We start from the raw sequence: 144,179 nt of genomic DNA, 5'->3' as shown, positions 1-144,179 counted from the left end.
TTCCAACAACTTCAGTGTCACCCTGAATTCTTCTTTTTCTAGGCCCCTCCACCAGTCCGTATGTCCTGTTGTCTCTACCTCCGACACGGGTCCCAGATCTCTCTGATTCTCCCATCTGCGCCGACCTTCCATGTCAACGTCTTAGCTTGGCTCGACCACTGTCAGAGATTCCCAATCAGTGTTCCTGAGTCTACGCTTGGCTCCCTCTTAAGCAAATCCATTCTAAAAGTTACCTTTTTTGGAAAAGGAAATCAGATGCCTACATTCTCCCTCCTTAAAAACCTCCCGATGGGTTCCCCTCACACTTTAAGTGACACCCAGGCTGTCAGGAAGCCTTCTGGTGTCCTGCGAGGAAAGCCTCAGCGGCTGGCCCCTTGCTGCTCCCCTTCTCCCTCTCATTCTGCCCTGGATCTCAACTCACATGTCACCGCCTCACAAAGACTACGCCGCTCACCTGCAATGGGGATTACCACTCACCATCACATTACTTTCACAGCACCTGTCACTAGTGGACGCACTGCTACTATCTCTTAGTTTTGTTGTTGATGAGATTTCTCCCTTTATGAGAATATAAATGCCCAGAGCGCAAGGATTGTGTCTGTCAATATCTCCACTTGGATGTATAAACAGAGACGGCTGAACTGCACAGGGAAGGCATCTGGGAGAACGTTCCCAGCAGAAGAAACTTCCAGTGCAAAGGCCCTGAGCCCCTAAGTAAAGGCTGATTATTTACATCCTCCTGTGTCCAAAATCCTAGTGAGCCTTGGTATTTCCTGTCTGATATTTACCACGAATTTCATTTTTCTAAGCTGTAAATAGAATAGTGGTGATGGTTTTTATCCTTTCCCCAATGGAGATAAGGGCCACCTCCAAACCCAGGGTTCTGATTACATCTTGGAGACCTCAGAGTGTGTGCAGAGCGGTTGGATTTTTACGTCACCCTTGTTTGTTTTCTTCTCTTGCCAGTCCTTCGACACTGCCTAGTCATTAAAATTTAGAGCTCACCCCGGGTTAAGTGGACCATTTCCTGGAAAACAGCTGGTTGAGCTTTCCCCTGTGTGCCTCAGAAATCAACATCCCCTTTGGAGAAAGGGCTTCTTTAGTGCCTTCCTGCTCAGCATCTATTTTGCAATTTGCATTCCTGTTTTGCGTGACTTCTCAGAAGAAATCTAGAAGGAGAATAACTGAAATAACAGCCAAGGGTTATTGTGCACTCCACTGCATGACCAGCCCTGGCAACGAGGTACCATTCTTATCCTGTCCTCACACATGGGGACCTGAGGCTTGAGAAGTGAAGCACACGGCTCCCCATCAATCAATAACCAACACACGGCAGAGGTGGGTTTTATATCCAGGACCATCTAACTCAAGAGCCTGTGTTCTTACTCATCAAGCCACAAGGCCGCCTTGACCCCAAATTTGGAAGTCTCCTCTTCAATGTCCCCGGCTGCCCATGTGCAGACAGTTGTGTGGGTACGTGTTTTTCTCCCGCAGAGGTAACAATCTCTGGCTAACTTGTGCTGAAAAAAGTTTAATGGACTGACACTGAGTCACTCACAGACGGAGAATTGAGACCTAAGAAACAAAGAGAGCAATAGAGACGGAGGGAGGGAGGGAAAAGTAGGGAGAGAGAGAGGCTTCCCAATACGGACCCCAGAATTAAAACGGCCCCTCCAATTCCAACACAGGAGCAGACGACATGAGCTCCATAGCTACTCCCTCTGCCACAAGTATACTAGTTTATCCTTCCCCAATTTACCTGCCCGATACATCACTCCTGGAGCATCGTGGGTAAAGAACAACAAGAGGCCAGGAATTTTAGGAGCTGGGCTCTCTCCACAGGGAGGGAAGCATCAGGGTGGGGAAAAGCACCCAGGTGGGGAGAAGCCCTTTTTCCCAGATTTCTGACCAGGCACCATGGCGTCTGGGGAAGGTGCATAGGGGGTGTTGTCCCTGAGCTGATAACAATCTACTCTGCAGTCATGTTCATATTCTTTGTGGCTATCTACTGATTATGTTTTCACAGCTTATGACTAGAAAAATTTCCATCACCCAGAGACATGACATCAAAACACCTGGTTTTGAAAAGTGGAAAATTTTCTCAAAGGACTGTGAAAGGTCTCTTAAAATAGAAATGTTAAAAGCCCCAGAAAGGAAGGTGTAATAATAATTATTATCATTAACTTGGTGACAGCCAAAGGCCAGTTTGCAATGCCAGGACTGAGTTGGCTGACAAGCCAGGGGCACAGCAGCTAAGCTTAGGAGCCTAATACTCTTGAGCTTGAACTTCTGTTCTGTTCCTTATTAGCCGTGTCAACTGAGGCTCTTTAATGCTCTGGCTCTCGTTTCTGCAACTATAGCATCAGGATGATGATAGCTTCCATGCCGTAGGTTTTTTGGTGAAGATCTATTGAGACAAATGCATTTCAAATACACAGACCATTAGTGAGCTCTTAATAAATGTTAGTTAATACTATTATTATAATTTTTGTCGTTGGTAGTGATGGTTAGGGTCCTTGTGTTGCCATGAAATATAGATCTGTTCACTTATCTTATCCTCTGGTTGTCTGTTTGCTAATGTGCAGTAGAAAACCCTGGGAAAGGAGTTTGGGGGCTCAAGTTCAAATCCAAGTTCTGGTACTTTCTAGCTGCATGATGACTGACAAAATCACGTCATCCGTATGGGTGACAAGGAATAACAGAAAAGCTTAATTTGAACTTAGAATGTGGGTTTTTCTTTTTGGGGGACATTTTTCCTTCATCCCTTCATCTAGTAACACGTGTTCAGCCAGGGGTCTCAGTTCAAATGCCACTTCTGCAGGGCGGCCCTCCCCAACCCGCTTGTACATATCCAGTTGCTCCACACATTTTAATGAGCAACTACCTTGCCTGCCAGACACTGTTCTCGAGTCACAGTGACGAATAAGCAAAACACGGTCTCAGGCTTTCAGAACTGGGAGGAAAGTCAAGAGACTCTCCTATCATAATGTGTCCTCCCTGTGGTGACCCCTCTCCCCTGTCAGGCTGTGGACATGATCCAGACCTAGAAATACACACACACACACACACTCCTCCCTGGACAGGAGGCCTTGTAAATCCACTTACTGGATTCTACGTGATAATTCATTAAATTTACCCAGGGGCGTTCTCACTGCCTCAGGCCTCCTCTTCACCCCAGAGTGAGGTTAATCCGAAGCATTAACAAGCCTCTTTCTGGGAGCTCCAGGACCATAGTGGTTTTTATAGAAGCCCCAAGGTTCTGACTCAATTTACCAAGAGGCGGGGATGACAAAGGGGATTCACCACAAGCGGGCATGTACAGAAAACAAAATAGAACAAAACCAGCCAGAAATGGATAGGTCACCTTCTTGCTCTCTGTTCCTGTCTGGGGTGCCCTTGGCAAGCTTCACTGGGAAGGGGGGGTTGGATAGATGAGCCTGGGCACCCCCATACTGTCACTTAGTATCAGTGTGGCCTTGGCAAGCAACTCACTCTCTTTAGGCCTCAGTAGCCTCATCTATAAAATGGGGACAATGGCATTACTTCCTAAGATCATCATGAATGTTAATGGACATGAAGTATGAGAAGCATTTAGTGTCATGTTGGGGCGTGATAGCTCAATAAATATTAGCTTCCTATTACTATTAGGGTGTGTGTCATTAGTCTCACTCTGGTAAAAGACCAACGTGGTTCGATAAAAATACATGACTAGGAAAATATATGGCCTGGAATGTTCTTTCTCTCTTCTCCCCTTTCCCCCCATGGCTGACTCCTGTTGATTTTTGAGGTCATGGCTGACATATCATCTCCTGAGAGAAACCTGCCCTTTGAGGCTGTTCTTCTCGACCTTGGCTGCCCACTGGAAGCACCTGGGGAGCGTTTGTAAGCACCGCCTGCTGCAGTCCCCTGAGGTTCTGGTTTAACTAAGTGCTGCCCAGACAGGGGGATGTTTAAATGCTCCCAGGAAACTCCAGTGTTCAGCTCAGGCTGAGAGTCACCACTTTCAGTGGCAGTGCAGCGGTAAGTGTGAGTACAGACCCCGGAGCTGGGGTCGGAAGCCTGGTTCTACAAGTCACTAGCTAGGGGATGTTGGACAACGTATCAAAACTCTTAGTGCCTCAGTTTCCTCACTTGTAAAACGGCTACACTGATAATAACAGAACCTACATCATCGAGTTGTAAAGAGTCATGAGTTTATATGTGATATACTTGGTACTGTGCTTAACACACACATAGACCTTCAGTTATAATTCCTGTTTCAGTTTTTATTTTTTCAATGTGGCAAAAGACACATACAAGCGACCATTGTAACCATTTTTAAGTATACAGTTCAGTGGCATTCAGTATATTTTCAATGTTGGGCAACCATCACTATTATCAATTTCCAAAACTTTTTCACTATTCCAAACAAAAACTCTGTACCCATTCATAACTCCCATGCCCTTCCTCCCAAGTCCCTGGGAATCTCTTTACACTCTCGGGCTCTGTGAATTTGCCTCTTGTATGTACTTCGTATAAGTGGACTCATACAATATTTGTCCTTTTGTGTCTGGTCACTCGCCCAGCATAGGGTCTTCAGGGTTCATCCATATTGTAGCATGTGTCAGAATTTCATTCTTTTTTATGGCCAGATAATATTCCATTGGACAGTAAATCCCTGTTTATCCATTCATTTGTCGATGGACATTTGGGTTGTTTCCACATTTTGGCTCTTGTGACAAGAGCTACTATGAACATGGGTATACCCAGATCCGAGTCTCATTCTAGCCTACACACCTAGAAGTGGAATTGCTGAATCATATAGTAAGTCTATGTTTAACTTTTCATTGTTTTCCACAGTGGCTGCACCATTTTACATTCCCACCAGCAGTGCACACGAGTTCCAATTTCTCCACATCTTCACCAATATTTGTGCTTTTTTTCTTTTTTTAAATAATAGCCATCTTAATGGGTGTGAAGTGATATCTTTGTGTGCTTTAGTTATAATTCCTTTTGATCTCATCCAAAGTAGATTATCCACTGCCTATTCTCTCACCCACAGACCACAGCTCTTTACTTTCATGGTGTGATCACAGTGTGTCCTTCTGTTTGTTGAATGTTTCTCTTGCTGAGTCGCCCAGGATTTGGCAAGCTCTGGCCTGAGGCTGCAGGTCAAATCTGGCTGCTGTTTGTTTTTGGATAGCCAACAAGCTAAAAATGATTTTTACATTTTTGACTGGTTTAAAAAAAAATCAGAAGAAGCATAATATTTTGTGCAATGTAAAAATTATATGAAATTCAAATTTCATCATCCGTAAATAGTTTTATTGGTCCATGGCCATGCCCTGGTATTTACAGATGACCTCTGGCTGCTTTTGCATTACCAAGGCAAGGTTACGACAGGGACTGTGTGGCCTGTAAAGCCCCAAAATAGTCACTATGTGGTCCTATCTGTTTCTACATAAAGAGAGGACTTGCCAAATCCTGCACTAGTCCCTGATTTTAGGACAACTCTTCCCGCTATCGCTCCAGTACGGGCCAGGGCATTTGTTGGTCCCTTCTCCTACACTAAGTCCAGGTACAAAAATAAACCAGAGAACTAAATATAACAGTTCGAACTAGACATCTCCTAGAAGAAAACATTGAAGAATATGTCTGTAAACTTGGGCGAGGCGAAGATTTCTTAGGACACATAAAGCACTAACCATAAAGTAAATAAATTGGACAACATTAAAATTTTAAATTTCTGCTCGTCCAAAGATATGGTTAGGAAAATGGACAAGCCACAGACGGGGAGAAAATTTTTGCTATATAAATATCTATGTATCTATACATATTTATATAGAGAGATATACCTCTCTCTCTCTCTCTCATATGTGTGTGTGTGTGTGTGTGTGTGTGTGTGTGTTAAAGCATTTGTATCCAGAATATGCAAAGACATTGTACAGATAATAATAAAAGACAAACACACATATTTGAAAACTGAGCAAAAGGCCCAGCTACTTCACAAAAGAAAATGCAGGAATGGCCAATAAGCACATGAAAAGGTCCTTAACATTATTAGTCATCAGGGAAATGCAATTAAAAAAACCACAAGGAGCTACAATTTCATACACATGAGAATCGCCAAAAACAACAACAAAGAAAGACAGTAGTAAGTGCTGGTGACGGGAGGAGCAACCCGAACATTTACTCGGCTGTGTGAGTTAACGGCTGAAGGAAGTACAACTACTTTGGAGCACAGTTTGGCAGTTTCTTATACATTCTACTCCTAGGCTTTACCCAAGAGAAATGAAAACAAATGTCCACACAAAGACTTATACATGAATGTTTATAGCAGCCTTATTCATAACAGCCACAAATTGGAAACCACCCAACCACAAAAAACACTTTTTTCTTTCCCCCTTCTTCACCTCCCCCCCCCCCCCCACTCTGGATCAAGCCGTTGTTTCTCAGACTAGTTGTGTAGCTCCCTGGCCCATGTTTGTAATATGGGCCTTGTCCCCCCTGTCCCCGGCTGAGGCAGTTGGTCACCACTCACAAAACACACTTTTAAAAATAAGGTACACTCCTATGATAGAAGGCTACTGAGTAATAAAATGGAATGAACTACTGACGTACGCAACAGCATGGATGAATCTCAAAATAATGCAAAGGGAAAGAAAACAGACACAAAGGAGCACAGGCCATATGATGCTATTTACATGAAATTCTGAAAAAGACGAATCTCATCTATAGCAACGGAAAGCAGATCAGTAGTTGCCTCTTGTGGGGTTGGGTGGTGTTCGTTGGGGTTGCCTAGAAAAGGGCATGGGGGAATTTTCTGGAGGGAATGAACACATTCCATAATTTGTTTGGGGGGGGGGCATTCATTATTACGGGGTTGTATATAATTGTCAAAAGTGAGAACTAAAACACTTAAGATCTGTGCATTGTATTGTATGTCATTTATACTGCCATTTAAATTACGGAATGGAACAGCTGATGTTGAAAGGTAAGGAAATATCCCTGTAGAGATGGACGGTACTCGAAGTGTCAGCCTCTCCTTCTGTTCTTGATGAGCAAAGGAAAAGATTTGCAAAGGAAAAGAAGAAACCAGGGTGCCCTGACGTCTGTCAGCTGCAAATGGCCAGAGAACTTATTTCCTGTTTTAACTAGAGTGCTCCTCTGAAGGAAATAACAGCAATCACTCCTTAGCCCTGGAACTTGGACACTACAAAGCCACTTCCTGGCCTTGCAAAAGGTCGGTACCCGCCACTCAGCTGGGATTGGCGTCCACCTGTTCCCTTGTGGAACCTGCTGGTGGCTGGGGCCCACCTCAGGGCTGTTACTCCCCATCTCTGACTAGCCAGAAGCCCACTCCTCCCAGCGGGTTGCAGAGACCCCGCGTGAGCACACCCCTCCCCGACTCACAGGGGAGGTGGAGAAGCAGAAGCAGTGGGTGTTTTAGACTTAGTTTTATTTTTAGAGGGCGAGTGAAACAAAGCTGCCTCCATGAGACAAACTGTCAAGACCTCTGACTTCCTGATAAATCTGAGGTCAGAGTCTGAATCTCTCCTTGCCGTATGAGTTTCTAATGACTGCTGTAAAAAATTACCTCCACCTGAGTGTCTTGAAACACTATAAACGCATTATCTTACAGTTCTGCAGGTCAGATGTCCAATGCAGGCCTCGCAGCGCTAAAATCCAGGTGTTGGCAGGGCTGGTTCCTTCTGGGGGAAAACCCACTTCCTGCCTTTTCCAGCTTCAGAGGCTGCCTTCACCCGTTAGTTTGTGGCCCCTTCCTCCATCTTCGAAGCCAGCAAAGTTGGATCTGTGTGCTTTCCTCCTGTAACCACACTTCCCCTGACTCCTCTTCTGCTGCTCTCTCCCACTTTTAAGGACCCCTGTGATGACATGGGGTCCACCTGGCTCATCCAGGTTGGTCTAGCTACTTGAAGTCAGCCAATGAGCAGGCTAGGTTCTGCCTGCAACTACAATTCCCGCTTGCCTTTCAAAGTAACATAGTCACAAGGTTTGGAGATTAGGATATAGGCCTCTTTGGGGGGTCATTATTCTGCCAACTACACTCCCTGATGGGCAAGTCTGACTTCAACGCACAAGGTCCTCACTCTCTTAAAATGGACCTGGATTGATAGTTTGGTGCTGAGATTTACACGTTGTATAAATAATAACAGCAAAGTAGCAACAGCGATAATTATAATGATCACACAACGAGAACATGAGAGAAAGCAGGCACAGGGGACACCCATGGTCTCACTTGACCCTGCTAGGACACCTATGGCGTAGATATCATCCTCCTCATGACAGGTGGGGAAACTGAGGCCCAGGCAGTATAAATAACCAGCCCAAGCCTGCTCGGCTCTTAAATGGCAGATCCAAGACGTGAACCCTAGTTTTTCTGACGTTAGGGTCTCTGGTCTTCATAGCAAAGGTCTTTTTTAAAATTTACTTTAGAAATATTTAAAATTACAGTTGACATACAATATTACGTTAGTTTCAGGTGTATAACTAGGCATTAGGCACTGATGTAATTTATGAAGTGGTCACCCTGATCAGTCTCGTGCGCGTCTGGCCCATAGATAGTTATTACAGGATTATTGACAATATTCCCTGTTAACAGCAAACATCTTAATAACAAACCTCTGCTACATTGCCAATCACCCTTTCTCTGAGCAGGGACTTTATATGAAGATTAAAGGTACTGTCTATGCAATGCCCAGCACGTAAGAGAACCCAAGACATGGACCTTCTTTGGGGAGCTCAGAGCGTTGCTCTTTACACCTCTCCTGTTCCTTCCTCCTTCCCTCCCTTTCTCCCCTTCCTTCCTCCCTCCCTCCCTCCCTCCCTCCCTCCCTCTTTCCTTTCTCCCATCCAAGACATCTTTTAAAGTGGATGCAATTGGTATAATTGCGAACATCTAGGCTTGAAGATCAGGCTACGTGGGTTCAACCTCTAGTTTTCGCTGCTTCCACTTGGGCCCCTATTATCTCTGCAAGCTTGCAGTTCTTCCCCATTTGTAAAGATGGGCGTGTAATGACGCTCACTGTACCAAGCTGTTGGGAGGGCCAGAAGCAATTAGGCACGGACACAACAGGTGGCCCACTGTCATGATGAAGCCACTGCTGCCTGTCCCTTACGGAAGCAAGTAGTATCAGCAAAGAAAGGGTGACCCTTGCTCACACTCTTTCTTTCACCTCCCGCCCACCCCCCTCCACAAACACACCAGTCAATGACATAAAATGGGAAATTAGGAAGGACTGAAAGCTGGAGACCAAGACCGTTGATAATATGGTTCTCATTTGTGGTTAGGAAATCCATGAAGGACGAGGTCAACGTGTACTCAGAGAAAGGAAGGATTCACTAATAAAGAACGCAGGGTGAATCACACAAACCGTCATTGTCTGCAGACCTTGAAGAGGCCCCCTGACCATCTCACTGAGCTGTTTTAATCACCAGATGTGGTTCGACCACAGCCTCTCTCACCCAGCTGCTCACCTGCGGACTTCACGATTTTCGCCATCTCTGTCACCGCCTTGTCCAGTCGTTACTTAATACTTTTCTTTAAATCAACCCACTACTTACACTTAGCTGCATGTCACTGTAGTAAGTGGTCCACAGATCTGCTTGCCCCAGATAGAAGCTGTGGGAATAAATACATGGCTGTTAAAAGTACTAGAGTTTTGTCCATACACGGCCTAATGTCATCCTGGACCCCACCAGTGGTCGGCATAACCTCCTTTGGGAGGCACCATTCTTGTGGGAAGAGCAGAGGATTCTGCACCGTGAGCTCCTTCATGCCTCATTTTTCTGTTTCTTATCATTAGGGTGGGAATGTACATCAAAATAGCCACCGTATTGCGAAACGACTTATCACTGTGAGTGGAGCAGTTTACGTCCAGCAGCTCCCTCAGTTCTCACAAAGGTTCCAGAATGACACATGCTTATTACTGAGGTTGTATCAACGAGGAAACTGAGGCACAGAGAGGGGAAGTGCTTCTGCCCCGTCACACAGCTCATGGCCGAAAGAGCAAGAATGTGAACCCAAACCCATCAGAATACAAAGCCTGGACTCGTGTGTACACAGGCTTTGCCTCTGTGCTATGCACTTTACAGGGGCTGAGAGCAATCAAATTAGCTGGGGCTTAAGAAGACGCACTGGGGGGAAAGAGGAGAGGCTCTTTAATGGGTCCTTAGTAAGGGCCAAACACTCTGAAGCACCTTTTCTGTGTTAACTCACCTTATCTTCACAGCAGCCTGTGCTGCAGGTCTTGTTATCATTCCCACTTTACAAATGAGGACGTTTGAGACACCAAATTTAATCAACTTGGCAGCTAGTAAATGGTGAACCTGGATTGGAACCTAAGGGGTCTGGCTCCAGAGCCTACGGACCCATAACCAATAAAGCCATCGTAGAGAGGGCACCCCTGTTTATGTCATTGCCTGTGACAGTTTCACCTCTGCAACTGAACATTTATTCGTAGGCCCCAGGTCTTATCTAGCTCCTGCCAAGCCCCACCATGCTTTCTTTCTTGTTTAAGATGGGACTCAGATGACCTTGGCCTTCTCAGAAATTATCCTGAGGCCAGGAGGGTGCACGTCCATTCATTTATCTAATCGATGTCACGGATAGCTACTTGATGCCGGGCGCTGTGCTGAGTCACAGGAGCAAGAAAGCAGTTACGTGGGAAGGCTCAGGGGGAGACACTGCAGCCCTGCAGACCCTAGGTCCGTGCCCGGCACTAGCATGTGCCATTGTGACACTTTTGGTTGAAAAGTCTGAGCATCTTTTCCTCATCTGTAAAGTAAGATTACTACAACTGTCCATAACTTATTTTTTCCCCTAGTTCACTTCTTTGGAGAGAGTGTTTTTGGGGGTTTACTCAATACATCCTTTATTCACTTTATTTTGTTGAGTAGAAAAGCTTCATGATTCTTTTGAAATGTTTTTGTTAGTGTGTTTTACTGACTGTAAAAGTAACGCAAGTTCATAATGCCATGTCCTCAAAGGGGCCCGATACATTTTGTCAGCTGGAATTTTTTCAGATTTGAGATGCGTTTTGTTTACACTGAATAGCAAATAACACATTACTATTTCTTCAGAGAAATGTATGGCTAGCACCCCACCTGAGGTCATTAAAGCCCTCACATAAACTCAGAGGAGTCCAGATTTGCTGTCAAATGAACTTTGTGGATTTTGGAATTGTGGGTGAAGGGTTATCAATGGGACCTGCACGTGGTTATGGTGGAAAATTTGGAAAAACACGGAGAAGCACTAAAAAGAAAAGAGTCACATTAACGAGAGATAATTACTGAAATTTCCATGTATCTTTCCTAATCCATTAAATCACTTGATATTATCAAACAATGGTATATATCAACTACGATATGTTCTAGGTCAGTGGTTCTCACCCAGGGGTGATTTTGTCCCCCTAGGACACTTGGCAACATCTGGAGACATTTTGGTTGTCACAACTGGGTGGGGGGAGGGATACTACTGACATCTAGGGAGTAGAAGTCAAGGATGCTAAACATCCTATAATGCACAGGACAGGTCCCATAACCAAGAATTCTCCAGCCCCAAATGTCACTAGGGCCATGATTGAGAAAGCCAGGTCTGGGCATACAGCAATGAACAAAACAATGAAAAATTAATCTGCTTACTCTGCATTTATAAAATGTGTAGGATATATAAATACAAATGTATGTTTTACAAATTTGGTATTATTCAGTACATAGTTTTTTACTTAACACTGCTTCACGCACATTTTACAATATTATCCAAAATTCTTCACACGCATGTTTTTATGCCTGTACAATCTTCCTTCAGAGAGATGTGAAATTATTTTGTGAGCCGTTCCTTGATATCAATATTGATTCCCCCCCCCCATGTTCCCTGTCATTTAAAATAATTCGGTGCTGAACACCCTTACGCTTATGTCATTGGTGGCATCTCTGATTGTGTCATTAGATTCTAAGGCTTGGGATTCATTCTAGAAGTGAAACGATCGAGCCAAAGGGCATCAACTTAAGAATATCCTTGATGTACATGAAATTGCTTTGCAAAAAGCTTGTCCCAAGTTTTACTTTGTGTAGGAGTTTACATTTAAACATCAGGAGTCTTGTGGTATTGAGTAACAAACATAGCCTAGTTCAAGCTACCAATAACGCATCTAGAAAACTCTGATGACTGGAAGAGACCTTCAGAAAGAGCAGAGAAGTCTGTTGGGCTCAAATTCAACTTGCCATCTGAACCCGAATGGATTGGGTATATTTCCTCTCAGTCAGTCCCGTGGCACTCATTGTAGTTTAATCATCCCAGAATGCAAACAGATTGAATACAGTTCAAAGACTGGGTAACAAAACATAATTAAGAAGTGACTGACTTATGGGAAAAGATGAAAAGAACTCAAGGTCTGAAAGCTGTGTGGCAGAAAACCCTGGAAGGAGGTGATTACCGTTTCCAGGCATTGCAATTCTGTAAATAAAAGGCTGCAAGAGGAACTTCTTGGTGGGGGGGTAGGGGAGGGTTCAAAAGGTAATGGGATATAGCTGAACAATGAGAATTCCAGAGGGAAATCTCAAGAGGGAGCTTCCGTGTGGTTCTCTGTAAGAAGAATGTGTTGAGGAAACGATAGAATTCCTTTTAAAGAGCTTAGTAGGTGAAACAGCCAGGGCGATGCAGGCCCACCTTTTTGAACATCGCTTATCTTGACTCAAAAAAGGGGTTAATCGGAATAGCTACCTTATGAATTTGTTCTCAGAATCAAATAGAACAACGCCTAAATAATGTCCAGCATAGGTCTGGGCACATAGCTGGACTGGAATAAGAGAGGGGTAAAGAAGGAATGTAGGTTTTGTTCCTGCTCTTATCCCATGGCACAGGAGTTTGGGCAACTGTTTTCTCCACAAGCCTAAACTCCTTAAGTCCAAGGACCACATCTTGATTTACAGGTATCCCAGTGTCTATGCCTCTGCACAAAGTGGGTGATTGATTGTCTTGTAGGGTCTCGAAAAGCAGAGGTGGGGATGGAGATTTGGATGCAGGCTGTTGAGCCAGAAGGGCAGGCAGGAGCAGGGGAGTGAGGGAAGCAGGACCAGGCAGGGGAAGTCGTGGAGCAGAGCTTTCTCTCTGCTGGAGTCTGGCACGAGCCTGGTCCTACAGGGTCTCTGAGCACACACTGCACCACTGCATCCGGCTCACCTGGAAGAAAGGGACCAGCCTTCCAGACCCTGGGACAGTCAGTTACTGGCTGCGGGCTGTCCCCATTAAGGGTGAGGGACAAACTCTCTGGTGAATTGGCTCCTGTTGTGCTGAGGGCGATTTGGACAACAGGCAGCTGGGAGATGTTAGCCTGCGGCAGCGGCAGCTACACGGCAGCCCACGAGGGCATCCTGCCCACAAGGGAGATCCGAGGGGGGACACAGACAGCCTTCCACACAGCGCCCAATTATCGCGGGCTACGTAACAGCCTACGTGTTCTGCGGTTATGCTCTAAGCCACCCATGAAACACAGCTGGCTTATAGCAAAAGGGAGATGGGCAGAGCCAATGTGACTAAGTCATCATCTGTCACCCCAAAGACACATTGTTTAGCTTAGAGGCTGAACCCAGGGATGGTGAGAACCTTGGTGGTGAGGCTCTGGTCCTGCAGGGACAGGACGTGGCTTCTTTCCCAGTGGCCTGTGGCATTTCCTTTGCCCAGAGGAGTGAGTGGCATCATCCAGATGATCTAACCCTGTGCTTGGCACAAGTGGCAGTAAGGTCACTCTTAACACTTGCCTGGGGTTCTGATGTCTAGTGGGAATGGGGTTGAATCCTAGCTCTGCCACTTTAGCCATGTGACCCTGAGTCAATGACTTAGCATGACTAAGCCTCAGTTTTCTCATCTGTAAAATGGCAATAGCAATATTTCCTAATTCATAGTTTTTTCATGAGGGTTAGAGTTAAGGCTTATAAGAGAGCAGTGCAGTGCCTGGCACCAAATTAAGATTTGAAACATGGTAGTTTTTTTTTTTTTTAATTCTTTTTACTTTCTTTGTTGTGCTTTCTTTTTTTAATTTTATTTTTGAGAGATGGTGTTGTCCAGTGCACTGTTTCTCAATTGTTACTTGCATGTGACTTTGGACTTTTGCCATATCTGTTAGCACCTGTGCTGTTATGTACTTAATATACATTAACTGACTCTAGAAAAAGAGAATCTTAAACGCTATAAATTTGCAAATAAGACCAGTGCAATCATGGTACAGATGAACTGCCTGGCTGGCACAGGGTAAGTTTGCTGTAAGTAAGACTCGTAATCACCATCTGCACTGATATTGAATGCCTGCCAGTTTTGTCTCCTACCTGAGAATCTGCATTGACCACGTTTCATTCCTTTTAGAATCAAGTCTCTTGCACCCCCTCCGTGGAATGAGATCACCTGCTTGCTCCTGCATGAGCTCATCAATGTATTCTTGCTTGGCTAGGAATTTTAGGCAGAAATATCAAGGGATTTTTTTTTCTTTCTGTTAAATAACTCGGACTCTGACAGGTTACAAGGAAGTGGTTACTCAGACAAGTGTGCACCACTGATGGCAGGGAGCCGTGGAAATTCCCCTTCCTTGCCTAAAATAACTGGAACATGACAATATGAGCTTTGTCCAGACTTGAAACAATATCCTTTCCAAGTGAATTTTGTACGGAAGTCCTTACCAATATATGGCGGTAGTTTTCACTGACAGTCTAGAAAAGGTTTAGTCATTCTGTGTTCCACAGCTAAAAGGGCCATTGTTAGTAACATGTGTCCCAGAGGGGTGACATTTAAATATGTGGACACGGAAATATTGGATTCACCTGACTTCTCCCTGCCCCTTATCCCATTTGATTTCTTTACTATCACAACACAAAAATCCAATTCCGGAAATAGACGTGCTCTCCAAGGATTTGATTATTTTTATTGCCAGTCAGTTCATGACAGCCTTCCCCCCGACACTCCAAGCAGATTTTGAGGAAATGAGAGAAGGAAATGCCCAGATCCTTATGATGGAACAAAGTTCAGAGTGGCTGAGTCAGGACAAATGTCTGTGAGTTCAAATTCCATTGCAGTTTTTAATCCCACGGCTTGAGCTGGGTCAGAAGGTCCATAATTAGAATGAGGGCAGGTGTCCAGTGTGTGTCTGACTCAGGATGAAAAGGTCTGGGGGGAGGGGTGTAGGAAGGGGTAAAGGGAGTCAAATGTATGGTGATGGAAGGAGAACTGACTGTGGGTGGTGAACACACACAATGCAACATACAGATGATATGTTATGGAATCATACCCTTGAAACCTGTATGATTTTATTAACCAACGTCACCCCAATAAATTAATAAAAACATACTGAAAAAAAAAAAGACCTGGGATTTGGTTTGGATGAATATCTTGACATTGAAATATTATTCTGACTATTGTAAATCTTGCCTGGGACTTTTGTTAGAGCTCTTGCGAAAAGGTGTGTGTGTGTGTGTGTGTGTGTGTGTGTGTGTGTGTGTCCTTTGGACTCAGAATCCATGAAAATCATCTAGGCCTGAAACTATAGGTGATTGCTTTGCAGTGACATGGAGAGAGTCGACCTGAAAATAATGCCACCTGGAGGAAAAGAGAGCCAAGAAATGGAGAATGACGTACCCCTGCTAATCATATTTGACACCTAGATCCAGCTATGCCTGAAGTCAGCAGTAAATTTGAATGCTTCGGTTACATAAGACGATAAATTCCTTTTTATTCTTAACCCAGATTGAGTGAAGTTGCTGTCACTTGCAACTAAAGTAGTGTTGGCTATTTTACATTGTCCTCCTCCTGATCTGACTCTAAATGGATAGGTACATACTTATCTTGGTTAATGACCAGACTTTTCAAGAGAGAATATCCACCAATCCAATAGCCTCATCTATACTCAAGGTTGTACATTTATCCTAAGGATATGGCCTGTTTCAGTTGCAGACAATTTATCCAAGGGGAATCAAACAGGTATTTTAATTGCTATTGAACAGTTTATGCACAACTTGGCATCAGTCAACGCTATAAAATGTTGCTATCTGTGACAGGCGCAAAGGATTTCTTTAACAAGCGGTTCCCATCACAGAAGTATAAACTCACCCCCCAAGTCACTGGTTGGCTAATAGTTCTTTACATTGTGATGATCATTTACCCACATTTTGTGTTTATGACAAACACACACTCTCAAATATCTGTCCTTAATGACCTTCTACGTAATGCTCTGGCATGTCTGGTTTTGTCTCATGGGTTGGGTATAACCAGGTACCCATTTCCCGTGGCTGCCCACTGAGCAAGAAGAGTGAAGTAACAGAACGATCACTTGATGGGGACCCAAAGGAATTCAATGTGTGTCTGTGCCTTCGTCCTAGCCAGCAGCGTGACCTTGAGGAAGTCACTTTTATTTCTCCATCAATAAAAATGCAAGTGTTGGGTGATAGTCTTGTAAGTTTCTCCTACAACTTTATGATTATATCAGTTCCATGTGACTGGTCTAGGTATGAGGGATACAGTGGTTGGAGAAAACAACAACACAACCCTCCACACATATCCAGTCCCTGCCTGGAGGGAGCTTACATTCTATGTGAGGATGGGGATGGGGAGGGGTGAGTGTGTGTGTGTGTAAGTGTGTTGGCAATCAGCAAAAATAATAAATATACAATGTCAGAGAGGGGGAATGTCATGCAGAACAATAGAGCTAAAGGATGGTCAAGGAAGGCCTCTCTGGAGAGATGGCCATTAGTGCTTCCCAACTGATGCGATACTGTTTTAGCAAGATGCTAATAAAGAACGTGCCATAGAGGTGGGTGGAGGACTCAGTGGGAAGAGGGGCCATTGAAGGATCTAATGGATACAAGAAATGACTCCCTGGTGAGTCAAGAATAGGAGAGGGGGAAGAAGAGAAAAGAGAGAGCAGTGATGATCAGAATTGGATTTCTGCAGCATTTCTGAGCATGCTTGAGTCAGGCAGGTCTGGATTTGAAACCTAACTCTAAATACCAGCTGTGTGACCTAATGTCCCCTACCAATCTGATCCTTAGCCTCCTTTTCTGTAAGAGGGGATTAAAAGTCCCCCCTTATGAGGGTGAAATGGAAGAATGTCTCTAAAGACAAAGCACAGAGCCAGGCACACTACTAAATGCCCAACCTGTGGTTAATATAATGCTTGCTAATATTTACTGAGCTTCAGCCACGTCATACTTAATCTGTATTACTTCCTCTCCCCCTCCCCCAGACAAGCCTAAGAGGCAGGCACTATTATGATCCCATTTAACAGAGGAGGAGGCTGAGAGAAGTGATTGGGTCAAAGCATGAGTGTTAGTCATCACTATTATTTGTCCTCTGGCAACCCCAAAAGAGGTTACAGTGACCCAACAGCTTAACAAGAATGTTAGCAGACAGGCGAAGGCTGCTGAGGCCGGCTCTTGTCTGGAGGTGGAAAGTAAAGAAATACTGTCTTTCACAGGAAGGCATTTCTGCATCCCCCATGCATGTGTTTTATTGAAGTGTAATTTACACACAACACAATTCACCAATGTTGTCTTGTTTCGAATCCTGACAGATACATACAGCCACGTAACCGTCACTGCAACCATGGCAATCGCTGATTTGTTTTCTGTCCCTACAGTTTTGCCTTCTTTAGAATTTCATGGAAATGAAATTGTACACTTCTTTCACTGAACATGTGCTTACTTGATATTATGTTTTTTTCTTGAAGTATCTGTGTAAATATTTTGCCCATTAAAAAATTGTTTGGCTTCTTATTGAGTGGTAAGGAGTTCCTTATATAGTCTGAACTTCCATCTGACAGGTATGCACTTTGCAAATATTTTGCCTGTTTCTGATTTGCTTTTTCCTTTTTCTTAATAGTGTCTTTTGAAGATCAAGAGTTTTAAATGTTTATGAGGACTAATCTGTCCATTGTTTTCTTTTATATGGGCAATCTTGTATCTTAAGAACTATTTGCCTAACCAAAGGTCACAGAAATTCTTCTCCTATGTTCTTCTAAGAGTTTTGTAAATTTCTCTCTCACATTTAGGTCTATTAGCTCCATTTCAAATTAATAGTTTATGTATACTGTGAAGAAAGGGTCAAGGGTCATTATTTTTGAATATGGATATCCAATTTTTTCAGCATCGTTGTGGAAAAGACTACCACTGTCCCATTAAATTAACTTGGCACCTTTTTATAAAATGAACTGATCATATCTGTGTGGGTGTATGTCTGGATGTTCCACTGGTCTGTAATTTATCCTTTCACCAATAATAATACACTGTCTTGGTTACAGTAACTTTACGGTAAATCTCGAACTCAGGTCATTGAAGTCTTCTAATTTTGTTCTTTTCAACATTCATTTATGGGGTACCAACTATGTATCCGGTCCTGCTCATTTGTTCACTGATTTATTCAAGAAATACATCTAGAGCATCTATTATGTGCCAGGCTTAGCTTTAGGTGCTGAGATACAGTGGTGATAAAAATATACACATTCCTCGCCCTTGCGGAGTTTAGAATCTATTGGGGTGTGGGGGTGGGGAGGTGGGATGATGATCAGAAATATATATTACATTTGTCAGATATAAATTCTGTGTGCATAAGTGATGTGAAGAAAAATAAAGCAACGGAAGGAGAGGCGTGTGGGACGGCGTCTCAGAGGAGGTGAGAATTGAGCATAACCCCACAGAAGTGAAGGGGTGAGCCATGCAACACGTTCTCTTCAGGACAGAAGGGAAAAAAAGTACCCAGAGCCTGAGCAGGGTGGGAAATGCCCAGGTGAGGTGTCTGCACTATCTTTGTACGGAGGAAACAATGTAAGCTTTACAAAATTCCTCTTAGTGGTCATTTCTATGAACAAAATAAACAAAGAGAGCTGCACAATATTTGAGGTGAGACCTAAATGAGGGAATAAAGGCAGTTATGGGAAGCACTTATCAAGAGCTTTCCAGGAGCGGGAACAGCAGGTGCAAAGGCCCTGAGGTAAGAAAGGGCTTGGCGTGTTTAAGAACCAAAAAAGCAGGCTAATATGGGAGAGTCTTTGAGATGAAATCCCACAGATAAGCAGAGACAGAATGCCCACAGGATTTTGCGACCTCGAGTAAAAGTTTCGATTCTATTCTTTGGGGCAATGGAAACCACAGAAAAGCTTTAAGGAGGAAGAGTAACAACATTGTTTTCTGTTTTGAAAAGGGTGTGTGTGCTTCAGTGTAACTTAGTGGCCTGGATTTCAGAAACTTCTAGAATCCTGAAAAACCATTGGCTTGTGGCGGCGCCTTCTGGCAGCTTCCTGTAAACCCCCAAATTTGGGAGAATTTATGAAAATTATAAAAAATTTATGATAGTTGTACCTCACATTTTGGCTGTTGAATTGTCTTGGGTGCAAACAGGAGCTTGTTCTATTAGAATGAAGAAAGAGTTTTGATATATGGGTGTGTGCGTGCGTGCGTTTGAAAGTCTTAACCTTACGAGTCATGAAGTGTATTTTCACATTTCAACTAAGTGAACATTCGGTTTATTGTTGATAGTCTTTCTCTGCCCTCCCCACTTTTAAACACACTTTTTATTTGAAAATAATTTCAAATTGACCGAGAAAGTTGCAAATATAGAAATATAAAGAATACCTGTATACCCTTTATCAGATTTATCTATTAATAATATACACTACTTGCTTGATCATTTGGGTTTCTCTCTCTCTCTCTCTTTCTACACACACACACACACACACACACACACACACACACACATTTATTTTCTGAATTATCTGTGGTTGTTATATTCATCATGGCCCCTTACTCCTAAACTCTCTCAATTTGTGTTTGCTCAGAATGAGGGTGGTCTCTTACATACGCCCAGTAGAGCTAACAATGCCATATATTTATATTAATGCTGCCCTTTGACCTAATTTATCATTCACACTCCCATTTCATCAGGTAACCATACACTATTCTTTACGACATGCCCCCCTCTAGTACAGGGTCTAGTCTAGGGGCAGGATTAGCATTTAATATTGATGCCTTTTTAGCCTCCTTTAGCCTGGAACATTTCCACCGCTTTTGTCTTTTGTGATATTAGCATTTTTGAATACAGTACCGCCCCTGACCCCTGTCCTATATAACAGAGTGTTTCTCATTTTGTGTTTGTCTGATGGTTTCTTGTGATTAGGTAGAGGTTATACGTTCTTGGCTGGAATGTGGGGCATAGAGGATGTTTTATCCTTCTCAGGATATCACCTCTGGAGGCACATGATATCTATCTGTCTGTCACTGGTGATATTAAATGCCCTCAAGCTTTTAGACAATGTTTGTGGATAACATGACATTGGGGGAGGGAGGAAGAAAATTGCAAAAAACAAAGAGGCATATGACTCAGCACTAGTTCCATTCCTGAGTCATCTGTGTTGCTGATTTCACCACCCAAAGCAAGTTTTTGTATAATCACAGGGGTGGGCGAATACACACACACACACACACACTCCACACACACGCACAGACACAGACACAAGCTCAGTTCCACTTTGCATTTTTAAAGAACTATCACCAAAATCCAAAATCCTGCGTTAGTACGTGGGGCATCGGAGGAAATAATTTGGAGAGATTTTCAAATTCTGCATTAAGATTTGACATATAATCATTGTTTCCTAATAACTGCTTGGGTCTTAAAGGATCTGGTGCTATGGTTAGGAGGTTAGTGAGCACCAGGCAGGTGAACGCATTAGTTTAAAGCAGTGGTTTTCAGCCCTGGTAGTACGTTCAATTCTGTTGGGTACGTTTAACTCCAGTGCTGTGCAGTCCCCACCCCAGGTGCACTGAATCAGGACCTCTGAGGGTGGGCCTGGGGATGGAAGAGTTTCAAAAACTATGCAGGAATTTCTAGTGTCCTGCCAAGGTAAAGAACCACCAGCTCAAAGGTATGATTCAAGAGCGTCGGTGATCCCCAAACGGTCCTTCCCTTTTGGTCAAGGGCTTCGTTTAACAGATAAAGTGTATTGAGCACTTGCTGTGTGTCGTACACATCCACAGATTCTGTTTGTCCAGCATTCACTTTATTGTCTATGGGTAAAAAGCTCCCTGCTGTTCTCGGGCTAACCACCGCCCCCACCACGGCTCATGTGGTTTTGGGGGGGCTGACCTGGAATTCTGACTTCAAGGAAGGGTACTGATTCCTAGGCTTGGCAAACTGATCAGTTCACGAATGGTGTAAATTGTTCAGAGGAGACATGAGCCAAGACTTTGCTGCAATTATTGGCAAAGAGATGTTTTATTTTTGCTGGGGCTTAAAACTGAGAGAACTTAAATGTGCTATTACCAGGGGCTACTACGAAAAGGAGACCTATCCAAGAGTGAAGTCAACACAGAAGAAAGCAGAAAAAGAGATGATCTCGGGGGCTATGGTTTGAGCCCCAGTCCTGGATCCAGCCATGCCTGAAGCTATGAACTCCGAGATCTTTAAGTTATATGAGTTACTAAATTCATCTTTTGCTTAAGTCACTTTGAGTTGAGGTTTAAAAAGCAGGTAAGACCAATCTTAGCCAAAAGGCCTATAACTTCTCCTAAGGTGGGAAGTTATCAGAGGCAGGAAAACCTTCCAGAAGGAGGAGAGTTCAAATACTGGTTCTCTGGCTGGTGGCTGTGGGACGTCACCATCATTGAGTCTCCCTGGCTCCAGCTTCCTGTTTGGTTGGGGCAAGGGGTGGGGTGGGATAATGGGGTCAACCCCACAGGATTCAATTGCACGGCGTGGTATGGCCCTTTGCAGTGGGTGTTATTGATGCCTCTTTTAGGAGCCTGTCTAAAATTCAAGAGGGCATTAGGGATGTCGATGGAGCGGGAGATATGGAGGTTTCTAAAATGAAAACTGGGCCTCCTCCGGCCACTGCTGCATCCACCCCGTTTGGGGCATACGTGAGCAGGGCACGGGCAGGAGGTCTGGGCTCTCATTTGCAAGGCCCCTTTCCGTGCTCTGTCTCCCCTACCCCCAGCTTAGGCGGCAGCCGTTGCTCCATCACCTTTGCCCCTGTTGCATGGTGTTCTCGCTCCACTCAGCCCTCACCCTCCTGGCCTGATGTGTGGTTGTCACTTTCGGTGATGCCTAATCTAATAGTTGTTGGCAGGTTGAGCCCTAACCGTTTGCAAGGCCATCTGAGAGACCTTAATGTACTGATGGGGTCCTCTCCCAAACCCCAAAGGAGGTTCAAAAGCAAAAATAGATTAAAGCCTAAAATAGAATTACAGTTTTTGAAATGACACACATTATTTGCTATAACTAAGTGATTATTATTATTTTTTAGATGTTCTTTTTCTTTCTGGGGGAGGGTAATCCCTACTGCCTCCACTGTGGGACTAGTTAGCTGCCTGTTGGGAAATTCTGCACCCAGCACCAGCCATTCAGCCAGCTCAACAGCCCTGGAGGTAAGTGTACTCACTGATCCCTGAGTTCCAGATGAAGAAGTGGAGACGCAGAGAGGTGAGGTGATTTGTCCATGGTCACGTGGCTGCTCAGCTCTGGAAGCAGGATTTGATGCCAGGTCTTAATCTCCTGACCCCTCCCCCATCCATCTATCTACCTACCTACCGATCTATCAATCATCTGTCTATTCATTTATCAATCTATCCATCTATCTACCTACCTATCAATTATCTATCTATCTATCTATCTATCTATCTATCTATCTATCTATCATCTATCTATCTATCTATCATCTTTTATTTATGTATCTTACCCCTGACTTTGAACTTACACCCAGGTCTGGTATTATATTTTCCATACAGTGACCTTATTTGTCATCTAATCTAGGACACTTTGGGGAGTGAAAGGAGTCCCTGTTGGTACTGAGGTGTATGCTGGCTGCCGCAGGCACGCTGGGATGTGTGTGGGGGTGGCCAGGTATATATTTCTCCCTGCTCCTTAGCTCGTCACAAGAACTACAAAAAATTGTATTGAGTGTGTTTTATTAACAGTCTCAGAGGAGGTAGTCGGTCAAGCTCCTTTGCTTTATTCAGAGAGAAACTGAATCACAAAGCGATGACTTACAAAATCACAGAGAGGAAGTCACAGGTGAGGTGGGGCCCAACCTCTCCCACCAGGTTCAGGTAGTCCAGAGCTCCCTCCAGCAAGCATTTGTGTGCAGAAACTAATCTCCAGACTTCCTGAAGGGAGCTCGTGGCAAAGAAATAATAAAATACTAATAGCTGGCATTCGCTGAACACATACCACTTGCCTCTGCTAAGCCCTTCACGTGCATTGTCTTATTTATTCCTCAAGGAAGGTGCAGTTATTACAGAAAAGGAAAACAAGGGTGCTGCAGACATATCACCTGCTGCTACACAGCTGCCAGAGCCCAACAGACCGGCCACAGTCTGTTCTCTTCCGGAAAGGTTTAGTGGAGTAATACTGGGTGTTTGCCATTCAGAAGCCACTTCAAAGTTTTCTGGCAATCTTTAAAAGATGAACATCCATTCAGAAGGAGCTTTTTAATCTCATAAATATGTTCAATGCATCAAAACAGGCAAACAAAATGACCCACGCTCAACTTGCCTCAGCACCTCACCCCTTCGCAAATCACAAATGATGCTCAGAAAGGAATTAGCTACACTGAGGAGCTGAGAGCAGGAATCAAGTTAGCTGGGACTTCAGCCCCCTTCTGTAGGGGGAGGAGAAGGCTACTGCAGAGGCTCTGGCAAGGAGAGTGAGGGGGAGGGGAAGGGGAGAGAGAGAAGGAGGGAGAGAGAGGAGAGATGAGAAGGGGGAGACGGAGAGAATGAAACAGAGAGATGGAAAAGTGGGGAGGGGGAGAAAGAGGAACAGAAAGAGAAATGGAGAGAGAGGGAGGGGGAGAGAGAGTGAGAGAGCGAAATAGAGTGGGGGAGAAAGAAACAGAAATTGAAAGAGACAGCTTGAGAGAGGGGCAGAAAGAGAGAGGCTGAGAGAGAAAGAGAGGGTGAGGGAGATAGATAGATGATAGATAGATACATAGATAGATAGATGATAGATAGATAGATGGATGATAGATGATAGACAGATGGACAGACAGACAGGGAATGTTGACTCATGGTGTGGAGCAGAGCCGCCAAGTAAGCTGAACAAAAGTCCACCTCTGGTCCCCGTAGCCACCCCTTTCGAGTCACCACCATTTTGTTGCCTGGCAGGAGCGTGAGATGCAGGGCTGCTTCCCCGGCCCCCACAAAGAGCAGTGCCATCATCAGGGGGTACTTCCTGGGGGCAGCCCCTAAGTACCCTAGGCCCGACACGCTGGGCAGCACGGATTGTATCTAACACAGGTTAGACCTCGTTTCTAAAGACTTCTGCAAAATGGTGTCTGCCGGTGTTTACACTGGAGGCTGTTGTGTCCCTAAGCCGAGTGGGAGCCAGAGTGCGGTTCCCTAACGAGCTGGCTGCCGGCCGGAACGGCTCTTATCTCCAAGTTTTGACGACATGTCCTAAAAGTGACCTATATTATCTGGTACCTCGTATTGCTGCTCACACAAAAAAAGTATCACTGGAAGGAAAAAAAAAATCGCTAATGATTGTGTAAATATTCTTTCCTAAGAATATTAAACTCAGATGCCCTCTGCTGGGCGAGACAGGTAGGGGTGAAGGCCAGCGAGGGACCGCGCTGGTGGCCAGACGGCGGCGAGCTAACGTCCTGGAACAGAGGCTGTGCCTGGGAGCATAACGGAAAAGCCACAGCGCGGCCTGCCTCCTTCATCCACGACCCACGGGCGTCATTCGGGGCAAAGGGGCCAAGCTGAGCTCTTTCAGGCGAGGGGAAATAAAAAACAAAACTGAAACTGCTTACAAGTAAATCATGCATTTTGGGAGAACTGACATTTCCTTCACCTGTTCCCCCCCCCCCCCCCCCTTCTGTTACTAATATTGTTAGATTTGATAGGTGGGAGAGAATCAGGGGAAAAAAAGGCAGAAGGATTGCTGACACTGTCAGGTTTTTCTGGAAGACAAAGGGTTTTGGGTCTCAGAAGTCCTGGCTGTGGGTGGCTCAGGGGGCTACACAGAGACGGTGGCCAAGTTCATTTTCATTATTAAATTATATTTCCCAACCAGGACATTTTGAGAGTGAATGAGGGTGATATTAATGATTACACCAGGTCAGTAGGTGTAATCTAGAAGTATCCCAGGCAAGTCAGACTGTCTAGTCAGATTGTCCCAAAAGAACTTTCTGTGATGTTAAAAATTCTAGATCTGTGCTGTTCAATAGTGTAACCACTAGCCATGTGTGGCTATTGACCTTTTGAGATTGTGGCTAATGAAACTGAGACGAAATTGTAACTTCCTTTAATTTTTGTTAATCTAAATTTAAACAGTTGCATGTGTTTAGTGGCTAGCGTACTGGACAGTAAAGCTCTCTGGTTATATTAGTCATAGGAAAAGACCAGAACCTGGATGACAGCAGCTAAGGCCCCAGGCATAGGACTGGCTCAGAGAGACCCTCAATGAGAATTTCTTGGACAAATAACTCAATAATCAAGTTACTATCATGTGTCTCCACAGTGGCGGAAATTCACACCACTTCTCAGAGACTTCCAGGAACTTCGAGAAACACACCTTCGCTGGGAAGACCCAAGAGCCCAGTGACATTTCCCGTCAAATGTCTAAGCCTAACTCCATGGCATGTGGCACTGGGACCAGCAGTCAGGAAGATTATTTGCCACTTGTTTTCACTACTTTCCTGGTAGTGTCCTGAAAGCCAGCAGGGTTTCTGTCTGTTCAGAAAAGACCTCTTTCATTTGGGACTTCACCAGCAACTTTTAAAATCTCTCCCGTTGTCTCTTGGTGTTATAGATTTGGAAAGAGGCATTTTTTGTTTCTAAGTTCCTTGGGTGACCTCATTCAGTCCCCAAACACCCAGTAGGGCTGAACAGGGAGAGACAATACGCTAAGCAGTTATCTTGAGGTGTCAGAGAGAAATGATGAAAAACAGTATAGTTTGGGGAAATGTTTTCCAGCTTTCTTTCTGGTTTTAGCAACTGCACTGGAAAAGATAAGATGCACATAGCTTTTATGGAGGCAGCGGGATCTCCAGGGGACATGAGGCAGGGGAAAGGAATTAGGTTGAAAACATCCAATCGTCACATATTCACTGAGAAACTGATTACAATACAGCAAAGGAAGCTTTTTAAGGAAGGGCTCCTATAGGGACCTTTGGGCCAAAGATTCAGTGGGCTCTGGGACAACTTGACTTCAACTGGATGGTATTTGAATAATCTGCCAGAGAGAAAACAGATATAGCACACACTGTCACATTTAGCGTTGAAACTCTCAGTTTGGTTATGAGTAATATTCAATCATGCCCAGAGGTCAGGCCTACACTTACTCAGAAACAAATCGGGAATCGAAGCAATTATTCAGATATCCACAGATGTAGCTACTGGCCAGGGTTGCATCCCTAATTGAGCCCAGAAACAGTAACACTATTATAAGCTATTTGCGATTTGTGGAGCGATCTTGAATTTATTAAGGAAAGGAGATGACAGAAAAATCCAGAATGCCAATGGGAGTGCATTCGGATTGAGTCATACAAACAGAGTAAAGAAATTGAGGGCCTTTCACCACCCAAAGGAATCTCTTGCTTTCAGACAAAACGGAAATAAAGATTCGGGTTTCCATTTTTCAGATGGTTCAGGTCTCTATATCACTGTTTACTATATGCACAGTTGATAAATTTTATGTTGGTTTGCAATTGGGCCAATAAAGAGAAGACAATAAAATAGCACATTAAGGATCCTGAGATACTACGAATAAAGTAATAGTATTTATAGCAGTCCCTTAATTAGTCCCTTCCTGTAATTTCTGCTGGGCTAGCCAATTGGGGACATGTGTCCCCCTGCCCCAACCCTGTTGTTTAAAGTAGCTTTGAATAGAAGGCAATTTACTTCATTATAAGGGAAAACCCAAAGACCAGCAGCTTAAATAAGATTTATTTTTCCCATTCAGTAAGAAATCCAGAGGTAGGTGGCTGGCTGGTGGTGTTGTTGTATGAACATTAAGGCCAGATTTTTTTTGGCCTTTTTCTCATAGTCATAAAGCTCCTTGGCCAGAGCCATGTTAAATGGTTATGTCTACTTGCAAAGGAGGCTGGGAAATGTAGTTTTAAAAGCTGATGGTTTTAAAGCTGCACCGCCTCAGTCAAGTTGATATTCTGTTAATAAGAAAGAAGGGAGACTGGATATGACGTCGAGTAGACTTTACCACTTCAAAGAATCTTAAAACAAAACAAATTAGAAATACTTTTTTTTCTTGTTTCCCCAAAATAATTCTAACTCATAAATTGTCTTTATGAACACCTTTTATTTATAACTGAATTACCATGCAATATGATAATGCATATTATTAAACATGTATATCTCAAGGAAGAAAACCAGTTAGTTAAGGGGTGTGTGGCTGTGTGTATTCTCCACGCAGCATGCTTACTGGATGGGTGACCTTCAGTACATTTCTCCTGAGGGTTTACATGAATTAAGGGTGACTGCCCGTCAGCTGTACAGTCTCCCTCTATTAGCATCTGAGCTGAGTAGGGCACTCCTGAGAACTAAGTCAAGAGCTTCAGTGGAAGTTTCTTAAACCTCAAACGCACTGTCTAGAGCAAGTTCAATTTCATTAGCGATTTGAAGAGAGATGTATTGAGTCAAAGGGAAGACCTCTCTGAATGGAGTGTGTCTATTTTGATTTAAGTAATGAAAACAGTCGCTGCATTTGAGTGGTGGTTAGGTTCGGGTCTGAAACAATTTCTTTGTGAGTCAGCCATTATTAGTGGTAGAAAAAAGGAAAGGGGGGAAGGGAAGGGCTGGGGCCAGATCATGCAAGGTCTTACGTGCACATTAACAGGTTAAATTTTAGCCTGTGGTGCAGAGGTTGCAAATTCCTTTAGGGCCAGGCAGTAACACATGTGCGTGAGGCTGGCTGTGGTAAGGAAATAAAGAAGGGAGCAAAGCACCTAGTTCCCCAGGGCTACTGGGCTCCAGCCAATTGATTCTATGTGAGACTGCAGGCCCAGTGCTGTCAGCTGGTCAGATCTTTCAGGAAATATCTAAGTCCAGTATCTGAATGTTTATATGAAATCTGATTTGATAAGGTTGGATCACATTTTATAATGCTGGGCCAAGTGCTGCTCAAATGTGGCCATTGTTGGCAACTTTGCTTTATGGGCAATATGGCGCTAATAAGGCTATCTGAGCAGGGGAGGGACATGGATACTTGCCCCTCCTTCCTTCTCCTTCTCTCTCTCTAACAGCCCTGGTGAGAAAATTCTACAATGGAGAGGAAAGTAATGCAAAGGTGGGGGCGGGGAGGTATCAACCAACGGCAGGAAATGGCCAGTTAGGATGCTATAGTGCCAGCCAGGATGCAACTTGGTGAGCACTGGAATTAATGGCATGATGTGGTACATATATACAGGGGAATACTACTCTGCCATAAGGAAAGATGAGATACTTCCATTTGCGACAACATAGATGGATCTTAAGAATATCACGCTAAGTGAAATACGTCAGACGGAAAAAGTTGAGAACCATATGATTTCACTCATATGTGGGATATAAAACTGAAAGCAACAAACCAACAAGACAAACAAACAACAACTCAGAGACACAGACAACAGTTTAGTGGTTACCAGAGGGAAAAGGGGGAGGTAGAAAAGGGTGAAGGGGGTCAAATATATGGCAACAGAAGGAGATTTGACTTTGAGTGGTGAACACACAATGTAATATACAGATGATGTATTATGGAATTGTACATTTGAAACCTATGTAGTTTTATTAACCAATGTCACCCCAATAAATTTAATTGAAAACAAAAAAGACAGTGGCACTGAGGATGGAAGGGTGGGCTGAATTCTGGAACAAATTCTCAGGTTGAATCAAAGGATTAGGGGTGGACTGGATAAGGGACAGGCCCAATTTAGGGAAAGGGGAATTTGAAGAAGGGAGTGATTTTTTTTTGAGATAGAAGTTACCAACTGACATTTTGGCAGCTGAATCTGTCTCATCAGTGTGTTTTATGGACCACATGGGATTCGTGTTTCTTTTAAACTTACTTCCAGCTATTAAAAAAACGTAAGCATTTACATACAAATCTAGATTTCCAACACCTATTGAAAAAAATATATCTGAGCACATTAGGCATAGATTCCAATAAAGGAGTTGGGGGATAGGGGTGGGGTTCAGGTGGTGGAAGAGAGAGTGTTGCGAGGACTCACAGTATTTTTTTTATTCTCCCATCTCCTGTAAGTATTTGAGTTTATGCCTCTGAGGGAGTCGGTGGTGCAAGCCATAGAAATATACAAGATCACTCATTCAAAGCAGAATTCCAGGCTGCAACCACATTTCAGGACAGATAGAGGAGGGAAGATTGCAAAGGAGACTTAGAAAAGATAGGCTGGGAGGATGAAAAAGCAGCAGGAAGGAGACATGGCATAAGAAATAGTAGCAGGTACTGCCCAGTGCTACTAAACAAATCGGTAAAGGGAGGATTGACATAGGCCATCATGTAAATCTGTGCTGCCACCTTGAGGGGGACTTTCAGTGCCCATTAAAGATAAAAGGAGAAAGTGCACACTCAGTGGCCTGGAGGTCCAGTGCTCTGTTGTTGCCTAGAGAAGTGAGAGTCCCACAGAAGTGCATGGAATATACTGCTCCTTGATGCACCCTTGTGTGTTAGTGACGTACTAGGAACACCCCAAGTGTTCATCAAGAGAGTTCCAGGTAAATGGTATACCTATACTGTGGAAACCCGAGGACCTGTTAAAAAGAAGATACACTGAAAAACTTCCCAGCAAGGACCCCCACCTCATTTAGAACAGTAGAGGTCCTCATTGAAGGGAAAGTTTCCAAGACCAGGGATAAGTGGTTAAAGTGGTTAAAAGGAAACTACCTTTATATTCAAGTTATTAATTATTTTAACCAGGAAAATGCATTGCTGGATCACTTATGCAATTAAAAGCTAATTGAAAGCATAGGACCCGGCATTTGGCATTTTGCAAGGACTTTCTCAGCGGAGAAGTGGGAGTGAAAAACAGAGTACAGCATCCTGTGGAGTAAATGGGAGGCAAAGAGTCAGAAATCCAGGCTAAGGGAAGGTTAAAGACAGGCTGCGGGGTAGAGGGAGAGCCCAGGGGAAGGTCTTTGTTGGTTTGCTTTTAACTAAGTGACTGAAAGGCTCGATATAAGGGCATTTTGGCTTCTCCTTACAGGGCCCTGCTTTTACAATAGAGCACTGGGGTTTGCTTCTGAGCGGAGATCACGTCTATGTTTTGCATCTTGACTCTTCTGATGTAGAAAAATCTAGAAGGATTTTGATGATAAATTACAATTGATTGGTGGGATAGGACCACAATACCTGTGTAAAGCCAAAATATTCATATAGGGAAAATGCTGCTTGAAATAAGATAAATGGAATGCCCACCAAATGGAAAAATAATTAAATATATTATAATGACTGCTGGGGCAGACTATTAGGTGGTCATTAAAAATCATGTTTTCTAAGTTTTAAAATTGAAAACATAGGGAAATGCCGGTGATACAATGTTTGATTAAAAAATGCACGCTACAAGACTTTTTTGTGCAGTTGAGTCCAATTGCACTTACAAAAATATGTATCTATGCATAAGGAAAAAGGAAGAAGCACTCAATTATTAACAGTGCTTCTCTCTGGCTGATGGGGAAATGGGTGATTTTATTTTTTGTGCATTTCTGTTGACACAACAATTTTCTATCGAAAACATTATTGCTTTTATAATTCCCCAAAGGAACTGTTTTTTAAAACTGTAGTTTGAAAATCATTTATAAGGGAAGACAGCCAAGGAAGGATTCCTGTTTGGCAAAGAATCAGGCAGGCATGCCCAAAGCAGCCTTTTGGAGACTTTTTTTTGGCCTTTTATCCAAATGTCAAATGTCAGGCTTCCATATAGTTAAAAGGACCTAGAACTATGATAAACTTCCCCAATGCTGGGTGACAAACGTAAACTCCTCCCTCTCCCAACTCAAGGACTGCTGCGTGTTCTTAAATTTACAAGAGAAAACACAGCACTCAGGCTGGAGCCATAAGCGGGCAACTGTTTTGGCCCGTTTTCTGAGGCTGCCCCTGAAAGTGTGATGTAATACACTGCTCCTGTGCCCCACACCGAATCCCCTTCCTTTCCACCAACATGGCAGGAAGTTATGCAGCCTCACGATTAAGCCTGTAAACTTCAGAATCAAACAAACCCGTATGGAATCCTTGCTCTTTTACTTAACAGCTCTGTGGCTTCCGGCAAATTCTGTAACTTCTTTGTATTTCAGTTTTCTCATGTGTAAAGAAGGGGAGGAAGATTTCCCCACCGCACTGGGTTCCTCTGAAGATGAAATGGAATAAAATACGTAGAGTGGACATGTAACAGTCATTGACCTGGTAGCTTTGTTCTTAGGTTACCTAATTTTATTTTCTTCTCACCCTACCTGACAGCCGTCATTCATGGGATGAACAAAGAAAGGACAGTTTGGGGAGAAAGTTTCTCTTGTTAACCTGCAGATTTTCCTGTGAAAAGCAAAGCCACCCAATTCCACGTGGGTATGATACCACGGGGAGCCAGTGACCCCATTTATTGGGCACTATGACCTTCCAGGCAGCACGCTTAAGGCCCCTTCAGGTACATGACTGGGTTTCATACAGATTATTCTGTCATGTTTTATTCAAATAAGACCTCAAAACATGCACTTCCTGCCACCTCTTAAGTAACCACGCTAATCTAAGCTACCATCTTCTCTCCGGAAGTCAGGGCGACAGCCTTCTCCCCGGCTATTCTTCCCATGGAACATTGGAATCAACCAAAATAGGAGAAGAACCACTCTGGAGAGCTAGCGTTATTGTGTGTGGAAGCCCAGAGACTGTGGAGGCTGGGAGACTTGGGACGGAACCCTGCCCTGGTCAGTTCCTAACTTACTTATAGTCACAAGGTAGCAAGGGGCAAAGCAGCTTTTCAGGCCCACGGCTGCCTGACTGCAGCGACCTCACCCTGCACCACCAGGCTTGCAGTCGCCATCACTACTATGAGAAGTGGGTATCCATGTCCCGCCGCCTTCGTTGTAATTCGCCCTTTCTCCCTGACTCCCCATCACCATCAGGGAGAAATTTACCCCCACCCCCCAAACACCTCATAAGCTGTCTGGGGTCCTGCTTCAGGAAACATAATACATAGCTGAACGTCTTTCTCTGCAGCTTTGTAAAGCTAATCGTGGAATGAACCACAGATCTGATGCGATCTTTCCTTATGTTTATCTCTACTCAGGCTAAATTTGTCTTTTTTGTTCACCAACACATCAAAATTTTTATTGATCTGTGTTGGGGAAGTTGTGGGTTTTAATACGCTTTTTTTCTTTTTTTGAAAGAGTGAAAAGCAATGCTTCAAATGAAAATAGGCTCACCCACCCCCAGGGTTTCATCATCCCGTGGAGTTCATTTTATTACAACCTGATTTTAAGGAAGGTGTCCCATTTTGGGTTCATCTTTTTGGGCTCCCTTCTCAGCTAACTTAAAGGTTTGTCTTCGCATGTTTAATTCCATATTCTATGATTGTCTTAAGAAATTTTTTTAAAAGGCCAAAGGTTTTGTAGAGAACTGTTTGCTATGGCGGTATGGTCTGAGAGTAATTCTATGTATAAAGGCACAGCAAAAGAGAAGTGGCTTAGCCAAAGGCTGCACTTTGATACAATGCCGTATCCTGGAGCCGTACCAATTATAATCATGTGGCTTATAAAACAATGTCAGGGTAATGTGTATGTTATAATTATACTATAATATATTATAACACATATCATATATTTATAACTCAGGTATACAAAGTATAAAAGAAAATAGTTTGCATTGAATTGGACCAACAGCATGGATTTTATTGAGCACCTGCTATGTGCCAGGCACTTTCATAACTATGAAATGAGCAATATAAAAAACATTTGAAGGGGCTATGTAAAAATAAGATTGAGTCAGGGAGTTGGAATTATGATGGACTGTTTCACCTATATTGTCCCCTAACATTAAAAAAAAAAAAGTTACAGGTTCGTAATAAAAAAAAAGGGAAAGAAATGTTTGCAACAGCATAATGATAAAAGTTGCAAATGCTAATTTTGTGCTGACTCAAACCCAAGCACTACCCTGAGCAGTCTGTACATGTTAACATTATCTGATTTCCTTCTATAATGGTGGTACTAGCCCTACCATCACTCCCATTTTACAGTGGAGAAAGTGAGACACGATGTTTCAATGAAGCCCAATGTCTTAGAGCTAGTTTGTAGAACTGGTTCCAAAATGTTCTTGACTACTATCCCAAACGTATCACACAAGGGTACATAACCCATGCATGTGTGATTCCTTACAGTACTTCCTTGATATTTGGCTTTTGGAGTGGATGCCTCCTCAGCTATATTGGAGTGGTCTCTGTTCCTCTTGTTTATCAATCTCCCAGAGCCAGACTCACAGCTGATACTCAGGCAGTGGATGAACCAGTCCCACTCTGATAAAAGAGGCCAGCAATTGGGTTGATGGTTTGTTTTTTTCAGTAATATATGTCAACTCTGTGGGACTTTCATGGAGTTTTTGTTCTGTGTGCCCACCATTCCAAATGGAAACAGATAATGCTAACCCAGTTCATAAGACAAGCAGACACTTAAACTGAGAAGAGGGTGATTAAAGCAGAAAATTATTTCACCATGGGAATATTCTAAAAACCAAGTTTCAATAATTGCTTCATGTTCAGTTGGACACAGGTTCACTCCCAGGTTGACTCACACATGTAAATAAATACTCCTGACTACCTTATGAGTGCTACACACACACACAAGTACCTGTCTATCTTTCCAAAATGCTAACTGTGCAGCATGAGTTAGTCCCTCTTGATTTCAGAGCTCTGATTCCATCATCATCAACCTTGACTCTTCTTTCTCTCACACTCACATCCAATCCGACAGCAAACGCTGCCCACCTCATCTTCTAAAATAGAGACCTACTCTATAGGCCAGCTCATGTCAGTTTTGGTAAATATTCCAGGTGCCGTTGAAAAAAGAATATATATTTTTCAGTTTTGGGTTGCTTTGTTCTATAACTGTCAATTAATTCAAGCGTATAAATAGGATTGGTCAAATATTTTCTATTCCTACTGATTTATTATTGTTGGTTTGTTTATTAGTTACTGATAGAGTACTGTTAAAGTTTACTACTATCATTGTACATTTCTTTATTTCTCCTTTTAGATCTAGTGGCTTCTGCTTTATATATATCAAGGCTATGTTAGCAAGTGTTTGTTGATTTAGAATTGTTCTCTTTCTGGTAGGACTGACCCTTTTTGTTATTATAAAATATCTCATCTATTATACTACTCCTTACCTTAAAATCTACTTCATCTGGTACTAGAATAATTAGCTTTTCTGTTGTTGTTGTTAGTGTGTGCACGCAATATTTTTTCCCACTCTTCTATTTGCATCCTTTCTGTATGCTTATATTTAAGATTTGCCTCTTGTAAGAAGAATATGATTGTTGGGTTTTTAAAAATTTTCATTTAGTATGACAAACTGTCTTTTAATTGAAGTATTTAGTCCATTTACATTTAATGTAATTACTAACATAATACTAATATATTATTAGCTGTTTTTAATTAGTTCCATCTGCTATGAGTTCCCTTTTCTCTCCTTTACGATCTTTTTTTTTCAGCCATTCTGTTGCTCCTATTAGCTTCTTATTGTCATATTTTTTTTCTTTCCTTTTTAAATTACCCTACAGAGTACAAGTATGATCCTTGACTTTTTAAAGTCTAATAAAATTAGTGCTTTTAGTACTTCTCAGGCAACACAAGGAACTTGGGACATGTTTAAGTTTCTTTTCTTTTTGCCTACATTTTGTGCTATTGCTGTCATACACTTTAATCCCACATATAGTTTAAACCCCACAATAAATGATTATCTTTTAGTACAGTCCATGTTTATTTAGATTTCCCAACATATTTATCCTTCTGCTGCTCTTCAGGCTTTCCTAAATGTTTATTGTTCCATCTGAGATCATTTTCTTTCTCCCTAAAGAACTTCCTTAGTCTTTTTTTAGTTAGAGGCTGTTTGTAATGTATTCACTAAGATTTTGTCTTACATGCATTTATTTCATTTTAAATGTTGATGGATATTTTTTACTGGGTGTAGAATTATAGGTTGGCAGGTATTTTCTTTCAGCCCTTATATATATTTTTAAAGAGTTGTATCATTAGATTTCCATCAGTGCTGCTGAAAAGTCAACTGTCAGTCTCCTTTTTGCTCTCCATTGTAGTGGAAGTGGAGCATTGTGTCTGTTCTAGCATGCTTTCAGACCTTTTTTTTGGGGGGGGGGGTGTCTAGCTTTTGTAGTTGTTTTCAGTAGGTGAGATGGTCTGCAACTAGCTTTTGGCTAATTTTCTAAAGAGAAGATTTACATACTACATGGCTTTGGTTTCCCCCAAAAGAGTAGCTGTAGTCTGGGGCCAAAGGAAAGATACAGGGGTCAGAATAGCACTTTTTGAAAATAAATGACCCCAGCACCTCAGAGATGGCAATATCCAATATCACATTTTATATTTCTCTTTATTGTGTTGTACTTCCCTGAAGTAATTGCGCTTTAGAGATGTTAATCAACGTGTCCAATCTCGCACAGCTAGTACACTTACTGAGATTTGAATCCATGCCAGTAGGCTCCAGAGTTGACACGTTTAGTGATTAATATTATCCATAGTGCCTGTAATACATCATGAGATATTCTATTCTAGTCCATTCCATCCCATCCCATCCCATTTCATTTTATATGCTGGATCAACATTAATGGTTTGGTCCCCAGTTTCGGATAAAAATCACTGCTAAAGATAATAAATTACCTTAAGGATTAATAAAGTATATAGCTCTGATTTGCCAGGGCAAGCTCAGAAAGTGAGAAGGAACGGCAAAGGAAGCCACTTATTATTGTCAACAAACAGCTTTGGATCACCCACTTTAGATTCTCATGGCAGGCAGCCTCCAGTAGGTACTTTAACTCTCAACTGACATTGAGAAAGCAGGGAAGTTTTTTGCCTGTTCAGGAGCCTATCTTAGTCTTGTTTACACAGTACAGGGGCAGAGTAAGCACTCAACACATGTTTGCTGCCTGAGTCAAACAAAGGGTCAGATGGGAACTCTCAGAGTCTTCTCTGCTCTGATATTCTCTGCTAAGGCCCCTGAATGAAGAAGACGACACATTTCCCTCTAGGTCAGTATCGACAGCAAAAGAATATCCTGGAATGGTCATTTCTTCCAGAGTTGCTATCTTGGGCTGCTGTGGCACTGAGGGATTAAAGAAAAATGCCCCCACCCCTAATTCCACAATTTCCTGTCCTGTCTTGTGGTTGACTTAAAACATTTTCAACTCCCGCCTCCCTCTTTCTCACCATTTCTTCTTCGTGGTTAAAGAGGTTGATACATTTGCAAAGGAAATGATTAAGCAGATCCAGAGATCTTGGCTAGGGAACCTGACTTTTCAAGGCCCTGGATTTTAAGAGCTGAAGAAATCTGTATGATGAAGGGTTTGCACATGAGTTTTTAGCCTTAGTCAGGACTGGTGCATAATTTCCTGTTTTTGTATCCTCAAAACTGCTAAGCTACTTGTGAACAGCTGGCCAGCCAGGAGAGGGCGGGGGTGAGGGTTGCAGAGAGAGGGTTGGGAGCCAAGAAGGGAGGAGAAGGCTGTTGTTCCTTCAGTGCTGGCAGAACTTCTGTGAAAGTGGATTTTTTTTTTTTTTTTTTTTTTTTTTTTTAAGGCAATGAAGTAGAGACTAGAGGCAGATTCTAGACATTGGAGTTGGGGGTTTGAGTGGCAAAGAGAAGAAGAAACAAGTTTGAGCAGGAATTTTAATGGACTGCCAGATATTCACAGAGCAGTTGAAGTTCCAAATGTTCCGATAAGAATGAACATTTTATTAGGCGCTTATTGTGTGCCAGGCACAGTGCTAAGTGCCTCACATGGAACGTATCATTAAATCCCTATGGCAACCCCATGAGGTGGATTCCACTATCACCTCCATTTTATGGATGTGAAAGTAAAGCCTGAAGACATTAAGTGATTTGGGATTCTAACCAAGGCCTTTTGGAGCCAGAGCCCGTGTTCTGTTCTGAAGATAAAGGAGGTGACAGGATTGTCACTGGGACAATACGACACATGCTCATTTATTTAGATCCAGGGTAGGGGGGTGGGGCCCTAATTAAAGTTCCTCCCTGATTTTTTTCTTTTCTCTCAAAGCAGGGCTTCAGAATTGCCAGCATTTGCCGCTATACTTCTAGCTCCTCTTCCCATGTTCCCCTTCAAACGGCATTACCCAGGTTCCATTGCTAACTGGCTTCTGGTTAGGTTCAGCCAGGGGAGGGCACTGGCATCCAGATATATTTCTCACACCAGCAGAAAGGCAGTGTTTCTGGATAGCCCCCTCTGGTCCCAGGTACCCCCACGCAGCCCCCTGGGGCTCCATTTCTCAGAGGGCACCCAGGTTCTCTGGCTAGGGTAACATCACGGCTTCCTTTTGTCTGTCTGGTCCTAATGGTCGTTGTGTCTTCTTCTGTGTCTAATCTCTAGATGGTCTCCTTGTCACATGCTTGTCTTTTTGGCTCTTCCAGCACCTTTAAAACTCGTGTCCATATTGATTTCCCTCCTTTAAACTACTTGGCACGAGGCTAGGTTTTCCTGACAGGACCCTAAGTGAGACACAGACGTTTGTGTCTTAGACACAGACCCTGAGACAAGAACATGGATACAGATAGTTTATTTTGGGAAGTGATCCCAGAAAGTACATAGGAGGGAGAGTGCATACATGAGTATGAAACTACTGTGGGCAGCTAGGGTTCCATCTTGCTGGGGACCCTAGTGGGAACATGTTGAGGACACCTCAAAATTGTCCTAGTGAGAGATGGGGAAGCTGAGATATTTATCTGCCACCTTCCATCCCTCATTGGTTGAGGGTTGCCCCGGGGGTATAAAATGTCAGGCATTTCCAGGACATCCTGTATATGGACTGAACAAGTTCCCACAGCCCTCCGGAAAAAGCCATCAAGAAGGAAAGCAAATAACCAGGGGTGGGGGTGGGGGGGTCCTTTGAAGTGGGAAGCTCTCAGTGCTAAAGGTGAACTCAGAGGTGGGCTGAAGAGAAATGAGGCGGAGCAGCCACAGCCTCGGTTACTATGGCAACCTAATATTATACACAGATAGCACCAAAGGAAGCCAAAGGCAGTCCCCTTCCCGGAAATTCAACTACTTTAGAATGGGATGGACACCAGGGAAAATCAACATTGCTGCTTCTCTCCTCCCTTCTTTCTCGTGCTTTCGATCAGCTAGCCAGTCAACTGATTACCAGGATGGGGAGAGACTAGGACACAGTGTAAGGGTGTCCCAAAGATTGGGTGGTCTTTCAGCCCATGATAAAAAACACAGACAGTCCATCTTGGGCAAATGTCATCCGTATCCCATCAAATATGCTCAGCAAGCACTTATCACTCACCAGGCACTATACGTACAAGCTGTAAATCCATTGTCTCGTTTACTCTTCTCAGTAACTCTCTAAGTACTATGATTATTCCCATCCTATGGAGGAACAAACTAAGGCTCTGAGGAATGAAGTGACTTGCTCAAGACCTCACAGCCTTGGGTCAAAGATGTGGGGGGATGGGCCAAACTCCACATGCACATTTATGACCCTTGGAAATAGGCATTTACGTATCCTCTTACGGGCAAAAGCCATGTAGAAGTTTTATGTAAGTGAGCATTTCTTATACTCTTTAAAGAGGTTAGAAAGAAAATGATTATACATTATAATATCTAGTCGACAGTTCGGGTCACTCAATGAATATTAGTTGAATTGAGTCTGTATTAAATCCTACCTGCAACCAAAACACAAATCGTACTCTGTCACTCTCCAGCTCAAATCTCTCCCAGGACTCGCTACTTACTGCCCTTGGGAGAAAGTTTAAACTTCCTACTATGGGCTCCTTACCACACATCCTTGGTCTGGTCTGTGTCTCCTCTCCAGCTTCTACCATCTTATCTGTCCTCTTCACAGCCTCACTCCAGCCATGCGGAACTACTTGCTTTTACATTCCTCTTCTGCTGGGAACCCCTCTGGCAAACTCTTATTCATGCTTTGTGAGTTAGCTCAACTGTCCCGACCTCACATAGCCAAACTCCCTTCCCTGTGGTCTTGTGGCAGCGCCTTCCTCTGAGTTCCACAACACCCTGTATTTACGGCTCTTACATCATATTATTATTGTCTTTTTGCCTGCCTGTCTCTCCCACTAACATGAAAACATGCCTTGAAGAGGTTAGGCTGAGTGTTCAACGTTGGCTCTGCCATGTGTGACCTTGGGCAAAACTGCTTTTCCTCTCTGCGCCTTAGTTTCCTCATCTGTAAAATGGGCAGAAAACAAGGTAATTCATGTGACTCACAATATCTGGCATACAGTCAGGTCCAGTGTGAGCTGCTACCTTTGCATCGTCAGGGCTGGTCTTTTTCAGTCGATGCTCAGTGAAGTGGTAGCTGTAACTAGATCAGTGGCGTTCAACTGCTTTCGTGGATCAGAACCACCTGGAGGGCTTGCTAAAACACAGATTGCTGGGCCCTACCCCAGCATTTTGATCCACTGGCTCTGGAGTGGGGCCCAAGAATTTGCAGTTTTCCCTAGTTCTCAGGTGATACTGATGTTGGTCTGATGGTGATTGTTATGAGGCTGGCCACTTGGGGAGGGGGAAGGTCTGATTAGAGGGACCAAATACTCCAGACTAAAATAAACTCATCCTAGGGGCAAATCACTTCCCAGTGGATGTGGCCATAGAACATTTATCTATCAGTTTAGCCATTCGACCAATATTTATTATGTATCTACCATGTCCAGGCCTTCTGTGATTCCCAGCCCCCGGAAACAAAGATCAGGTTGGTTGGTTTGTTTTTCTACTCCTCTCAGCCCTGTCTTGGAAGAAGCTTAAGGAAGGATGGTGTGATTGCAAACATTTAAGTTGGTGCCATTGCAAAGCGTTGAAGTCGTCTTTACCAGCCCATCATGCTCCATAAAGAAGCCTTCTCTCTCGTGTTTCCACTCTCAACTATAGGGCAAGTGACTTACGCTTTAAGTTTCCTTCCTAAACAATGGGCTAATAACAGTACCTACTTTGTGGGGTTGCCAGGAGCATGGGGGGAGTTGGAGCATAGCTATTGGCCCTCTTGTTCTAGTTCTTTTCATTGAACTGGACCACTTTCTAGAAGTCAATCAACAAACATCCCTAATAACTGCTTCAGCCCAACCTCCCAGTTAGGCAATCAGAGAAAAGGGCCTGGCTGGAGATTGTAGGACCCCAGGTCCTGGAACTCCCTCATGTGGCCAGATTTAAATAAAAACATCCTTCATGAGAATCAATCACGTAAGCAGTAAACTCCTTCAATGGCCATCTTTGTCAGAAATGCAGCTGGGGGCCATTTTGTCAAAAAGTGATCCTTTGAGAAAAAAAAAAAAAAGCCACACAGGTGCATGCCCCTCCCCTCATAATAAAATGTAACAAAGGAAGAAATTAAGTTCAGTTAGGGGCATACAGCTTTAAATTAGATAATACATTCAAACAGCATTCTATAAACCGTGAAGTGTGATAACCTAACACATTATTATTATTACCCTGATTTCGGTGAAGCTGCTTGGGTTGCTGCGTCTGCTGTGGCTCCTTAAAGGGCCAGGGGATGGAGACGCTGGAATGAGTAGCTTTCTGGGGAAGAGAAACAGAGGCGAAAGGGTTAAACTTCCCAGAAAACCAATTTATGCAAAGGGCTGGATCCTCACCGGGATTCAGGCCTGCACTAAAGATCTGAATAACAAATTTACAGATTTTGCTGCTCAGTAAGTAATTTATTTTCTCCCTAACGGAGCCCGGACTTTCCAGTGGGTCAGGGCCACTTTATTTTCACGGATAGAGTGAATGAGGTCTAGACCACAGAGGAGCCTCATTCTACTCACCATGGGAACTGCCTTTTTAAGAAAAGGCTTAAAAAAGGGACATGGGGAGGATGGTTAAAAGCAACCCTTATCATCTCACGTTTCTGCAAAGCGCGTTCTCTGCGTTTGCAACGTTGGTGAGTTAATAATTGAAATCACTCCTTCTCTGTAAGGCAGGTAGGCTAGCTGATGTAATTTTTTAACGCTTAAGATGAATTTGGGACTATTTGATATAAGAAATGACAGTTGTCAGGTCCAGTGTGTAGAAATCTGCTCCCTTCCAGGCTCTTTGAGAAGCAGCCAGCCCAGCGGGACTCCTGAAAGAGCCAGCAGACGGATTCTAGCCTCTTGGAATCTAATTTAAATCTGGACTGTTTGCAAACAAACAAGGACAATCCAGCTACAGTGTGTGTGTGTGTGTGTGTGTGTGTGTGTGTGTGTGTGTGTGTGTGTGTAAATCCCTGATAATTTGTTTAAAGAGCAGGGGGTACAACAAAACACAAGAACTTCACTTTCTTTCTCTTTCTCTTCCCTTTTGGCATTTCTTTGGGTATGTGTCCTCTTCCCCAAAATAACGAATTCATGAGGGATTTAATGGCTGCTGAGAACAACTGCACTTTTCAACGAATTCATTTATGTGTATCAGTCAAAAGTCACCATCAGCTGAAACTGGAAAGCAGAGTTTTTTTGCTTTTTGTTTTCCCAATGGCGGCCATTTCAGCTCAATAGCTCAATTCTTGGGAAAGGCCACTTCTTCTTGACATTGGAGAAGACACACTTCCCTGTGCACCTAAAAATAAATAAGTAAATAAGTAAATGAGGACACAAATTGTAAAAGGTCACTTTTGCCCTTTACCCCAGGTCTTAATTTCTCTTTCAGTTTCGGGGTGTTTTTAATGCTTTGCTGTGTGCAGTTTTGCTGTCCGAGTGACATATCTAGGATCCATATTTTGAGGAACTTTAGTTTCTCTGTGAATCCTGTTCCACGAGCTTTGCTGAGCTCACTTGGGGGGAGTTTCTGCTCTTTTTCACTCTAGGTCAGTATGAGGCATGGAAAGTAGTATTTATTATAAATGCTCAGGAATAGGTCCCAACTCAAAAAAAAAAGAAAAAAGAAAAAAAAAAACCCCATAAAACAAAACCCACACAAAACTCAAAACTGGAGTTTTAGCTTGCTTCTTAGGCCATGACTGGATTTAGCATCCCACAAATAATTCATTTTTTGAGTCTGCTCTGGCTTAAATTTTCTTGCCTTTAAAAACAAACAATTTCATTAAAAGGTTGCTGTCTTTTTTGGCCAGGAGGATGGGAAACCAGTTACAGAAACTGTTGGCATGCTTTTCAGGGAAATTCTCAGCAAAAGAACCTCTTAAAAAAAAACGAAACTTTATTCCTCAGGTGGGGGATGGGAGGTCTCCTTCTGCATTAGTGACTCAGTCCTGGGGGGGTGGGGTGGGCATTTCTCATCAGGGCAAAAAGCCCCTGTGCCCAGTGAGGTGAAACTTGCAGATGATACTGTCCCCTTTCTCAATGGATTGGTGTGGCCTGGAGCTCACCAAAGGTCGCAGCAGGCAACCCCCCTGGTGTTTGGAGACAAAGGAATACCCAGCTGCCTGGTTTCCTTGAATCAACTCGGTGCTCTCTGATGACCGTGGCAGAGGGAAAGTCAACCGCACCCCACTATGGGCTTCCCCAAAGGGCTTTTTCCCGATTTGTGCCAAGTTAAGCATTGGGACATGAAGTGGCATGAAGTCATTGTCAACTGGGTGAGTCACAGACCCTGAGTAATCTCCAGGTTTGGGTAGGAGTTCTGAAGAAGCTCACTCGGCTGCAAGGAAAAGGCCTCTGGTCTTGATTTGAAACTGAGCCTTCAGCCCATCCAAGCTGGGAGCTGGCAGGCACCAGCAGTCAGGGGCCCCCTTATCTGGTTTTACCAAGATATATATATAAATACCCCCCCCAAACACATTTTCTAAACACCTTGTTGCCAAAGCCATGGTTTTATTTGCCTAAAGGGCAGACTTGGGAGAGTGTATTTAATTTTACTTCCGATCAATATGTGATGGATCCCACATGCGATGGATTTGTGTGAGCCAGTGTGTATGTGTGGCTCTATATTAGTTCCGTGTATCTATTTGTATGTGTGTGAATATGAATGTGAGCGTGCATTCATCTGTTCCTGTATGCAGGTATGTTTGTATGTATGAATGTGTGCGTGTGTGGTGTAAGTACATAACTGAATCTGTGTGTGTGTATCTGTAGTGGGCACGGCCCATGCACTCATCCCCTAGCTGCTAAGGGAGCCCACGACTCACCAACAAGGGTACAGAGGTTGGCCCCCTTGCCTCAGGCAGCACCCACTGTGTGCTACAGGTCATGCTGCAGAACCCCCTGGGAATGTGGAACTGCACTGCAGCTGAGCCCAACCTTTGCTCAGCTCCCTCCCGCCCTCTTCTTTTCCTCCTCCCTTTCCCCTGGGAGCCCTTGCTCAGTACATCCATGCATCAGAATCCCTGTCTCAGGATCGGCTCTAGGCAGCCTGGTCCAAACCAGTACTTTTTTACGCATGTGTGTTTGTCTATGCAAATGCACACGTACACATTTGTATGTGAATGTGTGTGCCCATATACAAGGAAATCTAGGAGGAGCTGGGAGAGCAGGCAAGCTGGAGGAAAAACACTGATTTTATACTGGGGGAAGATAAAGGAATCTCAGACATAGAGTGTGAGACACCTGCTTCAAGAGCGGAACATTAAAAAATGCTTGAGGTGTAAATGTATTTCTTTTATTAAATCAGAAAAAGAAAGATACAGCGTACATGGTATCAGTCAATCACATGCTACTTTTGAATTACATCTTAATCGACTCATGGTCCTATTTACTCTGTATGAGTATTAAAGAAAACTCAGATATTTGAATAATCTGTAAATGTTTATTAACAGGGGTTATGGGGAGGGTTTTATCAGAGCACATCCTGAGAACATTAGGAAATTACAGACAGACTTGAGGTAAGTGTCAGACAGAACAGATGAAGCAAGCCCCTCAGCCATCTGAGAAAATTAATGATGTGTGATTGCCGGGACACAATCTTTGTTAGGGACACAGGATTAAAATGGAGCCCCGGACGCCCCCTTGTGTTGCAAAAGAAACTTGCAACTTCATTTATTTGTTTTGTTTTGAAGTTGGAATCCTCCTTGTCACTGAGCCTCGGAAAGCAATTGTTTCCCCAAATCATTTCAAGCCCTCTCCAGTCAATCTTCTCCCTCTCCTCAGCAACTTTCAAGGGCCCTATTTGAAAAACAACTCTTATTCAATCCCCACACATTCCCGTTCCAGGAAATTGGCAACCTCCCAACACAGAGCCCATGTTCTCCCTCCTTGAAATGTGAACTTAAACAAACAGATTTTCATCTTTCCTCTTCAAGCTTAGAGGATGAGCCTGTATTGACTACAAAGCTTAATTCCTTCCAGAAGGCATTTCTCTCCTGCACCGTACTCATCACTGCCATTTGTCGTAACTTAACCAGAATGCATTCCTCCATGCCCTCCTCCCCCACCCTGCGCACACATCAACTCTTCCTGACTAGTTAACCTGCTAAACCTTCCTCACAGTTATTTCCCAGGAAAGACTGGACCAGAGACGTAAATAATACACCTCAATATACAACGGCTCAGGCTTCATTTGTAGGCAGAATTTCATTTGCTGGCCATCAGAAGGAAAGATATGTACACGGAGGGGGTTTGGGGGAGGAGATGGAGTAGGGGGAAGGCATCACGGTGGCAGGAGGAGTTGGTGAGAACTTGAGCGATTTGTTTACTTGGATTTGCCAACTGGTCCAATGGATACGGGGTCTGTTTGCACTTGAGCATCCGACATCCGCTTTGGTCCCTGGAGAAAAACACAAAGAAGGTGCATCCTATTGAAGATGTGTAATAGCAACAGCAACCACTGCAATTTATTTAGCGCTTACTCTGTACCAGGTGCTGTGTTCAAGAAATACACCTGACTCGTGGGTAGCGGATAAGAGAATGGTCTCCAATCAGACATCCAAGTTCAATGCCCCGTTTGATTACTTTCTAGCTCTCTGAAATCTGGGACAAGTCACTTGACTCTTTGTGCTTCAGTTTCTTTATGTTTAAAAGGGGGCTGATACAACTTATCTCAGAGGGCTGTTCTAAGATAAAGTGAGTTCATACTTGCAATGCACTTAGCACAGTACCTGGGGAGTTGAAAACCCTAACAATTATAGCTCGCTCAGTCACCCTCTCTAATCACTTTCTAAACGCACTTTTAATTTTCTTACAAAACGTATCACTGTCTGAAGCAATGTTATTTGTCTAACGTCTGTCTCCACCAGAATGGATGCTCTGTGCATTGTCTGCTGTATCCTCCACACCTAGCAAGTGCCTGGCACACAACAGGTAGTCCTTTGTATTGACTGAATGCGGTTGGATAAACTCTACGAGTCAAGTACTATTATTACTGTTGTTATTATTATTTTACCTTTTCTGCCAAGTATAATTTGCAGACAATAACATTAACCCCTTTTTGTGTACAGATCTATGATCTTTGACCAACTCAAGTAGTCATGTAACCACCACCAAAATCAAAATATAGAGCAGTTCAATCACCTCCAAACCCTCTCTTGTCCCCGTGTCAGCAACCACTACCCCCGACCCTGATGGAGAACGATCACTGATCTGTTCTCCATCCCTAGACTTTTGTCTTTTCCACGATGTCCTATCAATGGAATCACACAGTATATAGCTCTCGAGTCTCGCTTCTTTCATGCAGCAGAATGGATGTGAGATGCGTCCATCTTGCTGCCTGTATCAGGGATACAATTACTGTTGGCCCTATTTTACAGTATAGTGACTACAGTCTAGTATAATATGAGCTAGTATAGCGTCGATAGTGTATATAGTACTTCGCTGTCCATACAGTTAAGTATATAGAGTGCTGCCTATAGTATGGAGCAGAATATATAGTATATATAGATAGGGTAGTGTAGTGTAGAGTAGCATAATGTAGGGGAGGGTAGGTTGTATAGTATCTATAATATGTATATAGTGAAGTCTAGTACAGTGAGTATAGCATATATACAGTAAACATATATAGTATAGTGCACCACGGTATGTATTATATAGTATATATAACACAGAGGGTAGAGTATGGTGTATATAGTAGTGTACAGGATGGGTAGGCTAGTAGAATATACTATGGTAAAGGGTATATAGTATAGTATATGCACACAGTGTCAGGTAACCGAATGTAGTAGAGTATACATAGTATACAATAATATATAGTATAGTATATACATTTATCAAGCCTCTAACTATATGTAATACGCTGCTGCATTAGTCTTTGGGAACATCAAGATGACAGGACAACATGGCATATGGAAATCCCGGGCTCAGGAGTCAGCATTAACTGGGTTTGAGGACGGCTCTGCTCCTCTCAGGTAGTGTGACCTTTGATCAATTAATTCCTTGTCCCGTGAGCCTGTTGCCTCATCGGTCCATGCGTGGGACTGGTCTTACAGCTGGGATCACACCTGGTCCTCACAGCACCCTGGAAGTCGACTCCATTGTCACTTACAGAGCAAAGGAGGAAGCTCAGTGAGGGTAAGTCACTTCCATCGAGTTCTCCACTAGGATGTAGGGGATCCAGCTTCTGTGTCCCGTTTCCCTGAATCCTGAGCCGGTCTCCGCAGTGCTAAGCCATTCCCGACCACCCCGTTTCCACTGCCTGATACATGGATTAAATCACAAACTCCTCAGGACACAACGGTGTCTTAGTCATCTCCACAGCTTTACAACCTAGGGAGGGGCTGACTAAAAGACTCACAACATAGTTATTCCCTCCTGACAAATTAAAACGTGCCAGGCTTTGTTCTAAGGACACTCTACAGCATCTCATTTCATCTTCATGCTAACCCTGTGACATCGGTACTATTTGCCCCATTGATAGAGTACCTGAAACTCAGAAAGGTGACTTGTCCAAAGTCACATGGCCACTAAGTGGTAAAGCTGGGGTCAAATCTAGGAACAAGCTTCCAGGTTTCTAGGGCCTGGACTGAGGCTGCCGTTTTAGTGTGAAAGCTGCCGTAGACAATATGTAAATGAATGTATGTGGTTGTGTTCTAATAAAACTTTATTTACAGAAACAAATGGTGGCCCAATTTGGTCCAATCGGCTGTAGTTTGCAAAGCCTTGGTCTAGCCTTAACATTATTGACACTTTAGGCTGAATACCTCTTCTTTGCAGGGGACTGTCCCATGCACTATAGGACATTTAGCAGCATCCCTGGTACCTGCAATGTCCCAATAGCACCTACTCAAAGTTGTGACAATCAGGGTTGTCTCTGGACATTGCCAAATGTCCGCAAATCACTCCTGGAATGGAACTACTGGTTAGATCCATCCTATTAGATCCTGGAATTTCATGGATAAGGAGACATGAAGAGAACACCCCAGGGTCCTCTGGCAAAAGAAACCGACAGCCACCAATAAAGAGAGGCACTGGAGCTCTAAGCTCAGAACCTTTCTGGAATGCAACCCTCCCCACGCTAGACAGCGCCCACTGCACCACGGCTTGGCAGGTAACGGCAGGCCACGTCCTTACACGCAGGCTCCCCTCACATGCCTGCCTTCTGCCTCCTCGCCGTTCCCACCCCTCCATCCTGTACTTGACTGTCAGCTTCAGCCCACTTTCCCTTGAATCCGAGATCTGATTCTACTTGTTTCTCCTTTTGGTTTATGATTGGTCACCTTGCTTATCATCTGCGTAATGACCCTTCAGACTCTCCTTGTTGGCCAGGATTTACCTGATCCCAAATATAATGACACATTTTCTAGTGTCGTATTTCACCCCATCCACCCTTTCACTCATTCAACACACACTTAAGGAGTGTCTACTATGTTCTAGCCACCACGCTGGGGAGGACAGCGCTTCTGCCTGTGACCGGTAAGGTCACTGCCCTCCCAAAGCTAATAGTCTAGGGCAGGAGACAAAGAAGAACCAAATAGAAATAAAGAAGCACAAAAGATTAATCATCTAATGTCTGGCCTCCACTCAGTCCCGACCGGGCTTCTCTGGAGGGAAGGAGCTAAGTTTTAGTCACCTCTGTATACTCAGCCCCCAGGGTCAGGCTTAGAACAATTTCCCTGATTTAAATTCTCCAAGGCTCCCTTTGGCCATAGCCGAACATGGATGCTTCTTGCGCTCACCTGTCCCTGTCACGACCTCCCTGTCCTTGCATTCTCTTACCTCTCCAGCACAGCTTCCACTGCGTGGAACGCGTTCTGCCTCCAGACCTCCCCTTACCACCGCCTCCCACCAGCTAACCTGAAATCCCACATTTCCTCTGAGATGCCTTCCTTGACGTTCCTCTTAAACCCAAGGCCAGGCCACGTCCTCACACACAGGCTCCCCTCACATGCCTGCCTTCTGCCTCCTCGCCCTTCCCATCCATCCATCCTGTACCTGACCATCAGCTCTAGACAGCATGGCCCACATTGGCCTGGCTCTCTGTGCCTGGCACAGAGCCTGGCACACAGTAGGTACTCCGTAAATATCGTTTGACAAATGTCCTCCAGCCCCTAGGCCGTTGGTCCCCTTCCGAAGTGGGAACCACACGCCTGGCCCGAGAGCCCAGGAAGGAGAGGTGAAGGGTCCACCTACCAGGCCCTTGAAGAAGCCCCCGAGGGACTGCCGCCGCTTCTCAGGTCTCTTTTGGGGCTTGTCTCCGCCCTGCAGTGAGTTCGCCTCCACCACAACCGGCTCGGCACATGGGGCCGGTTCTTTGGCTTCCTGCTTTTTGCTCTTCTGCTTGTTTATCTCAGCCGTCGCCTTCTTGTCCTTTGAGGAGCCCTCTTTCCCCTTCTGGACTGCCCCAGCCGGCTCTGGCTCTGGTGGTGTGATGGCCTTCTCTGTGGAGTCTGCTGTCTACAGCAAGTTCAAACAAAATGCATTTTAGTGGCTGCAAGACAACTCTCAACAGCAGGTGAATAAATATGTTAAAACAGAGATGTTCACATGTTGGATGGTGTCTACATTTTCAGGAGTCCTGGGTAAAATGAAAAAAGAGAAAAGAAAAATGTGCCAATGCTTAATTATGGCACAAGGCCACAGTAGGGGACACTTATTTATTTATCTAATGATTCGTTAATTAATTTTGTGCATTCCCAGCAAGCATTCTTTCCTCCTTTTCTGGTACCAGAAGCTGGGTTTCCCTTGGGGAACCACTCTTCTTTCACATGCATTCCTTGGCTTTTAGGCAAACTAAGTCCACCCCTGGACAAGGGCATGTGACTCAGGCCTGGCCAATCAGAGCATTGCATGTGAATGGGCTGCTGTGATTGGTTCAGGGTGGCCAGGCAAAGAAAAACTGAATGAGAGTCCTGCTTCCTTTCCATTGGGTTTGAAGATAAAAGCCTGGAGCTTCCAGGGCCACCGCCATTTCCAGAAAGAATGCTTGAAAAGCAAGCCAACACAGAGGAGAGCAGAGCTGAGAGATGACGAGAGGGAGGGAGAAAGTGCCCCCATACTGATGGCATTGTGTATGCCCCTGGATCCAGCTGTTCCTGAAGCCCTCTCAGGGGCGTGCAGCTTTAAGAGGGTTTCTCCACTTGCAAACGCATGTGACTCTTTTCCTGGGGGTGGCTATTCTTTTCTTTATGTCTGTCTTGATTTCAGGGGTGAAACTGCCCTTTTGTTTCATGAAACAGTGATAAAAGATGATGATTGTTTTACTTTTAGTTTTGAACTTATACATTCTTTTGTGCTAAAGTGAAATAAATGTTTACAGTCCTATTTGGTTCCTACAATTTGGAGGGATGAGTCTGTAAAATCCAAAATTCTAGAAAATGCTGGGTAACTTACAGATAACAAAAAAAAATCTATTAAGAAGTCAAAGCCTTTCACCCATAATTTACTTAAACCAAAAGCCCACCCCTTAGAAATAAGTGAGAAGACAGAGGAGATTGTCCAGTTCTGAGGCCTCCCCAGGTTGCAGCTCCCAGGGTGGGGGGCAGAATTCCTTGGAGAAAGAAGCATTAGACATCCGGTGTACCCCAAGAAGCTGTTCTGTAACAACATGTCCTGAATATCTCTGTCAGATGCCTGTTGCCAACATTGTAGCGAATGCTAAGATACAGATATCCAAGTACAGCAGACAGCCCCGAGCAGATACATTAGAAGGAGCCAGAAATTCCCACCACAATGCTGCTCAGAAAGTCCGGAAACCAGTGACCCTGTTCAAACACCCCATTAACTGTTTCTGTTGTGTGGAAGATTTTAAGAGGACAGTGAGTGGGTAAGAGCTTAGTGTCTGGAGTCAAAGGGACCTGGTGTGGTTCTAATTCCATCACATCCTTGCCGTGGGGCCTAGAATAAATTGTTTGCTCTCTCAGCCTCCTCACCTGTATGGGGGTAATAAAAGGAATCATACTTCATGGTGTCGGGAGGATTAAATTAGCTAGTAATGGAAAGCCTATATGCCACGGAGTTTGGCCCATGTGAAATGCCAAACATAAGGGGACCGATTGTCTTGGTTTGTCTGGGAGTAAGGGGGTTCCAGGACATCTGACTTACAGTTTTAGAACCAGGCAAGTCCTGGGCAAACTGTTCATCCTGGCTTCACACTGCCAGAGGTGACTCTTTCTGGGACACTGTGAGTTTCTGAATGCCTGGTACAGATGAGGCACTCAGGAAATACTTGTTGAATGGAGTCCCCTGTGACATTTAGGTCAAGACTTGTAGGAGAGGAAGGAGAAGAAGGAAGAGCATGTGTGACAGCCTTGCAATAAGAAACAGCGGAGGGACTGCGGCTCACTCATGCTTGTATCTGCAGAGCCCGAGTCAGTGCCTGATATGCAGTAAATGCCTAACCTACAGATGTTAATGAGTTGGCTGTGGTTGAGAATTGCGTTGGAAATGAGGCTGGAAAGAGGCGAGAATATGCCAGCTAAACCCACCACCGAACCAAATTTACAGGTCACTTACTTGGTAGCTGGAGTCTTTCCCATTTATTTCTTCTGAGTGGGTGATCCCTCCATTCCCTTTCACTGACTAAAATAACAAACAGACAATGGCCTTTCAGCTACCATAAGCACAACAAAATGGAGAATGCGAAAGAAGTTCTGAAATGGAGGGCCACAGGCATTCATATTGAGATTTGGGATCGAGACAAATGAAGACCAATTGGAACTATATTACTTATGAGACATACAATTTCCATGTGGTCTGTACCCAAAGTCTAATTAAATTCAAGTGTTGGCCTCCAAAAATAACAACAACAAAAACAAAAGTCCTGAACCCTGGGGTTAGGTAATTCTGGGATGAATAAATGATGATGAAAATACTAATGTTGGAACCAGGAGGTGATTGAACATGTTGAATGAATGAATCAGTCAACAAACAGGGGTCAAAAGGTACAAACTTCCAGTTATAAGATAAATAGGAACTAGGGATGTAAGGTACAGTGGTAACTATAGTTACCACTGCTGGATGGTGTAAATGAAAGTTGTTAAGGAAGTAAATACTAAGAGTTCTCATTACAAGGATAAATTTTTTTTCCCCATTTCTTTTTATTGGATCTGCATGAGATGATGGATGTTAACTAAACTTATTGTGGTAATCATTTCACAATATACGGATGCAAGTCAAACCTTTATGCTACACCCCTGAAACACATGCAGTGATGTATGTCAATTACATCTCAATAAAACTGGAAAAATATAAACATTAAAATGGATAAACTAACAATTAAACCATGGTAGCCTTCCATTGGTGACTGCTAGCGGTAGTTGTTTTATTGTATTTTTACCCCCTAGTGGGGAGATGCGGTATGTGGAACATTCCATTTCCCGCCTTTTAGCGCCCCCCTTTGGCCAATGGCATCACTGACAGGGCTACATGGAGTTGAATTCACTGCTTTGGCTCCTTAAACCCAGACACTCTCAGGGTTCTACAGTTGTGATCGCGGGACCAGCAGCTTCAGCGTCACCTGGGAACTTGTTAGAAATGTAGATTCTTGAGAACGACTCCAGGTCTACAGAATCAGAAACTCTGAGAGGTAAGGCCCAGTACTCTGTTTTAAGCAAGCCCTCCAAGGGATTTTGAGGCACCTTTGAGTTTAAGCATCCGTTAAGCTAACTGGCGGTAGACAAATGGTATCTGGAGTTGCAACCGTGCATTTAGTAACGCTCTATGCTGGAGAACGTTTAGAAAAAGAAATGGACTCTCCTGGTTACTATTTCTCTCCCTACAACCAGCTCTGTCAGCCTCCCCATCTCACTCAAAGGTTTTGTCACTTGGGGATTTCATTTGGCCTCCAGAATTCAGGCTGTGTGGTAAGAGCCCTTCCTACTCACACACGTTGCCCAGTGTCCTTTAGAATATAGTGGCATGTCCACATTAGTCAGCCTTTGGGGAATGTTGAATGGCAAACAACCAAATAACCAAACAAACAAAATGGCTTTTTCAGGGGGAGTCATGCAGGGAATTTTTACCACCGTTGCCCCTTAAGAAACAGATTTTTTATCTTCCCTTTAGTTGTTTCCATTTGGTGTCCCTTAGATATTCTGTCAGAGTAAGTTTTAAATTTGCTTTCTTTCTTTTCTTGTTGTTTCAATTACAGTTGACATTTAATATTATATTAGTTTTTCCCCCTCCCTTTCTTTGCTCGCCCCTGGAGGAGAATTTGGATTGAATCAGAAAGCTCTCTCCCCAGCCATGGACCTAGGTTGGCATCCTGAAATCAGACCCTCAGGCCGTCAGGGGGATCATTGCAAAAAGTTCAACCTTTAAAAAACACACACGAATATCTCAAGCTTTTCTATGATTTTTCTCTGTTGTTCATTTTGAGGCATATAAACCTGTATTTACGCAAAGGTGACTGTCGGCTGAGCTTACCTAGGGGTTTTATTAAGTCCATCTGAGGTCCTTTCAATGACAATAGTTATTAAGAATTCCTCCCTCCCTCCCTTTCTTTCTTACCTCCTTCCTGTCTCCCTCCTTTGTTTTCTTCCTATCCCTCTTCTCTCGTCTTGGCAGAGCCCTCTTTCAAAGTCAAATTAGAATAGTTCATGTTGGGCTCTGTATTCAAGGGACCATGACCACAGAAGCTTATTTTTTCCAGCTGTCAAAAATAGCAGTTACTGTTGAAGGAGACTAAAATTCTTTCAGAGGCTATTTAATACTTTAAAGAACAGTCTGAAGACTATTAAGTAATTTCAGAGATTTCTCCAGTGTGATGATACTGGCAACTGCCTTCATGGAGTTTATTCTTATTCATGAGAGTGAAAGGGGAAGCATGTCAGGGCACCAGCCTGCAGTGTGCAGATGGCATCTGGTTGTGACATCCAACCCTGGCATATTAATAAAGTCATTTTCTATTCCTTTCGTTGTGTCATGCATTCCTATAGCTTGATACTCTGAGGAATGTTTGAACCATCTCCAATATACTCGTCTATCTCTTAGATATCCAAAATCCTAGTGAAAATGTTTGGTGGTCAGTTCACATTTCTTTGAAAGGAATGAAATATATTTTGATGGACATCTAATCCAACCAAAGTTGAGATGCAAAAGACAAAGAATTGGGATGACATTTTAATGGAGTGTGAGCATATCAGCAAGATTGTTTACTAGATCAGCCTCATTACAACAAATTCAAGGAATAGGACCTGCTAGAAATTTCCAGGAGAAACAAAGGCTGTGCGTCCAAGTTTTGTGTTTTCCCAAGATCCTCATTGGAAATGGAATTGGGCAATTCAGACAAAATTATACATCAGAGATAAATCTCATTTTAGTGACAAGTATATTCAGAAAACGAAGTCCCAGCTTTATGTAAGTCATGTATTAATTCTCTTTTGCCTTGCAATTTCAGGTGAGTGTCATTTTAGGTAATTTCAGGTAAACCCAACACATAAAAGTGATGTTTCCACAGAAAACATTACTACTGTGTAAGAGAATCACCAGAATGGAGCTATGGTTGTTCCACCTCCATTTACTCTCAAAGCAACCCTGCTGCCAGGAGCATGGGGAGCAGAAATAACGGGTGTGAGAGTGAGCTTTAGAGTCAACAGGCGTCCGAGTCTGAGTTCTGGCTTTGCCAGTGAGCAGCTCTCTGACCTTGAGCAAGTCGCCTGCCGTCGTCTGCACGGTGGGGCAGGAAGAGAGCTTGTTTCCCAAGGTTTTCCTATTAATAATTGGGTTAATGCATGCCGTGCCCTTATCAGCACAGAGCCAGCCATGCCATTTGCAGGTAACCAATAAGTGGTAGCTATTATTATTACTATTCATAACTGAGAACAGCCAATGACTATAGAATCCCCTTTAAGGGTAGATAAAAATGCAAGCCATTGGTGTAGACAGGAATTGCCCAAACAAATGCTCCTTTCAGAAACCTTTCTTGAAAGAGTAGCTCAGTATTCATACTTAAATGCTCAGGAAAGAATTTGAGGTCGAGAACTTTGGCTAGAGAACTGTTTGTTTTGTTTTGTTTTGTTTTGTTTTATAACTATTATTATTATAAGCCACTGTCCTTTTTTCCCCTCCAGACAGTAAATTTCAACAGGTTTTCTTAGATTTATCAGATTGAATGGAATCAACCCAAAACTCTGATTTCATAGCTCTCTCCTCTTTTGGGCCTTTAATTTGCCCCATATTGAAGCTCACAGTCTTTCTTATCTAAGCCTGAGAATGTTATTCTAACAAAGAATTTCTTACAAAACTAGTGATCTAAAGAGCCTGGAGGAGGATTTAATGAAACAATGCATGTGACAATAGTTTGGAGGAGGAAAGCACTTTTCAAGTACAAGATGTTATTAATATTGACAAATTATAAACCAAACCTATATATATGTTTCTATCTACCACCTTAACGGTTTCATCTGCCTACCTGGTTTGCGGGTACATGAAGACAGCTCTCTACCCACTCACTTTATAAAAATATACTCGCACTTCAACTATCCAATTTCTTGACATACAGTTGAATGAATGCACAGAAGAATCTCTCTCTCTTCTTTTAGGGCATGACAGATGACTTAGCTGTCCCTTGCACTTATGTTGAAAGACTGTAGGAGCCATAGGGTTTTTGTGAAATGGTATATCTACATGTGCAGAATGCAAAGTAAGGGCTTATGTGACTCTGTTTTTCTTTTTCCCCTGAAATACAATTATTTGAAATATTATATGCTTTCTATTTTTACTTTTATGAGGTTAATTTCTGGAAAGAAAAAGATTTCTTTAGAAATGAATGGGACAATGCATTTCTTTTTTTCTAAAGTCAACCAAGAGTTCCTTTGCAATGGGATGGTAGATACCTCATTTGAAGGAAACTTAAGGCAAAGATTAGAAGGTAGGAAAATCAATGATCTGATGAATAGAGATATAGATCACAAAACAAGGGTGACGTACTTGAAATTGAGTGTTCTATTGCATCAATTATTTTTAAAAAGCTGTATTTTGCTAAGAATATCTAAAATCAATTGAAACATGCCCTTATTTGGCTCAAAAAGAAAAAAAGAAAAAAATTCCATTGTGATAGGCCAGATGCTGTATCTAGTTTCAAGCCCTTAGAGTTTTTCTTTTTTTTCTTTCTTGCATAAATACAAAGTCTTTAAATTGGTTGGGAAGCTATGACATGTTACCTGAATGTGTTTCCTGAAAATAACTGCGGAAGCTGACTTCCAGGAGTCTGCACTGTGGGGATAGTTAACACATCTGCGTGAAAGTAGGGGTCTAGGGATGTTCACGCAGGTTAGTGGAGCGGCTGAGATCATGTGTGTGAGACACGTGGTGCGAGCTCACTGGATATGGCATAGAGTTAAAAATAAATGCCTGCTTCCCTCATTCAGCTTTATTCTCCATGAGGACAAGAACCATGTCCATTTCTGCCCACTGTTGTATCCTAGTGCCTGGAATATAGTGGGTAGTCAACAATTGTTGAGTAAGTGAATGCGTGAATGAAATGTAACAGGTTGGAAACAAACCAAGGAGAGCAATGGTTAATCAGAGTATGATAAATCCAGAGAACGTGATTCCATGGAGTTGTGATAAAGAATGAGGCGGCTCTCTGTCAGGGGTTGCAAACTCAAATACCCACAGGGGTAGGGCCAGTAACAGCAATGAATGAACTGGGCTGGGTGTGACAATAGGGAGCGGTGGGGATTGCGGTGAACTGGGAAACCCATGTCCTTTGTGGATTTCAATGAATCACAATGGTAATATAAGGTTATAATGAAAACAGAACAGAATGCAAGACAAGAATCATTAGGATAATTGGAATTTCAGGAGAAATCCCAACAATCATGGAAGCTTTGGAATTTGACCATTAAAAGGAATAATGTTCACGCTCCCAGGCATCACCTTTTCATGGGCAAGAGGTAATAAGAATAATGACCATTAGAAGGCTTGACACTATGGATCCACTGAGGATTGCTTCGGGAAAATGTATCCTTTTCTACCTCTACCCCTCGTCTATGGAAAATCAATTCCAAAGGACTCTTTGGTTTCCAAGCTTGTTCCCCTAACAGTTCACACTTACCCAGTTTCTACTGCTAGGAAATATCTCCAAGCAACATGTGATGGATAACTCTGGAGGATGAATTTATATAATATGGAACCTCATTAGAATTTAAGGGTTTGTTTGGAATGGATGCAATGGGTGGTTTAGATGTCTTTCATTCTTTATTTGGAGTCTCTTATATTTTCCTCTCTTTTAAATAAAGACGTCTCGGGTTGGTTACTTGAAAGAGGAAGTCATCCTGTTTGCTTTTTTTTTTTTAATCTCTCAACTCCACTCAGCAATAGGAAAGGTGGACCACCCTCAATGTTATGATGAGCTATTTGGGGATCCCATCTGAAATGTAGATGGTTTTCCAGAAATAGGCCAAATGTTCTTTTCATTCCTGACATCATGTAAAAATTGGTTTAAAAATCTCAAATCTTGATCCCCATTTTTAATGCCAAATTGCAGAGTAAATGGTCAGGAATCCAGATGGGCTTCCAGCCATACAGGCTGCCCACTAGTTACTTTGTGTATCTTACTCCATGAGAACCTAACAATAAAAGAAATTATTCTTGTCAACAATTTCTAACAGAGTTATTTCTAATATGCCTCAATTCCCACTGAGAAGGGTTTTGTTTTGTTTTGCGGACTAGAAAGTATTCCTTAACAGGTTGGGCCTGTGAAAATAGAGTTGCTTTCTCAAAGGATTAAATTCCCAAATACTTCTGAAAATAAAGGCACCCTACAATTAAATTCTTGTTTTTCATTAAAAGAGAATTAAACCAATGACCTTTTACATGTATTTTTTTTTTTTGTCTTCCAACTGATTTGGGTTTTATTTCATTATATTAACTTTCTGGATATTTAGATAGTTAATATACATGACTCTTCATAGACACCAAAAGATGTCTGCCCATATTTTTTTCCATTCTACACAAACTGAAAGCATGGCAAATTCAACAACTAAGTTACACCTATGCATTATTAGGAAATTATGTTGTCATTCCCTTATCTGAATGATCTAAAAGTCAGCTTTGTCCAAGTTTGTGGCACTCACATGTCACCTTCAGAATTTCCCAACTTTGACTATTTATTGCTTAATCCTTTAATAAATGCCTATGCTCTTTATGTAAATAAATGTATTTTCAAAGGAAACCGCATATAATTACCATAGTAAAAAAAAAAAGCAGTATCATTTGTCATAAACAGAAGGAACCTTTAAAAATAAATAAAATTAAAAGCAAACAGTAATACTAACTTCTAGTAGATAATGTTGTCTGCTAAAACTCAGGACCCAAGGCCAGCTCTTTCCTCGCTACAAAGGGAGTTAGTCAGGGTTAAAGAAAGGTTAAGGAATATTAGCAATAAACTGAGACTTTCTCTGTGATTGAACCGGAAGCACAAAAGGGAATTTTCTCACTGCACAATTCATATTCCATCCATACCTCCTACAATGACATCTCATGCCACCTGTGACACCGGTCATTATTTTCGGAAGCTGACCTAGGTTTTTCAGTGTTTTCTGTGCCAGAAGCAAGTGGCTTACCATTTGTCTGAGAAATGCCATCAGGGAGTTTCTCGGTGACTTGCGGTCTTCTCTCTTGAGTTTGACTTCCGTGGGTTCTGGTGTGGCAGCTCCTTCTTCGTTGAGATCCACTGTTTGTAAGGCTGAGTCTACTTCCTCGGACTTTATAACCTCTACTGGTGATTCACACACCACCTGGATTATTTTACCCAGGAATAAGACAGTGAAAAACACCCAGAAAACATTCCTCCAAAACACGTTTTATGAAGTGGGGTCCTGGCTGCCCCTGTGTCCACATATTTGCTATCGGTTTGAATCTATGACCATTTCCACAGAGGCACATCTTCAAGATGGACCATTCGTGTCATCGAATATGCTCTCAAACAGCCAATTGCTGAACAACTGCCAAATAGACTGACCTGGAAGTGGCAAAATTCCTGCCCTATGAAGGTACAAGGCTTAGACAGGGAGTCCCATTTGGGGACTGCCCCCTCAGAGCATGCTCCAAACCCCTTCCATTCCAGTAGGCCTGCCGCTTCGGTTTGTGTGACAATCCGGAGTAGTCACTCCCTTGAGTCCAACCTTAGAGATGGCGACCATGACACCTTGCATTCCATATCCTAGTTGTCCTGCGACTGTGGAGAAACTGTCCTCTATGCAGACAGGATAGTGTGAAAGCCACTCGGCTTAACAGACCCCACCTCCTCATTAACTCGCTTCCCCACCTCACCCCAGACCAGTCATTTGTTATGGCTGCGTAACTGAAGTTCATGCTTTCAGAAGAAAAATGACCTTGGCAAGAAAGCTCTGGTTAAGTTGCTTATAGTTCCCTGCGAAGTAGCTAGTGAACTCAGTGTCTCTTGACTGTCTGTTGGGGGGTAAGGCTAGCCAGCCATGGGCGCAAAGACGCAAGGTCTGGTTCAGCTGCACTCGGATCTTACGATGTCACCTGTTGCATTGACTCCCTGCATTTGTGCTGTGCCTCAGTCACATCTGGGACAATTTCTGCATGGGCATTGGTCCCTGCAACAGGACAGAGTGAAGTGGCCTGGAGAGGGTTTTATAACTTCCTTTCTGATTGTTTCCTCAGGCAGGGATGGGCCAACCACTACCAAATCCATCGCAGGGTCTGTTTAGATATGGCCCCTGAGCTACGAATGGATTTTACGAATGGGTTGTAAAAAAACATCCTAAAAGATGAAAAACATCTAACAGAGACTGTATGCAGCCTGCAAAATCTAATATATTGACTTTCTGGCCCTTGACCTAACAAACCTGCCATTCCCTGTCTCACAGGAATGCACTCTTGAGCGAAAGGCACCTCTGCACTTGTTTTTCCTGGCGCCAGCCCCAACTCAGCTTCTTTAGAATCTCGGTTTTGCTGTCTGGGAGTAGGGGAGGGAACTTATTTCCACAAACGCAGTATGCTTGTGGACAAACCATCCGTCCACAATATACCCTTCGCACAGAATATACTATCGGTTTGCAAAGGACCCAAAGGATCCGCATTGGGAGGGACCCTTCATCTCTGTTAACTGTTAACTGAAAACCAGAAGCTGACTGCCCATTCCCGAATCAGTCAGCGGGAACACCCCAAAACAGAGCTGTTAAACTGCAGCTGTCTCTCCCCACCTTCCGTGTGTTAAAATATTGACACCATGTCGAACATTTTCACTTTATAAACAAAGATCTAGCGTGGGGAGTTACAGAGTCAAGAGTCCCCAGGAGGCCAGGCAGGTGATGGCAGCAGACATTGATCAGCGACAGGACAAAATGATGATCAAGAAGGCAAGAGGACCATGGTGATCAAAAGTCAAGGTGCCCCATCGAAAGGCATTCGGGTCAAATAAAACACATTCATGTGGAGACTGCCGCTGCTGGCCTGCCAGCCTGTGACCCAAGCCTCTCTTTAGGAATTCAGGCTGAGGCTGGAGCTTAACAAGAGACTGGGCTTGGCAGTCAAACGTGGACATGGATTTCCACATCTAGGCCTGACTTAATCCAGTTGTATTTCTGAAAAAATAACCTTCAGCCCCAAGAGCCCCGGGGAAAGGCTGGAATACATTCCAGTCTGACATGGTGATTGTGAGCGGAGCTTCGAGCGCCAGCCTGCCTTGCTCTAACTCTTGATTCTACCTACCCCTTCCAGGGGCTCTGAACCGAGGGCCCCCACTCTGTGCCTGTTTTCTCATTTCTCAATGGGAAGAGTAGACACATCAGAAAACTGTTGTCAGAGTCAAATCAGGCAATGCATGGGGAGTCTCTAGAACAGTGCCCGACACACAGTCCGCTCTCAGTTAATACTACTGGTTGTTAGTTGTGCAATTATGAGACCTGTTTACTCCATGGCCGTGGGTTATCTGGAATCACCACAACGTCTCTAAGAAGCCAGGCTCTTTCTACCCTTTGGCTCTGTTCTCCATGGCATGCTAGATTTTCATCCTTTTATTTGCTATCTCATGGATATAAAGTAGCTGCCACAAGTTCAGACATCACACCCTCAAACTAATGTCCTAAGAAGGAAGGAAGGTCACAGCCAAAGATTAGCTCCAAACGAACGTCTGTATTTTGATCCCCTCCTTCAGGGTACATTTCATTGGTCCAAAGTAGGTGATGTTCTTATCCGTAGACTAATTATTGGTGAAGAACATGGGATTATTGGTTTCGACTGATCACGATCAAATACTTTGGGGGTATTATAGTAAGTGCCAACCTTACCTGAGATCACGGGAAGAAAGGTAGAGGCATGAGACATGGCCCTTAGGTAGGTAATGGGAGAGTCTGACTCAATGACTCTGGTTTCAGAATTATTCTGTCTCTGAAGCCGCAAATTCTTGTTTTGTGTGTACAAGAGCCGGGAGGGAAAATTACTCACATAATAAAGTGATCAGATTGTACGGCAATACATTTATAAATCAACTTCATTGGATTGCCAATAGTTCTCTTGCTGGGCCTTTCCAAATGTTGACAGATGTCAACTTATAAATCCCAGGACAGACTCCATTCTTCAAAAAATAAAATAAAATAAAATAAATGACTCCCATCTACTCCTATATATGCTGTCAGGCCAAGAAGCTGGCTTTCAGCAGCCAAGGAAAATACACTGACACCCGGTGTGGAAACCCAGAAGGATCTCAGCTAAATTGGGAGCTGATTTGCTCATACAGACATAAGAATTTGATTTTTATTTGGATCAAATTTTCCCAATTTCCTTCCAGGCCATGGCTTTGGAAAAAGTTATTCTTTATTTAGAATATATGATTGCATCTGCATATTTTAATGGACATAATTAAAGTCAGCTTTAGCTATAATTTAGAATTAAATTCCCTTTGCTTGATTTCAGTAGGGGATATTAGATGTTGCAGGAAGATACACATTTTGGCAAAATACAGTTTCCCTTTTTGCCCCAAATATTGTGCCTTACTTACTGTTAAATTTGGTTTATACAGTTTTTACTGGATCTGTGGGTTTTGGAAACTGACTTATAACAAGATAGATTTCTTCCACTTAACCTTCACACATGACATAATAATACTGATATTAAAAAGTTTTATTTTAGAATCCTTTTTAGATTCTTTCTGATTTGATTTATAACATGATTGATGATAAAGACCTGGTAGCGATTTTATTTTTCTACCCAGTAACTCTTCCCCCTGCTTCTCTTCACAGCACTCCAGTTTTGCTTTGGGGGAATAATCCTCCCTCACTTTAAAACTGCGTATTTGGATGAAGCCAGTTGAGCAGGTGTAAACCAGTCAACATGATCTAGCTCCTTGACCATGTAGGTTTGGGGATGGCAGTATGTGGCCGATTGTATTATTTTCCTGGTTCTTCACTCCCTTTCTGTAAAATAATTACACATCCATGCCCATGGCTGTGTGTCTTGCTTTGGCAAACGGAATGTGAATAGATATGATGGAAACTATGATTGAGTGAAAGTTTTTGGAGCCGTTGCACGATTCCCCTCTGGCAGTATTTCCTCTCTGCCACTTCAGCTGCATGTCCTTGTCAAAGGGCTGCTTCAGTCTAGATTTCAGCAGGAAGAGGCCATCAGGACCACCCATAGCCAACTTACAGCTGAGATGCAGCACGAGTGAGGGAAAAAAAGAATCTTTGCTGTTGAAAGCCAGTGAAACTTGGGGCTTGGTTGTTACTGCGACATAGCCTGGCAGAAGCTGACTGACAGAGGATGTGAATCCATTTGAGCCAATGAAAGAGAACAAATTCCGGGACCTGTAGGGCTGCTACTCAACAAATCTCTCCTTTACCCTCTACTGGGTGATGTGCTGTTGGAAAGCTGAGCATAGAGCCAAACCAGGAAAGCTGGGCCAAGGGAGAGCCCTGAACCAAGATTTATTTAAAACCAATTCTACTTCCTACTGATGACGGCCAATAAAAACCATTTTATTTTTAATCCAGGTTAAGCTGGGTTTTCTTTTACTTGTAACTGGGAGGTTACTTACTAAGAGAGGTACACAACAGAACTACCTATTTCCTGGATTTTATAGATCACTGGGAAGATTTTTTCCCCCATTAGTTAGAACATTAACTCAATTAACCAACAGAAAAAACATTTCCAGATTACAACTGAAGGATTAGATAACTTCTGTAGTCAAGATAAATAGATTTTACTCTGATAATACCAGAAGCTCATTCTAGGAAAGTGCTCAATTTCCATGGGCTTCAAAAGTCTTATTTTTCTTTTCATGAAAACACTTTGAGAAACACTGAAATCACTCTGTCCTTTGCTTTGCATTGATAGATAGATTGGTTTTTGAAACCTATGGTAGAGAAATTTAACAAAATAACTCAACCATATTTTATCCAGAAGAAGTTGCTAATTAACAAATTTACAATATGTTTAAAAACACCTAATTGTCCTGTATGGAAGGCCTTGCGTCCTATGCGTTGTTTTGACTAATGCCATCTCTCTTCCTTGGGAGGAGAAAATTGTTTCACATATGCCTTCACTGCACGTGGGCATGGAGTCACTGGTGAAATGCACAATTTCACAAGGAAATGTAATCACTGATTACTGGGAAGCCCTCATTCACAATGTGACGTCTCCTATGCGTGCATGGTGACTGCAGGGGACGCCAAACTTTTCCTGCAAAGGGCTCTGTTGCAATGACTCAACTCTGACTCAACTCTGTCATTGTAAGGAACCCAGCCAAATACGTGATATGTAAAGGAATGAGTTTGGCTGTGTTCTAATAAAACTTTATTCATAAACACTGAAATTTGAAATTTGTATAATTTTCAAGTGTTATGAAATATTATTCTGCTTTCGATTTTTTCCCAACCATTGAAAAATGTAAAAACCATTCTTAGCTAGTGGGCCATACAAACACAGGTGATGGGCCGGAATGGCCCATGAGCTGTAGTTTGCTGACCTCTGAATTACTGAGTTCTTCCTATGCTTCAGGTGCTGAAGTAAGAACATTACATGCATTATTCGTTTAATTCTCACAAGAACCCTAAGGGGTAGATACAATTATTATTTATTTTTTTTTTAAAAATTATTCTCTTATTATTATGCAATGTACCTCTTTATCCTTGGAAATATTTCTTGTTTTCAGTTTTTATTTTTTTTTAAGGAGGGCACAGCCTACAGCAGCCCATGCGGGGATTGGACAGGCAACCTTGGTGCTACCAGCACCATGCTCTAACCAACTGAGCTACCCGGCTACCCCTAGATAAAATTCTTATGACCATGAATGCACTGTCTTGAAAAGTTTGACTATCGTTCTAGAAGATTAAAGACTCCAAAAGACAGTGAGACTCAACCTATGGCTCTCAGGGGTAGACTCATGGAGTCTGCTCTCCAGCCTGAAATCAGCAGTCTCAGTATCTATTGCAGCAAGATGCTTTCATGCCCGATGCTACTCCCTGTCCTGGGTACCACCCACAGTTAGTAGAGAATCTGGGTTGTCATGGAAATGAAAGTGAAAGAAGCAACCAAAGTAGAGTGAAGCAGAGGGTACAGTATCCTCGTCCCATAAGGAAGTATAAAGAGGTTCTTATGTTTAGTAGACTCTTTCAGCCCCTAAATAATAACAAATTATTGAAGTGTATGCTGTGATTCTGCATTTAGTTTGCACTCATTCAATGGACATCACAAACGTTCACCCAAAGTCGTTTCCCACGGGTCCCTAATCATATATAAGGGTGAAAGAGTCTACAGCAGATGAATAAACTTGGAGCATGCAAGAACACAGGACTTCAGAGCTGAAAGACCCTGGAGTCCAACATGCAGAAGATGAGAATGGAATGATTCTGTCATTTAATGCATCACTTACATTGTCCTCTGCACCTGTGGGGATTGAATCCTCTTTAACTGACTAAAGGGAAGATAAAAACAAAAGCAAGAGTCAGAATGTTACAGGAACCAGAGCTAACAGCCTTGTGTCACCATTCCTGGACATTGCTTGTGTGTACCTTGACCCAAAAAGAATGTGAAGGAGGCCTACATATGTGTAAACAGTATAGTAAGATAATACAAATGATGCAGTTTCAAATGCAACAAAGGGAAAATTAACATGCAGATGCAGTCAGGAGAGGGGTCGCTACCGAAAACAAACCACAGTCTTGGTTGTGAGTAAGCAACACGTTTACCTTGACATTTTCAGGTAGCTGATGCAAGGAGGGAAATATGGTCGATCACGCAATACACAGGCACTGCTAGGTAAAAACAAAGGACCGGCTCGGGAAAATTCTGGTAACAGGCGCACAGAAATGTATCCCACGGTCCTCACAAAGCAAGCAGGCACTGTGTAATAAGCAGCATCCTCAGCCTTATCCTGACCATAGCACAGTGGTAAGCGTCAGAAGCTGCCACTTACGTCCGCTCTCAATGGGCACCATTTCATCGTGCCAACGTTCAGTTCAGTGAAAACACTTCTATGGGGGCCAGCAGGCTGGGGTCCAACATATCGAACTTCAAACACTGTTACAGTCCTGTCCAGAATAGGAGAGGGGTTATTCCTATGCTATCAAAAGTCAATGCCACAACCATTATTGGTCTGCCGAGTTCCAGCGTTGGAGCTTATCTTTGCATCTTTCCTGCAGTCGTTCTAAAACTTTTTTGGGTGGTGGTGTTGGTGTTCGCAGACCACTTTGAGAGACTCACTCGACAGAGCTGGACGGTCTTCCCAGAAAACGAAACATGAACAAAATATTTTGCAGATGATTTCAAGGTGTTCACAGACCCCCCGCATCTCTTCTCTTGGATTCCGGCTTCAGAAGTCTTCCCTATACCTCATTGGTTCCAAGTCCTGCCTTTATTTCTACCTTTGAAACATCCAGTGGGAAGGAGTAAAAAGGAACTGATATCTGCAAATACATCTTCTGCACTTGGCACGTTGTGTCATTTTTCATTGGAAGTAGCCCCAAATGGTATGTATGGAGATCCTCCTTTACTCAGTGAGAAGTGGACGGACAGAGAGGGGAAGTCACTTGTTCAGGGTGGTACAGCTAGAAAATGGTGGAAATGGTTCTAAAAGCCAAGTTTCCCCCCTTCTGCCAGGATGACTTTAAGAATCTGAATCACAGTGTTTTGGTGACGGTGAGTGTCTTTCTCCACGACCAGACTTGCTTTCTCTCTAGACGAGATCTTCAACAGGGATCATTCATTTCTTTCTATTTATCTTCTTCTCCTACTGAAGCTGACCTGGGCATGACCATGTCCCTGAAAAGGATCGTCGGTTTTCTGGATGCTTCTGATGGTCAAGAAATCACAGAGCATTCAGAAGTGTTGCTTTTTTAGAATGACATCCCTTCTGCCTGAGACCAGTTGCATGCTACCTAATGTTATGAACAGGTAAAGAATTAAACAATGTTTTAAAAGCCAGACCCCCTCAAACCTCAGCCACAGAAGTTTCATGAGTCAGTATACTGTCTACACCAGGCTGAGAAAACCTTTCCACCCTTTAAGAATAGCAATTTTCGTTTTTCAGAGCCTCTCGCCTGTCCCACTTGGTTGTAATGAGATTAGTTTGTGTCTCTGGCTTCCTGTCTCTGGAAAGTTCTTGGCCATTGATCACTCACTGAATCCCAAAGGACAGTGGGAACTTGACGTGGGTGAGGAAGAGAGCAGCAGGCACTCCTTCTGGACACCGATGTCTCCGTCATCTTCATTATGGTTTCAGACGTCCAGATCTTTCTGGTGTTTCAAAAATTGGCATTATGAATACTGTCTGTTCCAAGAGAAATCGCAGTTTCACATTTTAAAGTTACACTACCCAGCAAAGCATTCTTTATTTTCGGAATCAGTCCAGTTAAGCATTTCTCAAACTTCAATAATTTGCCCACCACTGTCACGATTCTTGACCCGCCCATGGACCACCTGGATTGACTTCATATTTTCCTTTACATTGACTACCTTTTTACTCAAATAAATCTACTTTCAAAGGAAGCATCTTATCACCGTAGTGAATGCAGAATCAGCATCCGTGCTGCAAACAGAAGTATGTATTAAAACAACAGCAATGCATAAAGGAAAAATGTTTATTAAGCTCTAATTATTTTTTAAGCCTTTATAACAAGGGAGATCAGCAAGTGTTAGCAGAGTGAGAAATGCCTGTTAATATTGAGAAGAGACTTTCTTCTTCCTGCCATCAGAGGGACGGGCCTAGAATGGAAAAGGAGATAACTTCGTACTAGGTGACTGATTGTATTTCTAGGGCTTGTGTGTCCATGAAACACACAAAATCAGTTGGCACATTTTTGTACATTTGAACATGGGCCTTTATGTAAGTGGTGGCTGAAATATCCAACTAGTATAAGGACTCAAAGATGGGTAATGAGAGGCCAGACTTCTGTTCCTTTTTAGGGTTTGATACACGGAAGGGGAAACCGCATCAGAACCCAAGTCTAGAGCGTGTTGGACTGCGGGTTTGTTAGTGGAGATACCAGAATTTTCTACTGTTTCTGTCTCTTTTTCAAAAAAGTTTTACAGGAATGATTTTATAACCAAAACTTATTCTAATTGAAAGAAAACAAGGATCTCCATTGTGTTTCCTACTTGAACATAAGCTCCCCCAGGAGACTGCCAGCTGATCTGTTGACTGCTGTCCTTCCAATGCCTGGTATGTAACACAAAGTATTTAGCATTAAAAGAAAAATCAGTACAAAGAACGTGAAAAGATACTATCGAATGAGTGAATCTTCCGTATTTGACTTCCATATAGACCTATTCTTTTGGATTGGGTGAAAGACAAGATTTACAAGTGATTTGGTTTCCAAATTCTCTTAACTGCATTATTTTTGTAATGTACTAAAGAAAGAAAGCCAGATAATGGGGACAAAACAGCGAAACTGAAATAAATGAAATTTCTTTCATTGGGAAAATAAATGTCAGGTGGTTCTGCCCTTTATTTTCAATGGGAATAGCTTGAATTTCAAAGACACAACGTACTGTTGATAGATCGCAAAGGTAAGGAAAGACAGAGTACTTGAGCCTTAGTAGCTTAGACGCGTCGCCAAACTGGATGGGACGGAAAGATAAAGAAGTGGATGTGGTTCTTGTCTCAACCCCCCTGAGTACAAGGAAATCAATGACCTAGGGAACAGCAACCGTTCACTGGCCACTTTTGCGCTTGGCCCAGTGTTACCGGCATTATTTCCTTTAATCGTCACTTCATTTCCACGACAGGGATGCTATTATTATTTGCATATTATACATTAGGAAACTGAGGCTCATCAAGGTGGGACTCAAAGTCAGATCTGTCTGACAACAGCTTTTAACTCTTACATAAGCGTTCCTCAACCTGCACTCATTTGTCGACCTCCTGTGTGGTTTTGGCCATGTTGGATGCGGCAGTCATGGCAGTCATGGAAATGTGCCACTCAGATTTCCCTGCAAGGACAGCCTCGGATGGCCATGACCTTGGCATCCACTAGAGTGAGGTGATGCTGAGGGCATGTGCTCCCTGGCAGCTCCCAGCCGACGACTGAGCGTGGGGGGTGCTGGCTGTTTCTGCCCAACAGAGGGCTCCTGGAATGGGCGGTCTCTGCAGTGGGACTTCCCACTGCCGCAGTCCACCATCTCCGTCTTCCTCCCTGCCCTCCCATCACAGCTGTCAGACCCTCACTGTGGTGGGCAGGCTCTCTCTCTACCTACCCCTGCACCCTCCCCTTTATCCTTCTCACTCATTTTCCTCCCACAAATCTCCTGCTCATCTGTTCTGTCTTGGTATCTGCTTCTTGGAGGACCCACATTTACCATGATTCACTTCACATCACTATTTACTTCATATCATATCTGTACCATTATTTATGTAACGCTTTCCTTTTAATTGGGTTACTTTTTAAAACTAAATACATACAGTCTCACCTTCAGCAAGCTATATGTTAAATTACGTGTAATGTGCCTGTTCTTTTTTTCCTAATACACTTGAAATTTATATAAATGCGTACACTCATATATGTATATATATGATTATTTAAATAAAAATATTTAAATATGGGTCACCTAACTCATCTCCTTTGTCACCAATGTATGCACCTCACTCTCTTCAAAATTGTTCTCTACATTATATTGCTGATCAAAGATTTTTCAAAACAAGTAAGCAGCGGTTGGTGAGGAAAGAGGATCAGAACAGAATGCCAAATGACATCATCCACCGTTTTCATTAAGTATTGGAATTTGTGTTCTGGGCAGACCCCAGAAGGAACATTTCTGTACAACATGAAACACACAAGAAAGAGTTTCAGAAATCCAGCCGATTATGGAGAGGAGAATAAAACTAACGTCACAGTGGCATTGGTTTTGTGTGCCAGCTGGCGTGGATTTTGATGAAGTGAGTAAATTAGATGTTTCCAGCTCTATAAATTGCATCCCATTGCCTCACCCCCAACTTCTTGCTCATCTTTGGGCCACATTTAAAACAGGCAAGAGTTCTGAAGGCAGCTGGGGTTTACTGATGATGAAGGAATACGTCTCAGAATTACTCAGCCCCACCCAAACCGTTTCCTTGCACCACACCTTAATTCTAGATGGGGAAAAAACAACCAGACGGTGGTTTGAATTTTCCTATCACGGACCACGCTGTATGCTGGCTCTGGTGGGGAACTGGTGGACACCTTGCTTTTCCAAAAGGGGAGTGAAGTCTAACGGTTCTTGATGACTGATTGTCTCTGGCTGGGGACACAGAAATAGGGAGCCCAGTGGAAGTTCATCTTACCCGGGTGAGCGCGCTCAGAGGAAACCAAGAGGAATAAATACTGATGACTTAAGCAAGACAATGAAGTCGTGAAATACCACAGCCCTTTGTCACGCATCGGAGTAATTCCAAGAACGAAAAATTCTAGTTGTTCATTTCCTTTACTTTGCCGCGAAACACATGTTTGTGACATGATAGGCTTTTCATTCTTCCCAGGAATAAATTCAGAGCCTCCAACTCTATGCCTAGTGAAGTCATTTTGGAGAAGAAAAAGAAACTCCATACACCACTGAGTACACCAAAGAAATCATTTTTCAAGTCATTTAGCCCTAATTATTCTCTACGTCTTGAAAATAGGACTTACCTTTTTCCAGAACAGTTTGCTCAGGGGCAGAGAGGTGGGTCCCCCCTTTTCCTTGGCTCCTTCCTTTGCTGTTTCGGTGGATGGAGGATTCTTTGCTGCTCCTTGGGTCTCCTGGGGTACGAAGTTGGCTTTGTCTGACTTGAGGTTGTCGGAAGTGGCCGGTGACTTTTCAGAACTCTATAGAGTTAAACAAATTCAAAATGATCTCCAGATTTCAAAAGTGAAGGATCTCTTTTTTATTAACATGGACTGGGGTTATGCATGTTAATTCTCATCTTCATAATTTTCTGTATTTCCCAAATATTCTGCTATGAATGTGGGTTTGTGTTAAAATTTCCCTTTTGGAAAAACGATCTATAGAACCATTACTTGTCATGTTCATGTAAGTGACTCGTTAGGATTCAAGGTGATCGCAAGAGGCACTTTGCTGCTAGATTATTAATTTGTACCAAGGCCATTGATCTTCAAATGATTTTGATCATGGTCTCATCAATCAAAACACCTTGAACACGAACCTCCAATCCATGCATATTTGTTTATTGTACAAAGATGTACTGTGTTACTAATCCAAATTCAAAATTAAAGAAGGGTTAAAATAAATATAATTTAAAATAGAAGTTCTCCAACTTTGCTCCCATACCCTGGAGCTCACGCATCTAGGCTCTAAAGTAAGTATAAGACAGCTAGATTGGAGCTCAGAGATGGGCCTTGAATTGGAAGAGCGCCCACAGACCCTGGCTCTTCCCTGTTAGATGCAGCCTCTACATTTAAATGAGATGTAATTGATTTAAAACATCAAATATTATTCATTCGGCCCCTATTCTCTGTCTCTCTTTCCCTCCTCTCCCTTCTCTCTCCCTCTCTCTTTCACTCTTTCTTCCTTATTCCTCCCTTTCCCTCTCTCCCAACTTCTCCTCTCTCTGTCTCCCCCTCTGAGTGGCCACGCTGAGGTCCAATTCCAGGACCTCTGATTTCCTCATTGTGACTGGCCTGTTACCCTCTGCCACCTCCTGACGCGTGGGATAAAGGAAGAGTTGGGAGCATTCTAGTCTCCATTTATCTTGACACGAGTGACTATTGGCATGACAACTTTTAACACCGGGTTCATCTGACCTAACCTCTTCTTAAGCACTTTTGCTTTAGGGTTTTTACACCAGGGAGCATGTGACACAAACCCTTTACATTCCAGGGAATTTGGACTATGTTTTCTGAGTAAAACAAACAAACCTGGCAGTAAAAATGGGGTGTGAAAAAAAGTTTGGAAGTTTTGTAGTATTTTTGAAGTCTGAAAGAGTCTTAGAGACCATCTGGTCCAACACCTGAATTTTCACGATGGGGAACCTGAGGCCCATGGTGCCCAACATTAATGAAGGGCCACAGCGTGACTTCAGATCTGGGCTTTCGGTTCCTCCTAGTGCTCTTTCCACATAGCACGTCGCCTCTCCAAAAGTGGTTGCAAAATCACCGTGAATTTGACTATTTGAAGTAAGACACAATATTTTCTGTGCTGAGTTGTTTGGTACTAAGGAGGAATCACTGACTGAGCAGATTCTACGAGTTCCACTGAGAAGTGTACAAACCTGCCGGGATTTAAAAGAACCTCTGCATTTTATAAGCAGTGAAATCCAAAGGGCTGAGCTTATCAGGTTCTGTATTTGCACATGTCCAAACGGTCTTGGGCACCTGGTGCTGGCTTAGCTCTAAACGATAATTAAATTAAAGAGGACTGATTCAAGGGAAGGTGGGCTCCACCAAGTACCTTGCTTCCTTTTTCAAAAAATATGAGAAAGTATAATTTATTCATGAAAAATGCATCGCATGCTCCTATGATAAGGACTCAGTGTTGGGGTTATACACTCTCATGGAGAGAAAGATGCTGAACAAATAATTCCGCAAAAAAAAAAAAAATTAAAATTTCAACTGTGATAAGTGCTATGAGGTGAGGGGAAGACGGGAGGGCTTGGTGTTAAAACGAAGCTAAACCAGGAAATTAGACTCAGTCATGACAATTTGGGAAGGTTTTACTGAGAAAGGGGTGCAGTGCTCTGATCTGGAGGGTGACTGGAAATTAACTGGAGAAGAAAGCGTGTCCCATGCACAGGGGACAACATGCCCTAAAGGCCTTTGACAAGCACCTTGAGGAATGGGACGGAAGCACAAAGAGCAAGGAGTGGCCGAGCGTGGTCACCTCCCCAAGTCAACCTCCTCTTCTGCTTTCCTGGGAGGATTCCCATTGCCCGGAGTCCATTTTCGATGAAGAACCTGGGAAATTGGGCTGACCTCATTTCCACGTCTAAGAAAGGGGCTGGTTTAAGCCAATCATCTACCCTGCTAATTCATCACTGGAGATGTTCCATTACCTACTGATCCTGTGCGGTTTTGATTTAAAATCTGTTGCTTGGCTTCTTTCCCTGGAGATGCTGTGATCTGTCCAACTCACGCCTGCCCCTTCATAGGGCACAGCCTACGCAACCAAAGCCACATGGGGGTACAGGAAAAGCCCTCCAGGTTCTGGAGTTCTAGAAATTCTCCAGGACACGTCCAGTTTACTTAATCCATCACACACCTCTGGCTTGGCTGGTTTTCCCCACTTCCTTTTGCTTCCGCCCACTTCCTCTCTCTCTGCCCAGTCCCCTTGGACCATAGTCCGCTCTTCAAGACACAATTTCCAACTTTTATCTTTGATTCAATAACAACAATTAAAGGTACCAGTGCTGGGCCCTGTTCTAAGCCACTGAATGCTTTAACAACAGTCCTATAAGGAAGGAACTAATTGTTATGTCTATTTTACAATTAGGCAAATTTTGGTCCTAGGTGGTTAAATATTGTGCCCACGATTGCACTAATAAGGGGGTGGAGTTGATACCTGCATTCAGGGAGTCTGATACCCAAACCCAAACTCTTAATAACTGCTCTACAGTATGCTGCCTCCAATGAGTAAAGGTCTCCCCACTACCCATCAACGGGTGGAACAGTCTACACCAGGCATTGTCAACAAGGGCAATATCACCTCCAAGGTGGGGACAGTTGGAGGTCATACTGCTCTTACCCTTGGCAGGGGATGCTATGAAAAATATTAGATATTAACACTGTCTATGACCACAGTACATAAACAGAGATAGCTGCTGTATTAAATGTCACCAACCACCATTAATCAGTCTTTTTTCTTCCTGTACACCCAGTTCCTTACTTCCCAAAGAGGTGCCCCAAATAGTGTTCTGCCAGCATGAACTAAATTCATACTCTTTGCATTACAAAGGAGATTGTAAAAATTCCCTCAGTATCTTTTGGAGTCTATCTCATGGATAGGGTTGTCAGCTTTAACAAATAACAATGAGAATACAGGATGCCCTGTGAAATTTGAATTTTAGATCAACAAAGAATAATTTTTTAGCGTAAGTAGGTCCTAAATATTGCCTAGGACATACTTACATTTATGTTAAAAATTATTTGCTGTTTATCTGAAATTTGAATTTAACTGGGTGTCTGCATTTCATCTGGCAACCCGACCCATGAAATGCTAAAGTATTCGAGTTGGAGATTGCTTACCAGATGACTTTCTTTACTTTCTCCACAATAAGTTTCTCTTGTGTTCACATTTGGCTGTGGGAGAGGGGAAGTGTTAGTAAGATGTAAACATTACACCAAGAACCAAAAAACAATGAATGTGTGGCAGAGCTTATGAATCACGAGAGCCCTCTGCTAATATTTCAGCTGCCTTACAGAGCAGGTGGGCGTTGGGCAAACCTGAGTGGGGAGAGGGGCATTTCCGGGCCTTGTGTGCATGTTGTCATGTCCAATGTTTACAGGACATGTGAAAAAGTCTGATTCTGAGGCATTGCATGTGACGTGGCCAAACAAAAAGGATTCAGATTCAGCAAACGAAAGCTGACACCCTTATTATTTATCACAATTAACTAATTTCATTTATTAATCCCAGGCTTCTCCACATTTTTAAAGTAAGAAAATTCATTTTATAAGAAGGAAAATTGAGACTCAGAGAAATGTAGCTACGCATTAACCAGAATCGGTGATGCCGATTTTTTCTGTTCTTTTCTTTCTTTTCTTTTTAAGAGCAAAAGTAGAAGATAATGTTTTATCCTTATATTTGCTTGGCTTTCTTCCTTTCTGTCCTAGTTACAATGAAATCAGGGAGGGTGACAATCACACCTCCTATAATCACACCACAAGGTTCACTGATAGAACCTGGCTGGTCAGTTTTAATGGCCCTATCTTCCTATCTTTTTGGACAACAGAATAACTAAGTGAAGAAAATAAATAAACTAGCCTAGACATGGAGGTAAGAGCCAATGAGATCCAAACTGCTACATAAATGAAAATGAAGAACATTTGGGAATTGTCCCCTTACTCTATTTTTATGTGATAAGTAGAATGAATGTAACTCCAGGGTAAAACCCAAAAGTCCTTCGGCCTGTATCACAGAATCCCAGAAAGGGATGCTTCCTCTCCAACATCCCAGTAGTTCCAGAATCCTATGCGACCCCAACAGGACGCGAGGCCAATGATTTGGGGAAGTCCTAGGAATACTGAACTCGGGTGGGCCACTTAAGAGGTAGGGAAGAGATTCTGTGCATGAAATGAGTATCATAATGAAATACAGATCTGGGGCCGGGGAAAGTCATACACTTCTTAAACTTTCAAGGCCCCCGACTCACAGAAGCCCCAAGAGGGCTTCCAGCTGGATTCCTTTGTTCCAGATCGATGTCATGTTTCAGGAGCAGTTACCGAATTGCCTACCACATACAGTAGTATAACTTTTATTTTTGCCTTCCCCATTGCAGTATCTACCCCTTTCTCTCTTTATAGAACAAGAGAAGCCTGTATGGAAATTGAAGAGTGGCTTCATAACAGTTTGTTTATGCAAATATAGATTCACCCAATGGAACTTTCTATGGAGCTTTTATTTGTGTACACAATCCTGGGACTGTCACATCCAGCTGGGGAAGTTTTTGTAAATCAGTTCATTCAACTAAGGGGAGAATGGTTGATATTTTAGACAAACTTCTAAGCATGCTGGACCAATGCAGGGGTTCTTTTAGTTGATGCTTTCAGACAATCACTGGTGTCTTGTTAGACATGGAAGAGTAAAATCTCCAAAACCGACTCCGATGTTGCCCTCCTTCCCAAGGGAATGGAAGTAGGACTTCCTCTGCCTTCGTTCATTGTTTTGTTCTGCCTGAATTTTTAGGTGGGTTCAGTATAAGCTTAGTTAATATTGGGAATGGATGGAACAGACCACAGAAAGACAAAATGGTTATCTTGAGGTTTCCCAAATGTGGAAAGCATACCATTGAAGGAGGTTATCAGAAAAGGTTTTACACTGTACAGAGGTATGACACCAAATCACATTCAAATAATGAAAACACTTTTCCTTTTTCAACTCTCATTTAATCCCTCTAAGAACCTTCTGGGGGAAATCTTGGTCTGGTGCTGCTACGTCTTTACAATTTCTCTACTGCTGGCTAATTGCCTTCTGATAAAGCTTGAAAGGGCATTAAATTCAGAGCTTAACACAAACAAGGTAACTCTAATGTAGTATCTTTTATTTTTTATTAGCCATATTAATAGTTACCTTCCTCTTATGATGATTCTGGCTTTCTGTGTATGATGTAATATCAATTCTCTTTTAAAGATACCCTTCAGTAAGGAAAAGGTCCACTTCAATATGAAAATATCAAGTAAATAATAGTATATATGACAAAAATGATGAACGTGGTATGTATACTTTCAACATTTGGGGAAATCCTGAGTTAGAAGAGTAATTTCAGAACCCTGGTCCTGAAACGCATCTGAGATATTTATAACTTTGGAGACTTGTTTTTTTTCTAATTACTGAAATTTGATTCACAGACTCTTTAATTCCCCTTTAATGATTTCAACCACCCAAGGCTCTGTCTTCACTGACATGGAGTTGGGTGGATACGGAATGGCACGTGTATCATGTGGTGAAGACCAGGGTTCTTTTTTCCCCTCCTAGTTTAACAAGATACAGACCTTATGCCTAAAGAGTTTTCTAAAGGTGAGTCCCAGCCTGGGGCTATGCAGGTGTTTCTTCTTGGTGCCTTTAGCCTGGATCTCAGATGTCTTCTGGCCAGCTTGTCCATCACAGACAATTTCTATTTTGGATGCCTTTCGGGCAACAGCAGTCACAGCTTAGAACTTTGTTTTTAAACAAAATCCATTTCTTTCTGTTGTTTTTCAGTGCATTGAAACACTTGGACAATTAACTGCTGGTATATCACCCCATCCCCCACCCACAAGACATCATATAAATGTTTATCTTTGTGAAACTCTCAAAGTTGACTTGCTAAAGAGCATACTCATAGTCCATTTCAGGTACACATTGATTTTCAACATGGTGACCTATTTAAATGACCCAGGTTAACACAACTCCATTTGCTAAAGACAATGACAGGGCATTTAAACACTGTCTATATGACATAGGGGAAAAATTCAGGTGAAAAAATCTAAAAGATCCAAAAGATAATACAGTCCCTCCTTGATAGTTTTAAATATCTACATGATCTTGTCACATGGGAAAGAAAAAAAAAAATACCTGAAGACAAACAATTCATTTTTGCTTCCTGGAGTCAAGGCGAATACTGCCACGGAGTGACTTTCATTCTCTCACTGATCTCCTTTTTTTCATTATTATAAACTTCAGGGAAGCAGTATCCCCACAAAAATTCCAACTGACTTCTAGATGGGCAGATCTCCCAGGCAAAAGAAATTTCTAGTATGAGCCAGTCCACTGAGCCAAAGTGGGGGAGAGATTGGAACTGAAATAAGCCAGCCACAACCATTCAGAATTGTTGACTCAAGTTACAAATGGCGGGGGATTTTGTGAGGGGCATGTCGTATACTAAAAATTGCCCGGGTCCAAATGGGAAGAAGGACAAATGGGGTAGACATCTCAAAAGTGCGATTCCAAGCACGTCAGTAGAATAAAGATGTTAAAAAGGCAAGGCATGAGGACCAGGGTCATAGAAAGAGGTCTGTTTGTGGGTGTTATGGACAACCTACATTCACAAAATCCTCTTTTGAGACCCAGCTTCACCACCCATGACCCCACAGCTCTCTGGGCAGAGCAATGAGATTTTATCAGCTGGCTCAGTTCAGTTGGGACCGCATTCTGGGTGGAGGAAGAGTTTAGGTGTGAGAGCCACAGATCACTTGGGAGGCCACATAACACACCCACATACCCCACTATTTATAGCCTATGGTGCTGACTATGTGACCTCAAACAATGCAAAACACAGGACTAAAAGAGAAACATTGGACCCAATCGTTCATTGAACTTGACCCTAGCTGCCTTGTAGCAAATTAATAAATTTATAGGCAAAGGCACGTAGCTGTCTCAGATATATATATTTTTTTCAATAAAAGAAATATGTTCTAGAGGAAGCAGTCAATATAACACAAATGTAAGCATGGTGTTTAGTCTGTCTTGCACTGATTATGGAAATAGGGATCACCCACGTTGGAATAACAGCTCCAGGGTTTACCAAGCATTGCCACACCTTCATTCAATGTCGGGCTGGGGAGATAGAATTTTTATTGTCCCAATATGACAGATGTGGAGATTTGGGTTGAGACAGGTTAGGATTACACAGCTAGCAAACAGCAGGACCAGAGCTCAAAAGTGGGTCTTCTGAGACAAATTCCAGAATCCTTTTCACAATGTAGGCCCTTCAAATATGGGTAGCAGATGTATCGGCTGGTCAAGCCATTTATTGGGTCCCAATGTCTTTCGAAGCACTTTCACTTATCAAAAGAAGGACGCAAGACACTTATCTGTCACCAGGTTAAACTCTCCTCACGATTCCTACGAAATGTAAACCATGTGTTCCACTAGAGATAATCAATTCTGTCAAGTGTAAAGGAGAACATCTCTAGAAAGTAGTCATTCCAAACAAAATTTATTTTGAAGGGAATTGGCTGAATTTCCAGGATGACAGTGAAAAAACCCAGGCTTGCTAGGGCATCCTAACTCCTCTACACGTCCCTTCATTTGGCAAGTATCCACTGGTGACTATTTCATTTCACCAAATAATTGCTTTGGCAGTGGAGATCTATTTTTTTCAAGTTGCATGAAAAACAAAGAACATATATATTTTTAAAACGAAAAAATATAGAAGCCTTTCCTTCTACCGCTTTAAATTGAGTCTTACTTCTTCCTCATTTCCAGCAGCTAATTTTTACTACATTCTCTGGGGTTCTCTACAACGAAAAAGACTAAGATGACAGAGAATTATTCGTATTCTGTTCTTACTCTATATAAGAAATTAGTTATTGTGACATTATTTAACTGGGATTGGCAAATAGTTCAAGCTTCCCACTGAAATTTTCACTAAAATACCACTATGTAAATGAAACAGTTAAAGCCAATCTAACAGCACCATTAAATTACTAAATATAGATACATGTGCATATGTATACATACATCCACACACAAAGAAGCAGAAACAAATCCAAATCCAATTCAATCCATAAACCCAAACATAAACACTTCAAACTACCTACCGTGTCTTCCAGATCTTTTTTTGTTTCAGTTTTGTTAGGTGAAACCTTCAAAGATTGAGAAAAGCAAATGTTAAAAATCTTAGCTCTTTAGGGTGATTTTATTTCATAGGTACATATTTTTTTAGGGTGGTTCAATTCACTATACAAATAAAAAATCAGAAGTCCTTTTAGTACAATAGAAACCCACAGACTTCTGGTATACCTAGGCATACAAAAGCTAACAAAAATTATTTTTTTTGTTATAAAAAATACTTTATATTTTTTATAAAAATATAAAAAATATTATAAAAATATTTTATAATGAAATGCATCAGATCTTATACATTCACCAAGAGTTTGACCACATTCAAAATTGTCTCCTGGAAGGCCACAGATTTCCCATCAGTTCTGCCACTAATCCAAATGAATGCACAACATTTTGGTGTTTGTGGCACATTCTACTGTCTTATTTGGTTTTATCTTTTGAAGTTAGTCTTGGTCTTTGGAAATAGTCCAGACACACTTGGGCTTAATCTGCTTAATTATGCATTCACTCACCAGCCCTGTTTTGAATGTCTGGCGTGTGCCAGGCCATGGGCTCTGCCCTGAGGAGTCAGAGATGAGCAAACAATGCAAGACATGGGTCCCTACCTCCATCCATTCGAATGGTAGACTTAGATGGAACAAGATAGAAAGTGGTTTCTACAGTTTTATTTGTCATGTGAGTGGCAAATCTGCTTCGATAGGTCAATGCCTCGAGGAGGAATTTCCTAAGTATTTTTATGATCAACGACCAAACCAATTGCAATAGAGTTCCATTACGACACAGCTCACGTTACACAGTTTGGGCACCCACTGTTTGTATGTCTGAAGTCTCCCTCAAGGAAAGCCTGGGGTAACACAATTCCCTTACGAAACACATCTTGTCGCTGTTCTCAGCTGCGTCCCAGCTGTATCATGGTGACACCCGATTCCAACCAAGGACACTCAAGCGTGTATTATTCTTAGAATAACAACACTTTTGAGCAATAGAATTGAGGAGAAAAGGAAGAAAACGACTTACCAGTGTTTTAAAGAAGCTCATGATGGCGTTATTATTCTCGGGTATGTCTGTTGTCTGGGGGTCCTCCTTTGCGGTCTCCAGTTCTTCAGAGTCCCCGAGGATAGCACAACCCACAGGAGTGGTGTCCCGTCCTTCTTTGCCCTTGTCAACTATGTCCTAGGGGCAAAACAGAGTTTTCACAGTTGCAAGTTGTTGAATGCGGACTCTCAAAGCAATATTTTCGCTTCACACCCCTTTCTCCTTGACCCTCGAATTCCAGCCATATTTCTTCGGCCCACGAGTGTGTAGAACAATCAGGAGCTTATAAGCATCACTCTTCCTCCCCCTCCCCCCCTCTCTACATATTCAGCATTTGCAGTTAGTTGGAGGGACATTGTTTGGAGCCAGAGGGTAACAAACATAGCCGTGCACGTTGCATTCCAAACAGAAACCCTTTTCTCCCAGTTCTGCAAAAAGGCTGTATATGATACCAATAGTCTCCATCTTTGTGGTCTCCAAGTCCAATGATTTGTACCTGATCCCCAGAGACGTGTCTATTTCGGTTCCTACAAGCTTCACAACCACGAATCATATCAACATAAAAAAAGCATTTACATTTAAAACAATAATTCCATTGTCGGGATACGGTTGCTCATTGGTGCAAGGAAGGTGATATAAGGACTGCTTTTCTCCTAACTCACCCCAGAGGATAGATGCATTCAGAATCAGACCTCCTTTGCCATCTCCACGCCCAGGACCTAAGGTCACGCTATGGCCATCGCACCACCTCATGACTGCAATGGCCCCCTGGTCTGTCTACTTGGGCTCTTGGACCCTTCAATCCATCATTTACTCAGCACAGCCCACCTTCCCATTCCTTACCACCCTTCAAAGGCTTCCTATGTCCCATGGAGTCAGGTCTAAACTCCAATACAGGGTCTCCAATGTCTTACATGGTCTGGCCGGGTCTACGTCTCTACCTCTCTCCTTCACGTTATTCTCTCTGGCCACCATTCTTCATGAGTTTTTCAAACACACCCCAATCTAGCTCTGACCTCGAGCCTTTCTGTCTGGCACGTTCCTCCTCTCTATCTGCCTGTGGTTAATTTCCGTTCATCCTTCAAGTCGTAAGTGTCACCTCTCCTCCCCTCATTATCGTCTCTACCATTGTACCTTGTCCTTTCTCCTTCTCAGCTATTACAACATTTTCCTTTACTTGCTCAGTACCTGCCCTTTTCCTCATCCCCCACCCAACTGTCATCTTGACAAAGACAGGTTACTTCAACTTTGCCCACTGTTGTTTCTTTAGTATCTAGAGCAGGGAGTCCACAGCAGGCATTCAATAAGTATGTACCGTTTGACTACTTAATAGATGACTGGATGTAAATAAATTTTATTTAAATGAGATGGGGCTATTTGTAACAAGTTGTTTTTGTTTTTGTTTTGTTTTGTCCACACAACGGACATCTTCCCATTGCCACACAGCTAGATCTGCTTCCTTTTTTATGTCTTAAGTAGTATTCCACTGTCCGGTTGTATTTATAACATTATTTATTGTCCAATATCCTTATTCGTGGGCATTTATGGTGCTTATGGTCTTACCTCTAGGATGCTATAAGCAGTGTTAAAATTGACCTCCCACAATTCTATTTTTAATTGATCCAGTGTATCTATATTTCTTTTGGGTAAATTCCCGGACGTAAAATTTCTGCGTCAAGAAGTACGCAAATTTAACAACTTTATAAGTATTCTCACAAAAAAAGGGAAGATTTCACTAGGAAGATTCTTTAGGTACATCCTTGGATCTGAAAAGCTGTTTGGTTCATTGGTAGGGGTGGCAGGTGGTACATAAAATACATCCTGGGGACTGTGGATTTGCAGTACAGAGTTTGCTCTGGAGATGGGTAGAGTGAGGGAGAGCTGACTTGCCGACTGCCCCCCAAATATAAATAAACCAATAAATGTAACATGTGACTCAGGTAGTGAAGAGTGTAAGGGACAAATTGAAGAAGATGAGGGAACAGAGAGTAACCAGGGAGCTGCTACTTTAGACAAGGAGCAAAGTACTCAGAGAGGTTGTGTGGCAGGATGGGGGAGGCATCTATTCTGGGAGGCCCCAACCGGGAGATGGGGCCAGCTGCTCCGAGCCACTCTGGTTTCATAGCCCACAGCACTAGCCCAGTACTCATCACCACGTATGGAAGGTTCCATGTCTAGGTTGCCCTGCTCCCAGACTGGGTGTTTCCTAAGCAGAGCAAGAGGCACTGATTCTTCTCTGAGACCCCAGGGCTAAACACACAGGGCACATTCACCACACTTCTTGGAAATGACGTGGAATATAGTGATGTCAACTGCAAGGAAATGAACTGGTAGGATGCCAGGCGGTGGGCATGCACCAGGCTGCCATCAGTGGAAACCTGCCACAATGCATCTCCTCTGAACAAGGGAGAGGGCTGTGAGTGCTTCTTCACCCAGGATAAGAGCTCTGGCTGGAACTCCCTCTGCCATGGGGCACCTTCCCCAGCCACCTGAGGATGCTGTGCTCTATTTCCCTGGTTTTCCAGGTGCAGCTGTGTCTCAAGACTTGGACAGCAACTGAGGGATGACAACGCTTGCTGGCTGAGCCCACAGCGGAGGTTTGTTTACCTGGGGGCCCTCCTGAGCGAGAGTTCCAGGGCCTTTCACATTGAAATCCTCAGCTTGAACTTGAGACCCTTTCCTTGAAACACTTTTTTCTTCTTAGACTGACTTTTAAAAAAAGAACGTAAGACTTCTGCTTCCAGGAAAATGGAAAATACACACTGTTCCTTACTCTTCCACTAAGCACCATGGGAAATTCCCAATATCACATAGAAAACAAACACAAAAGGGCTCTGAAAGGTGGAGAGGAGAAGGCAGACTACTGGGGACCTGAGGAACAACATGGGGGTGGATTCCCCGGGCTTTACTTTTGGCCTCGTACATCCTGACTTGGAGTTGAAGAGGCCGGCAACCTGAAAATACCAATGGGCACAGACCAAAAAAACCCTCTCAAAAAGCCTGCTCTCTCAATCAAAGGGCCCAGAAAGGACCAGTCTAGCAACATAAAACTCTCAGATGATAACTGCTTTGTGTCAGCCGAACACCAACTGTGTGACTCTACAATAATTTCAAGATTAAAAAGTTTTTAAAAAAGAATTATAGGATAGTGCTGCGAAAAGGAAGCATGAATAACCATTAAAAAGCCTGGAATAGGTAAATAAAGCAGCATGTGGTATTAACATGTGAGATTTACCTATTTTGCAGCCACGAATTCTGTAAGGAATAGGTAATAAGAAGGAAAAATATTCATGATAATAATAAAAATGACCAACCTTTATGTGTTAGGCTCAGTGCTCAGCTCGTTAAGGTTTCATATTAATTCTTATAATGGTCCCATGAAGTACGTACTATTTGTAATTTCATTTGCACCGATGAATCAATTGATGAGTGGAAAGAATAAATCACTTGCCTGTGGTCATAGAGGAGAGCTCGGGTTTGACCCCAGGCCCAAATGATTTCAGAGGCAAAAAGCTTTTTTTAAGCACCACGCTGCATTGCGTCTGCTACCTCCCGTCTTTCAGGAAATCAAACATCATCTTCTCACCAAAGGTTCTCTGTTTTAATTTCCCTTGTCTCTATGTCCATTTTTGTCAGCATCGACAGACAACACATTTTACCCAAAGACATAGGAATTTAGTGTGTGATAAAGATGACACCTCAAATCCATCAGAGTGAAGAAGGAATTTCTAACAAGAGACGTAGGGAAACAAGGTGGCCATTTGGAAAAAAAAAATTAACTTGTGATTATTCAACCCCATGTGAGGATAAAATCCACATGGATAAAAATACTAGAAGAAAACATGGAAAACAATTTGAATAATTTAGGATTAAGAAGGTTTTTGTAACCTTGACTTAAAATCCAGAAATTGTGAACAGAAAGATTGAGGGTGGAAAAAATCCAAATGTTTGAAAACATACAGTTTGGAAGCTGGGGTAAGTAAGAAGCAGGAACTCTCTCAGACATTGCAGAATGAAGTGTAAATTAATTCAGTCCTGCTGGAGGGGTGAAATTTTGGCATTATCTACCAACATTTAAAAAGAGAATGTATCCTTTTACCCAGCAATTTCACGTCTAAGAGTTAATGCTATACCTCAATTCACATGTGTCTGAAATAACAAATGCACAAGGTTATTCATTGCAGTGAGGTAACAGCGAATGTTTGGATACCAGCCACATCATGAATAGGGTCCTGGTTAAATAAATTATGGTATGTCCATTCAGTGGAAAACTGTGCAAGGGTCACAAATGAGGCAGCTATACAGATATAGAAAGCAGTGTTAACCGAAAAATGTACAGACTAGAACAGAGTGTTTATTATATTACCTTTTGTGTAAAAAGAAAAAGAAAGAACTTATGCTTGTATTTGCTTGTGTATGCCCAAAGAAATCCTAGAAGGATACATTTAAAAATACAAGCAGCAATTATCTATTGGCGGGGTGTGTGTGTGTGTGTGTGTGTGTGCCCTGGTGGACAAATATACCATTTTATAATTTCTTATTTTGTTCTTAATTTTCATTAAAAATTAAAATGAAAACAAAATGTGGGCAACTAATTCCAAATTTTAAAAAACAATCCAGAGGACCGAACTAAACACAGTTGGGAAGGTTATGCAGCCCGAGGCCACCAGTTTATGGCTTATGCCTTAAATGTTGGGTTATTTGTAGGATCTTTGTCCTTAACTACACATATGGTTTTGCTATTCGCATCAGGCCTTCAGATCATTCTCAGCAAACAGAAATTTTAGACAGATGCACAAACGTTCTCCAGGAAATGTCTGGAAACTTCTTTTAAGCAAACAGGTGTTCATGGTGTCAGTTTGTTTTTCATCTGTGCAGAAGAAGCCTATATTTTCTCCCTTTTTGTTGGCTTCAAAGGGCACCCAGACAGGAACACTAGTTCAGTGATCATAATTTGTCATGTTGAAAAATAATGCCGCCTTATCATAATTTCATTGTCTATAATAAAACCCATATGGAACTTTCAACTGCAAATTGTCAACTGGATTTCAGACTCCTTTAAGCAAAGTCTCCGTTGTCAACGTGAAAATGTAAGTTAAGGCAGGATGATCAAGGGTGAAACAAAACAAAACAAAACCAAAAACCTTGTCTGGAACAATCTGTGAGGAACGTCTACCTCATCTTGATTTCCCCATGGATGGTACCTCACTGGTTTCGTTTTGAATTTTTGTACCAAGAATCAGTGCCTAACATCCAGTTGAACGCAGGAAAACTTGTCTGAGAAACATGGAAGGGTACAAAAACCCATCGCTCCACTCCTTTCCATCTGTTAGAAATTTGAGCCACATGCTGCCTGAAATAAAAAGGAAAGCTGTTTCCTCTCCCACTTGGATGCCCTCGCAGCACAAAGAGCATCATTTGCTAGGTGACAATGGTCTCCAGACAATCGTTAAGTTTTTACTGCGCTTCTTCTGAGAGCATTATCACCTGCATAGAACCACCTTCAGATGTAGGAGGAAAAAATGGCACTGGGTTGATGCTTAGTGATAGAATTTACCTACAACGTGCCTAGAAGGGAAGACAAATTAGTAAACAGACAGGAAGGAACTCCCAAACCAAAGTCTCCCAAAAATGTTTTGTGGTGGAACTTGAACATTTCCTAAGAAGATTGGGATTTTTTTTTTTCTTTTTTTTAGACTTGGCTTTACTACAAAGGTGAAATCTACCTAAGGAGGGTCTCTCACTGTAGTTAATGTTGTATTTTTATTTTCCCCATTATTCCTGTCCAATTCACGTCAACTGATAAAGATGGATTCACATCTTTTAACCCTTTGGCAAAATGAACACAAATAGCACAACCGTCAGAAATGCTAGTTATGAAAAGTTTCCCCAAACTGCCCATCCATATCAAAATTTCTTTCCCATCGCCTACTGGAGATTACTACACACTAGCTATAAATATATTTTTAAAAGTCAGTGTTATTTCTGAACAAGGAGTTGCCACACAAGCTCTGGATTGCATAGTTTGGGAATTATTGCCAGCAACATTAACCTCTTGTTGAAGCTGTGACGAGCTGCCTATGGCCATTTCTGATGAACTCAGGATGCCTCAAGCCTCGTAGCGCACCCTAGTGGAGAAGTCAGGAAATTACCTAGAGTGTAGATTTTGGGGTTTTTGTTTTTGTTTTTGACTTAGGTAGGCAGTAGACTGTACTTTTTCCTTTTATACGAAAGAGAAAATATAGATGAGCGAAGAGTAAAAACACAATGCACCCATTATCCTATTACTGAAAGAAACTACTACTAACAATTTGCATTTTTTCATCCTACTGCCCTTTGGATGGAAGAATAACTATGGATGGCCAGGTGGGCAGGTGGGCATCGTTTTTACCCAAAGGGGAGCATCCTGCAGATCTATTTAAAAACCCGCTCTTCTTGGTTAACATTACATTATGGCTGTCTTCACAGGTCAATGGTTCTATTTCTCTGTCATCCCGGTTTCTGATGTCCAGTGTATCCTAACAGTAAAAAAGCCATCCTATTGGATCTTATAGCTCGTCCCAGCTTCTCTCTTGCAACGCTGGAATTTTAAAAAAGAAGTCTTGTGCATAAAATTTTGCTCATTTTCTCAATAAATTCCTACACGTCAAATTGCTCGTTCCAAAAACATGCATGGTTTAGGACTTTAAAATTGTATCACTGCCCAATTGCCATGGTTGAAAACAAGCTTCCTTGTGACCCAGGTGGCTAATTAAGAAATTATCAGAGACTTCAGAGGGCAAGGAAAATATAAAAATAACATAAAAATATTGAAACGTGAAATCTAGATTTTCATTGCCTTCTGGCATGTTTTATGAGAGGAGAATTTAAGCTGCACGACACAGATCTAAAAATGCTCCAATTACCCATTTTCCCTCCTCTTTTCAGAAGAAGGTTAACATCGTTCTTTTATCTGCATATACTAATTGAATCAAGTTAGGCTGGACCAATTATCGAGTATGATGCTCTTTCTTGTAAGTTATAAGATCAGCACCTGTTTTAATTCTCTGTCGACATAACCTTGGGATGCTAAAAATTCCCCTCTCGGCAGAAGTGCAACACTGGGCCTTTACATCGTAGGGCCTCACTAGCTTACGGTATTGACTGACGCAGAGATGTTTTAAGATGAAATAAACCGGTTGTTTATTAGTCATAGATGGAGGGTGGAAAGAAATCTATCAAAGAAAGCAACTCACACCTGCTTCGTATAAACATGGGTTTTTCATTTTCTCTCTCAGCAATTCCTGCACTTAGGAGGTAAGTGAATTTGTCAAGTTGATTTCCAAGGGCAAATGAAATGTGGCTAGAGAATTAAGCAATAAAGTGTTTTTCCTTGCTTCTTTTCTTCCTCTTCACCTTTTCCTTCTCCTTCTCCGTTTCCTTCTTCGGCAGCGGTCATTACTTTGGGGATACTCCTAAGGACCTACAAGTGGGTACACTCTTAAACAAAGCCCATTATGTATGACTTAAAATGGAAAACTACGTTTGCTGAGAGCAAAGAGTGGGTGGAGAGTGATTCTCAGGGTAAGTGACATCGGGCCAAAGGGATTTGTGGAAGATTCTTCTGTTCCATGATTAGTTCCAGCGGGTACTGATAATGGCATTTCACATTTATTAGAGGAAAAATACCCAATATTGAAAAAAGATGGCTTCAAAATACAAAAGCGAATAATCCACAGCCTAGAACGTGTTTGTCATCTGTTTAATAAACATTTCCCAATAGTGAGAAAACTGTTTTCGATGCCAGCAAAATTAGGCTGCAGACTTTCTAAGAATGATTTGGCCTTGTGCAAAGAAAAAAAAATCCTTTCCCTGAATTTTTAGAGACCAAACTCCTTCCCGATGTTACCCCCTCCATAATTTGAATTATCTGCCTCATCTCCACTCCACATTCTATTCCAAAACTGTTTATTTCATGCATAATCTTTTCTATGCGTTGGAAGTATTTGTTTGTTTATAAATTTACTTGTTTATTGTTTATAGAATGAAAGCTCCCATGAGGTACATCGTTCTAGCCACCCTAGAACCTAAAATCATTCCTCACACAAAGAAAGCACTCAGATGTTTGTTGAATGAATACATGAAAGTATTCATGTCTGCTACTTATTGTTCAATGCTTGCCAACAGATTGACTCTCAGGCTGGATTTATAGTTTATTAACCAGATGGTCACTTAAGTAACTCCAAATTGTGGTAAGTGCTGTGAAGGAAGTAAAGTATCTATAATGGAAATATTTAACTTTACTCTCAACTCTACCACAAGAACATTACAATATAAGTGTATTAATGAAGGACAGCTCACATGGTGTCCTGCTGGGAATCAGTGGAGGGGTGGGAACTGGGTGAACTGGAGAGTGAATGCCCCAGCTTAAGGGTGGGCATAACACATCCCACGTGAGAAGACAGGACGAAACTTCCCATTTTTCAGAAATGTCTGAATTAGGGGGTTGTATTGAAATCTCAGAATTTTAAAATATCATTGGCTTTGCCAATTTAATAATACTGTCAGTTAATTAAAATACTATTTAAAACATGGTGAAGGTCAAATAAAATCTATCTGTGGTTTGATGCATCCTAGAAGAAGCATTTTCCAACTTTGGTCTGTATGCCTGGCTCAGAATTTCCTCAAAGAACTGTTCCTTGGAAGACAGATATGCCCAACTGGCTAGACAGCTACTAGTTATTTGAATAATTAAGTTTGAGAGACACTCAGCTAAACAATGTGAAGCGGGCATGCTTGCTGCAGGACTTCTCAGAGCCTTTACTAGACTGACGTCCATTGTGAATCTTCAGCAGACAGTTTAAAGTAAGTAGTATTTTCCAAAACTGTTTGCTAGTGGAGCCCTATTTCTGGGCTGACCTCATTGGACTGATGTTCCCCATCTGTGTGGGAAGCACTAGCTTTGGAAATTTCAAACAGATATAAGATATCTCACAAGGTACAAAGTGTTCCCTCTTTTTGGACTTACAGGCCCAGTGGCTAAGCATGAGGGCACTGGTGACAAATTCCAGCTCTGCTGCTTTTGCTGCTTTCTAGCCATATAATCTTATGCAAGTTTCTTTACTTGTCTGTGAGTTAACAAACTCTCAATAAATTAGGGCTGTTATTATAACCTTGGAAGGAGTGAATCAGACTGGGTAACACCAAAGGGACAGTTAACTCAAGATTTATTTTGCAGACTCATTGCAAAATACAACTCACTTTGATATCTCATCCATGACTAACACCATAACGTGTTAAAGTCTGAGTGAAAAATACCAAATAAATGGTATAGATATGATTCTATGTAGTTTATCTAAGTGAAAGCATCTATACCAGATGTATATTTCAAAATCATTTTCTATTTAAAGGTGTGTCAGGCAGAGCTCATAATGAGATTGCAATAATACACCCTAGCAGTCTTTGAAAAGTTGTAACGTGATGTGTACCATCTTTACTCTTCTCAGGTTCATCTGAGAAACATTATGCATGCCAGTGTATCGTGCCAGGCACTGGGAATACCCAGCTGCATAAGAAACAGTCACGTCCCCTCAAGACCACTGCTTGCATAGACGAAAAAGGTGATTATGGTAGAATAGAGTTTTTTGAAACTTCAGATTGTGACTATTAATAGGTTGGAAAATAATTTAGTGGGTTAAAACCAGCATTAAAAAACACCACACAAAATAGAAAAGAATAGAAAATAACCAGCCTGTAAGAAGAGTATTACTTTGTGAATACTTTGTTTCATGTATATACATGTATATCAGGTCAAGATGTAAAATTGAATTCTTACTGTGGGTCATAGTCAAGTTAAAAAGCTAGTGAAATAAGTATATTTAAATAGATTACACTGTAGCAGCCTCCGTTAGCTTCATTCACTTAAAATTACTTCCTGATATAAAGTTGGATCGAAAAAATGTGTCTGGTTTCTATCCGTGGTCTGTCATCTTTCCTGGAAGAACCTGATTTCTACTGGAGACACTTTCCAAGCTTTCCTTCTACCTCAACACAGGCATGTGACTCAGTTTCGTCTATGGGTAAGTCTTAGGAAACCCCAGGGGCCGGCCCGGTGGCTCAGGCAGTCGTGCTCCTAATGCCAAAGGCTGCCGGTTCGATTCCCACATGGGCCAGTGCCAGATGGCTCAGTTGGTTGGAGCGCGTCCTCTCAACCACAAGGTTGCTGGTTCGACTCCGCAAGGGATGGTGGGCTGTGCCCCCTGCTACTAACAACGGCAACTGGACCTGGAGCTGAGCTGTGCCCTCCACAACTAAGATTGAAAGGACAACAACTTGACTTGGAAAAAGTCCTGGAAGTACACACTGTTCCCCAATAAAAATTCTGTTCTCCTTCCCCAATAAAAATCTTTAAAAAAAAATCTTAGGAAACCCCTCTTTCATTTGCTAGGACATTGAGACTATATACACTATGGCAGCCATCTGAAAACCCCAGGGGCCAAGCCTGCGAGCCAAGCCAAAACACAGAGGACACTGGAGAAGACTGAAGCATCTGGGGCAGTGAAGGTACTGAACCAACCTAGATCACTGCACCTCTAGACTTCTTACTCTGTGCAAGAAATAGTACATTCATCTCATTAACTAAGCCACTAGTGATGGGTGATTTTTTGTTTTTGTTTTTTCACCCATAGCCAAAGGCACCCTAAATGATATAGAATTCAAACTGCATCAGGCTATAAGACGATTCATCTACTTCATAATTCTTCACGTCTAAGTTTCTGACAATTTAGAAAGTATACTGTTTTATTTAGCATCACCACTTCCGACCAACTGCCTGTTTCATCTTCTACCCTTACAATAGCCCCTTGGGCAGGTAGTCTCTTCCTTTTGCGGATGAAAACACCACGTTTTGAAATGACTGAGTATAACAGGCTTTGGCGACTGATGGATCTTGGTCCTGGTTCTGCCCTTAATTTAGCTGTGTGACCTTGGACAAGTAACTTAACTTCCCTGAGCCCCAGTTTCCTCATCTGTTAAATGGCAATAATGATTTCTACTTTGTTGTGCTGTTACAGAAATCCAAGTAGATAAGGTATGCAAAAAAAATTCTTCCTTTATCACCTGGAAATAATAAACTATTAAAAAGTAGGGCAATTATTATTATTTGACTCCACCATGAAACAAGAATTTGAATTCGTACCCAACTCACTCAGGCTCCTAACACTGGCATGTCATCTCTGCTGCTGTAAACATTTCATATCAAATGTTCCTTAGTGCTCAATTCATGCGATTCATTAAAGATATACTCTTACTACTGAAAACTGCTTACTCCACAACTTGTATAATTTAAGATGGAGTTTCTCTTTGTACTGACAAAGTCTTTTGGGTGCATAGTTCTCTTTACCTGTTAAAATGGCCTGGCCTGTGGCCCTAAGGTAAACAAAACAAAATTAAAAAGCACAGATTATAATTCACTTGGCCTTCTAATGTTGGAATTAGGTGATTCTTTCTTCATTTTTAATTTGAGATTAACTTAGTGTTTACAATTTTCCACTTACTAACATTTTTTGAGTAGCACTTCCTCAAATGAACAGTATTCCATTTTGCATAGTTGTATAGTTGTAACCTGATTGCACAACTTTCAAATAATTGGTAAAAACAAAATCTTGAGCGGTGAACCTATGGAGTTGGACAATTCTTTTTTCAGCTGTGCAACTTGGAATAAGTGACTTGGTTTTCTTGAGGCTTTGATTTCTTCAAGTGTAAGATGGTAAAAAGATAGGAATTTCTTCGTAAGTTTTGATGTTTCAATGAGATGATTTCCTTCAAAGTGATTTTATCCCAGAATTTGACTTAACATATAGCATACAGAAAATATACTAGAGGGAGTCATGTCATCAGAAACCACCCAGGAGTGAGGACATCTGGTCAGCTTCACGGATTTGGCACTTGAAAGTGAAGTACATTTTTGATAAACAGAAAGAGATACAGGCGGAGAAAGTACTGGGAAGCAGATGGCATCTGCACGGGTCATATGTTGGCCCTGTTGATTGGAGAAATGTAAGGGAATAGTGGAAAATACAGTTGGAAAACCAAAGGAAAGGTTGTAGAGACCCTTAACCATCAGACTAAGAAACTAGGACTTGTGGGTGGGCATGGGCTTTTAGAGTCTAATGTTTCTAAAATTATTTTACAACTCCTGCCTCCCTTTTTTTTTTACCCAAATTAGGACTTCCGCCTTTGGTTATGTAGCGTTCAAATTAGATTCAGTTGTGCTGTCTTGGTGAGTTTTGATGGAGGACCATGGAAGGGAAGAATAAAAAGACTGAAATGTGGAGTGATAGGGAGAAAAACCATGATACTAATAATAGTTAAATTTTCTTTGTCTCAAAATGCAACAGCTCTATGTTAAGTACTTCACGTGGCTTACCTTATTTAGTTTTCACAAGTGTGAATGATGTGATAATGTGCTGGATACTATTATTATCCCCATTTTACAGATGAAGAAACAGGCTCAGAGAGGCTGAGTAACTTGGACAGGGTCACGCAGCCAGTAGGTGACAGAGGCAGAGCTGACACCAAGGCTACCTGACTGCAGTGCTTATGTTTTGTTGACTACATATAGAGAGAAGGACTCTGAAGATCTTGATTCTTTAATTCCAATTCTACCACTGAATAACAAGCAGTGTCAGGATGGAGTTGTCATTAACTGAGATGAAGAGGCTGGGGACTACATAGATGGGCATTTTGTTGTTAGGAGTGAATACAGAGCTCAGCTTTGGACATATTGAGGTTGAGATGCTCAGTGAGCACTTGGATGGAGACGTAAGCATAGAAGCAGACACGCAGGAGAGGCAGCTGGATGTTTACGTCTGGACTTCAGGGGTCGGTCTTGGTGAGAGATATAAATTTGGGACTTGTCAGTAGATGGCTGTGTTTAAACCCTTGGGACCGGTGGAGATTTCCAAGGAAGTAAAGGTAGTTAGAGAAGACGTGTAAGAGCTGGTCTCTGGGGGACCCCAACCTGCAGAGGGTAAGATCCAGCAAAGGAGATGAACGGACAGCAGCCAGGGAGGTGGAAAGACCTGGAGACCAAGTGAGGAAGATGTTTCAAGAAGGAAGGGGTGGCCCCTGTGTCAGATGTGACTGGCAGGTCCACCAAGTTAAGGACTGAGTCATATCTGACGTGGCAGCTGCCGTGAGGGGTTGGGGGAGGGGCGACATCCTGGCAACTTTGACAAGAGCAGTTTCTGTGGAGGACAAAAGCCTGAATGGAGTGCGCTCAAGAGAGAAAAGGAAAGGAGGAAGCAAAAACACAGCATTTTTCTTAATATCTGCAGTCTGAAGGAGCTTGCAGATCAATGCATTTAGCACAATCTTCCTTTAAAAAATGATGTCTCTGACTAAATGATGTGATCTTTGGAGGACTAGGACCGTGGCTTAGCTTTCAAACGCCTTGTACAAGGATGGTGTTTAACTAGCAATTGCAGAATTTAATTAAACTTTTCAGAGAAAAGGAATATTCCTGTTTAAATCTCATGAATCCATGCTTGGCAACACTGAAAGTACCTCCTCCTACCCCCAACACAAAGACATTTCTGGAAGTACTACTGGTTGACAACAGAAATTTAGTGGGTTTTTTTTTTTTTTTTTTTTTTTTTCAAGCAGTAAAGGTCAAATTTTCATGATGTGACCAATTTTTCCCCCTGGTGAATCCTCCATGCATATCATATAGCTCTGGTTCAGTTGTTGCGAGGAGAGAAAAATTAAAAAAAAAAAAAAATCTTATCCTCGCCAACATGCTGGTTTGTGTGAATCACACAGCTCAGTGAAACCTTTCAGGCATATAATTTATCTTTTCTTTGGCCTATGTAGTAAATGCTTCATTTGTTCATGAATTCTGGCCTTGTTTTAATTATGCTATGCTCTGAATGTAGTTTTCTAAGGCACAAAAATAAGATTGTCGTTCTGAAAACACAGAAGATTTGTGTGTTTCCCCCCAGAATGAAATGGTGGCATCTTTCTCCCAATTCACAGCTCTGTGGGTTTGTGGTTGGAATTCCAATCCATTTAGGAGCATGCAGTGAAATTGGGGGGTGCGGGGAAGGCTTATGTGGGTGGGAGGGGAGGGACAGCTGACACAACTGAGCCCAAGGCATAATTTACCCAAAGAATTCTGAATCGATACATTGATGGCCATTTATTCATAATGTGGTCCTTCCACCAAGTAGGCCATTGATTGGGAACTTTTATTCGTGTTAGTTTCCGAGGGCTGGATTCTCTTATTACACTTACAGAACAATTGCTTTTTTTTTCTTTTGCCCAAAATACAGAACTGTGCAGCCAGAAATCAGATAAGAAACCTTAACCGGCAGAAAGCTGTTTTTTGTTGTGAAAAATCTTTGTAGACCTATGTATTTGAATATCCACAAGTTCATAGACTGAAGGAGAAAGGATTGGCTGTTTCATAACTTGTCTGTGTTTTATATGCATATCGTGCAGAGTGGGCTCTCAGTATTTCAAATTCCAATGTTAGGACCAACAAAGAATGGAAATTGGTAATGGAACAAAGTCAGATGCAAATTTCGTTAGTGAATCTAAGGGAGCTAACTCAGAAAAGAAGACAAGTTATAATTTTGGGGTCTTCTGAGCAGTGACTACAACTTTAAAACTTCTCCCACTGGTTTAACCATATTAGATACCTGCCGTGTTCCCAACATAAGCCCCCATCATCTGACTCCAACCTTATTTTGAAACTCATTCTGCTCAGAGTGAGGTGTTCTCCTTAAGAGTCTTCAAATAAAAAAGCTGAGTTGATAAAGTACAACTCTAAACTTTTTCTGCATTTTTCTTAAAATAGAAATGGATTGAGTTGTTGGGGTTTTCTGGTTAAATACATACATGCAAGTTGGTAATCAGATGCTGAACTGGTTTTCTTAATTAAGATGGGGATTCGGATGAGCCACTAGACACTGGTCCAAAGAGGGGTCACGTGCAGTCCTTCATTTTCTTCCCACAAATACCTCAGTCTTTTCCTACCTCAGGCAATGGGTTGGCTTTGGATGCCCATGTAACCAACACGTGTGACTATTGAATAAAGCACAATCTCAGAATGGCCTTAAGAGCCCATGAACAAAAATGGGAACTCAACCAGAGTTTTTCCACTAAGCGTAAGGTAGTCCACAGTTTCTCAAATCCTCATGAATATTGATGACCAGTTTATAGCTCAAAGACAAGTAACTTTCTGCTCCAGGTTTATACATCGATGGACGGTTCCCTGGGCCAGGTAGGCTAATTCTCCTGTGTCTGCATGTCCTCTCCAACACCTGGCCTCCCCCAGCAGAACACTTGGCACCTTGCATAATAATTGTGGGGTTTTTTGTACCTCTTCTCTGCTGGACCACAAACTCCCTGAGGACAGGGAGGCTCTGTCCTGCCTACCGCTGTGGCTTTGCCTTACCTGTGCAGTGTCACCCTCAGTAAAGATTTGATGTCTGGATATATTGGAAGACTTACTTTGAATTACACAGAAAGCAATTCAATTGGTCCCTGAACCTGGTTCATTTGGGGAAGTGAACATTTCAAGGGGAATTTTCTTAAACTTTTGAAGCGAAATTTGAAAATCAGCTCTTGGAGTCAAAATTTACAGAAATAGCAAAAATGCTGATCGGAAGAGTGTAAACACACAAGCCTCATTATCTCCTCCCCATTTTAACTGTCCAGAATTCTCTGCTGGTGTCTAATATTCACAATATAATTCTTGACACTACCCTGGATGCATTAAAACCAGAGATGAATGTGATACTCATTTCCCTTAAGGAAAATAACATATGTGCGTCATTTTGAACAGAGCCTGTTATGTTGTAAGTGCTCAATAAATGACAGCCGGTGTTATTATTAGCAACTTGGCAATACAGTTAGTTGTTATTAAGACAAATATATCGACAGCCATGATATACAACCATATAATAAAAAACTGAGCCGTCTAATTTTTTTCCTGGTTCTAACCTCAACGAGCGGCACTTGACTTTAACCCCCAAATTTTGAAAAATACTATTATTGAAAAGTCCATTCACTAAGGAAACAAGTGCCTTAAAATACAATGTATTAACTTTATTTCCGTCTTCATTCAAGGAGCTCTATTCTTGACCGGGAATACAAACTTTCTCAAAAGAAAATGCTCTTTTTAGGATCAAAAGAACTTGCCTTTCTCTGTGCAGGAACGAAAAAGCAACTGATTCTGGCTACCTCCTTAAAAAAAAAAAATCTAGTTTTTACAAAGGTATCACTCCAGGTTGTTGAAAAATAATTAGTACATAAAAGAGCCTGCTCAGAGCTGTAAAAGCTCTTTATTCAAACCCACACTTTAGTGCAAAATATAGTTAAAGATTAATCCAGGCTATTAAAAGTCAGAAATGAAATGTGTCCCAAGGAAAGCCTATAAACACACTGATTGTGAAACAAGCTACTGAGACCGGACAGTACATTTTCGCCTTTCAGGAACCGTTTTTATTCTGCTAATGCCGTTCCCTCCAGACTCCATTGATCACAGAGGCTACCTGTCTAGCTTCACCTTTGATAAATGGAAGGACGGATTCATCTGTATGTAACTCGCCTCCTCTTGGCTTTTACATAAAACAAATGCCACAGCTGTTATTGTTCTGTAAACAGATGTTTCTGCCCATCCTAACATGGGGAGACACGACAGTACAATATGCTATTTAGTCGAGAGGGGTCGAGCGCCTGGTACCTTGTCAGGGCCCCTGGCTGCTGGGGGGTGTCAGAGCAAGCCTTACCCCAGCAGTGCCCCCTGAGCTTGCCTGAGGAACAAAACGGATTGTCCGTTTCCAGCACTCACCCTCTCTGCAGGTGCATCATCGGCTCGCCCGGATAATCCAGGAATTGCGTCGGCCTGGTCCTGACACTCCACCTTTTTGACTTCCTGTTGGTGGTCAACGGGTGCCTTTTCCCGTCCCTTGTCCAGTTTGAAGAGTTTGTCAAAAAAGCTGGAGTCCTTAGGCTTGGAGGGGGCTGCTCCCCCTGACTCAGGTGGGAGAGGCGCTGGTCCCCAAGTGGCAGAGAAGCCCTGGTGTTGGGCCGGGGTCTGGCCGGGGGTTTTATCTGGGTCGTGGCCCCGTGCAGCTGCTACCGGAAGGGCCATGCTCTCACTCGGTTCTTTGTTCCCTACAGCGTTAGTGGAGCTGACATCAAGCGTCAGTGATCCAGGGGATGAATCCGTGGCTTGGTCTCCAGCGCGCCCTGGTACGGCCCGAGAGAGTGTCAAGAAAAAACGAGATTTAGCAGCTGGTGCCTGGGGCTTGGCCTCTTTCCCAAGATTCTGTCCGTTGGCCTCCGCGACAGTGCTTATCTCCATTGTCTTGGGGGAAGAAGTGGCCACATTATCTTCCTTGACACTTATTCCCAAATCGACTGTAAACACAAACATAAAACAGCCGTTATTCAACCCCAGTAGGAAACTCAAGGGTGGCTAATGGACTCCCCATGTTTTATACACAAAGGCCGCCATGCTCACTGGTGCTCTGTTGTTCTCGGTCACCCTGCAAAGCAGAAGTTCCTTATCTGCACGTCTTCTGACCCTGCTCTTCCTCAGAGAGGGGAACAGAGGGCTAATGAGGATGGGAGCCAATGACTAGACGGCACACGCCAGGCGCTGCCCCAGTGAGTGACGCGATACTAATCTTCTTTTATTGCCACAAGAAACCTGTGAGAAGCAAATGGTCACGACTTCAACCGGGAGTCACTCGAGTGGTTAGGAGCTTGGGTTCTCCATCTAGAACAATGCTCCTCGCCTTGGGGCTACGGACATTTGGGCCGCACCCTCCTTTGTCATCTTGTGCCCTGGAGGGTGTGTAGCAGCGTCCCTGGGCTCTACCCATCAGATGCCAGTAGCATTCCCGGGTTGTGATGACCAAAAATGTCTCCAGACATTGACAAATGTCCCCTGGGGGGCAACAGTCAGTCACATTTGGGAACCACTGAGCTAGGATATCTGTTTGAATCCAAGTTACTCACCTAGTCTGTGCATCAATTGTCTGGTAAAATGAGGCAAATATTGTGTTAATATTCTTGGAGCACCTAGAACAGTGCCTGGAATCTAGTAAGTGCTCAAGAAATGTCATGATGGGTAGCTAGTGTCCTGACACCTGAATGAGAAAACCCACAGCCAGAGACGTTGGACGGTTCCCACAACTGCCCAGGGGGTTGGTACATAAAAGATCTGGTGATGGTCTGAAATCTGTTGAGAAGACTGAAAGATCTTCAAAAGTAATACTCAGAAAGCTTCCATTTTGAAGGAGGGAAGACAGATGCCCACAGAAGCAGGCAAATTAGGCCCCAGGCCTGCGTGGAACAGGAGTGGAGGGTTACTTGCCAAAGCCGGTGTGTGTGAAGCCGACTCTGCTTCCGGCATCCACCTGTTTCGTTTTGACCTCTGCACTGACCTAATTCAACTGCCTTCTTTACTAGGTCCCCTTTATAAAGCAGTGCAATATTCAGGGGAAAAGAAAGATATACTACTAAGGTTGGAATCTCAGTTCAAGATCAAGATTCCTCCCTACTGCTAAGCTGTGTGACCTTGGGCGAGTCACTAAGCATCTTTGAATTTCCTCATATGTAAAATGGGAATAATAGTAGCTCCCTCGCAGTGTTGCTGTGATGTTTACAGGGGAAAACTTGCCACAGGCTGGCACACGGCCTTTTCCATAGTAGGTGCTTAAGAATTGACCGATACTGTGATTATTTTGAAGGTTTCTCCCATGCCTTTGCCAATATCACATTCTGCTTCATATATTTGTATAAATGTATAATATCTGTTTGCAGGAAGACACAGGAAGAGAGGAAAAGGAAAATCTTTTTGTCTGTTCATATTGTCCATTAATATGGAGTGGGAAATACACACACACACACACACACACCCACATCCATTAACAATTGTTTCTGTCAAACTCTAGTATTTCCCAGGGTCTAGAGTCAGGAATAAACAAACAATGGGGGAGAGAGCTGGATTCTGGTGCAGAATGCCTCCCCAAGTCTCCCCATTGAGTCCTGAGAAACAGAGAAGAAATGCTACAGACCAGTGGCAAGGACCCGGGTCTCCACAGACACTCAAACCACAAGGAAATTATGCAGCAGAAACACTGGCTATATCTTGTAGCTCTTCTTAACTGTTTTCTGCTGTCCAGAAATTCATAATCATGGTCAATATTATACTCAGGGATGGAGGGAGAGAGGGAAGGAGAGGGTGGGAATAGGGAAGTGATAGATGGATATGTCAGGGTGCCAAGTAAGCAGTGGAAGTGTCAGAGTGAATATAAATGAATTGTGGGGATGGTCCATGCCAGGAGGAGAGTAAACGGTTGACAAAAAGGGAGAGACACTAAGATTCAAAACAAGGAAGAGCTTTTCAAAATGCCCAGAGCCTCACCAATCTCTTTCAGTCTTTTTCCTCTCTTCCTCACTCTCTGGCTGAAAACCAGAGAAGTAGTGGTAATTCCGAGTGTTACAGCCATAGGAAACATCTCTGCTAAAAATCTTCCCGTGGACAGACTTTTTGAAAAGTGCCAATACACTGCTCTGATAAAGGATACATTCGTTACATCTGGTATCTAGACTGGACTTCAAAGCATTTAGAGATCACGGCAGAAGCAAAACCTAGCTCTTGATATCAGAGAATGGGTACAGTGTTTACGATACCTTGTAAGAACTAGAAGAACTTATTTTGATGGGACGTCCCTATCTAAGAAGTGAAATCCTGCCCCTCCCCAAACTAAGTGCAGACCCGAGTCCCTCACCTGGAGCTTCTATTCCCCTTGAAAAAATGCTCACCACCCAGGTGGGCACATGACCTAAGCAAGACTAATCAAAAGAAATCCTGTGACTTTTGCTGAACTTAATTAGGACAGAGTTGCACTCCTTGTGCTTGGATTGGCAAACCAGTAGGGGGAATATCCGGAGGTGGTGGCCCTGGCCATTACATTTGAAAGTGCATGCCTGGGAACCAACACAGATAACAGCAGAGCCCAGAGATCCAGCCCGATGACAGCATTTGGACACTTGGATCAAGCTGTGCCTGAAGTCTGTGGAATTACCATTACGTGAGCCAACAAAAAATTTCTTTTCCACTTATGCCAGTTTAAATTAAGTACATACTCAGCGACTTGGAGAGAATGTCAGGGACTTAGTCAGTACCTACTTCACTTGTCAATTAGTAGCAATCGATCTTCTCCTTGGGAAGTTGTCCCCAGGTTCTACAAGTCTGTCTACGAGGCATGTAGGATTGGAGGAAGCAAGGTAAAGAGAATGAAATGGGAGGAAGTGAGTTCTAAGCTGGACAGAAATAAAAAAACACCCACCGATGCTTTGTCTTCTCGGTAAAAGTAAAGGAAAACATTCACTTGGGGAAAAGAGATTACAGTCATTTGAGAACTTAAACATTACAAAGAAGCAAAGTATGTTCTAAAACATAAACTTACACACACACATCCAGTCTGTGTGAATGAGTGGGAAAGAAACCCATTGGCGTTATTGATTTTATACTCTTGCAAAGATGGAGATAGTTGACACGATTTCCTCAAGTTATTTTGGAAAGACTAAAAAGTTCCTTCCAGATGACCAGAACCAAGCTTTCAGTTCCTATGAAAATCTTGGGAGAAGCCCATCTGGAATCTGGTTTCAATAAAAATTTTCTCATAAAGCAGACAAACAGATGACATCCAAAGAGTTCTACTTTCCATGAAAAAAAAAATATGTAAGCGTTTAAGGAAGATAAAAAGAAATCAAGAAAGAATGCAGATGCAGCACCCAAATTGTTAGGAGAGTTGGAAATTTCGATGTCTTTAGTGCAGAAAACATATTTTGTATTGTGTGTGTGGTTTTTGTTTTTAAGAAACTCGTCTGTAGACACGTGACTGAGAGCCTATCCATGGCATCATCGTGTAAGTGTTAAAGAACCTAGATTGCAGATCAGAAGGGCCTGGGTTGAACTCCTAATTCCTCATGTATTAAATATGTGACCTGACCAAGTTACTTCTTATCTCTGTGCCTCAATTTGATTATAAAATGGGCAAGAAAATAGCAGTGCCTTCTTCAAAGGGTGCTTGTGAAGATTAAATGGCATATTTCCTATAAAGGGCTTAACACAGCAGCTGGTGTGTGGTGGGTCTTCAGTAAGCATTGGTTGTTTTGTAACATTAATATATTATTACTATAATTATTCATTTTATTATTAATATATGTCTAAATATCCATCGAAAGAAAAGGAGTTATTCCAATGGTTTAACCTACAAACTTGAATACGCTGGAAAGACTTCTTTAAATAGTCATGACATGAATTAATTTATCCTCAGAAATCTAAGAATCTGGGCCAGAGAAGTTTCAGGGATGCTTATTTTCCAACCACCCAGTATTCTTAGTCAAAACAAGCTGCTTCCTCAGAGTTCTAATTATATATTTAAAAAACATACACAGTTTGTATTACAATATTCAGAATTTCTGAGGATTATCTTTTTCTTTGTTTTGTTTTGTTTTTGTCATGTGCCAAAGCTAAAATTTTCACTTGGTACAACTGTAAAAACAATACCTAGTGTTCGTGTTATGCTTCCCGCGTGCCAAGCATTATGGTAAATGCTGTATGTAACAAGAAGCATTTTATTTAGGTATTAGGGCAAACCTACAGATTAGGTACTATCATCACTCCCATTTCACAGGTGGGGAAACTGAGGCTCTGAAGTAAAGTCACTTTTCTAATGTCACCCAGCTCATAAGTGGTGGAGTCAGGATTTGAACCCGTGTTTGCCTGATTCCAAAGCTCAAAGTCCTAACAACATGTAGAAGAAGACGCGAGAACAGAAGAGAGGGAATGAAGCCGACGCCATTCGGTTAATAGAATCAGAAGATTTTCAAGGAAAAAAAAGAAAAAAACATGTACAAAAGGAAAAAAGTACGTGTTTTCTCATATCTGAGAGCACATTGGTATGTGATTTTTCAAAAAGACCCTAAAAATTAAATCATGCCATTGACCTGCATAAAACTATCCAAAGAGAGCTCAACACAATAAAATCAAGTCCAAACTCTCCTGTGGACCACAGCTCATGCTGCGTTCTTCCTTTCACCTCTCCACACGCCACCCCCTCCCCCCACCCCCAGTTCCCACCTGAAGCCCTTTGTACTAGTTGTGCTTTCCACCTGGTCCTGCTTTTTCTAAGATCTTCCCATGGTTACCTCATTATCATTCAGGCCTCTCAGGGTCTCTGAATCCCTCCCACTCACCCCATTCTCTCGGGTTCTGCAGAGCATTCCTCAGCCTCTGAAGACATCTCATGAATTCATGGTTTACTTGTTTGCTCCCCACTCGAACGTAAGCCCCCAGTGGACAGAGACTTGGTCTGTTTGGATTTCAGCTGCATCCCCAGTGTCTCCAGCAGTGCTTGGCATATGATAGGATTAAGTCGGGGGATTTGATAGGGGCTGGCAAGCCCTATGTGACCCCCACCATGATCCTAACAGCTAACAGCGGCAGAGTGGTGACCTTTGTAATAACGGTGATGGCGGGGATGGGGTTCTTTTCTTCTGAGAATTCATTATCCAAATCCTCCCAGTTCTTAAAAGTTAAAGAGCAGAAACTGGCATCAGAATTTTATTCACAAATGAAAATGATTCCCCACTCAAACACTCGGTGTGTCAATATCCTGTTCAGTCTGGACAAAGATAAATAAAGTGGAAATGCAACGCACACGGACTGCAAATCTTGTAAAAGATGCAGGAGGTCGTGGAGTCATGTGAACTAACGGAGGGGATCACGCACATGGCTGTTGCTGCACCAGGATCTGGCAGAGTTTAAAACAGCTCGTCAAAGGGGAAGGGAAAAGAGATGACGACACACTAAGATCTTCCAAAGAGAATTATATTTGGATATCAAAGGATTACCATAGGCCCTTGGGAAAAACTGATGAAGACCTCCAAAAGTTCTGCCAAAACGACCCTTGTGCGGGTACACTGGGGAGTCAAATAACACTTTAAACCACTGTGGTTTTCTGTGTTGTGCAAATGCGTTTGTTGTTTCAAAGGTCTTGAAACAAGGATTCGTGTGGCAGGTACGTACGGCTTGGAGAAGACGTTGGATTTGAAAATTTCACGGAATGATCAGATTTCAGATGCTTTCTTTTCATCTCACTGTAAGAAAACCAGACATCTTGGCCAAAACATTGTAGCACACAAGAAAGGAAGGAATGGATTTTACCAGGAAGGAGAGGGGAAGACTTCTCAACAATCAGCTTGATACAACATGTATATATGTTGTGTCAAGTTAGTTGTAACATAGTTACGTGGTAACATAGTTAGTGATGAAAATTTTTTTCATAGAAATGATAGTGAGTTGCTTTTGACAATATTGATTTTCTTAAAGACTTCATTGTACCTTGCTAGGATTTTAAAATCAGATCTATCTGGTTGAAGTATTAACATACAATAAAATTCTCCAACTTTCATAGCATAACTCAGTGGGTTTTGACAAATGATACAGGCGTATAACCACCACCATAATCAAGATAGAAAACCTTTCCATAATCCCCAAAGTTCCCTCGTGTCCCTTTAAATAAACCCCCTTCACCCACCCCTGCCCCTGATTGTAGAAACCCAGTTGGTGTCGTCCAATGGCTTGGTATGGAAAACCCACACCTCTGGTGTCAGAAGTGGTGTGAATGGTAGTGTTGAGAAGGGAAACAGAAAGGTGGTTTTTTTCTTACACTAGGAAATTCTAAAACCTCTGAGATGATTCCTCTCCTCATTGTTCAGGATATGAAACTGCAGCCCAGAAACTCACATGTAAATGACAGCAACCATCATATAATAATGACAGCTAATCATACAGAGCACTTACTATGTGCCAGGTATGGAAATGTGGGCTTTTATTATATCTCATACTATGTTGTAGGTACTTTTATCATCCCACTTTACAGACAAGAAGGCTGAGATTCAGAGAGGTTAAGTAACTGGCTCTAGGTCACACAGCTGGTAGGTGGCAAAGCCACAGCCAGATTCCAGAGTTTTCATGCTCAACGACTGGGCTGAGCATAAGAACTGCTTCTTCTTATATAATTTATACTTTATGTATATATTCTTCACATAGTAGGGCCCAGCCACTTTTGATGATTGAATTTATAGTCTTATACCCCAGGATAAAAATCAAGTAGATAAATATCTTGTCTAGTTTTAGAACTGCCCGCATATCAGGACATTTCTATTGTTTTATATACTTTCTCAGTTTCTGAGGAATGCCTGAGTGCTGGGTAATATGTAATATGCTTCATGAATGATCTCCTTTAATCCTCCCAGCAATTCTTTGAGGTAGGTATTCTTATCCCCACTTTAGAGATGAGAAAACTGAGGCTGAGAAAGTCAAATGACCTGCTCCAGGTCACACAGCTAGTAAGTTGCAAAGCAGGGATTTTTACCTAGGTCTGTCTGACTTCAAATGGCAAACTCGCAGTGTTTTCACTCAATTGCTTTCATCTGAGCTGCTGTAAATCCACAGCCTCTTCCATCTGTCATTCATACTCAGAAGAGATGAGTGTTGTTAAGAGTTGAATTGTATACCCTCCCCCGCAAGAAGATGAAGTCCTAATAATCCCCAGTACCTGGGACCTCATTTGGAAATAGGGTCTTTGCAGATGACCATGTGAAATGAGGTCAAGTAAGGTGGACCCCAATCCAGCATGACTGTGTTGTTATTAAAAGGGACAATGTGGACACAGAGACAGACACGCATAGAAGGAAGAGGCTGTGAAGACACGGAGGGAACACCATCTACAAGCAAAGGAATGCCTGAGGCTATGGGAAGCCAGGATGGAGGCAGGGCACTGATTCCCCTTCAGAATTCTCAGAAGGCACCCACTCTGCCGTCACATTGATTTCAGACCTCTGGTCCCCAGCACTGGGAGACAGTAAATCTCAGCCACCCAGTTGGTGACACTTGGTGAGGGCAGCCCCGGGAAACTAACACAGGTGTTTGCAGAGCTTGCTCCTGGCTTCCATCCCTCCCTGGTGTCTCGCCATAAGCAGCATTGCAGGCCCTTCCCCCCCAGCGAGGAGCAGGCTGCTTCCCAACGTGACACTGACCTTCCTCGTACAGTTGAACTGTGTAGGTCGATACGATCATCCCGTTTTGAGCACATTCACCCCCGGATGACACCTGCAACACAACATGGGCCAATAGCAGTCAAGACTTTCCGCAAAACCAGAAGAACTCGAGGCCGCAAGGGTCCCTCACAAAACTGAGCTGTGTGTTTAGAGACTGCCCCGGGCTCTCTCATGCCTCGGAGAAACTAAAACGCATTCCAGGGACTGGATTCCCGAGATCACCGAGGACACTTCCTTGTTGATGCTTCAGCTCAGGCGCCCCACCCGCGGGACGGGACGCCCAGGCTAACTGGGGCACTTGTCTGATCAGTGGGGAATGAGGGTTTAGCACGCTGCCTGCCACACCTGGGAGTCCTGCACACACAGGCACCGGCAGCCAGGACTTCCGTCAGCAGACGCGACAGGCACAGGAAGCTCATTGTAGCTTTTTTTCTGCTCCACACCCACCCCCTCCAGCTTCCCTGTTACCACCTCTTTCCAATTTTAGGCCACTGCCCTGATTTTTGTTCTCTTTGGTGATTTATTGCAGATAGTAAACAAAGATTTATATATGTGTATGTATACTTATGCACACATATACAAGCGCATATATACATACATACACATACACTCACATGGAAAGAAAAATGTTGCAAAAGAATATATGTTCTAAAAACATCATTTTCATAAGAAAATATTCTAAATTCTACCACTAATAGTTGACATTATTTGCATATTAATTGTATGCTATCTTCTTTGCATATTATCTTATTTTGCTAACTCTATTAATAGTATAATATATGTTAATGAGCATGGAGAAAAATATTAAAAACTAAAGACTATATAGCAACCTCCTAAAGGTAGGAACCTCCTGGGGGAATATGGAAGACTTTTCCTTTCATTATGATCTTGTAACAGTTTTCATTGTTTAAAATAAGCCTGTGTTCTTGAATTTATCTTTAACTCTACCAAAAAGGCACAAAAATCTAAACATCATGTGGCCATTTGACCCCAAGGTCATGAATGGCTTTCCTGGGCCAGTACTTGGTATGCAAATCTGGTTTATTTGGCTCACAGAATTTTTAAAAGTATTTTGGAATCAGTTGCTAATATCAACACTGTTTTCCAGCTCCTAACGAAAAGTATGACTCTGGAACATTCTGAGGGTATATGTCGGCTAGAGCCAGCAGCTTCCTTCCAGTGGGCCCCACCCAACTGCTGCACTCAGTTTTGTGGCTGCCTCACCCCTGGAGGCCAGAGGCTCCCAGACTTGGAGTCATTTGGGGAGTTGGAGAAACTGCTGATGCCCGCGCCCACCCCCAGAGGTTGTGTTTTGTTGTTCCTGGGGGTTAGTCATTAGGAGTTTTAAAAGCATCCCAGGTAATTCCAATGTGCAGTCAGGTCTGACACCTGCTGTGAGTTTTCAGCCCATTTCCTCAAACCCTCCTCAAACCCATTCTGCACAGGAGTTCCTTCTCTGACGTGATTACTGTTAGTTTGTAGGTGTTCTCTTCCTCTTACAGGGATTTCCATGTTTAACTGGGTTCCAAGTCTTAAGCTGAATTGATCTCAGAAACAAGGATGGTGGATATTTAGACTTCCTGCCACCTGGTCACAGAAGAGCTAAGGAGAAGCATTTGGGGGTCCTGAGGCTCAGTCTTCCAGAACAGTCTTTTAAAAGAGGGATTCCTAAACTAGGAGTCCATCCCGTGGCTGCACACGCTACAGCTCGGGAGCTTTGAAAGTATGGGAGCCTGCCCTCCCTCCTACAGGCAGATTCTGATATAACTGATCTGGGGTGCAGCTCCCGCACTGCAGGTTTTCAGTTTGCCAGAGGACTGTAGTGTGTGCAGCCACAGCTGTGAGCTACTGATCTAAACCTGGGTTTATCACCCTCCACACGCTGACATTTTGGGCCAGGTCCTTCTTTGTTGTGGGGGCTGTTCTGTGCATTACAGGATATTTAGCAGCATTCCTGACCTCTACCCACTAGACCACTAGCACCACCTGAGTTGTGACAAACAGAAATGTCTTTAGACATTGCCAAGTGTCCCCCGGTGGGGACGGGCAAAATCACCCACTGTAAGGAACCACTGGTCCAAACCTACCTGGGAGCAGGTACCAAACTGGCTGTGGGGACAGAGCCAGGAGTGCAGTTTCCAGGCTCTCGGCCGCATGTGGAAAGATGCTGGCTCGGGTAATAAATGACCATCAACTGTGATTGGATGGCCATCAGCTGTGGCTAGATGGCTGTCAGCTGTAACCAGTGAGCCATTGGCGACTAATATAACTGTTGTGGCGACGCTAGCAGAAAATGGGGGTTAGCAAGAAGATGGTGGCTAACAAGCGTGGATTGTGAGAGGTGGATGCCGCCAGTGAGAATATAGTGATATGACTTCCCTACTTATGGCTCCGTGGGTGTTCCTTTTTGGCCTCATCATATCCTGCGTTCTTATGTGGGGAGCGGGAGCAGAGAGCCCGCAGGCTGCCCTGCATGACACTGGCTCCACAGGAATCACCTTGGAGGTTTTTAAAGACACAGGATCCACAGACTCCCAGCCCTGCAATTCCTGATTCAACGAGTCTTAGGTGAGGCCAGCATTTTCAACAAGCTCCGTGATGGATTCTGGGGGTTTGACTACCACTGAACAACCCATGGGAAGGGCAGCTCATCATCCATCATGTCTGTGATGAGCACTGAGCAGCCCGTTTATTCTGCTGTCACCCCCAACTCTGTCGTCTAGTAGCTACCCAGTGACTGTAACTACGCTACCTTGTACGTGTCTGTTTCTGAATCGTTCTCTTGGTCTTCAACTCTTTGTGGAACACTCATTTGGTTACCCATTGTTCCTGCAATGGAGAGAAAATGAGAGAGAGAAATTAAAACCCAAGACAAATGTAAGTCTTAACTCATACCTGTGAAGGCGATGTGAAGAGAGCTGACAAGGCTTCCAAGGTCTGACAATTATGTTCGCGAACTTGTTGCAACGATATTGCTAACTTTTTTGATATCAGAGGGATTATTCATGATGAATTTGTACCAACTGGACAAACAGTTAACCAAGTTTACTATTTGGAAGTGCTGAAAAGGCTGCGTGAAAAAGTTAGACGACCTGAACTTTTCACCAACAATTCATGGCTCTTGCATCACAATAATGTACCAGCACACATGGCACTGTTTGTGAGGGTGTTTTTAGCCAGTAAACAAATAACTGTATTGGAACACCCTCCCTACTCACATGATCTGACCCCCAAAGACTTCTTTCTTTACCTGAAGACAAAGGAAATATTGAAAGGAAGACATTTTGATGACATTCAGGACATCAAGGGTAATATGACAACAGCTCTGATGGCCATTCCAGAAAAAGTTCCAAAATTGCTTTGAAGGGTAGACTAAGCGCTGGCATCAGTGCACAGCTTCTCAAGGGGAGAACTTCGAAGGTGACCATAGTGCTATTCAGCAATGAGGTATGTGGCACTTTTTCTAGGATGTATTTGAGAACATAATGGTCAGACCTCCTTATGTGTACTCCCACCAGCGCAGGATAGACCAACTGTTTAGTTTCATTTTGGGGAGTGAGGGGAGATTTTGGACTCACTATTCAAAGTCTAATGTAGCCCCAATTTTCAATTGCAGGTCATTGCTGGGGGCAAATAGTTATCATCATGAAAAGTGTATTTTGTGTAGGTAACATTTTCTTCCCTCTTAGCTGGTCACAGCTATTATATCAAGGAGATATTAGGATGAGGAGACTTAAAATAATACTTAGAATTTTTAGTATTCGCTGATCCTCTAACTTAATTAAGTCTCTTGTTAAAACCCTTCCTAGCACTGGCATTTTTTTTTCATAGCATTCAGCGCTACTTGTAATTATAAACTTATCTGGCTATATTTTCATTCCTTCATTGATTCAACAAATATATGCAGAGCACCAGCTCTGCCCCTTATGCTGTGCTAGGTACTAGGGTTACAACTGTAAACTAAAGAGTCAAGTCCCCCTGACCTTCCAGAGCTGCAATCTAGCAGGTGGACAAACAAACAAATAGACAAGAAATCCACAACCAAGGTCATTTCTGATGACAAGACAGCTTGATGCAGTGGTTATGGACAGAAAGCTGAGAGCCAGACAACCTGGGCTTGAAACTTCTTTCTACCCCTCATCACTGTGTGTCCTTGGATGAGTGAATTAGCCTCTCTGTGCCTTACAGGACTGCTACAAGGACTTGGTGAGGTAATGCTTGTAAAGTGATGAGAATAATGTCCAGCTCATAATAAGCAATATATGATATTTGTTAAGCACAACACATAGGGTTCAATGCTATGAATAGAAGTAAATTAGTAACATAACAAGAGGGGGCATGGTAGAGGGCACTAGGTGGCAGTGCTAGGTCGGATGGTTCTGGGATGAAATAACAATTGATCCAGACTTGGAGGGCAAAACAGAATATTTAACTTCTGTCTCCCTTTCCCAAAACATTGTAAGCAGCATAAGGGCAGGATTGTCTGTCTGTCTTTATTCACCACCGTCTCTCCTATTCTCAGCAGTACATTTGCACTTATCAGGTGCTAATTATTACTTATTGATTGAATGGAAGGAATAATCATTGATAACTATCTGCTCCGGGGGCTTTCAGAATACAAGCCAGGACTTTTGCTTTTTGGTTGAAAGCAGCCAGTGCACCGCCAAGGCTTTCCATGGGCTTCTCGCCTGCAGAATGAATTTTTATGTCCTGGTAATTGACACACCGACTAATTAGATCTTACAGAGGCCGAAAAAGGGTCATAGATCTCACCACCTGCTCTCTTGGGGGAATTTGGTAGAGAACAGAATCTGGCGGTTTATATGTTTTCTAATCACACCATGCGATAAAGCTGAGCTGTGCGAGAACAGGACACTGGTTATCTTGCAATATTTTCTATTTATAAAACCCATGGTGTGCATAGTTACAATCGATCCTCACTTCAGCTACACATGGGACATTATGAATATAATATTGAATCTTTAAGACCAGGGTCAGCAAGTGACAGCTGTGGGAGAAATCCAGCCAACCTTCTGTTTCAGTACGGCGCGTGAGCTCAGAATGGGTTTTACATTTATAAGCGGTTGAAAAAAACACACAGACTCATGGATTGTGACACATAATAATTACATGAAATTCAAACGTTGGTATTGATAAACGAAGTTTTATTGAAAGACAGCCATGAACATTCGTTTCTGTGTCGTCTGCGTCTGGCTGCTTTCATGCTGCAAGGTCAGCGTTGGGTAGTTACAGCACAGACTGTACGGCCTGCAAAGCCTAAGATATTTACTCTCTGGCCCTTTCCAGAAGTTTATCCACATCTCCCTGGGTAATGTATACCCATTTTGAAAATAAGGGGATTGAGGCAGCTGAGAAATTAAATGTTATTCGTAGTAGGACTGACCAGGATGTGAAGCGACTGTGTATAAAAGTAGTAACAACAACGACTCTTACAACCATCATAATGATAAACAGAAATAGCAATAGCACCACAACAAATTGATGAGTGCTTGCCATGTGTTGAGAAACTGTTCTCAGAGCGTTACTCATAGTAAACTAATTTAGCCCTTACAGCAAATCAACAAGGCAGTAGGTAGTTCCATCATTCCAATTTTACAGATGAGAAAACCGAGGTTCCTAGATTAAATGCCTTGACCAAAGCCACATGTACAAATATAGGCATACTGGACTGTGTTTCCATCCAAATCCAGCTTTTTACACAATTAAAATGTATTTACCAATGGGTCACAAACTTTGAAAGCTCCTATTAGTCGGTTTAATTTCAGTCCCAGTTGGGGGCCACTTTCAATAAAAATGTCTGAGGTTAGAAAAATCTTTGGGCTGGGAGAAGTGTGACGTGTGCAGGCAAAAGAGAAAGTTTTTCATCCCTCCGAGTTGGGGTTACATGACTCTGCTCATTGCACATTTTAAGTAGCCTGTCAGGACTTCAGGGCCACGGGGGCGCAAAGAAGAAAAAGCCATCTATTTACATGTCTTTGATAGCGAGAACCTGGATTCACATAACATTGCTTTCCGCCAGCAGTGATAACATATGTGTTGTGAAATTGTCCCTGCCTTTCCTTCAAGTTTACTGAAGACCAGGATTTTTATGGGACAAAAACCCAAAAGGTTACTGCCACCTACTGGCTGAAGTCAGTCTCAGCAGAAATGAATGTATCCAGCCTGCAGGTGGAGGTCAAAATGTCTGGCGAGGTCAAAGGAAACGCTTCTACGTTTAGCAGTTAAACCTTCAGTTACAAGTTGGCAACAGAATGGCAAGTCTTTTAATGCCCCAAAGGTAGGACCACTAATAAAACAATGATGATAATCATCGGACATGTATGTAGAGCTTGTCATGTGCCAGCCACGTGCTGAATGAAGGCTCTAGGTAGAAAGCAGTGTAGCCTGTAGGGTAAGAATGGGGGCTCTGGAGACAAACCCCAAGTTTGGAATGAGTGACCCTGGGCAAGTTACTGAAGGTTGCTGGGCCTCAGTTTCCTCTTCTGTAAAGTGGGGCATAATCATAGCTGTCACTTTAAAAGGTGGTGTGACAATGGAATAGATGGGAGGTGCCCTGCAGAGGACCTGGCATATGATAAGTGCCCTGGTTAGGATTATCATCATCACTGTCACTGATATTTTCAGTCAGTGTCCCCCAGATTTGCCTGATAGTGATAATTACCTGAGGAACCTGGCAGCACTTTCGATGACCGCCAAAAAGACAGGTCAGGGTCCTGCATCTGCAGTTGTAGCAAATACACAGGTGATTCTCATGCTTGGGCACATATGGGAAATACCGCCTGGTGACCACCTGTCCAGGGTGTTCCGGGAATGAGGGTGTTGTGGGATGTGGGACCTTCATGTTAAAACTGGGAAAGTGCCGGGCAAACCAGGGTAGGCTGGTCATTCTCTAAGCAGCTCAAGGATTCTGTGAGGTGAGGACTCTATTTATCCCCATTGAACAGATGGCAAAACTGAGGCTCAAGGTGGTTCAGACAATAACTCCTGTGATGTTTTTCTCTGGTCTCCAACAGATGAGAAAAATAAGCCAGACAGAGCATTTTTCATCCAGGAAAATATATTTGTTTGAAAGGGCTAGCTTGTATTTTGAAAAGGACAAAGTTTGAAGGTGATGTCAAAATGCCCTTTTTTTCATGAGCCTATGGTGTTAGTTGCTTTGTTTTTATGACCTTATTTGACATTGAGCACAAGCTGCCATATGGCAGAGGGTTTTGTTTTTGAAATTGGAGTCAGGTCTGTGGCCCTAGCATTTTGAGAATGTGGGGGAAGTCTTTCGCTGGGGCTGGGGTGGGGCTTGGTCACTTCCCGGCTCTGTCCTTGAGGCCGGTCCTCAGATGGGGCCACACATAAGAATCACCAGTGAGGTTTAAGTGCCTGTGCGCAGGCCCCAGCCAGACCGATTCTATCAGAGTCTCTAGGGTTCGGGCCTGGGCGTTGGTCTTTTTTCAAGATATCTAGGTGATATCCATGACAGCCAAGGTTGAGAGCTGCCGTCTTGGATATTTCGGGGTGAGCAAGCGTTCCCCAGCCAGGGTCTCTCCCGGGTGCCACCTACCCTGACACAGAGAACCAAGCTGGCCATGCTCAGATGCAGGCAGGGCCCACAAATCACGGTTAGCCTGGACATCCGAAAACATTCCCAATGCTTTTGGGGCACTCCTCTGGGCCCTCTGGGCTGTCAGACTGCTGGTGAGGACAAACCTCCCGGGTCTCCAGCTTTCCTTCCCTGAGAATGGGTGCGCAGGGCTCCTGGACAACCTCACCTTTCTGCGTGGCTGTGGAGAAGTGAGGCCCCCGTGCCTCAGGGAGGAGGGCAGAGGGCTGCCTGAGTCGGGAGCAATCTCGCTCCCTTTCTTGTCTGGGCACCCCCTTTCCTCAGAGGAAAAGAGCTCTCGAGTGAGCTAGGCCTCCATAAACCCCACGATTGTAAGGCTTTGAGGGAAGCACTGTGCACCCTCCAAACACGTTTCCTGTGGAAAATGACAGGATTCATAATGACGACAATGATAAACATTTTGGAGTGTTTTCTATGAGTCGTGCATGTATTGGCTTCCCTGGTCCTTGCAACAACCCTCTGGTTTGGATGCTATTATTTTCTCAATTTGCTGATGAGAAGCTGAGGCACAGAGAGGTTGTGGCACATACATACCACAGTGCTTATGGGGAAGAATAAATGAGATGGGTGTGTGCCTGGCATGGAGTGAGTACCCGACAAATGGCAGTGAGAGAGAGAGAAAGAGAGAGAGATGCAATGTCTGTACTGTTTGGCCCCAATTCTCCAGAGCTATATATTACTATTTCATATTTTAGATCTTGTCCTATGCCTTGATGTTACATTATTATATTATAATGTTCTCTTCAGAAATACACTTCTCTTTGTTTCTGATGCACAATAACGCAAGAGCAGTGTTTCTTGAATGGGGAAGGGGGGCATTGCCCCTCAGGGGTCAGTTAGAAATGTCTGGAGACCTTTTTGATTGTCACGACTCAGGGTAGGGGCAGGTACTGGCATCTCATGGGTACAGGGTGGTGATGCCGCTGAATATCCCAGGGTGCACAGGACAGGCCCCCAGCACAGAATGGTGTGGCCCCAAATGTCACTAGGGCCAAGGCCTAGGGACCCTGTTTGCCAGGGGCTGGACTTAGTGATTTTCTCCAGTGCTCCTAGGGACCTCCATTTCTGAAGAGCTGGTTAGAGAACTAGTCCGTGGTGGCGGCAGAGAGCACACCCTCCTGCCTGGGTTCAAATCCAGGCTCAGGCCAGCTGTGTGTGGAAGCCTCCACCCCTGGTCTGTAAGGCGAGGGCTGAGAGGGCCATCACAGATCCATCCTCATCAGTGTCCTGGGAGGGTGAGAAGGACGCAGTTCAGGTGGTATTTAGCCCAGTGGCTCTGTCACACCAATGACTGTGTTCGTGTTGTCCCATTTTAGTTACAGGTTAATCATAAAAGCCCTCCTGGAAACAGTTGCAACAGCACACACGGTACAAGGTGCCCCAGAGAAAGAGCAGTCCTGCAGCTGCCTTGCCAGCCGGCAGCCAAATGACTGTCCAAGGGATGGGGGAGGTCCTCGAAGGGTGGAATGGTGGCAGAATTAGTCACCGAGTAAACAGAAACACCTTTGATCAATGCAGTGGAATGTAGGCAAACTGTGGGCCCTCCTCACCACCCAGCCGAGGGCAGTGCCAACATGGCCAGGCTGGCACACCCAGCAGAACAAGCCCTCTGCCCCCCAATTCAAAAGGCAAGGCTGATATAAGTAAAGAGGACAGACCTGCTCTGTCAGGTCCCGTAATCCTGCATCTCCCCTTGTTCCTCAGCACGGTGCTGGGACAATGGTAGAGGCTACGAGGGCAGCCATGCCCAGGGGTACAGGCTGCCTCCTGCACAAGTGGACATGTGAGGACTGAAGTCCACCCATTACTGTGCTCCCCAAGCCCTGCGCCCTGCGCCCTGCGCCCTGGCGGGGGACTGTGTGGGCCCAGAGGGAGGGGTGGCGTTATCACAATGGAGCTGGGTGTTGTAGGAATGCTTGGTAATTGATGTCTCACTGTGGCAACACTCAATTATGTTTGGATAAATGGTGGATGTTCCTAGAAGGCTTAGACTTCACTATCTTCTTCTTAGTGTTGCACCAAACATTTTAAAGCTAATAGTGGTAGCAGGTAACATCAACTGAAGGCTTACTCGGAGCCAGGCTGGGCCAGGATTAGGGTAAGGCAAGCAAAGTGCCAAGGAGCAAAATGCAAGAGGCGTCTTCTAGCAGTTGGGTAGGTGCAGAATCCACAACTGAGAATGAGTGTCTCTCTGCATTTTGTCCCCAGGGTGCCTCTCTTGCTTCACCCTAGTCCTGGCCCTGGGACCTGACACTTTACTTCCATCGTCTCCGTTTTCTTTACAGCCGCCATTACTTCCCCATTATGCAGATAAAGAAACTGAGGCCAGTGATGTAATCCCCTCATCCCTAGCATGTAAAGTCCATGAGGGCAGGCAGCTCGCTTGTCCTCCTTGCGCATACTGAGCCCTCAATTCACATTTGGCGATTAAGAGGATAAAGCAGAGTAATCATCCCCAGAACAGGAAACTATGAAGAGGCAGAGAGCTAGATTGGGCCTGTTTCCATGTGACTCAGGCACTCAAACCCTTAACCGCTTTGGGCCCAGCTCTGGGCAGAGGTGAGAGAAGCTGCCAACACTGACACTCAACAGTGTCTAACAATGGAACCTGAGTGGACTAGTGTCCTCGAGCTCCTTAGGCCTTTCCGTCCATCTCCCGTGCATCCCCTGGCATCAGACCCTGGTCTCAATGGGCTCTAAAGGGCCCAATGTGCCCCATGCCTTTTTCCTAAAAAGACCACCTTTCCCAAATTTCAGAATTCTTGGGAACAAGCAATCATCCACGACTGGGGACATTGGCTTGTTACCCACTCTCCTTAAATTGAAAACTACCTTGGCGTGCCCACTCTCTTGTTTTTGATTTAAGGGGAAAGCAGGATATATACACCCCAGACCTGAAGTCAGCAGGGTGTGGACGAGGGTGGGGTATGTGAGGCACTCAGCAAGGAGAACCCAGAAAACTCAGCCACCAAGGTGAATAAAGTATTTTTAGTACGGCATTTAAAACCACCCAAATGAACGCTGTTACTGATGCTATCTTAACACATTCTGTTCATCATAGATCTATTGGCATTACTTTAAAAAATGTTTAAACGTTGCCTTAAAGTATAATTTATCTTGATGACTGAGTTTTCTGGGTGTCCCTGAAATTCTGCACCCGCGATGAGCGCCTCACTCATCACTCAAATCCGGACCCTGATTGGGTCCCAGCTCCAGGATCTCCTTTCTGTGAGACCCGGGAGGCATTCCTCCCCCTCCCCCACCCCAGGCCCCCAGCCTCATCTTCCTAATTGTGAAATGACGATCATGATAACAGCAGCAACAATAACAGCTCACATTTATTAAGAACGTAGGCCTGGGTCCTCTCAGCCCTCATGAACTTCACTTTGATCTTGGTACTGTTCTTATGTCCATTGTGTAGATGGGGAAACTGAAGCCCCAGAGCACCCACCCTCTAACCACCACGGCTCTTCCAGGCAGGAATAGGTTCTCCAGAGGGCAATGCAAATTTTTGGAGTTGTGCCCCTGGGATTTGAATCCAGTACTATTATCAATGGGTAGCCTCGAACGTTAAATAAGGCAATTTATGGAAAGACCCAGATTCACAAAAGGCACACAAAGAATCCTCCCTGTCTCCTCCACTTCCTTAGAAGTGCCACTTGGCACTGGGTGTTCTTGTCCTGACCGTGGTCCCCAAATTGCATAGCTTCTGCTGATTCTCCCTCCCCCCAAGTTTTATACTATAAATGACCTTCAATGGTTCCACGCAAATAGGAGCTATTTCTGTTGCTTTGTACCTGACACTGCCCACATTGTCCCTTAATCCTTACATAACCCTTTTAGGTGAGGCTATCATTGGGTCCATCTCACAGGTGGTGAAACTGAGGCTTACAGACACCCAAGGCCACACAGTAAATCAATGGCAGAACTGGGGTCCAACTCACCCGTCTCTGACCTCCAGCTTCTATGTTTCACTGCCTGCCACAAACAATAAATCCTCATGCCGTGCTTAAAGGATCTGGAAGAGCTTACCTGTTGAGCCCCTGGTGGGAGTGTCTTCAGCCCCCTGGTGTCACCTGGAGCTGCTCCGGCACAGGGTCCCTTGTCTCCAGCTGGTACTGTCCAGTAGCAGGCTGTCAACTGAGCAGAGCTCCCTGCTTTTTGCTTCCTCATCTGGAGGCTGCCGGCTGAATATACAGGGCAGGGCAAACACAAGTCTGGGTGGGGCCCTCCTGTCCCCTGACCGCCCTATGGAAGCAGGTGCTCTTCCTGAATTCAGGGGCTGTCCTTGTCTCTCCAATAGAAGCCGAGCACCTGATGGCTCTCATGCCTATGCCTCCCTGGCACTCCAGGCATCCTGTCCAGTGCCCCTCACCCACCGCAGCCGCTCAGGTTGACCTGGTAGCTAATTCCCTTCCCCGGTAACCATGGGTCATGGGCAGAGCAGGGAAAACACGTTCTGTGAGGTTTTGCAGTTCAGTCTGCCTTTCGCCTGCATTTACCCGAGAACACCACCTCCACCACCACCTGACCACCCAACTGGAAGGAAATAGCATCTCCCCCACCGCCCTGCCCCCACTCACATAAACATCGCTCCCAAAGGGCTTTGGACACCAGACAGCAGGTAACCTGAGGGTGACTCATTGCTCCAGAGACCGGGCATGGCATTGGAAAGGGCGTTCTTTTCATCTGCAGGCTAGAAATTCAAGGCAGGCTGTTCGATTTATTCGATTTCAGCCAGGATATGTATTTAAGTGTCTCACAAGGACCCATGCAATACAGTCTGAGAGCATAGGTTAAAAATAGCAAAAGGAGACAGAAAAATAAGAGTGGGCACATCAATGGAACCACGGTCCTAAAAGGATGTGTGTGTTGATTCACGGACTTGCGATGAAGATACAGCTTTGAGCTTCCTGACAGCCAGTGCAAAAAGGGAAATGTGGTACATTTTACTATTTAGTGTTCTTGAGAAACCATTTAGGAGCAATGCAAACTAGTAATTATTATGGCTTTATTCATTAATACGCGCGTCTAAGCACCTGTCGTGAATACTTGTTGAATGCCAGGCTGTATATAGGCCTGGGTTTAGAGAGAGGATGAAGGAGGCCCTCTCCCCACCCTCCCTGGGCTCATTATAATTGAACAGAATCCTACAAATCAACCTGGAACCACAGAATATGATCCTCATTATGAAACAAAAGCCAAGGCTGCTGAGAGAAACAGGGAGAGCCAGAGAAAGCTCCTTTCGGAGAGCAACATGTATGGGACAAAAATACTATTAAATAAACACTGAATTCACAGTGGAATGCACCACAGTTAGAGCTATAAGCTCAATTCCAGCTCAGTGCTGTCCCTTTAAGTCTGGAATGGCACAAACCCAATGATTAAGCTGCTGTCAGTCACACACACCGTGCCAATGTGAGCACAGAGGCAGCCTGGCCTGCAAGTTCAAGAGCTCAGGCTGCAGCCCTGGGTTCAAACCGTGACTCTACTGAGAAGCTGTGTAACTGTGAGCCAGCCACCTTACCTCTCCAAGTCTCTGTCGCCACCTTGGCTGGGAGTGCCTTTGTGTTTATTTTTGTATCCCCAGCTCCCAGCATCCTGCAAAACGAGATGGCCGGCCTCCTGCCACAGAGTAGGTGCTCGGACCAGCACTTCCTGGTTGGACTGGCTCACTCTGAATTCTTTGTGACAATAACGGCCATGGCCATGGCATTTCCCTCTTTGCAAAGCATTTTGCATCCATCCTTCTCGGTCATGTCCACACAGTAATTAGGGTTTTTGCAGAAGAAATATGAGGTTGAGGGATACGAGTGGCTTGGGCCACTAAGGGATGCCGTTCCGGTAGGTCACCTCGCAGCGTGTCTGGAGTATTACAGATTCTCATCAAGTGTTAACTTAGTCAGTGGTAATGGTGGGGGCGCAGTTGGTGACACAATTTGCAGGACTCAGTGCAAAAGGAAAGCCTCTTCTAAAAGCAGGGAAAACTACTGCTGACGGCACTAAAATATGTACACAGGTTTTTCCTTTCTTCCATCACCTCTTTCTCTCTCTCTCTCTCCCCTCATGTCTTTTATTTGCTATTCAAAGTCATTCTAAGTGAAGAAAAATTAAAATTTTAAATAATTAGCATAAATGTTATCACTTATTTGTACAGTATGCAATGCCAATTTTAAATGCAATGAACTCACATGAAACCATACAGCTCGTATTTTGTTCTTACTAAGACAGAGGGCATCCCACACAAACAGACTTAATCATTTTTACTTCACCTCTCGACACTCACATGGTCTAACCAAATGCTCCACCTCCAGCTGACTGATGAGTAAGGAAGGAGTGAAAGGAAAAGAGACTATGGGTTGCCCCATCTTTTCCTTTCTTTGTTATCCTTTCCAGCACAGTGGCTATTAGAGGTGACGTGATGGCAAAGGACACGAGAAGGTTCTTTAGTTGTTCCTGTTTCTTAGCACGCATTGCCTTCTTTCTGCATTTAAGACAATTTCTGATTTGAATGGCAAGCGTGGCTTTTCATGGCTGTCAGTGGCCCTATATAAACTCACTAGTAGATGTGACACACTTACCTTATCCTCACTTTGAGGCTTGCTGACCACCCACCCATTGTGGGTGCACTGGAATTCTCTGCCTATGGGACATCGTAAACGCTACATGTGAGTGAGGTGGCAGCAGACAGTGGACATGGATGTTGCATGTATCTTTCATGCTTACGTACATGCCTCATTGTCCATAAATTTGACCCCCCTTTTATTTAATTAGCCTTCTCCCCACGTCATTCCCCTCTAGTAACCACTCATTAATCTTTTAAATGTCTCCGTACTCTTGCCTTTCCCAGAAGGTCATATTGTTGGGATCGTACAGCAGGTAGCCTTTTCAGGTTGGCTTCTTTCACTTAGTGATAGGCGTTTAAGGTTCCTCTACGTCTTTTTGTGGCTCGATACTCATTTCTTTTCAGCACTGAATACTATCCCATGGTCTGGATGGAGCACAGTTTATCCACTCACCTACTGAGGGGCATCTTGGTTACTTCCAAATTTTGGCAATTCTAAACAAAGCTGCTATTGACATCCGTGTACAGGGGTGTGTGTGGATATAAGTTTTCAGCTCCTTTGGGTAAATACCAAGGAGCATGGCTGCTGCATCACATAGTAAGAGTGTGTCCAGGTTTATAAGACACTCCGACACTGTCTTCAAAGTGTCCGTACCATTTTGCGTTCCCACCAACAACGAGTGAGAGTTCCTGTGTCTCTATCGCCTCGTGAGTGTTTGGTGTTGTCAGTGTTTGCACTGGACATCCTGATAGGTTGTCCCATCAGATTTTACTCCCACAACACAAGTTCAAAGATACAATTAGTAAGAATTCCAAGATGGCGACCACAGATCTTTAAACCAAGCTCAGAGCCCCGGCTGGAAGCAGCCGTAAGTCCCCGGAAGTACGAACTTGTCGGAGGAAGAATTTCCTTCCTCGTGTCCACATGGTAGGAGTTCACTGAGAATAGTCTCTCTCGGCCGTACATAACTTTAGGTGGTGTCCATCATCACATCTCCTGACTAGGTTTGCTTCTTAATCTTCTCGTTTTACGGTCTCCACCCTTCTTCAAATATTGACACACTCATGAAGCTGTCAGCGGCTATCAACCTGCTTCCCTGGACTGCAGCAGGTGGCTGTGCCAAAAAGGGTCATTGGAAATCGGAAGTCTCTCTAGTACCCTATTCTAGGCCTCCCCCCCACCCCCAGCCTTGCAGACACTCCTTCCTCCTACATGCAGGCCTCTCACTCTGTTTGATCACTGAGCCAGAGGCGGGCACATCCCAGACATTCCACATTGGTCATGCCCACCCTGCTTTGGCCAAGACAGCAAATCTAATGTTCACCCTTGTCTTGTTGTGTGCACCCATCACTTAGCATTTCCAGATCACTTTCTTGTACATTATCCAATATGCTCTTTCTAATCCTATGACACACAAAGTCTGACAAGTTTGTGAACTCATGCTAGAAAAAGTGCTACCTACTCATTGCTGAATATCACTACAGTCACCTTTGAAGTACTTCCCTTGGGAATCTATGCACTGATGCCAGTGCCTAGTCCACACTTCAGAGCAATTTTGGAACTCTTTTTCTGGCATGGCCATCAGAGCTGTCATCGTATTACCCTTGATGTCTTGAATGTCATCAAAATGTCTTCCTTTCAATATTTCCTTTATCTTCGGATAAAGAAAGCAGTCATTGGGGGCCAGATAAGGTGAGTAGGGAGGGTGTTCCAATACAGTTATTTGTTTCCTGGCTAAAAACTCCCTCACAGACAGTGCCATGTGAGCTGGTGCATTGTCATGATGCAAGAGCCATGAATTGTTGGCGGAAAGTTCAGGTCGTCTAACTTTTTCATGTAGCCTTTTTAGCACTTCCAAATAGTCAACTTGGTTAACTGTTTGTCCAGTTGGTACAAATTCATAATGAATAATCCCTCTGATATCCAAAAAGGTTAGCAGCATCGTTGCAACAAGTTCACAAACTTAATTATCAGACCTCGTAAGAAGTATCTATCTGGGTAAAGAGAAAACAAAGGCTCAGAGAAGACACATATCTTACCCCAAATCAAACCCTGGACTGATGCTGGAGTCAGTCTCTCAAGGCTAAACCCAGAGCCCCGCCTGGTTATGAACCCAGGCTCTGGAGTCACACAACCTGAAAAAGAAACCTGACTTCAGCAGCTGATTAGCTGTGTGACCTTGGGCAGGTGGCTTTCCCTTTCTGGGTTTCAGTTTTATTATCTGTAGAATGGGGATATTGGCAGCACCCAAATCATGGAGTTCTTGTGGGAATTAAATGAGATCATTCACAGAAATTACTTAGCACAGTGCCTGGCACACAGTATGCTTAATAAAATGACATAGCCACTAATGGGTAGGGTTGGGGTTTAAACACACACCATCTGACTTCAGCACCTGCACTCTTAACTACATTTTCAGTACCCCTATATAAAAATATAACATATACACACATGCATAAATACAAAACCCACAAATACATATAATTAAAGGGAAAGGAAAAAAATAGTGACAAAACTCACACATGCTCTAAAAACCACATGCAGACTGCACTGGATGTCGATTGCTTGACTCTGCTCGTCTACCTGCAATCTCTGATTCTCTGAGTCACATTTTGAATGTAAGCAGTATTTTAGGAATTACATGGATGTATCGCATGCCCCAGTGAGACAGTCTGATCCTCCAACCTTGCAAAACACAGGGCAGGGAAACACAGCTTCAGTTCAGAGCACTTTCTTTTTTCCGTCAGTCCCGCCTGCCCCTGGAGGTAGAGCCTGGAGATCGGCATATACTGCTGTCACCTACAAAGGTCCCATCTGCCATTTCCCCTCATCCAAAACCATGGTTTCCATCATTCAATGCTATTTATTGACCTCCATGAGGGGGTCGGCCATTAGCAGAGTGGTTGAGAGTGGGGTCCTGGCATCAGACCCCACTTTGGGGGCTCGTGGTGTTGAGCACAGTACGGTGTTAGGTTTGGATCCTGGTTCTGCCTCAGACTCGCCATGGGAATGTGGGCAAGTCCCTTACACTCCCAGGGACTAAGTGTCCTCGCTGTCACACAGGGATCGATGCCTAATGTATATAAAGTGTTTAGCTCAGTGCCTGGTGCATAACTTGTAACCAGCAGAGGGTAGGCCCTGGTTATTATTCTTATCGACATGATTGCAGCGTGAAAAGGTAGAGTTTTCGCGACGTTGACACTGTTGAACTTTGGGGCTGGGTCGTTCTCTGAGGTGTGACCGTCCTGTGCACTGCAGCATGCTCAGCAGCACCTCTGGCCTCACTGAATGCCAGCCCTCCCGCAGCCGTGACAACCCCAAGTATCCCTGGACATTGCCGAATGACCCCTCGGGCACAAAAGTGCCCCAGCTGAGAACCACTGGAGTAGAAGGATGGGTGAGAGCTTGGTGACCACTTTGCAGGGTACGCACGGCCTTTAAAAGCTGAAAACCAAGGCTAAGAGGCTTGGAGGATGGAGGGCAGAAGTTCCAGGAAGGGAAGGAGGCAGAGAAATAAGAACATAGCGGGCTCTGGGACTACCAGGCGGCCCAGCGGGAATGTAGGATGGAGTGACTGTAATTGTGTTACCACTGTCCACACCACAGAGTAAGGCTGTGAATTTGGCCAGGGCCAGACTGGGACAGTCTGATTGTCACGCAAGCAATTTGGGCTTTATCCTGAAGGGCCATCCAAGGTGTTTACACTGCAGGGGAATTTGCAGTTGTGTTACCAGATAAAATAATGAAATTCTCACACATGCCACAACACGGATGAACCCTGAAGACATTAGGCTAAGTGAAATAAGTCAGATATGAAAGGACAAATGTTGTATGATTCCACTTATATGAGATACGTAGAATAGTTAAATTTATAGAGACAGAAAGTAGAACGGTGGTTGTTAGGAACTGGGGTGATGGGAAAAGGAGAGTCATTGTTTAATGGGGACAGAATTAAGTTTGGGAAAATAACACAGTTCTAGGGATGAATGGTGGGGATGGTTGCGTAGCAATATCAATGTATTTAATGCCACTGAACCGTACACTTAAAATGGTTAAAATGAGAAATTTTATGTTCTGTACATATCATTGGAATAAGAAAATACAGAATTTCAGATAAAACAGCAAATAATTTCTTTAGTATAAGCATGTCGCAGTTATTTCATAGGTGCAGCAGGAGTGTGTCCCATTCACTATTTTGGACCTACTTATGCCAAAGAATTATTTATTGTTTATCTGAAATTCAAACCTAATTGGGTGTCCTGTACTTTTATTTGTTAAGTCTGGCTACCATAGCTTGGGGTTATTTCTGAGGATGGATTGGAGGGGAAGGGAATGGTGGCAGACAAGCCAGTTCGGATGTATTTAGCCACAAGGAGCAGGAAACCTGGCTGACAATGGCCTAGATGTAAGGACAGTTTTGTTTAGTTAACAGGAAAACCACAGGAAGGTGCTGCCATGGCTGGTACAGCAACTCAACAGTGTCTTCGAGACTTGGTGTCTTTAGACTCTTAGCAAAGAGTCTCAATAGATGCTAGATATTTTTATTAGGTGTGGCTCACTTTTCTGTGATCCAACCTTGTTCAGAGAAAGAATTCCCGCCACTTTGGGTTCTCTGTTTGGAAAGAGAGGGACCACATTAGGTTCTATGTGACAGCCCCGCTGGGAAAGCAGATCTCGACCTCACAGAGTCTAGCCTAGATGGGGACACAGCCAATTTTTCAAGCATGACAGGGTAAGGGAGCTCACCCAATCTAACCCCTCTGATTTTGCAAGTCTGGGCTCCAACACTAGCTTCATGGTGGTCTGCCCACCTCCATGCTTATTCAGAATCTACAGGGAGATAAACACCATAGGAGGGACACACAGCACAGATGGGGGAGGCACCGAGAAAGAAGACAAATCTATACAGATCAGGGCGGAAACCAAAACCATGTTAGACTCCCACAGTTTTAGTCACTTGGTTCTTTCTCTTGTAATCATTAGAATCCACGGCTTCCCTGCTCACGTCTGTGCTTGGGGGTGGCAAAAGGAAAGGAGTCTATTTCCCACCATTTTCCTAGCTTGCCCCAGATTTCATTATGGTGAACACGGAGTAAAATAAAGTTGTATAAATATTGCAGTCTTATCAATGTACGCTGCTAACGGGGAGACTTGGGTCAGAAGGCTGTTTTAAATTAGAAGCATCTGTAAATACTTCTGCAAATAGAGTTGGAAATAGGGCCTTATGAAGTGCTAATAACTTCCCCTCCTCATGTGAATTCTCACGGGGTTTTCTTTCTCACGGGGTTTTCAGCAAATGAAAGAGGAGTCAGAAAATGCAGACTCAAGGGCAGCCCTCGGTTTGTTTTGCTTTCTTTTCTGCTTTTGGGAAGGTGGATGGGGTTTCCTGAGCAGGAAAGTCAGAAAACAACCTCAGTTTTACCTCTCTGTATCAGAGCAAGCATGAGCTCAAGACAGAAGTCAACTAGAGAGTTCTTTATGTGGGTGCTTCCAGAATAGAGAAAAGGTTACTGTGTCAGGGAGACACAGGCAGTGACTGTATTCGTTATGGCTCTGTGAGTGTAAGAGACATTTGTAACCCCAATAGCTACCCACCTCTAGTCTTATATGATAGGCATGGATATTTTGATGTCAAATATTTTACTTTATTAATATTAGCACCTCAGAAACAAGATGGGTTTTTTTCAAGGCAGTTTCTGTAGTTTGCTTTCCCCTTCCTGGTCAATTGGCGTACTCCCATCAACATGGGGAAAGTGTGTGAGTCTTCAGGAAAAGTCCTCCACTTTCCCAGAATGCATCCCATGACAGCCCAGAGAGAATTTGCACATGAGCCTGAGGATCGTGTTTGCAAATGACAAGTGGATCCGACTCTCACAGCCAGAGGAGCAGAGAGCCGAGTGCCAGCTGTGTTTATGCGGGGTTGGGTGGTGCGTAGACCCGTCTTCTTCTTGTAGAGGTTAGCTTAGCGTTCATCTAGTGTGAAGGCCATCCACAATGTCTCAACTAGAGCCTGCATGACATGAAGAAGTATTGAGAGGGTCCCTCTAGGAGGCTCCAGAGTCAAATGGAGGGACAGGGTTTCTAAGCCCAGCTCCGGCATTGACTAGCCTCGTGGCTGCAGGGGAGGCCCTGCCCAGACCGCCCCTCCAGCACTGAGGGCTCAGTCCCCAGCTTCTGGAAGGGCTGGCTGAGGATAGCTCTTTCTCTGGAAACTGCCATCTCCCCAGATCCTGTCCCTTCCCTGGGCAGTCAGCCTACAATGACCAGTGGGTACAGAGATATGAAGACCTGGTCATTTTGCTTCATGAGGACAGGTCTGGAATATGACTCAGCCCTTGAGCTCCCATCAGATGGACTGAGGGCTTGGTGGAGACTATATTGCAGTGTCTACCTTCTCCCTCCACCCAGTCCGGCTTCCTTCCCTCCCTCCCAGGTGTAGGTTTACAAGAACACACCCTGATAACTTCCCTATAGGAGTTGTCTCCATCTCAGAGGCTGCTTCCTATGGAACCAAACCATGACAATGGCCTTAGAAAAAGTGATTTTTTAAAATTGAAGCGCACGTGGAAAAAAGTTCCATACACAATTCCAAAGCGTATCCAAACAAACGCAGACCAAAAGAGTGGAGCTGTCCCTCCAGCTTCCCTAGGCTTCCGCCCTAGAGCCACACACTTTCTTGTGCACAATTTAAGACAGTGATTCTCAAAGTGTGATCCAGGAACCTAGGGGTGTCTCTGACCCTTTCAGAGAATCCAAGAGGTCATGCTATCTCCATAGCAATACTGACATGCTGTTTGTCTTTTCCTTTCGCATCGTCTCACAGAGAATAAAGGGTGCATTGCTCTAGTTTCAGGATTCACACTGCAAATATAAGAAACTATCACTTGTTGAGTTTTGGTGTAGTGTCATGGCACGCTTTATTATTTGAGCTGGCTATTAAAATACTTCTTCCTTTCCAACCACATAACGGGGTAGGGCTGGTTTTTCTTTATCTATTTTAGCCAAAACAACATATGGAAACATACTGAATGCAGAAGCAGATATGAGAATCCAACTATGCTCCATTAAGGCAGAAATTAAAGAGATTTGCAAAAATCTCTTTAACCATATTATATTTTGTTCTTTTTTCTTTTTTTCTTTCTTTCTTTTTTTTTTTCTGTTTTGGAACAATCCAAATATTGTTAGGATCTATTGGAAAAATAGCCATTCTTCATTAAAATATTATTTTTGTTGACATGGAATGAATGGGTTTATTACCAGGACTTTAACATGAATTTATGAATAAATATTTTTAAAATACTTGGTTTTAATTCTAATATGGTAAATATTGATAGCTCTAATCCACATAAATAAAAGCACTTTGGGGTCTTTGGTAATTTTTAACAGTGTAAGGGGTTCTAGAGAAAAAACTTTGAAATCTGCTCCTTTTATTTCTTATTACAAAAGGAATAGATGTTTCTTATAAAACATATAGAGAGCTAACATATAAAAGGAATAATACTGTGTTTCCCTGAAAATAAAACCTAACCAGAAAATAAGCCCTAGCATGATTTTTCAGGATGACATCCCCTGAACATAAGCCCTAATGTGTCTTTTGGAGCAAATAATTTTTTTTTTTAAGTTAAAGTTTATTGGGTGACAATTGTCGGTAAAGTTACATAGATTTCAGGTGTACAATTCTGTATTACATCATCTATAGATCCCATTGTGTGTTCACCACCCAGAGTCAGTTCTCCTTCCATAACCATATATTTGATCCCCTTTACCCTCATCTACCACACCCCCCCTTACCTGGAGCAAATCTTAGTATAAGACCTGGTCTTATTTTCAGGGAAACACATTAAATCTATAATCCTATCACTGAGAAATACTCTCTTTTGGTATTTCTCTCCTCCCACATCAACGTCACACATATATTAGTGATTCTGAAATACTGTGTTGAAGCCAAGACTTTTTATTTTTATTTTTTTACCATTATATACAGTGGCAAACAGTAAAAGGGGTCTGGGAGTTCCTTTGAGCGGCTGTTTCCCAGAGGGAGGAACTACCTGGTCATGTTGTACCTTTAAATGCCTGACATATTTTGCTATTATCAACACGACAGAGATAAATATCTTTGCAGCAATATTTTTGCAGTCATTTCCTAAAGTTTTCCCTTGGAAGCATTTCCTAGAAAAAAAGGGCCATCATGTTTTAAAGGCATTCTGTTACATGTGGTCAAATTCCAATCCAACTAAATGTCCCAGGGGCTGGGTCTCTATCACTCTAATCTGTATTTCCAGGTGGATGGATGGATGGATGGAAATACATGAATCAGTGTGTCAAAGGAACAGTTTCTCTGTATCCAGGTTAAAACTGTGCATTAGCAGCTGAAACGTTGTATTGTGTTTGCTTAGTAAGAAAAGATGGCCTCTCATCAGTATTCTGTCTTGTAATTTTTCCCCCTTTGTGACGTGAGGTTGACATTGTTGTCACGTGTTTATTGGACACTTGTCTTTATTCTCTGTCAACTGCCAAAACCATCGACTCTTGACACCCAGTTCCTTTCATCTTCCAGCACAGGGCTCCTTACTGATTAGTTTTCATTACTGAACTAGGGCAGAGGGAAAAAAATAAATGGCGTGAGGGGCACAATCGTAGTGCTTAATCTTCCATGATGTTGTTAGAGGGAAGAGTGTTTTTAAGATCAGGAATTAATTGCCAACATTTAATAATCAGGGAACCGTGTAGAAACATTCGCAGTTCTAACTTCCCATTAACAAATACAAGGGCTTGCCAATATTCTATCATCACAATTGATTGGCACTGGATATTGTCTCCACCTTTGAAAGGGACACTTGTTCCCCAGTTCACCTGGGTCCCTACCACCCCCTCTCTGGCCCCACATTGCAGCAGCATCTGGTCATTTATGCTCAACCTTGGGCTGCCATTTTTCTTAGAGTAAATTTACAAAAGCCACGAATGGCTTCTTATGCGCAGGTTTTTATCAAAAGTACAAAAAAGGAGAGTAGGGCTCCTCATGTCTCCATGAAAATGTGAAAGTGTCCTTGTGAAAATAGAGTTACATATATCTTATATATGTTACTGAATGTAATGTAATTTAATGTTATGTATTTAATATATAACATAGTATATATATATATAGTAGCACAGAATTAATGTGCCAAGTGTGTCTGTATTTAACAGAAATGTAATTTTTTGAATCCAATACATAACTTATTTTTTTAAAAAAAACAAACACATAAACTCTGACAAATGCCCAGGCACTCGGCATCAAGCTCTTTTCAGATGGAGCGTTGAAACCAATGTGTGTATTAGGTGCCCCGGGTGTTTCAGACCCTGTAGACACTGGAGTGTGTGAGTCCTGATAGCCAGCCTCTGTTACACTTGGACCGAAGTCTTAAGCTGAGCTCTGTGAGTGTTTTTCCTTCCCTCAGGAAAAGGAGATTTCCCAACTCACTAGCTGTGTGGGTTATCTTTGCCTCTCTGGAGAGCTCTAGCTGAGAGAATGAAAAGCCGTCTCTGGGAAGCAATAACGTATACTGCTCTGATGGATTAGAACAGAAACTTAGAAAAAACATAGGGCAAGTTCTTCATAGGTGGAGCTGAACATTATCCGTGTGGCTGTACTTGTTTTCTCTCCCCCTTTCGTGCAGGGTTTTCCAAACTTCAGTTATTCACCTATGATTTTGCCATCCCCCCCCCATGCTAAAATTTTATGTACATATTTTCTTTAAATGTGACTCACAAGTTTAGTTAACAGATTTTTAAAAATTGAATATGACTACAACAAAAGGAAAGCTGGTATTATTTCCCACAAATAAAAGGTTAACGTTAAAAAAATAAGGTAACAAATGTAAAGAAAGGTCTTACATTCCAGCTCGATTCTGTTGCCTGCCTAAGATTCCTGCCTAAGTCCTGCTCTCTCTGTTAAAAGATGTTCAAGAAATTCCAGCATCAAACGAAGCCATTCTCCTTGACACTATGAGAAACATTACTTCATAATTGAAAGAAAGTTGCACAGGGAATAAGTTTCTCATCTTCTTCGTTGGTGATTTAATGTTATTTAAAAGCCCACTTTATATGCAACATAAGATTTTCTTCTCTATCACCGCTGGTAAGTATTCCATAATTTGTGAAATGCCACCCCAGTGTACTATTAATCATTTACTAATTGAGTTGAAAATATTTGTATTGCTACTTGTGTGACTTCCACCTAGCAGCTACTGTATCAGCCTATTTTTGATTGAACGATTACTACACTATGCTATTTTTCTTAAATCCTGACACAACTCTCTGAACTAATCCTTCATACTGTTTTCCAATCATCCCTACGCCCCATTTTACAGATGAGAAAAGAGAGGCCAAGCTTCTCACAACTAGTAAGCGATAAAGTTGAAATTCAAACGCAGATCTGATACTACTTGCAAGAGTTTGAGGTTATTTACCCTTCAAACTAATCAGCAACTTCACTAATGTTTTGCCCCTCAACCCCCCATAACTTAAGAAACCAAGAGTGGTCCAGTAGCTTTCTCATGTCAGAAAGCCAGGATAGAAAACTCCCTATAAGTGTTATTTTTCCTTTAACAAGAAGGGGAGGTATCGTTTCAGTCTCTTAGGATCAATCATAGATGTGAGCCACACGAAATTATATTTTAATCCAGGTGAAATCTGGTTAAAATTAGCAACTAGACCATCTTGAAGGAGAACAAGAGTCCCAAAATAAGACAACTTCTGTTCTGAGAAAGGGGAAGTGTGGCTCGGTCCTTCTTCCCCAAAATGGATTTACAGAATTTTATGGATTAATTATAGTGGGAGAAGACTTGATTTCTTTGAATTCCAGAACATGGAAACTTCTGTCACTCCTGTACCAGCTGCCTTCTATGGGCATCTATCCATCCATTCAATCATTCACTCAACCATCGATTCACCCATTTACTTACCCATCCATCCAAGTATGGTCCATTCACCCGACCATCCACCCACCCAGCCAGCCATCATCCCATTATCCATCCATCAGCTAACGGCCAACCATGCATCCACCTATTCATCTGTCATCCATCCATCCATTCATCCATCCATCATTTATCCAACTGTCCTTCTTGATTTCCAATATTTATTAAGCACTTATCATGTGCGAGGCACTGTACTAAATGCTAAGATAGGAAAAGAATACAAAGATAAAAAGAGTTCCTGTCTGGGCCACAGACCAACAGGAGGAAAGACGTGTATAAACTGAAGAGAAAAAAAAAAAGTTCAACTAGTAGTGGACAGAGGGGAAATATGCCCCATCTCACCCTAAGGTGGGGAGGAGAGACTTCCTGAGAAAGCATCATATACATGAGTTGAATAAAAAGTGGCATTGGTCAGGCAAAAGCTAGGGTCTGGGAGAAAGTTCTTTCTAGCACAGAGAGCCACACGTGCGAAGGTCATGCACGTAGGAAGCTTCAGTAGCACACTGCTGGTGTATAAGGCCCCAGATTTTGGGTTCTGGGGGGACTGCCTCACCCTCAGCTGATCTTCCTGGATATTCAGATTCTCGCTTGGACTCTCTCTGCCTAAGGACTTGAATTTTTATGTGTGTTTGCCTTCGGATGTTGGCTGAATCTTGGTCAATATTGTCTCAGTTCATTTGGCACCAGGATGAAGTGCCACAGTATTACTCAGAGCAATTAACCTTTAGTGTTCAGCCCAGCATAGCCACCGTCTCCCTGTCGAATAAGACACTGGGCTCTTCACCAGCTCATTTCTCCTGGCCCAGGGCTGTTGGTAGACATTTAATGCAGAATTATTTTGCCTGCAGACAAATATGGTGGCGGTTCTCTCAGATGTCTGAGGTTGAACCAGCACAGGGCTTGCTTTTCGTCTTTTTGACATTCCCACGGAGGCCGTCATCCACCCCCAGCTGTTTTATGGTGAGGCTGTGGGGTTGAAAACCAGTATTCTGTTTTCTTCACCCTTTTGCAAAGGACACAGTTTTACAGCATGACAGTACGTCTCAATAAGTCTGTGGGCATCTCAAGCCTTTCACTCCCAAAACACTATAGTTCCTGACATTGGTTTCATTTGTAAACTTAAGAAAAAGTGGGTTTGGAATTGCTGTGTGATCTTGGGCAAGTTGCTTAACTTCTCTGGGCTTCAGTTTTCTCCACCTGTAAAAAGGAGGATGATAATAATACCTACCTCATGACATTTTTATGAGGATCCCACAAGTTAATATTTGAAGTGTTCAAAACAGTTCCTGGCATAGAGTCAGCATAGAAATATTTGTTAAATGTAATTTAAAAAAATAGATACATGATATAGGGCAGTGGTTAGGAGAAAAAGTGCAGGAGCGAGGCAGATTTGGGTTCTAAGGTGGGTTCTGCCACCTCCTAGCTGTGTAGCCTTGGGCAAATTACTTCATCTCTCTGGTACTCAGTTTATTCACTGCTAATACAGGGGTAATAACAGTCCCTCCGTTTTAGGGTTGTGTGGGGTTGAAATGAGATAGCGCATGCAGCCCTCTTGGCACAATGCCAACATAAAATAAATGATGGCTGGTTTGTTCAGTGTTATCATTATTCCTCAATTTAAGCCTTACCTCAGTTGGCCAACGTCAAGGCTTGCAAAACCAGATGTGTAAAAGCAGAGAGAACCTCCGTGTCCTTGCACTTGTAACGTCATTCACATCCTGGAGCACCCACTCTCCAGGGGGCAGAGGGAACTTTGATTCATCTTGACAACAGTCCTGGGACACAGGTAATATTAGCCTGATCTTAAAAAATCATGGATTCTGAGTCTTGGTGACCTTGATCTGAGAAAGGTGACCCAAGCCTAAGGGACAAAGATAGCATTTGAACTCAGTCTGCCTCCCGCCCAACCCCTGACATGCCCCTTGGTGGCCTGGAATCAGACAAAGGTGGGTTTGAATCCTGTCTGTACCATTTACCACCTGTGTGACCAATTGTGAGTCCTTTCGCTCCCTCCAGCCTCCAACCCCTCATCTGTGAACATGAAGAACAAAAGCAGTTACTCTTAGGGATTTGGTGAAGCTATAGCGAGATAGGGCAGGGAAAGCATGCAGCATCGTGCCGGGCGCACAGTAAGCGCTTCATTGGTATTTGCAATGGTCGAATTTGTGATTATTAATTTCCACTACTCATGATTCAGCGCGTTCTCAGTGTTGCTCTAAGTTCCCAAAAGAAGAGAGAGGAGAAGAGTTTTGAAAACTGGGGCCCACCGTTTGCTCAGCCTATCATGTCATTTGTGATGACACATTTATTGCTGCTGATTTCCTGGGAATCATATTTTTTCTTGTCTCAGTTACAGCGTGTAAACATTCATAAAAGGACTCTGCCTTGTCTGAAACCAGGAACAGCTGGGCACAGAGTGTGTAAGGCGTGTCTGCAACAATCCCACATACTTGCCACCACATTTGCTCTCCAAAGAGCAGCTTTGGATCCTTGACAATTATCTGTTACTAAAAGGAATGTGTTTCGGGCACTGGATCTTCCCTCATCGGTTTTCTCCTCCTATGACTATGGAATCATAAGAGAGTGGCTAGAATCCAAGAGAGCCGTCCAGTGGTGTATCAGTCAGGGTCAAAAGGAAACAGATGACATATGTAAATGAGGACAATTGCAAAGAAGGTTTATCTCCTACAAGATGGATTTCCAAGGTGCGGGTGGGGACAAGAACAGCATGGAAACAAACCCAAGGGTAGCAGCACCGGACCGAGAAAGAAAGAGAGTGGGAGAAAGCTGGTGAGAATGGTGACTTTCGGTAGATGGAAAACGCCAGCCTGAGGTCACCTTACTCTCCTCCCTTCCTCTGAGTTCCTACCTGGTATCTCCCCTGGCCAAACCCAACCAGAAGCCCAAGGGTACAGTACTACATCAAGTCTGTATTGACACAGTCCCCACAGACTGGCCCTGGGAGGCAAAGCGCAGATGGGGAGGGGTGGACAATGGACCAGCACCAGGAGAGATGAGCTAATGCTCTGCCTGGCTTGGAAGGCACTGCATGGAGATGCTGGTCCTGTAAGACCAATTGTAGTATCGATCAACCGTTGAGTTAGCAGCTCCGGGTACCAATTAAAGTTGGCCAAATCTTCTAAGATGAAAATATCAGGCTGCATTCCCATCCACACCATGTCAGTCTCAAGAAGCATATTACAAAGCTCAGATAACAGAGTGATTGACTAAAGTAAAATCGATCTTACTATTCACCTCTGGATTAACTTTTCCTCCATTCCCTCTGTAAACAGGCGATTCTTTTTTTCTTTCTTTCTTCCCCCCCCCCCCCCCCCCAACACACACATAGCCTGGAAAATACCCTGAAGCTGTCCCAGCAGCTGTCGGTTCATCGGGGTTGGTTATTCCAAGGTCTGGGCACCTTTGTTCGCACCTGCTGAATGTTATGCTTACCAGGACTCATTGGGTTTGTTCCCACACCTGCATATGTCAGTACCCCCCATTAATAATAATTAAAATAAATAATAAATAATTTTGTAAATGATAAGGATGAAAATAATGAGAGTTGTTCTTTTGGAGAAAAAGTAGTTAAATTCCTCTGGGGGCAAAAAAGCTCAGTACAGGTCAACTTTAAAAAAACAATTGCTGTCAGATTAGTTGGCAACAGTGAATGATGGGAAAAACATAAGAAACTAAAATGATCTATTTATAATTTATGGTCCTTAGTCCCAGATTTTCCCCAATTCAAGCTAACAGCCAGGCTTTTAAGTTCTCGCTGTGGGGGATTTTTCCAGAAGGACAGAAACCTCTGCTCTGACGTCACTTGCTAAAGCCTTGGTCCATCCTAGAATCTCTGGCATCCTTTTCCATCCATCCTTTTCCCAAACTGTCTCATTCCCTTTCCCTCTTGTGCCTCAGGGCCACCTGGAAAACTGTCTTTATTGGTCCTTTAACACTACCAAGGGTGGGACATGCCCTCACTTCTGCTCAATTGCTGCTTTATACCAAGAGGGAACTGAGAACATTTAGAGTAAAAGCGTCCGTCTTCTCGGCTCACTTAGAATCTTCTACGCTCGTCCTATTATATTCGAGACTTTTCCTTTCCATGCCCTTCTCTCCACTAGACAGTCAGCCCCATGAATACGTTTCAGGCATTTTGGTCCCCTCGTTTTCCAGCCTCCTCCTGAATGTTCTAGATGGTCAATACATGCGTGTGGAATTATCTCAAGCATTTTTGAAGAGTATTGTCGGAGACACAAATGGACCCAAAGGCTTTTCATGTGTAGGTAATACCTTATTGTCCCAACTCTTTAAACTTGAAGAAGCTCTGGGGGCAAAGCTTGTTGAACGTCAAGTCTGAATAAGTGAACAGGCAAAGGCAGAAAAGATCGAGACCCTGTCAGGTCGAGGAAGTCAGTACCCTCACGTGTGTTCAGACTTTTCCTCCTAATGACTTGTTTTTAACCTCTTTGCCTGAAAGATGTAATTGACCTCTAAGGAATATTCTTGGCTGCAAGTAGCAGAATGCCCAACAAACAGCGCTTTACGCCAGAAGTCCACTACCTTATTACTTGAGAAGTCAACAGATTTTCAGCCCCAGAGATGATACCGTATGTTAATAATGTCATCAAGGAAAGTACATCTTTCCACTGAACTGTCCTCAAAACATTGGCTTTTGTCCTTGGGCTTATTGTCTGTGGTTGTACTGATCCTGACATGGCAGCATCCAAAGTATGGAAGAGCGTCTTCTGTGTGTGGCTCTCTCTGATGTGGGCAGGGAAGTATTTCCAAGAATCCCCAAGAGAGTGCCCCTTCCCTCATTGATCAGACCGGAGCCAACTGGGTGAATTGCCGACCGGCAGACAAATTCCTGGCAAATTGTCACCTGTTGCCACGTGTTCCGAAGGTCTGGAAGCAAGCGTGGTTCATTGCCTAGGGAGGAATGAACCTCTGTCTAGAAAAATAAACAGGGTCCCATTTGCAAAGAAGAGGGGAGCCAACAGTGTCTGCTGCAAGTTACTTGTTGCCATGGCATATCTCAAATATCGAGACATTTACTCTCGATATTTGTGTAGGAGTTTTGAAATCATAAGAGGTCCCTCAAAAAAATGAGCCCAACTATCTGGGTTCAGTTTTTGCTCTCCCCTGCGATGTAAATTCTGTGACTCAGGATCAAAGGGAGAAGTTCTCAAACATTCAGCATTTAGGTTTTTCTTGGGAGATGGAGGTGCTCAGAGGGTCTCAGGAGGGAAGCTGCACTGGTGGTTGACAAAGGGGAAGTGATTCCATCTGGGTAGATAGAGGGCGATGTTCCAAACCAAGAAAGGGCAACACTTCTCTTGGGGGTTGCTGTTTCTGTGAGTTCCCCGGGGCCAGCGCCAGCCTTGCTCGCGTGTCCGGTAGGGGTGGTGGCTGTGGGATGCAAGCGGAGTTTCTAAGAGTAGCAATGAGGGTCTCGGCCCCGAGCCTGTGGTCAGGGTAAAGATGTGTCGAGAGAAGCATCTCTGAGCCCACTTGAAGCATCCAGGAAGAAAAGCAGGTCAGGAATTGAGGTAATTAGCAGAAACAGCACTTATAACCTTATAGTGAATCCTCAGGGATTCACTGACACTCTGCTGGAGCCCTGGTTTCCCATCTCTGGAAAACAGGGGTTATAATAGCATCTCGTGCATAGGCAGGGTTAAACAATACAATATGCTTAGCACAGTGCCTGGTGCATAATACAGTTAATAAATAATAGCTATAGTCATATGATTATTTTCTAATATTACATGATGACAAAAAGAGCTGAGACCCTATACCCAGGACTGAGATTGCATTTCTCAGCAATCAAGGAAGTGGGTGAACATTTGCAGCTGGATTCATTTGATAAAGAAGAAAAAAGGCAAGATGTGACATTTCTTGAATCTGAATGTGGCATGGCAATTTCCCACTCATTACATCAGGGAGTTAACTGAGGGTTCAAGTCCCTTTAGAGATCATGCTCTGTTAAGAGCGCACACCTTTCGACTCAACCACCAACGGTGTCCCAGCTGAAATGGTCACACTTCATCTGGCTGTCACGCTGTCATCTGTACTCTGAATTAGACATATTGTGCTTTCGAAAGCCTGTCTCTCACCTAGCAGCCTATCTGTCCAGCTACCCAGCTATTGACCCTCCTAATCTAATACTTCATATGTGACATGTACCACAGCATTGCATCATTTAGAAACCTCGTAGCAACAACAGAGGCTTTCAAACTTTTCTGATGGTCACACACAATGAAGGCATACATTTCCTATTAGGAGCCTGTTCATAGAAATGCACGCATGCACACGTGCACACACACACCTAGAAAAAAACACACGCTTATACTTACTCTGTGTAATACATTCTCTTTCAATTATATTCTACAGCATTGTATCCTGGTCCATGAAAAAAGACATCTCCTGTGAATCACAATATTGATTTGTGAACCACGATTATGAATCATTAGCAGATGGAATTGTTATCCTTAGATAACAGAATAGAGGATCAGGCAGGTTACAGAAGAGGCCTGAAGAATCCCTGCCCGTCAGAGTCAGACTGGAATCGGACCCAGCCCCTGGCGCTGCCCCCACAGGAGAGCCCAGCTGAGAGCCCAGATGGAGGGCAGTCCAGTCCCGCCCACCTGTCCCAGCTGGGCTGCGATTGGCGTCCTCCAAGCCACCCTCCCAGGGATTAAATTTCCATAGGTCCCTAGTAATAATTGGATTATTTTAAGGCTACTCAGGTCATTTCAGTGAGTACCCGGGGTGGGGGTGGGGAGGCATGTCAGGCTGTCTTCTTATTTTGGTGGGGGTGAGATTGCAGTTTTGCTAGTTTGCTGGGGCTTTTATAACCAGGGAAGAGCAAATAATATGTACAAGCAAAAACACAAAGCATATCACAGCAAGCATGTGTGTACAGCACAGCGTTCTTTCAATGGCAGTATTGTTTCCCTCTTCCCCAGCTGGCTCACAAGGATGTAATTCCACTGCACAACCGCGGTGGGGAGAAAAAGAGATGGAGTGTGCTTTCCTGATTTTGTCTGGACCCGTCCACTTTCTCTCACCCTGCCTCGAGGAGGGTGGAACAATACCCCCCACTGAATGAGCTTTGTAGCTTGAATCTACATCTGCTTTAATAATTCTGGCTTTTCTGTTTATGTATAATTAGTTAAACATCCTGGATCGTAAGGTCATCCGCTAAATTGGAAGGCTGCCTTATATTCATATCTATGGCATAAAAAGCCCACAGAATACAGTCAAATTGAATTTTCTCCTCCTGAGTGAATTGAAGAATTTATGAATTCTAAGTGGTTTCTCCATACCAACAATTTATTCTTGGAGTCAGAGAGCTGTCCGTCATGAATCATGGAGGAGAGAGACCATCCTCCACCAGGCTGAGTCCATTTTCTTCTTAGGAAGCAGCATTAAGAATTCATGGTTTGTTTGTCTGTTTCCTGATAGGGAAAAAAACGCTCACCTTTTTCACAGTATAAACTCCCAACCCACATAGTTAGAAAATAAATAAAAACCACCTATTGATTCCAAGACTTGAAATTGCCCCTGTTCCTATTTGACGTGTGTAAGAACTTTAGGACACTTACTAATATTATCGTGAATTTCCATAAGCCTCTGTGTGTCCAGCTGTGAAATGGGTAGCAGTTCTCTTTCAGAGAAAGGTCCACGTTCTCAAAGAAAACGATCAAGTGCCAAACTGATGACTCGCCTTGAGATTCACAGTTCTTCATTTAAAAATGATACAATGTCATGCCTCAGAAGAGCAATCATTATAGCTCATTATAATACTGGTACTGATTGGATACTTGCTATGTGAGAGGCATCTTGTCAGATTCTGACATGGATTATCTCATTGAATCCCCATAATGGACCATATCAGATAGGGAATGATATTAACCCCTCTTTCAGATGACCAAACTGGGGTTCAGTGAGGTTAATAACGCTGCCCCATGTTACACGACCTACAGATATCATTGCCAGGAGAAGAATGCAGGTCCCAGGCTGCTGAGGGAAGGCCCTGCCCCGTCCCCCAAAACATGGTGGGAGGTCACTGGTGGAGAGCTAGATGCTTTTAGGCATCACCCAAGTGAGTTCTGTGTATTTCCAGTGAACAGATCAAACAAGAAGTGTATCAGGAAATGTCATACACAGTTTGACAGATATTACTGAGGACCAGGGCAAATAAGAACAAAATGAATGCATTACAGAAAAAGTATTGAGTAAATAATAATCCAGGTAGTACATGTCAAAAATGTTAATAGCTTATTTGAATGACTGGAAAATAATTTTTAAATGGTAGAATAAAGACTGTGGTAGGCCTTTGAGTATATATACTGGGGGTGCCAAAAAAATGTATACACAGTTTAAGAAAGGAAAAAACTGTATTAAAATTGTAATACTCAATATATACCAATAACAAAAGATGAACACAAGTCACGTTTGACTTCTGCAATTACAAGAGGTGCTCAGAATGGTTCCCATCAGCCTCCAGACACTTCTGATTATGGCGAACTACTGCTTGAGCAACGTTGACCAAAGGGTCCACTTGTATATATATTTTTTGGCACTCCCAGTATATATTTTAATGAGCTAAGTCATTATTTCTAGAGTCATAGCCCCCCAAATATAACTCAGTGCTGGAGATCTGGTATTTTACCATCAGTAAATGCTGCTGAAAGTATCATCTGGCCGAAGCAGCCCAAGTGACCTTGCTGATCTGTCACCAAGTTGCTGTGTGACTATAGGCAAATCACATCACCTCTCTGGGCTCCAGGTGGTTTTCTTCTTATAAAATGAAGGGGGTGGAAAAGTTTGGATCTAAAGCATATTCCAGTGCTAAATTTCCAGTTGGGGGCAGTTAATTAATCTAAAATATATTTATTGAACACATCCTCCAGCTATTTTTGCGGCAGCACAGCAGGGAACTCTGGGGGCAGACTACCTCGTTTGAATTCTGTCTCCACCACTTGTTTTTGCTGTGTGACTTTAAGGAGGCTTCTTAGATTCCCTGCACCTCAGTTTCCCATAGGGAGCCTGGGAGCAGTAGCACTCATACACAGAAATTGCTGGTGTGCCAATCTGACACATTGCAAATGTTAGCAAATATTCACTATGACTTTTTTTAGTATTAGTTTCAGGTGTACAAAACAATGTAATAGTTAGACATTTATAGCCCTCACAAAGTGATAACCCCCGTCCCCCGATCTACTACCCCTCTGACATCGCACACAGCCGTTACGTTTCCACTGTATTTCTTATGCTGTGCTCCACTTCCTGTGAAAAAAAAAAAAAAATTATATATATATATATATATATATATATATATATATATATATATATTTATAGTTGATATTCATTATTATTCAGCGTCAGCTTCAGGTGTACACTGCAGTGGTCAGGCATCCATGAAGTGGTCTCCCTAATAAGACAAGTGTCCATTGGATACCCTACAAAATCTTTACAACATTATTGATTATATTCCCCAAACACTTTTATTTCTCTGTGCCAGGCACTGTTCAGGAGAGAATCAGGGGACTGATTTCTTATCCGCACAATTCATGTTTATTCTCTAGAGGAAGAAAGGCGAGGGGGATGGTAGTTACTGTGTAGCATCCCATTATGTTTGCCAGGATAAACTGGCAACGAGCCATTTTCGCCCAGGACGTTGGACATGCTTTGCACTTCCTGAGACAACCAGCAGGTGGCGGCGTTGCATTGTATTTAAGCTCGTCAGGGCCCCGTTACTCCTCCAGCCCGGGGGTTTTGTGAAACAATAAATAATTGTCTTTTTTTCCTCCTTTATCAACACCACGAATCGTTAGCATCCAGAATAAACAGGCTTTCTTTGTCACTTAACGCGGTAGAAATATCAGAAAAAGTTCTGCAAGTTAGAGCACCGGTGCTCAAAATGTCAGCATCATTTGCATCACCCGAGGGACTTGTTAAAAATGCAAAATTTCCAGCCCTACGTTTGTGGGGCTGAATCGGAAACGCTGGGGGTGGGGGTGGGGGTGTTGGGGGTGGGGGTGGGGGTGAGGGTGAGGGTGGGGGATGCTCAGGGCTCGGAGTTTTCACAAGCCCAAAGGGGGATTGGGGCGTTGGGGTTGGAGAACCTCGGTGCTAGAGCTACAAGGCGGCCCTCGGGTCTCGGTTTTGACTCCAAAGGTGAGTCGGTAAAGACGTGTTTGTTGAGTCCAGGGACCGAGCAGTTTCGACACCGCTGTGGGGGTTTCAGCAGCGCAGTCTCTTAGACCCAGACGTGCTGGGTCATTATTTGCGTTTTAAGCAGATCTGTAGATTCTGTGCAATCTCTCCCTCTCCTCTCCCACTCCTTTCCCTTTGCTATCCCCGCTTCTCACTTTTCAGCAACAACGCTGACTGGAACCCCTAAAGCAGTTCTGGCTGCTAAGAAGGAAAAGGACCAAAGGAAGGAGAAAAAAGAATTTTCCACGCCCTACTCTGGAAAAACTTGCTTACGAACTTTGTTCCTCACTTTTAAACACCATCTGATTTCGCCCCCAGGGAGGGTGGGCACGAACGGATGGAGCAGGCAGTCAAGAGTCTCTGCCACCCTCCAAAGCTGTGTGGTTCCCTAGCCATCAAGTGCATCAGAATCTTCTGGGGGGCTTGTTAACACGGCTTCTGATTCGGTGGGTCTGGAGTGAGCCTGGGAATTCGTATTTCGTTCCCAGATGCTGGAGGCTGATGGTCCAGGGACCACACTCACATTAGGTTCTAAATCATCCTGGGGATGCTGAGTTGGGAGAAGAAACTGCCCACAGGTGAAAACTGGTGAAGTCAAAAAAGAGCAGTAGATACACAGGGAGGGAAGGATGGAGGGAAAAGTGACGCTTTTGTCTGTGAAGCTTTTGGCCGTGGAGACTTCCACCCTTGAGGGTTCTCCCCTCCTCTTGGTCTGCAGCTCATGACACACGCTGTCTTGTGTTGTATGTTTAGGCCCTCAGAAGGAATAGAATCTTCTCCTGGCCCTAGGGGGGTGAAATATGATTGGTCTGCATCGTGATTCTGCTTGGGCAATGACTTGTTGTAGTAAATCAGGGCCCCAAGTACTAGCAACGGATGGAACAGTCAAGATAAAGTGATGTAGGGGCTTATTTAAACTAGATTATTTATAGAGGTGTGACTATATGAGGTCCAAGGCTTAGTGAGGTAACCATAGAAGACTAGTAAGGACTGAGCTGTTACCTCCCCCAGGCCAAAGGGAACAGGAGAGTCTTAAGAGAACTTATGAGAGTCAGGTAGGGGGACCCCCTGGGGAAGAGCAATGCCTTTGGTTAAAGTCCACAGCCAGCCTGAGGTCACGTCCAGGGTGGAAGTCAGGGGGATCAGTCCCCTCCCCCAGAACTGTCTTCTCTCCCTCTGACCTTCTGCTGGGATCCCCAGTGGCTGAAACCAGTCGGGAACTATGGGAACCCCGAAGTCCTCACAGGTAGCCTTACAGGTACTCCTTACAGGTAGCCTTACTGCTCTCCATAGGGTGTTGAAGAGCAGAATGTGGACCTGGTGGGCAAATGGGAGACATCCAACTCACAGGTCTAGGGGTGGGTAGGTGACCCATTCTAGCTAATGAGCTATATGGCAAAGTCTGCTGGGTGCTTCAGGGAGAGATTTTCTTCCCGGACTGTTATAGGAAGAAGGATCTTTCCTCTCCTTCCTGCTTGGGATGCTATTGAGAGGATGTCCTTTTTGGATTTCTGCAGCCACCTATGACTGTGAGGGGAATGCAAAGAGAACTGCAAAGAATGCGTAGGTGAGGTCAGCAGGTGGAGAGGGATGGGGTAGATGAGGTGGGGTCTTGCTTGAATGTCTCCTGCTTTTGTCCACCTGGGATTAATTTCTCCATCCTCTCTTGCTTGCTGGTCTCTGAATGTTTCACCCTGTAGCATTCATGATGCAGAGTCAAACCATACATGTCTCTTACCCCCTTGACTGTGAATTCCCTCTTTGTTGTAGTGAAATCGGTGTAAAATATCTTGAGTTATAATGAAGTTATTTTTTGATGGCAGATTGTGTTTCTTGTGTTCTTTGGCAGACTGTGACTCCTTTCTGGACTGAACCACATGGGTCATGATTTAATAAGGTTACATTGTACCATTTCCACTATCGTCATCATCAGTTATCATCATCATAAGAATCCAATCCATAATCGATTTCCTATGACACAGACTGTACCATGTGCTAAAAGAGCTTGGGCTCTGTGTCATGTGGACCTGAGCTCAAATACTTTGTACCTTGCTCACTATCTGTGTCCTGAGATATCTTTCTTGACTTCTCTGAGCAAATTAGGATAATAATGCTGTCTTCAACGAATTAATGTGAGGATTACCTGTGTGTACTACATCCTCACACAAAAACCCACGATGCTCCTCACAAAAGAGTTCCCTTTTGCTCTACCCCCATTTTCCTTCTCACTAGAGATACAGCAAAGCCCCAAGACAAACCTTGGGGTTAGACAACTAATGCAATTTAGAAACCCAAGGTGAGTGAAGCCTCGCCAACTCAGATGGAGAAGTGGTGACTGTGAGCATACTGCATCTAGTGTCAAGCGGAGTGAATCGACAGCAAGTGAAAACAGTCGTAAGTTGTGGCATTAATCAGTAGGATAAGCATGAAAGATGAGAGTGAGCAGACGTTTTGAAAATTTCAGGCAGGCGATTCCCACAGAAACAGGGTCAGCTTCTGACAAGCGCTGAGCTTTCTTTTGACCTTTGGATGGTAGTTGACAGTCTGCTTTCCTCCTGCAGATGTGGAGCTGCGAGGCTGGCTCTGCTTCCGATAAGGGATGTAGTCCAGCTGGCAGTGTGACACATCCCCACACAGGGTCACTGAGGGTTTTTGAGTAATCATTTTTTCCAGGTCATTCTGGTCACCGAGGGCATAGGTGGCAGAGTGCCCCAGCCTGGAACTGGTCTAGATTGACAGTGATGGATGGAAAAGCATTCCCATTGTCAGCGTCAAGGGTAGAAATGCCAGCTGGTTGGGGCATTGCCAGGAAAACCAAGTCGAGGATACAAGGAGGCAAGGACCACCAGGCTCATAAAAGGAGAAACAACTATACCATGTACTGAAGATCACATATGGGCCAAGCATTCTGCCAGGTGCTCCTTTCGCAGATGAGGAAACTGAGTCTCAAAGAGGTTCCATAACTGGGACGCGGTGGCACCAGGATGCAAGCCCAGACCTGGCACGAAACTCAAGTTGCTTCTACTACCGTGTTTCCCTGAAAATAAGACCTAGCCAGACAATGAGCTCTAATTCGTCTTTTGGAGCAAAAATTAATATAAGACCCAGTCTTATTTTACTATAAGACTGGGTATAATATAATATAATATAATATAATATAATATAATATAATATAATATAATATAATATAATACAATACCGGGTCTTATATTAATTTTTGCTCCAAAAGATGCATTAGAGCTGATTGTCTGGCTAGATCTTAGTTTTGGGGAAACAGGGTATATGTTGATGCTAAGAACTGCTGAGAAGATGGCAATAACATAGTTTAGAAAATCCCTGAAATTTGAAGAAAGGTAGGATTTTGGAGCAAGATCCAGGCTGTGCCTTTAACTTTCATGAAACTTGAAATTGATTTACTCTCCCTGAGCCTTTATCTATCCTGTAAGTTGAGACGATGTTCTCTTTGCTTGGCAGAATAACTAACAAACAATTGTGAGGTTCTTTCCTCTTCTAGAGCACTATTGTAAGCCTTGCTAACCATCACTAATAAACAGGCTATGTCAGTTTAGTGCCATACATGGAAGGAGCAGGCCTTTTGAAGGGGCAGATGCCAGCTCTGCTGGTTTTCTCATTAAACCTCAGTTAGTTCATCTATAAAATGGGGATAATAACCTCCAGGCTGTAAGAATTAAATTAATGATTTAAGTCAATTAGTTCAGTCCTTAGCAGGTGCTCAATAGATGGTGATTATAATAGTATTAGCGTAGAAGAGGAGGGAGAAAGCCATTGTCTCTAACCGTAGATGCTGAGCTCTGTAAGAAATGTGACATTTTTTCTGGGCAGTGGTTGGTAGGAAGGTTAGGTTAGCTCTCATTTTCCAGAAAGAGAAATGGTGGCATGATGGAGAAAGCATTACATCCTGTGTTGGAGAACGCTGTCCAGCATCTCCCCACTTGCTTCTGGGCCTCAGTCTTTCCGTGCGTAAAGTAAGAAGTTTCTTTAGATCTTTGACCCCTCAGGTGTATGAGGTCTGTGGCATATTTGTTCCCGAGAGTCGGCATGAGTCTTACTCATTAAAGCATGCTGTGATCCAATTAGTTAGAGAAATGAGGTGCTAAGCAAACAAGACATATTTTATAATTATTATGGGACTTCTCAGAGCCTTGAATGTGCCAATGTACCTGGGTGTCCAAGAGGGGGTGTGGGAGACTGTACTCCTATTTCCCAAAGTCATTTGGAAGACGTGCTGGAACCATTGTGCTCTATCATCTCTGAAGCTCCTCTAGACCCGGAATTCTAGAATTCTGATACTTGTGTCATGTAGAGTGGCTGGTGCATTGGAGGACAGCAACAAAATTGTTCTAGTTATGACTTACGGTGGCTGATAAGGCAGTCTCTTGACCTTTTCTCTCTGGAGGCATATGCAGTTCTTCGGTTATTTCTCTCTCTTTTGAACCAGCTGGACCTGTTCAATTGTATCACTTGTTCCCATGGATTTTAATGGTAGTGGTATTCTGAGTA

At 43.2% G+C, this 144,179-nt stretch overlaps 1 protein-coding gene across 15 annotated transcripts; it reads right to left on the bottom strand.

Moving 5' to 3' along the window:
• Window positions 1–37,752: 37,752 nt before the first annotated feature.
• BCAS1 (brain enriched myelin associated protein 1) lies at window positions 37,753–116,283 on the bottom strand. Of its 15 annotated transcripts, XM_088789070.1 has the most exons (15): window positions 115,943–116,283; window positions 107,027–107,103; window positions 104,254–104,326; window positions 95,978–96,549; window positions 79,126–79,281; window positions 78,084–78,128; window positions 75,555–75,689; window positions 73,089–73,142; window positions 69,540–69,716; window positions 64,313–64,354; window positions 58,035–58,208; window positions 50,980–51,045; window positions 48,658–48,921; window positions 44,793–44,863; window positions 37,753–41,764 (listed from the first exon to the last, which is right to left on the bottom strand). In XM_088789070.1, the coding sequence occupies exons 2-15, from the start codon at window positions 107,096–107,098 to the stop codon at window positions 41,692–41,694; spliced, it is 1,974 nt and encodes a 657-aa protein (XP_088645196.1). In that variant the 5' UTR covers window positions 107,099–107,103; window positions 115,943–116,283; the 3' UTR covers window positions 37,753–41,691. The 15 variants fall into 15 exon arrangements, with proteins under 15 accessions (XP_088645196.1, XP_019581615.3, XP_019581619.3 ...); XM_019726056.3 differs by lacking the exon at window positions 37,753–41,764 and having other exon boundaries at window positions 43,738–44,863; window positions 115,943–116,269; XM_019726060.3 differs by lacking the exons at window positions 37,753–41,764; window positions 75,555–75,689 and having other exon boundaries at window positions 43,738–44,863; window positions 115,943–116,273.
• Window positions 116,284–144,179: the final 27,896 nt, after the last annotated feature.

The sequence above is a fragment of the Rhinolophus sinicus genome, chromosome 13 (genome assembly GCF_057876585.1).
Source record: "Rhinolophus sinicus isolate RSI-liver-muscle chromosome 13, RSI-T2T, whole genome shotgun sequence".
NCBI lineage: Eukaryota > Metazoa > Chordata > Mammalia > Chiroptera > Rhinolophidae > Rhinolophus > Rhinolophus sinicus.
The sequence above is the reverse complement of the archived record's forward strand: the minus strand, read 5'-3'. Positions and strand labels throughout refer to the sequence as shown.

Excerpts from the sequence above, each read along its gene's own strand:
- BCAS1 (XM_088789070.1), bottom strand. The coding sequence starts at position 107,098 with ATGGGTAACCAAATGAGTGTTCCACAAAGAGTTGAAGACCAAGAGAAC. Across the intron at positions 75,690-78,083 it reads AAAAAGATCTGGAAGACACG|GCATCCAAAATAGAAATTGT; the intron begins GTAGGTAGTTTG and ends GTTGCCCGAAAG. Across the intron at positions 41,765-44,792 it reads GGACCAGTTGGCAAATCCAA|GTGCACAGGGAAGTGTGTCT; the intron begins GTAAACAAATCG and ends ATTTATTTTTAG.